A 142,398-nucleotide genomic window follows, 5' to 3' on the forward strand; every position below is an offset into this window, starting at 1 on the left:
CATTTCCTTATGCTTAGTTTCTTAGTCTTGATGTTTCTGATAGATGTCTCCAATTCTTAGTGAAATCCTTCTCTCTGGGTTTATGATCAATTCCACACTAAGGCGCAGGACCTATTTAAATGTTCAGTCATTTTCTGTTGTTTTCCTTTACTGGTTTTATGTTTTTCATGAATAAGCTTTGAGAATCTGGTAGTGATTTAAAGTCTAGTATTCTTAATTAGCTTGAAATACTTAGATATCTGAGTACTGTTGTTTCATTTCTCTATCTATAGTTCCAGTATAATCCACCCCAAATATTTCTAGGGTTCTTAATCTGTGTAACTATATGATGGCTTCTTCTAGTGGGACTAGTTCTGTATCTACCTTGTTACAGAATTCTGGGTCTGAAGAGGATTTGCAACTTGTAATGGATGAAAGAAAGAGGAAGAGAATGTTGTCGAACCGTGAATCAGCTAGGCGGTCGAGGTTGCGTAAGCAGGAACATTTGGATGATCTGATGACCCGAGTGGGTCAGCTCAGAAAGGAAAATGATCAGATCATTGCAAGTTTGAATCTCACTACACAGCATTTCTTGAATGTTGAGGTTGAGAATTCAGTTCTAAGGACTCAAATGATTGAATTGAGTAACAGATTGCAGTCCCTCAATGAGATCCTTGAGTGCATGAATGGAGCCAATGTTTTTGAGACTGAGATTCATCAGAACATTGATATGAATCCATGGAATTTGATCCATTTAAATCAACCCATCATAGCCTCAGCAGAAATATTTCAGTACTGATTTCCATAACTAGGATGGGTTTTAGAAGGGTCTGATTTGATCTGTGTTTTTCTGTTGCTAATGATGTTTATGCAGGTTTTTTCCACCTTGTTGTCCCTTGCTTTTAGTTAATATAAGGCTAAATTATATGTGATAGGGAAAAAAATTAAAAAAAGGAGACGGGGTGCGGTTATGGGGCTCTTGGTGTTGTGTATATGGAGAATATGCATATGCATTCATGGGCTATTGGTGTAATTGGTCTCTCTAATATAATATAATAATTTCAAGTGTTGCAGAACTTTTTCTTTTCTTTCTTTCTTTCTTGATTATTACTTATATGGTGAACTACAAGTCTACAAGATGGATGCTATTGTACTAGTAAATATTTTATTTAATGAATTGAAACAAAATAATAATTAAAAAAATATCCTTCATTGAATCTTGGAGAAATTACAAAACATCTAACTTGTGAATCATTGCTACCAAAAAAATATGAATTATTACTCCTGATAAAACAGAAGTGTCATTATTGCTGATGTATTCCTTTTTCTGTTTCTTGGATTTATATGGTTGTCAGCATGATGAATGCACTTAGTGTGATGAACTTTAAAATGTTTGGGTGGTGGTGATATTTTCCGAATTTCTTACGAGTATTCTCTTGTTTGAGTCCACTGAGGTAAAGCTAAAAGAAAAATACCACCTTCTTTGAAATTCTTTGTTTTTACAAGTGATGAAAGGAAAAAGGAAAAGGCAAAAGGAAAAGCCCACATTTATTGTTCTTGTGCTATGATTATTGTCGCTTCAACTCAATGTTTGAGAAGTACACAACAGCAAAGGAAACCGAAAATGGCAAAAGAAACACCTGAAAACAATTGTTGCATCCAAACACTTAATCTAGTATGCAGAAAATCTGATGATCTTTTATTTCATTAATCTAAGGTGAAGATAAAAATCTGGGAAGCACTTGAAAAGTGAATTGGGATTTTTCTTAGATTTCTTAGGGACGGAAAGAGAGACAATAAGCCAACCAATACTTATGTTACTCTGATTGTGATATCATGTCCTTATGGCTTTTTATGCTGCCAAATGAAAAGTAAGAGAGGCATGTATCCTTTCCAACTATTTATCCAAGTGGTAAAACACCATAGCTCAGTTCCTACATCCAAATCCTTGGAACTGTAATATTTTTCTTATTTAAGTGGAGGCAAGGTGTAGGGAAATCCTTCTTTATGTGAAAAATTTTACCTGCTTTTTAAGCAAACATAGCAAAGATATTTAACTACATTGGATCCTATCATGTCCCAAATGTTGGGGGTTCCACGCCAAAGCAAAGATATTAAGATCCCACATCGGAAAACTGAATGAATGTGGATGGGCTTATAAGGACATGGGCACCCTCCCCTTAACGGCTAGCCTTTAAGGGTGACTTCTACCCGGGTCCCAACACTGCTATGAAATTTAAATGCGACATAGATCTATGAACTTGTTTGGAACGGTGAAATGCTTGAATCCAATCAGTGCACACTAAGATCATACGACCAGAGAGATTTTATTAGGCACCATTTCTTTTGACGTAGGATTAAAAAAAGGAAAAATTGTTAGAAAAATGCAAAGTTTTGGTTAAATTGTCAAGTAAGGGTACGTTCTTTTTATTTCTGAAATATGGGCCGCCAGTGCTTTTAGAAATCCCAAAGGACAAGAATACCCTCCCATCTCTTTTTCCCTTCACCTTTTTAGCTCACTTTCCTATGCATTTTCACCTACCCTATCACATTTTTAGCTCACTTTCCTATGCATTTTCACCTACGCTATCACCTTTTTAGCTCACTTCCCTAATGGTTCCGAGATATAAAATGTGGTTCCCTAGTGGTTTCGTGGTAGAAAATGTGGTTCCCTAGTGGTTCCGGGGTATAAAATGTGGTTCCCTAGTGGTTCCGGGGTATAAAAAGTGGTTCCTAGTGGTTCTGGGGTATAAAATGTGGTTCCCTAGTGGTTCCGGGGTATAAAATGTGATTCCCTAGTGGTTCCGGGGTGTAAAATGTGATTCCCTAGTGGTTCCAGGGTGTAAATGGGGTTCCCTAGTGGTTCTGAGGTGTAAATGGTGGTTCCATAGTGGTTCTAGGGTATAAAATGTGGTTCCCTAGTGGTTCTGAGGTATAAAATGTGGGTTCCCTAGTATAAAATATGGTTCTCAAGTGGTTCCGGGGTAGAAATTGTGGTTCCCTAGTGGTTCCGAGGTATAAAATGTAGTTCCCTGGTGGTTCTGTGGTAGAAAATTGTGGTTCCGTAGTGGTTCCGAGGTATAAAATGTGGTTCCGTGTGGCTCCGGGGTATAAAATGTGGTTCCGTAGTGGTTCCGGGATATAAAATGTGGTTCCCTAGTGGTTCCGGGAAATAAAATGTGGTTTCCTAGTGGTTCCGAGGTATAAAATGTGATTCCCTGGTGGTTCCGGGGTGTAAATGGGGTTCCCTAGTGGTTCCGAGGTATAAATGGTGCTTCCATAGTGGTTCCACGGTATAAAATGTGGTTCCCTAGTGGTTCCGAGGTATAAAATGTGGTTCCCTAGTATAAAATGTGGTTCCCAAGTGGTTTTGGGGTAGAAATTGTGGTTCCCTAGTGGTTTCGAGGTATAAAATGTGGTTCTCTAGTGGTTCTGTGGTAGAAAATGTGGTTCCGTAGTGGTTCCGGGGTATAAAATGTGGTTCTGCAGTGGTTTCAGGATAGAAAATCTTGTTCCCTAGTGGTTTCGAGGTATAAAATGTGGTTCTGTAGTGGTTTCGGGGTAGAAAATCTGGTTCCCTTGTGGTTCTGAGGTATAAAATCTGGTTCTGTTGTGGTTCTGAGGTATAAAATCTGGTTCCGTAGTGGCTCTGGGGTATAAAATGTGGTTCCCTAGTGGTTCCGGGGTATAAAATATGGTTTCCTAATAGTTCCGGGGTATAAAATGTTGTTCCCTAGTGGTTCCCTGTAGTTCCGAGGTATAAAATGTGGTTCCCTAGTGGTTTCGGGGTATAAAATGTGGTTCCCTAGTGGTTCCAAGGTATAAAATGTGGTTCCCTAGTGGTTCCGGGGTATAAAATGTGGTTCCCTAGTGGTTCCAAGGTATAAAATGTGGTTCCGTAGTGGTTTCGGGGTAGAAAATGTGGTTCCCTAGTAGTTCCGGGGTATAAAATGTGGTTACTTAGTGGTTCCGGGGTATAAAATGTGGTTCCCTAGTGGTTCCGGAGTAGAAAATGTGGTTCCCTAGTGGTTTCGGGGTATAAAATGTGGTTTCGAGGTATAAAATATGGTTCCGTAGTGGTTCCGGGTATAAAATGCGGTTCCGTAGTGGTTCCGGGGTAGAAAATGTGATTCCCTAGTGTTTTCGGCGTATAAAATGTGGTTCTGTAATGGTTCCGGAGTATAAAATGTGGTTCCCTAATGGTTCCGGAGTATAAAATGTGGTTCTGTAGTGGTTCCGGAGTATAGAATGTGGTTCCGTAGTGGTTCCGAGGTATAAAATGTGGTTCCTTACTCCTTAGTGGTTCCAAGGTATAAAATGTGGTTCCCTAGTGGTTCCGGGGTAGAAAATGTGGTTCCCTAGTGGTCCTGAAGTAGAAAATGTGGTTCTCTAGTGGTTACAGAGTAGAAAATGTAGTTCCTTAGTGGTTCTGAGGTATAAAATGTGTTTCCCTAGTGGTTCCTAGGTATAAAATGTGGTTCCGTAGTGGTTTCGGGGTATAAAATGTGGTTCCGTAGTGGTTCCGGAGTAGAAAATGTGGTTCCCTAGTAGTTCCGGGGTATAAAATGTGGTTTCCTAGTGGTTCCGGGGTATAAAATGTGGTTCCCTAGTGGTTCCGGAGTAGAAAATGTGGTTCCCTAGTGGTTTCGGGGTATAAAATGTGGTTCCCTAGTGGTTCCGAGGTATAAAATGTGGTTCCGTAGTGGTTCCGGGGTATAAAATGTGGTTCCGTAGTGGTTCCGGGGTAGAAAATGTGATTCCCTAGTGTTTTCGGCGTATAAAATGTGGTTCTGTAATGGTTCCGGGGTATAAAATGTGGTTCCCTAGTGGTTCCGGAGTATAAAATGTGGTTCTGTAGTGGTTCCGGAGTATAGAATGTGGTTCCGTAGTAGTTCCGAGGTATAAAATGTGGTTCCTTAGTGGTTCCAAGGTATAAAATGTGGTTCCCTAGTGGTTCCGGGGTAGAAAATGTGGTTCCCTAATGGTCCTGAAGTAGAAAATGTGGTTCCCTAGTGGTTCCAGAGTAGAAAATGTAGTTCCTTAGTGATTCTGAGGTATAAAATGTGTTTCCCTAGTGGTTCCGAGGTATAAAATGTGGTTCCGTAGTGGTTTCGGGGTATAAAATGTGGTTCCGAGGTAGAAAATGTGATTCCTTAGTGTTTTCGGCGTATAAAATGTAGTTCCGTAATGGTTCCGGGGTATAAAATGTGGTTCCTTAGTGGTTCCGGGGTATAAAATGTGGTTCCGTAGTGGTTCCGGAGTATAGAATGTGGTTCCGTAGTGGTTCTGAGGCATAAAATGTGGTTCCTTAGTGGTTATGAGGTATAAAATGTGGTTCCCTAGTGGTTTCGGGGTAGAAAATGTGGTTCCCTAGTGGTCCTGGAGTAGAAAATGTGGTTCCCTAGTAGTTTCGGAGTAGAAAATGTGGTTCCCTAGTGGTTCTGAGGTATAAAATGTGTTTCCCTAGTGGTTCCGGGGTAGAAAATGTGGTTCCCTAGTGGTTCTGAGGCATAAAATGTGGTTCGATAGTGGTTCGAGGGTATAAAATGTGGTTCCCTAGTGGTTCCGAGGTATAAAATGTGGTTCAATAGTGGTTCTGAGGTATAAAATGTGGTTTTGTAATGGTTCTGAGGTATAAAATGTGGTTCCGTAGTGGTTCCGAGGTATAAAATGTAGTTCCCTAGTGGTTCCGGCGTATAAAATGTGGTTCTCTAGTGGTTCCGAGGTAGAAAATGTGGTTCCCTAGTGGTTCCGGGGTATAAAATGTGGTTCCCTAGTAGTTCCGAGGTATAAAATTTGGTTCCCTAGTAGTTCCAGGGTAGAAAATGTGGTTCCCACGCCGGGCCCGTACGGGCCGAGTCGACCCGCGTGTCACCCAGATTTTTGCCGTATTTTTTAAGATGTTTTTGGGAAATGATATTCGCACTACCGTATTTTGATGAGGACACTCCTCACTTTATTAAAAGTACGGTATGGCCCGCACCATAGGATGGTCCAAACCGTTCATTAGATGGGCCACAACCTAAATAGGTTGTGCCCCAAAAAGCATTTCCGTAGGTTTATCCTAACTCTCTGATCAGAATGTTAGAGGGTTGGTCCTAACCCTCTATAGATCGGAGGGTTAGGATCAACCTATGGAAATTATTTTTGGGACACAACCAATTTAGGCTGTGGCCCATCTAATTGACGCTTTGGATCATCCTATGGGGGGCCATACCATACTTTTAATTAAATGATGAGTGCCCTCATCAAAACACAGTAGTGTGGATAACATTTCCCTTTTTTTTATGGGAATTTGCTAGCCACCTTCGCCGAGGCAACCTCTCGGCTTGTGGCCCATCCTTTGATGCAAAGATTGGCAGAAGTAATATGGGTGCAAAGGTGGCTAGCAAAAGCATAATTGCAAAAAATAGTAATCATTATTTGCAAAAAATAGTAATCATTACGGATTTGTGGCTAAAGTGCTAAGTTTTAAATGATAAATTACGAAAAATGGAAGGAAAGTATTAAAATTACGAAAAAAATACCAAAAGGATGCACTTACATATGACAATTACCGAACTGTAAAGTTTGACTGATTTCCGTCGGAAGTTCGAACAAACTTTCGGACTTCCGAATGTAACCAATATTTTGGTTATGTATACTGGCTTCCATTCGGAAGTCCGAAGTTTTGTTCGGACTTCCGACGGAAGCCAGTAGAATAGGGATAATTCCAAATATTTTTATTTTCAAATTGAGTAAAAATTCGAAGGATAATAGGGATATACATTGTGATCTTAGTGTCATGCAGGCAACTATAAATTGAAGCTTGATTTTGATGTTTTAGAATAAAAAAATGCAAAGAAAATGGATTACCAAACCCTGTTGTAAATGGCAACCTTCATGATTACCAAACCCTGTTCCAAGAGTCCGACTCGGAAGTCCGACTCTCTCTCTCTCTCTATCTCTCTCTCTCTCTCTCTCTCTCTCTCTCTCATGATTACCAAACCCTGTTGTAAATGGCAACCTTCAAAACCCTTCCATGGAGTTTTTTACAAAAGTCTTGAAGAAGAAGAAGGTGGTAGGTGAGAAGGTAATACGTGCATAGAGATAGGGAGGGTATTCTTGTCCTTTGGGATTTCTAAAAGCACTGACAGCCCCTATTTCACAAATAAAAAGAACGTACCACAATTTAACCAAAACTTTGCATTTTTCTAACAATTTTTCCTTAAAAAAAAATTATGCCCGTTTTCAGAATAAATGGGCATAAATTATTTTTTTACTCCCATTTTAAGCCGAAAGAAACAGAGCCTTAGGAACACGAGAAATGCGGAAATTACCCTATAAATATTCCTTTGTATTTTTATAAGATTAGTAGTCAATTGATGTATATTGTGATGCATCGCAACCATGTGACACATAGGTTAACCACAGTGTCTTCGAGAGTTCAGATTTAAAATGGCCAAGATATCCCTGCCTGTAATAGAGAAACACTTTTTTAACACACTTTTAATATAAAAAAAGCTTATGAATAATCAATCTCTCTAAATTTGAGGATTATGTCTGAAAAAATATAAGAATTGCCAATGTTTATTGGTAACTAACCCATCTACATAGAGATATGTGCTGCTAGTTGTTTGAACTTGAGTTTCTTGAGTTCAAACCTCTAGCATAAACATTTCAGTTGACCAAAAAATGAGAAAGTAAAAAATTAAAGAAATAAAATAAAAGGTGACTTGAAAATATTATAAGTAATAAAAAAACACTTAGATGCTTAAAAATAAGGAATTTAGCTACTTTTCATGTAGAGCAAAGGGACATGGCAAATGGGTTCAAGGTGAAATACTGAAATAAAGAGTCTTTTCTTGGAGTCCTAAGCATCTGAACTTCATTTCATTAAACCAAAAAAAAATTAAAATAATTGAAGATTCTTATGAATTTCCAACACGCATTTGTCAATTCATTCCTCATCATTCATTAAATTTAAAGAAAAGAGAGAGAAAACTTTGGCCAGGGACAAATCCTGTCATGTTTAGGTCTCAATCTATTCTCCTTATTTTATGAGGCACTACTAAAATTTATGTTCAAATGATAAGAAAAATTGCAAAAGGTTAAAAAAATAATGTTATAGAAACCTCGTCACCGGGCCACCCCCCTCTAGTGTATTTATGATTACTCTTTTTACACTACAAGGGAGTGGCCCGGGGAAGAAAAGGATAACCACATTGGAATTTTGTGGAAAACTTATTAATAATTGTCGTTTAATTTATTAAGCACGTGTCAACATCATGAACTCTGTTTGAAAATATTATAACTTTGCGATAAAAAATTAACAGAAGCTAGAAATTCTCCTAATAGACATAGCTTAAGAATATCTTATATAAAGATGCAGCTTTGCTTCTCTTCCATTGATTGGTCTTTGGTTGCTTAAATAATAAACAAAAGCTAAAGAGAAGCATAGTAAAGAGTATTTGAGGTGGTTTAATAATTCTCTAATAAACTCACCATCTTAAAAGAGGGAGCAGGGATGATGTAATCAGTTGTCATGCCCCTTACCATGGATTTGATTGCATGTTAGAAAAAGCTGAAGGAAACTAATATAGTACTTAGAAGATGATGGAAGCATGTGGCCAGCTTTTTATCAAATGGGTTTGATTAGCAGAGAAAAAAGAAGGGTCTTTTTCCTTGTGTCATGTTTAGTGGCTAGTTGGTAGTTTTAACTTTTAAAAGGGTTTGTGGTTGTGGTGATCGATGTCAGTGAGAGAATGATGGGGTACTTGCTTTCACTCAGACTTTCACGTATAAAAGGTTTCAAGACAATTTTCCCACTTAAAAATGGGTGTGATTTATTTTATTTTATTTTTAGAATGCAGGGTGTAAATTTTGTTTAATGCCTATTTTACGTCGAAAAAAATAGAACTAGTGTTATTACAACATAAATAAGCTAAGATGGGGTTAGCATTCTTCTTCATGCTCTGTTTCCTTGCAGGTAAAATGGGCTTAAAACAGATTTTACAAAACAAAATTTCCTCTAAATTTGTTTTACGCCCATTTTACGTCGAAAGAAACTGGGGATCATTGGATATTGTTGATGGGTGAGAAGTTCAAAAGACATGAGAATATTTAGCATCATTGTCTAGAGTGAAATGTCTGTAGAAGAGGAGTTAACTGAGTTAGTACCGGTAGGGAGAGGAAGAGATGGAGCTGATGGCTTGCCATACCCCTTATGGGTTGACAGCGTTCTTTAGCTGAAAGCAATGTGCTTTATCCTAGGGGAGCTGCGGACAGAAGAGCAGAAGTCTGTCTAGTGCGACCTTAACTGAAAGACGAAACTAGAAAAGCTATTCCTGCAGGGAAGTACTTACCGGGCTTGACATAACATGAGAGAGAGAGAGAGAGAGAGAGAGAGAGAGAGAGAGAGAGAGGGCATGAAATTGAAAATTTTGCATCTCTAAACATTATTTCATATAATCTTACAAATGGTTTTTTATCTTTTTCTTTTAATGGTGAGCAAATGGTTTTTTTATCTTGCAAATGGTTTTCAAGTTCGAAATCATTATTTGCAAATAATGGTTGTAAAACATTTGGAAATTATGTAGTTAACAGCTTCCAAAGAAGCCTTAATCTCCCATCCGTGGATAAGATTAAACTTGAATAATGCAAATAGGGACAAATGTTGTTGGCATTGTCCAAAGAGGCCCAAAATCTCCCTAACTGTGCGTTAATATGATGTTAAACAGCCATAAGCCAAATCATGACAGAAGCAGACATTGCCAAAGTTGATAGTCTGATGAGGAGGGAAAATGCCGTAAGATGGCGCCGCCCAAAATGTTTTTTCTCTCCCTAACTTTGCATTAATATGATGTTAAACTGCCATAAGCCAAATTATGACAGAAGCAGACATTGCCAAAGTTGATAGTCTGATAAGGTGGAAAAATGTGGTAAGATGGCGCCGCCCAGCCAATTATCTTTATATCTTTAATGGTATTTGGGTCCATCTGCCCATTATTAGGGGTGTCAATGGACTCAAATGAATCCAAGCTCTCCAATTTTATTATAACAATTTTAAGAAAATACTCTCCATTTTTTATATAGTTTTAAGAATTATTTCAAGGGTATTTTAGTAAAATAAGCCATGCATTTTTTTGGAGGGTTCCAACTTTCAGTATTTTCTGACTAATCTCTCTCGAGAAGAGGGAAGGGTCACCCTCTTCTCTTCCTTAACCATGACCCCACATCCTCGTTTTTGAGAATTTTAACTGTGTACAACGTAGGTAAGGACACTCCAATGGATTGTCCAAACTGAAATGTATCTTGACCGAGACAATGGAAGTAGGATCAGAAGAACACTCTGAATCCAATCCGATCGATAAGAGATTTGAATGGATCGTGACTAAGATACAGGTGGATCCGATCTTAAGTGGATCCTATGACACACCTACCTCTTATCGCTAAATTTTAGTGCGATAAGAATATGAGCCAGAGCTTTAAAAAGTAAGGTATTTGATAGATATAACGAAATATATAAGTCATTTGATAGCTAATAAGAAATTTACATGTTCATGATATTTAATCTAGGGAAAGTCATGTTTTGATGTTTTCACTAACTCATCTTGTCTTTTAGTATTTAAAGAGCTGTCAAAAGTTTATTCCAGTTCCCAAAAAGCTTTCACAATACACTAAAAAAGAAAAGACAAAGCTGGGTCGTGCAAATTATTAAAGCACGGTTGTGCCCTTGTGCTGATAACATTTTCTGTACTGTCATATAATGAGAAGCCCATCCTACTGGCAATAAAAAAGTAATAACCTTCAAAACTATGTGTAGTTTAAAAGTTCAGAATTCTTCAAAACTACTTGTGGTTTAATTTTCTTCAACCGATCAATAGTATTGACATCTGCTCGTAGGAGACGGGCAACATTTGTAATATATGAAATGATATTGACACCCCCCTTGTTTCAATACTTGTACTCCTATATTTTTTTTAATGGTAATGGCACTCCTATTTTCATTTTAAGAGTAATGGCGAGGACTCCTGGTTCTCAAAAAGCCATCAACGGCTAAAAAAAGAGTAACTAGGTGAACGGTAACCATCCAGATCAATTTTTTGGTGCAACAATGGGCATGTGCGATCCAGACCGTTTATATAGATCATCTTGAGAGGACCCACATGGTCCCCACCCAATCCCAATTCAAATGGACATTCCACCAAAGGTTTTTAAATTTCGGTTTAGGTTGGCACGGAAATGGAAACATTTCGATTTCGGTGGTAATTTTGTAAAATTACCGAAATGTATGGAAACATATGTAAATGATGAAATTTTAAGATGAAACTTTGGGAAATGCTAGAATAAGCTTAAATACATACTTATAAACCCCCAAGAAGAACGACATAGGAGGCCGGTCACATCTAACACCTAAAATATCTTCTAGCAATATAACCCTCAAATTTGTTAGAAGCCCTCAATGATCCTCAGTTGAAGAAAGCTATGGTAAAATGGAGGCCCTCAAGAAGAACAACATAGGAGGTCACCTCTTGATTTAGAGAAATTGAACTACTAGTAATCAAAGTTCAAGAATATGAAATTTCCAATAACACTGTCTAAAGAAAAAGAAACCTAGAATCACAAAATTACATATAAAGCTTCACAATAAAATTCAACATGAAAAGAAAACACTACAAATATAGTATCCACAACAGACTTTCAATTCTTTACAAGATGGCTAGGGTACAAGTGGCTCAAGTGGAATACTAAAGCCATTTACCACACAAATCTTCTAAAATACAGAGAACTTTTCAACCTATAAAGTTAGTCTAAAATAAACTTTTCAACCACACAAATCTTCTAAAATAAAGTTAGTCCAAATAATCAAACCTATAAAAGTTAGTCTAAAAGAAAATTTTCAACCACACAAATCTTCTAAAATAAAGTTAGTCCAAATAATCAGCGTAGGAACACAGCCGATGCATATGAACGTCCATACTAATTTTATGTTTACATATTCCTAAAGGCGCAAGAATATTTTTAATGTTGATTGTAAAATACTGATTACATACAGTAATAGAAAGGCCCGTCCTTACCAACTAAACAAAAAGAAGACCTAAATATAGAATTGATGAAGATCGGCCCCGCTCAATCATGTTGGGTGAAAAGGAAAAAAAATTAACAAGATATCAAGAAAAAAATATTTTGTTTTGAATGAAACCAAAAAAATAAAATAAAATCACCCTGAAAAACCTACATATGAAATGGAGATCAAGATGCAATGGAGACTTTAGAGTAAATATTTATAAATATTTTGTTTTGAATGAAACCAAAAAAAAAAAAAAAAATCAACCTGAAAAACCTACAAATGAAATGGAGATTTAGATGCGATGGAGATTTTAGAGTAAATATTTATAAGGGATTACTAGGAGGGGTGGGGGTGAAACAACTAATCACTCCAAAAGTTTAAACTGCTAGAGTTGGTATTATTTAATCATTTATACTTCAACACTCGACCTCGCTTGTGGCCCCCCTCTTTTTTGGGTTGGTTGTACACGCGGACCCTCTTTTGGGTTGGCCGCACATGTGGATTTTTTAATATCAAGGAGTTGTTGGGGTTTGAAACCGCGACCTACTAAGGCAATAGCTCTGATACCATGTCAAACGAGCAATTACTCCAAAAGCTTAAGCTGCTAGAGTTGGTGTTATTTATTGCTTTATACTTCAATAGGAAGAATAACAGAGGAGAACTAATCTGATCACTGATCTAACAACAGATCATCGGAGGAGGAAGATTGAAAGGAAGCAAGGGCGGACAGAGGGTTTTGAAATAGAGGGGAGGGGCAGAGCCATGACTTTGGTTGACGTGTCGATGGGGGGGATGCCTCCCACTCCCCTGCCTGTGTCCTTGCACATGCGTATGTGCACACAGCCACACAAACGTACACACCAAAATGTCTACTGACTACTGTCTTCCCTTAACTTCATATATAAAATTTGGGGAATCAAAAGGAATATACGATAGAAAGGCCATACCTATCGAAACATAGCTCAATCATATCTAAACAAAATTTCTGAGAAAATTGTAGAAAAAGTTTTGAATGCCCATTGTGTTCTATGTCTAAGAGCTCTGCAGTGGAATCCCTTGTTGCAGCATCCCCAAGGTAGTTTTTCCTTTTCATTAGAAGTGTTATTTTTTCTTTATTCTCCTTCATCTTCTTCAATGTGGATTCCTGGATGGATTTTTTCTTTATTCTGTATGGATTTCTGGATTCCCAGTGCACAAAATCTCTACAAGAATGGACAAAAGGCTCCATTGAATCACGGATATGTACAACCCTTGGCACAACATCTCTACAAGAATGGACAAAAGGCTCCGTTGAATTACGAATACGTACAACCCTTATGAATTCATCAGTTCTGTACGACTTTGCTTGGATGCTCAGACAGAGGCAAGTTACGACTTTGCTTGGATGCTCAGTGGATTTGTTCCCTCGCAATTGACCTTTGGATAATGCAACTAAAAGCGAATGGAACTCATGGACCCGTAAGGCTTCAAAGATTGAAGGTTTGGTCCCTCCCAAATATCTTGCTACTTGCTGCTCTTGTGTCTCTCTCAAGTTATTCCAAGGAAAGAGTTTGTAAAATTCATCCATGTATTGATACGTGGTTTTGTTTCCTTGGACTAGATTTTGAAGCAGTTGGTTATTATAGGGGAGGAATTAATGCTCCATCTCCCTCTTTAATATGGCCCAAGATTGGAGAGGTGGCTCATCTAGCTCTCGACAATGATGCTTCAACTGGCCGTCCTTCCTTTGAATCAAAGTATTACAAGCTGAACTTGCTCGTTGGTGGGCACATTTTTGAATTTAAACAGTTCTTCCACCGTATTTATCCAGTCAAGGACCTCTCTTCAGTATCCATTCTACAACAGAATTCAGGAATTTCAAGTTTTATTTCGGATTTCCACTGTCGATCATCCTGTGGCTAGACATTGCGTCTTGGAGATGCCCTTCGTGGTACTCTCACCTTAAAATCAACGACCTACCACTCTCGGAGTTCTTCCTCTGTCCTTGGCCTTAGGCTCTTTGGCTGCAAAAGCAAATTATCCACCTTTTGATTCAAACTACAGATCTCGGCAATTAGATCATCCTGTCTCATCTGACTCTATACTAAGAACTCAAGCAACTGAGCACTATCAACAAACCCTGTAGGGATAACAGGAGTAGATATTGATCGTTCTACTTCATTCTCTTTCCTCTCAGCCACTGAAATTTGCATGTAAATGAGCCGTAGATTGTACAAAGAAGCGTAGAGTTGTATGTTATTCTAAAACATTACTTTATGATCCCATAGGATCTTTGGCAATGAAAATCAAAGAAACACAGCAATTTAACGAGACGGTTTACATGTACCTTTTTACCATGGCAGCACCTTTAGAGCTGGTAATCCGACGAAGCGGTTCTTTCCCGAGCACAATAACGACTAGGAAACGCCCCTTGTTCTTCTCTTCCTTATACCCCACCACCACTAGGCTTATGGGAAACCTTTCTTTTGCACATGAGCACTCTCAAGGAGAGTGGAATTGTAGTAAGAGGAAGAGGGACCAAAAGTCTCTATTTATAAGAGGAGAAAGCACGCATAGAACTTTCTAATCTAATCAATTTTCGTTTGGCATCTTTGGGACAAAAATTAGCAAGCCTTTAGTGTTTATTTTGGGCCCAAAAACCTTCCCAAACATGGATGATTAGTTGCCAAAGAGAAGGGTTGCCTTAATGCAAGGCCATGAACAAGGTTAGCTAGTTCCAAAAATAAAAACTTCTAACATTGTAGTCAAGTTCACAAAGACGAGCTCTGGTAAAAATTTACAAACAAAATGGTAGGCAAGCGGGTAGTAGGGACAACAATCTTTTAGGGTGGAGGTTGGTGGAAATTCTACAGATTTTTGAACCATTCCTGATTCCCAATAGAGAACTCTATTGAAAGTCAGATCCCATACAATCAATGAGCAGTACAGACGACATTCAGAATTCAGTCAGAACTCATACAATCAACTAGTATAGACGACATTTAGAGAGTTTTTTAATAAGTCTGTATTCAATGATTGAAGTTTTGGCGATGAGATGCCCAATACAAGATCATTGATGATTCCTTTCTAAAACAAGGGTTGAATTACATATCGTGAATTTACAATAGAAATTCTCTTTCCTCAAATAAGAGAATTCTCGACAATCTTCTCAAACTTCGCTTACCATCCTAATACAAACATTAACTGAATAAACTACCCCAAAGACAATGAAGGCCTTTTACATGAGTCATTTTTTACTTGTGCAGCTTGTGAAGTCTCTCAGACCACTGAATGCTCTTGGGATGCTCAAGCTTCCGGTGCACCTCCTCTCCTAGTTTGCCCACATCATCATCATTGAAGGATGCATCATGTCCTCCAATGCTTGTCCTTTGACGTCCTTTTGCTAGATGTAAATAAAGTCGAACTCTGAGAGAAATAACGCCCACTTAGCTAGACTCCCTGACAGTACCGGCCTTGACATGATGTACTTCAAGGGATTAGCTCTCGAGATTAGGTGGACTGTGTGCGCTAACATATAGTGTCAGAGCTTCTTCGTTGTAAAGATGAGAGAAGGAACATCTTCTCAATCGAAGAGTAATTCAACTCAGCTCCTACCATAGTCCAACTAAGGTAATAGAGGGCATTCTCCTTCCCCTCATCATTAGTTTGGGCAAGAAGGGCCCCATAGGGATTTGTCTTATGCTGCAATGTAGAGGATCGGCGGCTTCCCTGGGATCAATGCAGCTAAGACAAGCAATTTGAGGAGGTATTCCTTAATTCTGCAGAAAGCGTTCTTGTAGGCTTCATCCCACTCGAATGACACGCCCTTCTTCATCAGCCTGGTGAAGGGGTGACATCGTCCTGCCGGGTTATAAATAAATCTCTAGATGTATGCAAGCCAAACTTGGAGGCTCTCCAAGTCATGGAAAGATCGAGGCTCTAGCATTTTTTGAATGGCAACGATCTTCGCTTGATTTATCTCAATGCCCTGATTGCGAACGACGAATCCAAGATTGGTAGAACACTTGTTTTTAATTATAGGGGAGGATTTCATGCTACATCTCCCTCTTTAAGATTGGAAAGGTGGCTCATCTAAGTCTCGTCGATGATGCTTTAAGTCCTGCCACCAACCAACCGGACGCCCTTCCTATGAATCAAAGTGTCCCAAGCTAAAATTGCCCCTTGGAGAGCACATTTTTGAATTCAAAGACTTATTCGATAGTAATGATCTAGTCAAGGACCTTCTCAGCATCCATTCTGCCATAGAATTCTGTATGTTCAAGTTTGATGCCGGATTTCCACCGTTGATCAAGAGCCTTCGATAATACAGCTGACACCGAATAGAACTCATGGACTTGTAAGGCTTCAAATATTTGAAGGTTTGAGCTGTCCCAAATATCTCGCAACTTGTTGTTCTTATGTCTATTCCAAGCAACGAGTTTAACAAACCTCGACGTGTATTGAGACACGTCTTATTTCCTTGTTCTAGCTTCTTAAGCCGGTGGTAGAACACTTGTTTGTCATTATAGGGGAGGAATTCATGCTACATCTCCCTCTTTAAGATTGGACAGGTGGCGCATCTAAGTCTCGTCGATGATGCTTTAACTCCTGCCAGCAACCGGTCGCCCTTCCTTTGAATCAAAGTGTCACAAGCTAAAATTGCTCCTTGGTGAGCACATCTTTGAATTCAAACAGTTATTTCATAGTATTGATCTAGTCAAGGACCTCTTCAGCATCCATTCTGCTATAGAATTCTGTAATTTGAAGTTTGATGTCGTATTTCCACCGTTGATCAACTTGTAGCTGGACACTTTTCAGCCTTCGATAATACAGCTAACACCGAATAGAACTCATGGACTTGTAAGGCGTCAAGTATTGAAGGTTTGAGCCCTCACAAATATCTCGCAACTTCTTGTTCTTATGTCTCCTTCAACCAACGAGTTTGACAAACCCTGTCGGGTATTGAAACACATCTTATTTCCTTGTTCTAACTTCTTAAGCCCGTGGTAGAACAGCTGTTTGTCATTATAGGGGAGGAATTCATGCTACATCTCCCTCTTTAAGATTGGGAAGGTGGCTCAGCTAAGTCTCGTCGATGATGCTTTAAGTCCTGCCAGAAACCGGACGACCTTCCTTTGAATCAAAGTGTCACAAGCTAAAATTGCTCATTGGTGAGCACATCTTTGAATTCAATCAGTTATTCGATAGTATTGATCTAGTCAAGGACCTCTTCAGCATCCATTCTGCCATAGAATTCTGTAATTTCAAGTCTGATGCCAGATTTCCACCGTTGATCAACTTGTGGCTGGACACTTTTGAGCCTTCGATAATACAGCTGACACCGAATAGAACTCATGGACTTGTAAGGCTTCAAATACTGAAGGTTTGAGCTGTCCCACATATCTCGCAATTTGTTATTTTTATGCCTCCTTCAAGCAACAAGTTTGACAAACCCAGCCGTGAATTGAGACACTTATTATTTCCTTGTTCTAGCTTCTTAAGCCCGTGGTAGAACACTTGTTTGTAATTATAGGGGAGGAATTCATGCTACATCTCCCTCTTTAAGATTGGAAAGGTGGCTCTTCTAAGTCTCGTCGATGATGCTTTAAGTCCTGCCAGTAACCGGTTGCCCTTCCTTTGAATCAAAGTGTCCTAAACTGAAATTGATCATTGGTGAGCACATCTTTGAATTCAAAAAGTTATTTGATAGTAATGATCTAGTCAAGGACCTCTTCAGCATCCATTCTACCATAGAAATCTATAATTTCGAGTTCGATGCCGGATTTCCACCGTTGATCAACTTGTGGGTAGACACTATTGAGCCTTCGATAAAACAGCTGACATCGAATAGAACTCGTGGACTTGTAAGGCTTCAAATATTGAAGGTTTGAGCCGTCCCAAATGTCTCGCAACTTGTTGTTCTTATGTCTCCTTCAAGCTATTCCATGCAACGAGTTTGGCAAACCCAGCAGTGTATTGAGACACGTCTTATTTCCTTTTCTAGATTCTTAAGCCGGTGGTAGAACACTTGTTTTTAATTATATGAGAGGAATTCATGCTACATCTCTCCTCTTTAAGATTGGAAAGGTGGCTCATATAAGTCTCGTCGATGATGCTTTAAGTCCTACCAGCAACCGGATGCCCTTCCTATGAATCAAAGTGTCCGAAGCTAAAATTGCCCCTTGGGGAGCACCTCTTTGAATTCAAAGAGTTATTCGATAGTAATGACCTAATCAAGGACCTCTTCAGCAGCCACTCTGCCATAGAATTCTGTATGTTCAAGTTCGACGCCGGATTTCCACCGTTGATCAAGAGCCTTCGATAATACAGCTGACACCGAATTAGAACTCATGGACTTCTAAGGCTTCAAATATTGAAGGTTTGAGCCGTCCCAAATATCTCGCACCTTGTTGTTCTTATATCTATTCCAAGCAACGAGTTTGACAAACCTAGCCGTGTATTGAGACACGTCTTATTTCCTTGTTCTAGCTTCTTAAGCCGGTGGTAGAATACTTGTTTGTAATTATCGGGAAGGAATTCATGCTACATCTCCACTTTAAGATTGGAAAGGTGGCTCATCTAAGTCTCGTCGATGATGCTTTAAGTCCTGCCAGCAACCAGTCGCCCTTCCTTTGAATCAAAGTGTCACAAGCTAAAATTGCACGTTGGTGAGCACATCTTTGAATTCAAACAGTTATTCGATAGTATTGATCTAGTCAAGGACCTCTTCAACATCCATTCTGCTATAGAATTCTGTAATTTGAAGTTCGATGCCGTATTTCCACCGTTGATCAACTTGTAGCTGAGCACTTTTGAGCCTTCGATAATACAGCTGACACAGAATAGAACTCATGGACTTGTAAGGCTTCAAATATTGAAGGTTTGAGCCATCCCAAATATCTCACAACTTCTTGTTCTTATGTCTCCTCCAAGCAACGAGTTCGACAAACCCAGCCGTGTACTGAGACACGTCTTATTTCCTTGTTCTAGCTTCATAAGCCAGTGGTAGAACACTTGTTTGTAATTATAGGGGAGGAATTCATGCTACATCTCCCTCTTTAAGATTGGAAAGGTAGCTCATCTAAATCCAAGTCTCGTCGATGATGCTTTAAGTTCTGCCAGCAACCGATCGCCCTTCCTTTGAATCAAAGTGTCACAAGCTAAAATTGCTCCTTGGTGAGCACATCTTTGAAATTTGAAGTCAAACAGTTATTCGATAGTATTGATCTAGTCAAGGACATCTTCAGCATCCATTCTGCCATAGAATTCTGTAATTTCAAGTTTGATGCCGGATTTTCACTGTTGATCAACTTGTGGCTGGACACTTTTGAGCCTTCGATAATACAGCTGACACCGAATAGAACTCATGGACTTGTAAGGCTTCAAATATTGAAGGTTTGAGCCGTCCCAAATATCTCGCAACTTCTTGTCCTTATGTCTCCTTCAAGCAACGAGTTTGACAAACCCTGTTGGGTATTGAAACACGTCTTATTTCGTTGTTCTAGCTTCTTAAGCCGGTGGTATAACACTTGTATGTCATTATAAGGGAGGAATTCATGCTACATCTCCCCCTCTTTAAGATTGGAAAGGTGGCTCAGCTAAGTCTCATCGATGATGCTTTAAGTCCTGCCAGCAACCGGTCGCCCTTCCTTTGAATCAAAGTGTCACAAGCTAAAATTGCTCATTGGTGAGCACATCTTTGAATTCAATCAATTATTCGATAGTATTGATCTGGTCAAGCACCTCTTCAGCATCCATTCTGCATAGAATTCTATAATTTCAAGTTCGATGCCGGATTTCCACCGTTGATCAACTTATGGCTGGACACTTTTGAGCCTTCGATAATACAGCTGACACCGAATGGAACTCATGGACTTGTAAGGCTTCAAATACTGAAGGTTTGAGCCGTCCCAAATATCTCGCAATTTGTTATTTTTATGCCTCCTTCAAGCAACGAGTTTGACAAACCCAGCCGTGAATTGAGACACGCATTATTTCCTTGTTCTAGCTTCTTAAGCCGGTGATAGAACACTTGTTTGTAATTATAGGAGAGGAATTCATACTACATCTCCCTCTTTAAGATTGGAAAGGTGCCTCATCTAAGTCTCGTCGATGATGCTTTAAGTCCTGGCAGCAACCGGTCGCCCTTCCTTTGAATCAAAGTGTCACAACTTAAAATTGCGCATTGGTGAGCACATCTTTGAATTCAACCAGTTATTCGATAGTATTGATCTAGTCAAGGACCTCTTCAGCATCCATTCTCCCATAGAATTCTGTAATTTCAGTTTGATGCCGGATTTCCACCGTTGATCAACTTGTGGCTGGACACTTTTGAGCCTTCGATCATACAATTGACACCAAATAGAACTCATAGACTTGTAAGACTTCAAATACTGAAGGTTTCAGCCGTCCCAAATATCTCGCAACTTGTTATTTTTATGTCTCCTTAGTGCCGCACCCTCCCACAACCCCAATACCCCATCCCTTACTGTTGCACCCTCCCAAAACCCACTGTTTTGGATTTCTCCTTGGTGCAGCAAACACCTACCACCCCACGTAAACCGAAAACCGATTTTGAGTTTTTCCTTGTTCACCCTACCCCTTCTGATCCCACTATTTGGGCTCTTTTTCGTTTGCCGCCCTAGCCTTTCTTTACCAGGTCACCCCACGCCTCATCTGATGGTACCCACACTCATGCCCTCATCCACCCCACATCTGAAGGTACCCACCCCTCATCTGATGGTTTGAACCATCTCTAACTCCCTCTTTCTTGTTGTTGTGAGACTCCAGAACAATTTTGGCGCTTGTTATTTCATCGTCGTGTGGTTGGTTGGTTTCCTGTGTTCTTGGATCTGTTCCGTTCCAAAGCCTTTTGATATCGTGTTGGGCTGACTGTTTGACGCCCTAGTGATTTTCTTCTTCTACGTTATAAGTTGATATTCCTTCTTCTCTGCAAATTATGTGTTCATGGTCCTCATGGATGCCCCTACTGGCTCCTCTCTTCGATGGAGATCCCTACGGTTCAGATGACGTCCATCAAGTTTGATGGATCTAATCATCCTCTGTGGCGTACGGCAGTTGAAACTTTCCTTCTAGCTTAGGGCAAAGTTGAGTAGATTGAACAGGATGCCCCCTGTTGATGATAAATCATATAGCAAGTGGCACCATGAGGATGCCCTTATCAATACTCTTTTGTGGAATAGCATGGAACCGAAGAGTGACGGCCCCATGATGTATCTTCGCACTTTCAAAGACATTTGGAAACGTGCCGAAACTCTATTCCGGTGTGAACAACTTGACAAGGAACTGTGATGTCTACTTAGAGAAATTAACAAATAATTTGTTAAAATATGTTTAAACTTGAGTCAATTTTTTTGGGTTTAATTTGGAAAAATCATCCCAAATTAAAAAATGTGATAATTTTTATTTTTTTTTATTTTTTTTGACATGCTGTGATAATTGTTAATTATTTATGATCTTTCAAGGTTTAAAATGGGGAATAAAAAATTCAAGATCTTTTCAAGGACTCTTCAATCATTTGGATGATTTTGTAACTACGCAAGGAATCACAAGGTTGCAAAGCAGAAGGGAACCCTAAGTAAACGGTCCATGCAAAGAAAAAGATAATCTCACACAAACAAATAACTTGCTGTTCCTTTCAAACAGAACTGAAAACTTCCCAAAATACTGTTCATCAAAGAAAGAACAAATGGTTGAGAATTATTTTATTTTGGTGCCGCAATTATATAATTCTATAGCGCAAGATAGTTACTCAGATAATTTCAACCAAAATAAAAATACAAAAGGTTTTACCTAAAGCACTAGGTCTAGAGTTCGCTGTAGCTCCCTCACAAACTAAGGACTTTTGCCATGTCAGCATCCGAAAATTCTCCACCGGACTTCCTCCATTTGAAAATCTTTCAGTTTCTGACCCAAGATTCCGGGAGTTGTCAACTGAAAAATGCACATTATTATCCAAGGGCTCCTCTGTCTATGCTCGGCTATCCCATTGAAAGCTCTGTGATGGGGAATAGCTCACACTCCTGTTTGAAGATTGGATTGGAGTTCTGCAGCGCAGAGTTTTATCCCTTGCAGCGACACAACATACAGAACCCATGCTCGCTCTTACATACAAAAATCCTTCCAAATGATAAGAAGCTCATAAATGTTCCAGAAACTTTAGTGTTTATGGTCAAAAGGTTTGGTTTCTTGCAGAATTGTCATGCCCTTGGTCCAAAAAGAAGTTAATTTCAAGTTGTCCTGCAAAGAAAAGTAGGCGCATATATAATCCAAAAGAATAAAAAGTGTATGAATTTTAATTCATTAGACGAAGTTTTAGTTCTTCCATAACATATATATATAATCATACAACAATAATATAAACAATATGGGAAGCCTACCTACCAAGGTACATAAACAGAAATCAAACCAAAGAGTAAATCCTAGAGAGAAGACAAACTACAAGCAGAAACACAAATAAAAAGATAAATACTCTGCCTAACTAGAAAACCTCAAAACAAATCCTTTCGAAAACTGAACTTTCAAACTATAAAGAGAAACCACTAAACCAACAACCCTCAACCTCTAATCAAATTGCAGAAGCCTCTAAACCATTTTGTATTAAAAACCTAAACCTAAATGTTTCAGCATACAAAGCCAATTTTAGGGCTAAATAAAGAAAAGTATCAAATAAGTTGCCAAAATTAGAATGAAAACCAACAAAAAATATCCTCTACCTACAATCCAACTGCATCAGTTTCGTAAAATGCCACCTACCCTCAATAGATCAAAACAAACCGAAATCCATAGCGAAAAACAGTAATTAAAGTCAAACAAAAATTGTTGCTAAAACCCTAACTTTCTTTTAAAAATGATACGGTGCCAAACTAGCGAGAAAAAACAAAAGAAAAACTGTTCATCTGCTCGAAAAATAAGAGGAAAAATACAAAAAAGAATCGGATTCCGTATCGTCTTGGAAGTTACCATCAAAATCCCTAAAATACGAAGAATCGGATGCTACCAGGCAAAAACGAAGCGAAAACAAACCCTAAAAAGCCATTATAGCTAAGACTAGGTTTTGAGATTCAGTTCATAAAGTTGTAATCAGATCCTAAAACTGGCACGAAAATTAAGGCGAAAACACGATTTATTAAGTACTCGGAATCCAAGCGTAGAAAAAAAACGCACCTAAAATCGAATTCCATTGCGTCCCTAAAAATACCAAGGACGATCCCAAATTCTCTCCGAAGAACAATAACGACGGTAAAATCTGCCATTTTTAGGTCTCCAGATTCGATTCACGTATTTCTTAGCTTCGAAAAATCGCTCAAACGGATGAAAAAAATCGCCGTAGAAGCGAAAGAAAATCTCGAGAGGATTACGTGAATGAAACGTATTCTATACCTTCTAATAATAGAGTTTGAGAGAGAGAGAGAGAGAGAGAGTGTTTCAAAACGGTATTTATGATTTAGGGGGTACGCACTAGGCGTAACTTAGAGATGATCTGGTGTCTCGAAAATGTGGAACTTTGATTAGTTGAAAAGTCTAAAATGCGCCCAGTGCGTAACACGCTTTCCTGTTTTTCGACCGACTAAACATGTGGTGCGTACTGCGCAACAGCCATCATGTAACTTTCTTTAATGTCGGAAATGCCCTGGGCGCGGAACAGTACAATACTAGGCATCTCACGACTCTCGCTTTTGCGCTAAATAAACAAAGGGAAGTGATGTATTTGCTCTTTTTTTTTACTTGGGATAGCCCGCTCTAGTGCACTTATGAGTTATGGCCGAGGTTTTAGATTTCGGTTTCCGAATGCGTTTTGGTCCTCACCACCGAAACCGATTTTTTTGCCCAAATTTCTAAATTTCCTTCGAAATCTGACGAAATAAAAAAAAAGCTTGATTTTATCCAGCCAGAGGGAAATATTAAATAATGAATAAAATATAGTTTTTAATATGATCTTCCCTAAAATGTCGGACCTAAAATTTCGGTCCGAAATTTTAGGAAAACGCCAGAAATTTCTAATTTTCGGTCGAAATAAATTAATGTTTGTAGTTAACATAATTTCTTTCAAAATTTAAAACCTTGTTATGACCAAGGTTTTAAATTTCGGTCGAAATTTCAGCCCAAAAAAATGACATTTTGATCACCTTTACCGAATTTCAGCTAAAATTTCGGTTTCGGTGAGGACCGAAATTACCCCCAACCTGAAATTTAAAACCTTTTGGTAGCTTGCTAAACCTTTGACTCTTGGAGATAGACAGAATAAGGGAAAATTTCCAGTTGTGGAATTATTGGGTGGATGGTGGTTGAAGTTTGTGTGCATATAAAGCATAGAAATGCCCTCTTTTCCTTCTTCTCTAATTTTATTTTTTTTTCATCTACAGGACTATCCCTGCAACTCACAAGAGGAACAGAAATAGGGAAAAAAAAAGAACGGGTAAAAAAATAAAAGAGAGAGGCAGAGGAGATAGGAAAAAAAATAGAAAAAAAAAAAGAATCAACACCGGAAAAATGAAAATGAAAAAGAATAAGAATCAGTGCTGGAAAATGAATAAAAAAATAGATGAAAAAGAAGAAGAAAGAAAGAAGAATCGACGTTGAAAATAATAACATATGTTGTATAAATGAAAATTAATATTGACATGACCTGCACTCATCTCGACATGACTCGGACCTTTACTGACAAAACTCCAACTTTTCCTGACACTACCCCAGCTTTTACCAATTTGGCCTTAATTTTTTCAGCTTTTTTCATTTTTTTCAAAGTCTTCCAATTTTTTCGGCATCGATTTTTCTTCTCTACTTCTTCTTCTTATTTTGCATTTTTTTTTATTATTCCTTTTCCTTCTTATTCCTAGGTATTTTTCTTCATCTTACTCTTCTTCTTTTTTCATTTTTTCATCTTTCTCCTTTTCCGAGTTGCAACGACGGTCGGGGGCGGCAGTAGAGATGAAAAAAATGTTTTAAAAAAAAAAAAAAAAAAAACCGAAGAGAATTAGAGGATGTTTCTAAGGTTTTATATGCACTTGAGGACAAAAAAGCATTTTGGACTTTACATTGCCATACGTTGGTGCAACGAACTTCAACTACCACCCACACATAATTTTATAAAGATAACGCAAATTCATCATCAATCAAGAATGATTTGTCTTTTAATTAGTCCTATAAAAGATTCACAAGAAGTAACGAAGAAACCTCGAGTTAATATTTTAATGGTTCAAAATAAGAACTTATTGACAAAAAAAAACACCTTTTCAGAAATGCCGAGAAGAACCCATTTTTCCAACCTGAACCCAACCCGACCCGAGTTTTTTAGCTTAAAAATTTATAAAAAATGTTGGGTTTCACTCGGGTCAGGTTGCCAAACCCTCAACCCGACCCTGACCCGAACCCTACTGGGTTTGGAAAGTCAACCCAAGCCCGAACCCGACCTTTTGTCGGGTTGAACCCGGCCCAAGTTGCACCCTTAGGTTGTTGAAGGTATCCCTTCCATCGCCAATAGCATAACAAATGTACTTGGGGACTTGTTCCCTTGATTGGAGAATGCTACGAAATCCCCAAGATGGGTTGCTGGGCATTTTCATCAACCAAAAGTTTCTCCCTTTCATATATTATTTAAGATGCTCATTATGTCCATGAAGTATTACTACAATCCTACCCGAAATTAAGTGCCAGAATTGTTTCATTTGAGAGGCTAAATTTAAATCTCCGACCTTCCGAATGCCCAGACCTCCTTTAGTTTTCGGTCCTCAAATCACTTCCCAAGATATCGGATGATAGGTTCTTTTCAGTGCAACACACGTGATATTTGATCTAATGATAACGAACCTTTTAAGTGGCTGTGGTTGTATCAAATATCTAAGGTGGCACCTATGTCGTACCCCATTACACACAGCAACATGTGGACACCATTTAATTTCACATATGTAATGTAGATGTATATAAACTAGCCATGTGCATGTCCTACCAAGTTCAGTCATTTTCATATTCAGGAGTCTCGACACTTTATAAACTTTTTTCTGCCGATTGCACCCTTTGCGAGCAAGCATTAGAACATATCATCTCTATGATGGGACTTATCATATGAATAGTTCATAAATATTATCATGTTAGGTTGGTACGACCATTAATAATATCATGTGAGCCCTTGCATAAAGAGCCGCAAAAGGGCTCCTGATTGGATCCACATCATCAAATGTAACTGATTTTTCTTTTTCAACCAATTTTAAAATGTAACTGGAAATGACGTGGATCCAATGAATAGCCCTTTTGCCGCTCTTTATGCAAGGGCTCCATTGTATCTATCATTGCTCAAGTTTTCCTGATTATCTATAGCCCTTCCTTAATTGGATGACTTAATCAAGGTATTGATCAAAAGCCTATAATCATTCAAATATAGTAAATCATATGCAATGAATTGCCAAGTGGTGGCCCACTAGATCGACAAACACAGTAGCATTTAAGACTAAGCATGTTATAAAAAAATTGTGTTACTAGAGGCTTTTTTATTGTTTAATCTGTATTTATTTCTATATTAGGAGCCTTTGTTGTTTCCGGGGAGAAAATAAAATAAAAGTATAAAAAATAGATTTGGAAGCCATTTTAGATAAATATTAGGTATTTTAGGCAATTATCCAAAATATAGGGTTCCTTTGCTGATCGATTCTTTACTTCTGGTCCCATCTTCATCGGATGATCTTATCCCTTAACACGGGTGATGGAAAAGATGTCCTTTTAAAATGTCTCCAAACCATTGATTCTTTGCATGCCGTCATCTTGAGCGTGGGATACTGCATGCCCCAAAAACCTCTAGAGATTGGAGGGTCATGATCATCTGAAGTAGATGATTTTTATTGAAACTTAAATGAGCTAGGCATGATGGATCCAAGGGCCTAGCTCATCCAATCAAAGATGTTAGTTGGGGTTCTTATCAACAAACCTGGTCATGTAAAGAGAAGATGGACCATAATGCAAATAATCATTTAAATATTAACTCGAGGTTTCTTCGTTACTTGTTGTGAATCTTTTATAGGACAAATTAAAAGACAAATTATTCTATGGTTGATTGATAAAGAAATTGTGGTATCTTTATAAAATTATGGGTGGGTGGTCGTTGAATTTCGTTGCACCAATGTATGGCACTGTACAGTCCAAAAGACTTTTTTGCCCTCAAGTGCATATAAAATCTTAGAAATGTCCTCTAATTCTTCTCTATTTTTTTTTTTTACATTTTCTTCTTCTCCACCTCCGATCATCGATGCAACTCGGAAAAGAAGAAAGATGAAGAAAATGAAAAAGAAGAAGATTAAGATGAAGAAAATACCTAAGAATAAGAAGGAAAAGGAATAATCGTTGCCCAAAAAAATGGAAGGTGTCGAAAAAAAATGTAAAATAAGAGGAAAGAGGAAAAAAGAAAAATCAACGCGGGAAAAAAAATGGAAGACTTAAAAAAAAATGAAAAAGGCTGAAAAAGTTAGGGCCAAATCGGTAAAAGCTGGGGTCCAAGTCGTGTTGAGAACAGTGCAGGTCATGTCAATGTTGATTTTCATTTCTACATCATCTTTCATTATATCTAGCGGCGATTCTGCTTTCTTCCTTCTTCATCTATTTTTATTTTTATTTTCAGGCACTGACTTTTGTTTTCTTCCTTCTTCTTTTCCATTTTCCGACGTCGATTCTTCTTTTCGACTTCTTCTTCCTCCTCTATTCTTTCTCTTTCTGTTCCTCTTATGAGTTGCAATGATAGTCATGGAGATGAAGAAAAAAAAAAAATCAGAGAAGAAGAAAAAGAGAGCATTTCTATGCTTTATATGCACACAAACTTCAACCACCATCCAGGCCATAATTTCACAAAACACAATTTTCTAGAAAATTCCCCTTATTCTATCTATCTCCAAGGTTTAGTAGGCTACAAGAAGAGTAAAATTATAATTAAGAAAACAACTCAATTCCGGCAACCATTGCTTTATCTCTAACGTTTAGGCCCTTTTCATTGTGGATTTGAGAATTGATTTTGAGTCCAAGATTGATTATTGGACTCAAAATTGCATTTAATTTTGATTCCAATAATCAGTTTTGGACTCAAAATCGAAAACAGAGAGAAGCCCAAGTGTTTAGATGATATTTTACAAAGGGTTTTGTTTGCATTGAAAATGTAAATCTACAATAAATTTACATAGATTACATGGCTTTTGAGTCTTTTTTTTTTCTCAAACAATGTATAGATTTACATTTTCAATGCACTTAGATTTACACAGGGCACTCGTTAACAAAACCCTTTTACAAATTAGACTTCTTGTCAAAAATCCCTTTCCAAGATGGATTCACTAGCAATTCCCTTCCAAAGGGAGTGATAAATCGACTCCCCAAATTGATGAATCGACTCCCCCATGTGTCTTTCTCTCTCCTCTAGGTTAGAGAGAGAATGAAGAGAGAGATATCCATGAGGGAGTCCATTTACCATTTGCCCAAATTATATTCATCACATTAAATGGAAAACGACAAAAATGAAGAAAAATAAACAAATCAACCTTTATATTATTACGATTTTGCCATTTACAGGTAAAGCATGAATACCTTGCCACCTGCGTACATATTGTTTCTAACTCAAGCAAGATGCGCAATACGCCCCCCCGCATGTCATCCACGCTTCACCTGCCCGACTCCTGGCGGTCATACGTTTTTTTTTGGCAACGATAAATTCGCACCGCCACCATTTGAAACGTTAAAAAACGTTAAAGTATGTCACAGACCCTCCTTTAAAGGGGGTGCGAACTTATCATCACCCTTTTTTTTGGGAAGTGATATATATCAACCCCTTTCTTTTACTTTTACTTTTACTTGGACACCCAGCTGCAGTATATCTAATTATCTACGACTGCAGATGGGCTGACGTATTTCACGTGAGAAAAATTTAACGTGCCTGATTGTCACGTACACTGAAGCTGGTCCCAAAAAGGGGCGCATATATCATTTCCCTTTTACTAGTGACAGCCCCTCTAAGAAAAAACGAGTAGTCACAAGTACACTAGAGAGGGCAGTCCCAAGTAAAAAGCTAGAGATGCCTAGTTTTGTACTGTTCCGCACCCACGGCATTTCCGACATTAAAGAAAGTTAGATGATGTCTGTTGCTCAGTACGCACCACATGTTTCCCCGGCTACGGTGTCGGTAGAAAAGCAGGAACGAGTGTTACGCACTCGGCGCATTTTAGACATTTCAACTAATCAAAGTTCCACATTTTCGAGAGAACAAATCATCTCTCATAAATACCGTTTTGAAACACACACTCTCTCTCTCTCTCAAACTCTATTATAAGAAAGTACAGAGTACGTTTCAGTCACGTAATCCTCTCGAGATTTTCTTTTGCTTCTACGGAGATTTTTCATCCGTTTAAGCGATTTTTCGAAGCTAAAAAACGGCAGATTTCACCGTAGTTATTGTTCTTGGGAGAGAATTTCGGATCGTTTACATCTTTGGTATTTTTAGGGATTTCATTGAGGATTCTCGATTCTATTTTTTAAAACGGAAAACTAGCGATGGAATTCGATTTTAGGTGCGTATTTTTTATTCCGAGTACTTAAAAAATCTCGTGTCTTCCCCTCAATTTTCGTGCCAGTTTTAGCATCTGATTAGAACTTTATGAACTGAATCTCAAAACCTAGTCTTATCCAGCTATAATGGCTTTTTAGGGTTTGTTTTCGCGTCGTTGTGGCCTGATGGCGCACGATTCTTCATATTTTAGGGATTTTGATGGTAACTTGCAATACGATACGGAATCCGATTCTTTTTGTATTTTTCTTCTATTTTTTGAGCAGATGAACAGTTTTTCTTTTGTTTTTCCTCGCTAATTTGGCACCGTATCAACTTTAAAAGAAAGTTAGGATTTTAGCAACACTTTTTTTTTTTTTTTACTTTAATTACTGTTTTTTCGCTATGGATTTCTGTTTGTTTTGATCTATTGAGGGTAGGATTTTCCCTAACTTTGGCATTTTACAGGACTTGTCTCCATCAGTTGATTTTTTCATGTGCTACTTTTAGCATCTGATTTGAATTATTTTATTCGTTTTAGAGAAATATCTTTTCTAATGTTGAAAAATAAAATCCTGCCAGTGACTTTGAAGGCCTCATTTTCTTGACGGGAATTGTGGATTTTGACTGTTGTTACTAGAATAGCATTTGCTACGTTATATTTGAACGAAACTGATGCAGTTGGATTGTAGGTAGAGGAATATCTTTGTTGGTTTTCATTCTAATTTATGCAACTTGTTTGGTACTTTTCTTTATTTAGCCCTAAAATTGGCTTTGTATGCTGAAACAGTTAGGTTCCTTTAGGTTTTTAATACAAAATGGTTTAGAGGCTTCTGCAATTTGATTAGAGGTTGAGGGTTGTTGGTTTAGTGGTTTCTCTTTATAGTTTGAAAGTTCAGTTTTGGAAAGAATTTGTTTTGAGGTTTTTTAGTTAGGCAGAGTATTTATCTATTTATTTGTGTTTCTGCTTGTAGCTTGTCTTCTCTCTAGGATTTACTCTTTGGTTTGATTTCTGTTTCTGTACCTTGGTTGGTAGGCTTCCCATATTGTTTCTTTGCTTGTTGTATGATTATATATGTGTTATGGAAGAACTAAAACTTCGTTTAATGAATTAAAATTCATACACTTTTTATTCTTTTGGATTATATATGCTCCTACTTTTTCTTTGCAGGACAACTTGAAATTAACTTCTTTTTGGACCAATGGCATGACAATTCTGCAAGAAACCAGAACTTTTGACCATAAACACTAAAGTTTTTTGGAACATTTATGAGCTTCTTATCATTTGGAAGGATTTTTGTATGTATGAGCGAGCATGGGTTCTGTATGTTGTGTCGCTGCAAGGGATAAAACTCTGCGCAGCAGAACTCCAATCCAATCTTCAAACAGGAGTGTGAGCTATTCCCCATCACAGAGCTTTCAATGGGATAGCCGAGCACAGACAGAGGAGCCCTTGGATAATAATGTGCATTTTTCAGTTGACAACTCCCGGAATCTTGGGTCAGAAACTGAAAGATTTTCAAATGGAGGAAGTCCGGTGGAGAATTTTCGGATGCTGACATGGCAAAAGTCCTCAGTTTGTGAGGGAGCTACAGCGAACTCTAGACCTAGTGCTTTCGGTAAAACCTTTTGTATTTTTATTTTGATTGAAATTATCTGAGTAACTATCTTGCGCTATAGAATTATATAATTGCGGCACCAAAATAAAATAATTCTCAACCATTTGTTCTTTCTTTGATGAACAGTATTTTGGGAAGTTTTCAGTTCTGTTTGAAAGGAACAGTAAGTTATTTGTTTGTGTGAGATTATCTTTTTCTTTGCATGGGCCGTTTACTTAGGGTTCCCTTCTGCTTTGCAAACTTGTGATTCCTTGCGTAGTTACAAAATCATCCAAATGATTGAAGAGTCCTTGAAAAGATCTTGAATTTTTTATGCCCCATTTTAAACCTTGAAAGATCATAAATAATTAACAATTATCACAGCATGCCAAAAAAAAAAAAAAAATTATCACATTTTTGAATTTAGGATGATTTTTCCAAATTAAACCCAAAAAATTTGACTCTAGTTTAAACATATTTTAACAAATTATTTGTTAATTTCTCCGAGTAGACATCGCAGTTCCTTGTCAGGTTGTTCACACCGGAATAGAGTTTCGGCACGTTTCCAAATGTCTTTGGAAGCGTGACGATACATCATGGGGCCATCAATCTTCGGTTCCACGCTATTCCACAAAAGAGTATTGATAAGGGCATCCTCATGGTGTCACTTGCTATGTGATTTATCATCACCAGGGGGCATCCCGTTCAATGTACTCAACTTTTCCCTAAGCCAGAAGGAAAGTCTCAACTATCGTACGCCACAGAGGATAATTAGAGCCATTAAACTTGATGGACGTCATCTGAACCATAGGGATCTCCACCGAAGAGAGGAGCCAGTAGGGGATGAACACACAATTGGCAGAGAAGAAGGAATATCAACTCATAACCTAGAAGAAGAAAATCATTAGGGTGTCAAATAGTCATCCCAACACGATATCAGAAGGCTTCGGAACGGAAGAGATCCAAGCACACACACAACCAACCACACGACGACGAAATAACAAGCAACTAGTTTGTTCTGGAGTCTCACAACAACAAGAAAGAGGGAGTGAGATGGTTCAAACCATCAAGATGAGGGGTGGGTACCATCAGATGAGGGGTGGATGAGGGCATGAGGCGTGGGTACCATCAGATGAGGGGTGGGGTGATTTGGTAAAGAAAGGCTAGGGTGGCAAACGAAAAAGTGCCCAAATAGTGGGATCAGAAGGGGGGTAGGGTGAACAAGGAAAAACTCAAAATCGGTTTTCGGCTTATGTGGGGTGGTGGGTGTTTGCTGCACCAAGGAGAAGCCCAAAACAGTGGGTTTTGGGAGGGTGCAACAGTAAGGGATGGGGTATTGAGGTTGTGGGAGGGTGCGGCAGTGAGGAGGAAGGTATTGACGTGGGAGGGCGGGTTTTGGGGTATTGGGAAGGGGCAGCAGCAGGGGAGAGCGCAGGTGGTGGTTGGGGAGGGCGGAGCAGTAGCAAGGTCGGGGAGGAGGGGCAGCGGCTAGGTACTGGAAACCCTAGTTTTTTTTTTGAGAGGTTGTTGCTACACTATCCCGAAATCAGAACACACACACACATATTATATATATGATTGTACTCTAGGGTTACATAAAAAGACTAAAATACCCGTGTAACGGGGTGACATAACATGGGAGACCAATCCTTCTGCATCAGGAAGAAGTACGTGATCAATTTTTAGAAAAAATTGCATCAATAACTTTTCAAGATTACATGAAGCTACAAGCTAGACAAATACGTGCGGTGAAGGCCTAGAAGGCAAGTCTTGTTCCATAAGGAAAGCCGTCTGTCTTAAAATTGAAAAGACGTGGGAAATGCACCGAGCAAAAAAATGTATTCATTAAACATGTCACTTCTGCCGTAGCTATTCAACACTGGATTCGTCAGAAATTTGCCTATGAAAAATACTTGAGAATCGAAAGGATCACTAATGCCATACAACGCACCCGGAGAGATCGAATCTCCTGACATAGTTCACGTGAGCATCAAACCCCACCTATGTAAGATCTATGAGTCACCAACACAAGATTGGAACACAAGTGGAGGAATTGACACGACAATTGCATGAGGAAGGGCAACTACGCATTGAAATGACACAATCATTGTGAGAACTGCAATGCCAATTTGAGGCGTTAACTGTACTTTTGAGACACGAGCAAGAATCAGTGAACAACAGAGACATGTGAACCTGCGACTTGAGGGACGAAGAGAATACACGCTTCTTTCGACCTCATTACCATAATTTAATGGTGTATCTTATGATTACATCGTGTCCCACCGTCAACCAAATTATGCCAAGTTACTAGCACAATGGAAGTACTCGGTCCATTGGAAAGGACTCCAGTTTAAGGCCGGTTCGACATTACATTCGTTGTGGCCAACCAAATTCCGACTCCATATTTTAGTGACTATATTCGAACTCGAGGACAAGTTCTTTTCAAGAAGGGGAGTTTAATGCATGGCATAGATTGGTCAGATCGATGGCTGAGAGCTTCATATTCAGGATCATATGACTAAGAATTATCATATCGAAGATATGTGGCTTTTGTTCCGAATCCTGCCACATGGGTGGCATGCGGCTAGTGCAGTGGGCCCATAGTTTCAAAACTGCTCTGTCATCGTGGACTCCTCCGAGTCGACTCCCTTTTACCTTGGCCGCGTTCTTGTCTAAGTCCGCATTTTAAACTCCTGGGCATATGAATCTTCATCAAGTTCATGAATTCTCTGCTCGACCTTCAACCAGTTGTATGTGTCCATGGTACATGTCACAAATATTTCCGACATTTTCAAATTATAGCAATTTTATCGCGATATTTTGATAAAACGACAAAATCCCGAAATAATCCCGAGAATTTTAAAAATATGTATCACGCTAACATTGCTATATTTTTATGTATTTTTTATTTTTCGTTAATTTATATATTTTTAAATAATTTTATTTTATCATTTTCTTCTTGTTATAAACCCAAAAAAAAATAAAAATAAAAAATATATCCTGAGATTTCACCTTGCCAAGAAATTTCCGAGAACGATATTTGCGACATAGGATACAAGTTCGTGGCGTCACTTTTTCCGTGTCGGCGCACTCTAAGACGTCAAAGGCTTTCTCCATCTCATCAAGACACTTCTCTGCCTTTAAAGGATCGGTTGAACTCCTTTATCCCACTACGTTGCCTTGCCTGATTCCAACTGTCCTACCGGTCCTACTGTTGTTGCTGCTCGACTACCCCAACTAGGGTCGGCATCAACTGACACATCCGCCTAACCAAAATCAATACTAGGCCTATGTCCCGCTCTTGACCCCTGAGGGTTTCCATCTATGCTACCAGTGTCCTAATGTGACCAAGTGCCCATAACTTTTTGGCTCACCGCTCTCCGACCATTGGTAGGGTCTCCAAGTCTCCTTGTCTTAGGCGGCATTGCAAAGAATATCTAGCCCACAAAATTGAGGAATTAAGAACTTAAATCTTATTTAAACGAATCAATACAAGTGAAACAATTCCTACGCTTGTTTAAAAACATAGTGTTAAGCAAAAACACTTATTCTAAGCCCAGCCCTAAAGCATAATCATACAGTCAGATCGATTGTAAGATCCTTAAATTCAGCTATGAGTCTATGGCAATGCACCAAGTCATATTTTTATACTCCAACATTCTCCAAAGTCATAGATTGTGTTCTGATAGTCTGGAGGATCATAAACCTAAGCTTTGATACCACTTTTGGTCATGCCCCGACCCAGCAGCACAAGCCATGGATGTGGCAGCGACTGCATGCCCATATGGCTCAGTCACATAAGCATGGGAGGTCTTTAACTATATCTCAAATTTCATAGTAGGACATTTTAATTAGTATCAATGACAATCAAATAAACTTAATTTTTATAATTTGGTCAAAATTCTAAATAAATCCATGAATCTCAAACTACTACTCAACAAAATAAAGTATGGACTTCCAAAATAAGGAAGTTACAGTCCTCAAAATAAGTTCCCAATTAATTAACAAATAAAAAGCAAGAATAAACTAAGTATTTTCATCTTCCAAAATCTCTTGGTATTTTTGCCGGCCTTGGAGTGAACTAAACTAATTGATCTAAAACAAGGTAAATGCAGAGTGAGCTAAATAGCCTAGTAAATAATCACCAGCCTTAACTAGCCGGATCACGCATGCGAGATAAACTATTTCGGAACTTATTTTCAATAAAATCGTATTTCTTTTGTAAAGCAACGAGGGTTCTCACTTAAATCTCACACAGTCTGCAATCTCCATTTGCACGAAATAATTCAATAACAATTTAAAACACTTTAAAAAATTTATAGCCTTTGTAACTACGACTACACTTATTCCGATTACGAGTCCCACTACACTAGCCATGTATCACTCCTGTGCGGGGTTCAGAATAAAAGCCACATATCTCCCCTGTGGTGGGGTTCACAAACATACCCCACGTGGAATAGAAAACATGATCATGGTACCAATCTTTAACCCTCAATTGGCAGGATCCACTTCACTAACCTGTTTGGTTGCTCAAAGCAAGGAGATCTGAATCGCCGATGATCTTCCACTAATCTGCCCAATGCATGTTTGGTTGCCATTTTGCATTGAAACTCCCTTTGACTCCAAGACATCTTCCAGACATCATAATTCCCTTTTTTCCTACGTGGCGCCTACGCGGCAGCAATGTTCCCTAATGTAATCTTCTCCCCATCTTTCACCATTTTGGTGGAATTTGGGTTGAAGAAGAGGAGAAAATTCTCGTCTTATTCTCTTCCCTCTCTCTCTCTCTCTCTCTCTCTCCACCCTTTATTTTGGTAATGACACCCCTACATCTTCGATTAATCTTCTCAAGGATTACTGCACAACCAAACAACAATCAAACTATACTTATCACTCTTCCACTATTCTTCCCCCCATCTTCCATTCTTGTCTACTTCCCTTTGACTTCTTCTTCTTCTACTACTAATCTGCCAGCCACATTTGAGCAACCAAACAGAGCTAAAGCAATTTAAGAGTATAAGGCTGTGTTTGGTACTTTGGTTGCCCTAAATCTCAGCTGCTGTAGGGAATTTAAAGGAATTTCATATGCCATTCCTTGAATCCTTGTTTGCTTGCCATTTATAAAACGAAATTTAAGAAGATTCATTGGCATGTCTCCTAGGTAATTGTGCATGTCTGCTGAGGTGGAATTATTATTATTTTTTTTAATGGTTACTGAGGTGGAATTATTGTCCCCCCTTATAGCTTTCAAACCAAATTCCCCCAAAAAGGTGGAATTTTGCTTGAAAAATCGTAGGAATGATTCTTTTTCTCTCCTCTCTTTCTCTCTCTCTCTCTCTCTCTCTATCTCTCTCTCTCTCTCTATATATATATATATATATATATATATATATATATATATATATTAGTAATGACACCCCTACTTATTCCCATACTCTTCAAGTCTATGCTGTAATTCCAGGCAAATCCAGTGCTTGTTTCCTCCCTGTTGACTTCTTATTTCACTACTCTCCGAGTCTATGCCGGTCATCCAAAAGAGTCACAATGCGTAATGTGTCCATAATATAAAGTCAATACTTGAGTATCAAAATTAAAGTAATTCCCTGTGATTTAAATTAAATAATTTCTTTACATACTTGATCCGAAAGATTTATTCAAAACGATTTTACTTTTCAAATAAGATTCAATAGCAGGTTCTCTTTTCAATGCTAATCGAATATCAAATGAGATTCAATAGCCACATCACTTTTCAAAACAATTTTTTTTTGAATGGTATCACTTTTCAAAACAATAGTTGCATGAAACGATTTAGGAACGATTTTCGTACAAACAATTGTCAAAGTAATTTGATATAAAATGATTTCACTTATCTATAAAAATTCAATAGTAGAATTTCCTTTTATTTACATACTTGCCATGTCCAAGTGACGTGCTCCTGTTGTGTCTACTTCATGTCATGTTTGGTTTTATATTTTGGTAAGGTCTTTTGTATTACACGAACAAACAAATTGTTTCACATGAATGAACAAATTGCATTGATTTTGTTGATGTTTGTGACATTAGCACGTTCAATCGCTGCATGTGATAGCATTCTGTATCTGTATGTCGCTCCAGATCTTGAAACGCTCTTTTCCAATTACCATAGGCTTCTTTGTTTTTGTGCAGTGGAGACAATAGGTTTTCATTTATATGAGCAATGCATCAAGTGATTAAGATCCATTCAACCACAAAATGAGTGTTTTCTTACTCCCCCCAAGCTCGAGTTTATTTGGATTTCTTTAATAATTCCATCTTTTTAAGTTAGGCATGTCAGTCAGTGAAACATTGCCAAGGAATACCTGGCATGTCAACATGTCTTTACTGCTATATGAAAGATATATTGGCATATAAATATATTCTTTCATAGTTTCACATTACTTTACAAATATATGTGAATATTTCTATGTATGAGGGCATGTTCAAGATGAATATTAATAAAGTTAATGTATCTGTTGGAGAAAATCCGTGAAGTGGTTGAGAAGAAGATAAGAAGATAGGAAGATGCTTCAAGGCGCATAAACGCCCTCCTTAAGATGATATTCGCCCCCACCAGTAGTGTGCAAAGGGGACCACGAACTCGCCTCCATGATACAATGAATTATATATATATATATATATATATATATATATATATATATATATATATATATATGGTTTCTACACACATGTGTAGATAAGTTATCTACACACTATATATATATATATATATATATATATATATATATATATATATATATATATATATATATATATGAGAAAACGGTTTCTACACACATGTGTAGAGTTATCTACACACTAGCTTAAAATACAGTGGAGGCCCACATTGTTTGGGTGATCCAAACTATTCATTTGATTGGCCCTCACATAGATAGGGTGTCCACAAAAAATCAGCTCCATAGGATCATCCTAACCCTTCGAACCGTGGAGGCAAAAAATGGACAAATTTGTGAAGGTTTATACACGTCCATTTTACCTCCACAAATCGTAGGGTTGGGATGATCCTATAAAGCTGATTTTTTATGGACACCCTATCTATGTGAGGGCTAATCAAATGAATGGTTTGGATCACCCAAACAATATGCCCTCCACTGTATTTTAAGCTAGTGTGTAGATAACTTATCTACACGTGTGTAGAAACCGTTTTCTCTCTCCCTCCCTCTCTCTCTCTCTCTCTATATATATATATATATATATATATATATATATATATACACACACACACACACACACACACACACACACGTAAAAAAACCCGGCCGACAAAGAACTGTACTGACCACATCATAGGTTAATCCAAACCGTCCATGTGATGGAACACAACATCAAAAGGTTGTGCCCGTAAAACCATTTCCATAGGCTGATCCTAGCCCTCCAATCTATAGAGGTTTCCATAATTAAAAAAGCATAAAGGAAGGGGGTAGGATTGAAATTATGTGGCTTTAATGGGTGCCTTTGTTAAAAAGCATAAAGGAGGGGGTATGATTGAAAATATGTGGGTTGAATGGGTGCCTTTGTTAAAAAAAGTCAAAAAAAGTGATGTGTAATTCTCATAGAATTTTGGGAGAAATTCAAATAATTCTCTCATTTTCTCTTCTGCTATATAGTGTGTGTGTGTGTCTATATATATATATATATATATATATATATATATATATATATATAGAGAGAGAGAGAGAGAGAGAGAGAGAGAGAGAGAGAGAGAGAGAGAGAGAGAGACCGCCCGCACCAAGCTTAGGTGCGGTTGAGGGCCCCAAACTCATGTGGGCCCACTTTGTTAGGATGATCCAAAGCCTTCATTTGAAAGGCCCTTACATAGATGGGGTATGTACAAAAAATCAGCTCGATAGGATCATCCTAACCCATCCATTTGTGGAGGTCAAAATGGACAGACACTGTTTGCCACAAATCTGCCCATTTTTGCCCTCCACTTTTGGAGGGATTAGGATGATCCAATGGACCTGATTTTTTGTACACACCCTATCTATGAAGGGGCCTTGCAAATGAATGGTTTTGATCAGCAGAAAAAATGTGGGACCCATGTGTTTGGGCCCTCGACCGCACCTAAGCTTAGGTGCGGTCGACCCAAGTGTGTTTCATCTGACATTCTTATGCATGTTGAACAGATCTATCTTTGGGAAGCAATTTCTCCGCACAGGTGCGTTGGAATCAGTCGGAGTGCCTTTATTGGAAGAAGCTTTTTAATGTTGATTGCCATGGTAACTCCATCTGATCTTAGCTTGCCACTCCATTTGAATTCTTTACAGGAAAAGGGTTTTGGGAAATCATCAACGGTTATGATCACATCGGATCCAAAGGTTTTGGTTTCTGTACCTTCAACTCCCTCTTCATCAATGTCCAAAGCGGACCCTTCATCCTCCGAGAGTCACATGCTTCCCAGCGATCCAACTCCTTCAAGGCGAGCACGCCAGTCACCAGGCTACCAACTTTCTAGGCAAGTTTCTGAAACCCTGATTCTGGTGTTCAAGTCATAGAAAGTTAAATTGGGAGTTTTTATATGGTGTAAGCCTGGATAGTCTAGCTTACCCCATAGGATGATCCAAACCGTCCATTTGATAGGCCACAACATAAATAGGTTGTATCTATAGACTTTTCCATAATATGCAGTTCCTCTATAGATCAGAGGCCTAGGACTTCTCCATAATATGCAGTTCCTCTATAGATCAGAGGGCTGGGATCATATTATAGTAGTGATTTTTTGGGTATAACCTATTTACGTTGTGGCCCATCAAATGGACGGGTTGGATCATCCTATGGTGTAAGCCGTACTGTACTTTTTTGAAAAATACTGGACTATACAGGCTTTTACACCATATAAAATCTTGTTAAATTGGTATCTGAAGGAAAATAATCTTTTGTGTTGTCTGTGTCTGCAGCAATGACTTGACTATGGGTTCTCATGGCGGGTCTTCAGATGGTTGGTCCATGCGCACTTTCTCTGAGCTTGTTGCCTCTCAAAGAGAGAGATGGTCATTCGACAGTGAGAATATGAGTTCTGGTCATGGTAAGATTACCAGTTCCAACAGCCAGCTATCAATTTCTCCCTCCACGGATTTGCAAACATGTGGAACATGCTCAAAGCTGATAATAGAAAGACCCTCATGGAGTAGCCAGAAAATCCTGGCCAGCAATGAACTCTCAGTAGTTTCTGTTCTGGTTTGTGGGCACGTCTTCCATGCGGAATGTTTAGAACACTCAACAACTGAAATAGATAGGTATGACCCGTCTTGTCCTGTATGTACAGCCAGAGAGATCTTGCCTTCGAAGATGTCCAGAAAAGCATCAAAATCGGAAATTGATCCGAAGGGAAGAAACAAAATATCCCGGATTGGAGTCGTTGATAGCGATCTTGACGGTGAAGCCGCGTCTGACCAACGAAATAGCTCAAGAGGGGAGGGGAAAGGTCCCAAGATGGGGACTAGTTCTAGCATGAAGAGCTCTTTTGCAAAGCCCTTTTTGAGACGACACTTCTCAATCGGATCGAAATCAACTCAGTCTGTGTCGGAAAATGAATCTACAAAAAGGAAAGGCTTCTGGACAAGATACCGGAAGTAATGAGCTTCTCCCAAGCTGGTAAAAAGGTGAGCAGCTCCTCCTTTCCCATTGCTTATATGCTGCTTTAGTCCACGTGTTACTGGAATTTTACTTTGCTTTTTTATGCTGCTAATAAATCCAGTATTTCTCATACCCTGGTGCCATAAGTAGACACTTCGTCCACAAACCGTAGTCTAGTTGTTCCAGACCACTAGGACATTGAGTTCTATGCAACAGAAACCCTCAGCAAACTTGCGCACAAATAGACACAGAAGAATACTGCTACTGTTCTTATTTGAACCGTAGCTTCTTTTTTTTTATATATATTTTTCATTTTCATTTTTTTTTTCTTTCTAGGCTTTAATTTAGTCTGAGTACGCCACTTTTTTTGTCTTTGAATCATGATCCAAAAAGCATTCTTTTTTTTTTCCTAGGTTTTTATTTAGTCTCGATACAACACCTTTCTCATGTTCCATCTCGGATTCATGATCCGCAAAATCAGTTATCTTCTGTTGGAATATTGATCTCATTATCATTTCCATGCATTTCCCGTTCACGTGATGGTGCCATGGATATACTTTGGGCATCCTTGAATGTTGCATGTGGATTGTTGGAACAAATGATCTTATGGGGTCTGTTTCACCAAAAGGATAGCAATCCAGTGATAAAAAGGCCCGTGGATTGTCTAATCTTCCTATTCAAACTTATTCAAAGACTGTCTCTTGTCCATTGTTTTTTGATGTTGTATGTAAATAGGCCTTTCCTGAAGTTATTAATGCGGCGAAATAGAGAAGGCAGGGTGGGGATTCCCATGCAGATGGCTGATATGACAGCCAAGTGAGTGGATGGGTGATGACTTGAAGCCAGGTAAAGCAATGTGGGGATTTTGGCCGGATTTTGAGGTCCTTGAGGAGGAAGAGGGCAAAGGGCATGAGAGGCGATGCTATTTCTTGGCTTTTGGGAGAAGAAGGGGGTAAGGAGAGAGAAGGTGGTCTTGAAATTCGCTCCACACGAACTCAGGATAGCAAGTATATCCATGGATAAAAGAAAAGTCAGCTTGGTATTCTGGTGGTGAACAGACCATTTGTAATTTCTTTCATCTTGAAGTGCAACACTTATCCGATTATCACTTCACCTCCTTCACCAATCAAAGCAAAAGCTTGATTGGAAAATTAAGGCATCTTTATATTTATACGTCTTTATAATGGGAGCACGATGGCTATTGGTGACGAAATGCTTTGGAAAATGATGCTCTACTTGTTAATCTTTTCTCATCTAATGGACAATACAAATTTATCTGAGCAGGTCTTGGGGCATAGATTCTTTCTCACTCAACTCATTGTTCTTGATCCCTTTTCTCTAAAATCCAGTGGAAGAAGACTTAGGACTAATTGTTTCTACCATAGGCTCTAAATTTTACCAAAATTTTGGAGAAGTTCACAATTTCATTCATTCCCCTAGTTCTTCTCATTCTTCATCAGCTATAGATTTTGGATTTTTTTTCCCTTTACAATGTTCAGATTGTTTTCGTTCATCACCATTGATTCATCCTCAACTATAAGAAGGGTGTTTTTTTTTTTTTAAAGATCTGAACTGAGAAGTATTCTTGCATGTTAGCCATCAATGTTAATCCATAGGCAAACAATTGGAATGGAGAAAAGTTAAATGTCTATTTTGTTCACATGTGTGGCCTCTACCACTTACCCAATGTGGAAACACTTGCAACTTCACCAAAATTTATCTTCCATGTCTCCTGTATAATTGCATAACAAAAATGTGCCCGTGATCTGAAATCCAACTATGCGACCTTCAAACAAATCCACCTTTTTTTCAATGGAGAGGGTTAGATTTAGGATTTCGTCCACTGCCCAAATAAAATCTTCTGCCCTTTGGAGGGGTTTCCTCTACAAAAGAAAGATCATTGAGTGAAAGAGTTTCCCAGAATAATCATTGATGATCCCAATTGAAATTACATGTTCATATGCCTCAACTCTAATGCTACAATTTCTGTGTTGATGGTTTCTTCTACAAAAGAAAGAACATGGAGGAAATTAACACCCAAGCTCCCTTTAAACAACAACGGAGATGTATTGTAGAACAGAAAGCACATCGCAACAGAGCCAGATGCTTCCCTTTACTGGCTACATCCCTCTTTATACTCTTTAGCTAGTAGATCGGCCACATAGCTTCTCTACCAAACTTGAGAAAATGTAGTAAATAGGTTCTTTAGATAAGCCATGAGTTTCTCGGAGGGACGCATACTTCATCTTGGGAAGCCCAATCAATCACATTTGTCAAATCTTTTGGAACATCCAACGTCAGTGATCTGGTCCTAAATGGTTTTATTAAGGGACTAGCTTAGCAAGTTACATCAGTCATGGGGCTTTTAGTGTACTAGTTAAGTACCTAACATTTGGCATCAAAGCCAAGTATGGTCGCTGATGGAATGTCACTTGTGAAAAGGGGCTTCCTGGAGGGTGAAAGCAGTCACAGAGTGGGCCGCCAATAGAAGGTCACGCCGCCAATAGAAGGGGTGACCTGTCAGAAGGACTAGCTGAACAACCCTAGTGCAAGCTGTCATGGAGTGGGTAGCTGTAGACATAGGTTGTGCTGTGTGGTGAAATGTTAAAATCCAAAGTGGTGTATGACCCTTGGGCATGGTGGAAAGTTTAATCCTAAGTGGTTTAAGGTCCTAGCCTAACACACTCAATTAGTCTTGGGGCTTTTGGCATATTGGTTAGATACCCAACACCCACCAGGAAAAGAAGTGGTTTCCGCTTCATTTGAGTTTTGAATAGCGGTGAAGTAGTGTCAACGCCCAATCTCCCTACAGTTCATGTTTCAGCCAATTCTAGGCAAAATTGGCTGTTTGGTTCTTAATGTAGAAACAAATTATCTTTTTTGATTCCATGGATTACTCCCCTTATTACTATGCATATGCATAGAAGGGAGGAGCCGTATTAGATGAAAGTCTCACGTACGTTTCTGGAATGGAGATTCTTTGAATAGAATGAACGACTGCAACGGATGTCAGCTCAATCCGAAGGAAATTATGTGGAAGCTTTACAAAATTATTATAAAGCTATGCGACTTGAAATTGATCCCTATGATCGAAGTTATAAACCCTATAACAACTGTGTCGATTTCGGGTACAGGTACTCTTTTGTTGAAGGTCGTTCGAGTTTTTCCTGAGAGTATGGCATGGGTTACTTCAACGCCGTAGCGCGATTTTCGAATCAAAACCATTCTGCATCCCAGAAACTGAACTTTGATTTTACAATTGCAATCAAAATGCCCAATTTCGCCAAGAATCAGTTTTGAACTCAAAATCGAAAACGAACAGGGTCTAGTGATCTGGCCATTGATTTTGTGGGGCACCATGAATCTTAATATTTCCTTGCACGTCCCTCCGTGATCAGATGATCCTAAATCTTGGATCAATCCCAGAAAGGATGAACTTGTTTGGTAAAACCCAAAAATTTGCCTCCTGCTTGATCAAGGTTTTAGGGCAATCAGTTAGGATATCCTTTCAGAATGGGGGGGCAATAACAATGGACCAGTTTTGTGGCGGGCAATTGAATCAATAGCCGAATTACAGCCACGCGTACATGGGCAGTTCTAAAACTGCAGTCCAGATAGCAGGACTCCTAATATAAGGGCCTTTGCAGGTACCTATAATAATTATCTGTATGACATAACACTTGGAAAGCTAGTGTTAATGGCTTCCAAAGAGGCATTAATGTCCCATTTGCAAATAAAATCAAATTAAATAATCTTCCTCAGTATTTTGCCATTTCACTCTCTTCATCTGAGAATCTATTTGAAAGCTGATTGATTAGCTCCAACTGTGGAGAAATGTTTACAGCATTTAACCCACAATAATTGTCTTTTGTAGACAAAATCTCTTATCTTTATCAATTTGCTGGTCTTAATTGAGCAGATTCTAAGATGGTCTAAATTTTATCTGCAACATTCATATGTTGGTCCCTGCCAAAAATGGGGGCCATATAAGATGATCCCAACCCTTTGATTTGTGGATTTAAACCTCAGCAAATTGAAGGGTTAGGATCGTCCAATGGGGTGCATTTTTGGTGTACTCCATTCGTCGTTGGTGGTTTCCTATCATTGGCCCTTGCTTCAGCAGTTCAATACATATCCAACCATTAAAAACTCCATTAAAAGTAGTTGTAGATCCGCGTAAGAAGCATGTTAGGAGAATGGCATGATTGAGAGGATGAAGGAGAAGTTTCTAGCCAAGAGAGCAAGGGTTTGTTGTTCATTTTGAAAATCAAAATGCTACTTTGAGAATCTTCCGAGTCACTTCTAAGAATCTCATTTTTTAGTTGAAGTATAAAGTCAAAATCTAGAACTTTTTATCATTTTCCATTTAAATTTCGAAGTTTTGAGGCATTTCTATTGGGTGGGGTTCTACCTTATTGAACTTGTACATTACTATATGATATGCATAGCATAAATTCAAACTCATCATTCTTTCCCTAGCTCTACGTGGAGAGTTCTCTTTTGATGAGTTTCACGTAAAGTTCACTTTAGAAGCTGGGGGTGGGTTTCGTCAAAGATTGCCCCAACAGGCGGACAGATCCGCTTTGGAGTAGAAAGTGTGGAGTTGGGTACAATGAAGAAACAGAGTGAACCGAAAAGATGGCTTATGGTAGGCTGGAAGATGAACGGTTCTGATAACATCATACAAAAAGGCTACATTTGCCTAAGAGAGGAGCTTCTCGAGTTTCCATATGGTGTAAGCCTGTTTATTAGTTCATTATTGTGTAAGCCCGTATGGTCCCTAGCAAATTTCTTTCAAAAAAATACTGGACTCTACTGGCCTAAACTATAAAAATCTCCTTAAACCAAAATGGGGAGAGTCTATAACTTTATACGGTGTGAGCTTGTATCGTCTAATATTTTTCAAAAAATACTGCACGGCTTGCAACATATGATAATCGAAACCGTCCATTTGATGGGCCTTAACGTAAATAGGTTGTTCCCAAAAAATCAAATCCATAGGATGATCCTATCCATCCGATCTATAGAGAACTTGCTTATTATGGAAACCTCAATAGATAGGAGGGTTAGAATCATCCTATGGAAATGAATTTTGGGCCACAACCTATTTGTCAAATGAATACAGTACTTTTTTGAAAAATAATGGACCATACGGGCTTACACCATATAAAATCTCCCAATATCGTTACATAAAATGCAACCGCAAAACAGTGATTTATTGTAAGCCATTTCCAGTCCCAGCCTATTAAAGCAGTGGGTGGTGCGCACCAGGTCAACCTCCATCATTCCAACGACCTCTCTGCCCTTTTTCCTGCTTATTTGAAACACTCCATTTTCACATTTCTACAATGCTTTCTCCATCTCATGTCCAAACCATACAGCTCAAACCCCTCACTTTCTCTACTGCCTCTTCCCTCTCTTTGATTCGCTCATCTCCGAGCTCTGCTCTATCTATCTTTCGCGACTTTTCGATCTGCTGCTTGAACATATCTACTTGAAGAAGATTGAACTCGATTCCCTCAATCAAATGGAAAGCGTTTTGTTGGCATTCAATGAACAGATTGATCATTTTGTGGAGGTCGGAAATAAGGCCGCGGACGCTGCCGGAGACGTGATCCGGAAGTATTTTCGCAAGCATTTGGAGATTCTAGACAAGGAGGATTTGAGTAAGTTGTTTAATTCAAATGATTAGCTTCTTTTATTTTATTTTCATACTACAAATGGTTAAGACCATTTTTACATTTCATTTCTACCGCAATTCTCCCCACTCTCAAGATTCTTCTATCTTCCCTCTCCTAACCCTAACCGATCCGAAGTTAGGGTTCGACATTTGTTTGTTTAAATATTTAGAAGGAATTACTAATTCCTTCTTCAAAGTACAAGACATGATGTGAGGCAGCATTTAGGTAAATATTAGGAGCCGAATACCTAATCTAATTAAATCTGGGACTTTGAAGTTTGAAAGCATAACCCATTACTATTGCACTTCACAATCCCACCACGTGGCATCCTTTCATTGGTTTTCATCATTCTAAGTGTCATGCCCACATTGTCTTTCTTTTGTTACTCTATTTCAAAAAGTACTAAATTCCTTAGGCCTTTTTCATTTTTTGTATTATTACTTGATAGTGCTTCCTAGCTTACCACTTGCACTTGCTTTTTGTCTTTTAGGTAAGCTAGATTCCTCTCACCCCTTACATGAAACTCCACTACTTTGGTGTAGTTGCTTGATAAGATATAGAAAGTGCCGAGGAGAATAGACATATGAGACTTTATGACGTGAGAGTGTTATATCTTTTCACACTTCCTTTTTATTATCTTAGGCCAGGATTCGCAACCATGGAATATTCATGGCCCCAACTACGTGAGTAGGGCCGAGAAGGAGGGGGAGACTTGAGTTGGACGGAGTAGGGATGCCATAAAAAATTCCTAAATACTAATGAAAAGAAAATACCTATTTAGAATTGGTTTTTTGTTTTCTTGATTTTCAGAAGCCTTTTATTCTCCCTCACTCCCACCCTCTCGTATCTTCCCGTCTCCGACCTATCTGTCACAATTGGCCCGACAAATATTTCATGGAATATTTTTTCATTGTGTCCATACATGTTTTCTTTGTATATATATCTAAATTTTTTTTTACATATAATCTTAGGCCCTATTCCTTTTAGATTGTGACAACCGATTGTGAGCCCCAAACTTATTCTTGGACTCAATGTTTTTAAGGTGGCCATACATGGTTTCTTTGGATACCTCTAAAAATTGTTTACATATATAATCTTAGGCACGGCTGATTCTCGTTTCGGGTGCAAGAGGAAGCGAGTTCGATTCTCACAACACCTAATGTCACCACTTTTATCATTCAAAAAAAGAAGAAAGTCTTAGGCCCTTTCTTTTCTATTGTGACAACTGATTGTGAGCCTCAAACCTATTCTTGGACTCAAAAGCGTTAAAGTTGCCCACTTAAAGTTGCCCACTTTTCACGTTATAAGGGGAGCAGGAGGGTTGAAAATATATCTCCCATGCATTTAACTCAAGCTATTCTTTAACAAGCTTGGAGTTGGATTCTTTTTGTACAACCTATGAAACGAGTTGACTCGTCCGAGATCCTAGTGGAGGGCACCAATGTACAAAAATGCCCTTCATATTTTTTTTCATTCATTTATGTTTTTTCATGAGGGTTTGTTTTGTAAATTAAAAATCATTCTAAAAATGACAAATAACATATTATTTTCCTTCTTTTCTTAGAATCTATGACAATTCTCCTCACTCAGGTTTCTCCTCGCTTTCCTCCCCAAACCCTATGCCTTAACAGACTACAACATGAGTAGGACCTAGGATAATCCAATGTTTTAAATGAACCTTGACCAGATTGTAATATCCAAATATAATCTGAAAAGAATCCGACTATTAAATCCCTGTTCTTTTTAGACTATGACAACCAATTCTGAGCCCTAACCAATTATTTGAGGCAAAATTAAATGTAATTCTGAGTCCAATAATCAGTTTGAGGATTGTAAGCCTCAATCGAACAGGGCTAACCGATTATGGACTGAAAATAACTTTTAAATTTGAGTCCAATAATCGGTTTAGACTCACAATTGATTGTCATAATCTTAAACGAAGAAGGCCTAAACTAACATTACCTCTCCAAATGGATTTATGGCAAAAACATAGTTGAATCCGATCATCCGAAGTGGATCCGTTGACACCCCCAGACGGTCACTGGATCCTCCATTGTGAAAAACCAACAATTATTTGATTAATTGTAGGAATATGAACGGTTCTGATCACATGACTGGATTGGTTAAAATGTAAGGGCATATCAGTCATTTTATGGATGCCAAATAAGTATGATGCCATTTCCATTCGGGAGATGATAAATTCGCAACCCTTGTGTAACAGCGGAGCGAATCATCGTACAGGGGGTGCGAATTTATCATCTCTCTTTTCCATTCCCAGCCTATTAAATCAAGGGATGCACGGGTGCGCCCCACATCAAACTCCCTCCTTCTCACACCTCTCACGCGCTCTCACTCTTTTTCCCCTTTCCCGCCTATTTAAAACCCTTCATTTTTTTCCCCATTTCTACAATGTTTTCTCCGTCTCATCTCCAAACCCTAGAACTCAAATCCCTCCCATTCTCTACCACTCCTTCCCTCTTTTTGATTCGTTCCTCTCCCTGCAACTTTCAATTTTCCGCGGATTCTCAAAACTCTGCTCTATCTTTCTCGATTTTTCAGTCTGGAAATCGCGGCAAAAGTAGATCTGCTTGGAAAAGGCTTAATTCGATTCATTCGAATCAAATGGAAAGTGACTTAGTAGGATTCAATGAACAGATTGATCAGTTTGTCGAGGTCGGAAATAAGGTCGCGGATGCTGCTGGAGAAGTAATCCGCAAGTATTTCCGCAAGCATTTAGAGATTCTCGACAAGGAAGATTTGAGTAAGTATTCAAATTCAAAGGATTCGCTTCTCTTATTTTATTTTTTATGTTTTTGTTTGGTCGTGGTTAACTCAAATTCTTGACGAGATCATGAGAAGTTGCAGGATTAGGGTTTAGGGTTATTTTTACCTTGTCGATTAGTGGTGTAAGTAGTCAATAGAGAGGAGACACACATTGGATTTACTAGGAACTTATCTTGTAGAATAGTGATAAGTAGTTTTTGGCTGGTAGAGTAGTGGTATGTGGTGTCATTACCAATATAGTGAGGCGGAGGCCCGAGCTGCACATCAAGAGATTAAGAGTTTGAACAATGAGTGCATGGATAGAGTGGTGGTGGTGGTGGAGGGAGACTCACTTAATGTTATCCGATGGGTTTGAGGCTCCACTGTGCTTTCTTGGAGATTTTTGCGCAGTTTTTCAATGAAATCGTTAATCGCGTGGCCGGATCTTTGATTATCTTTAATCATGTTAGAAGTTCCGCCAATAGTGCGGCGTACAGCCTTGCAAAGGTGGGGATTGATAAGGAAGGGCTTTAGATGTTTGATTTCCTCCCCCACTAGATTTGTGTCTAGCTTTCTGTTGTCCTTGTTTGCTTTTTCTTTGTTTCCTTTATGTTGCCTTTGTTTTCTTCTTGGGGTTGATCAGCTCGGTCCACAGACTTGCAAAATCCCTTTTATATTGCATGGATTTACATGCATGCTTAGCTAGTTTAGTGCACACCCACCCACACACCAATGACCAATGCAGTCAAGTGTAAATTAGTCCGCCCCCCCCCCCAAGTGTAAATTCCTGGCTCCGGCCCTGTCGGTCCTCCCTTTCATTTGGAACGAAAGATTAGAGATCATCATTCCCAAGAAAACCAAGTAAATTCTGCCTTTTGTGGCTTTTGGCATGAATTTCATAGGGAGGAGACAAGGGTGACACATCATCAGATGTGCAATGATTATCCAGGAGACATCCCTGATAGTCTCCTGGGATGTCAATGCTAAATTGGCAACCGAACAAGGGTTTTGCTGACATGGCTACCCAAATGCCAAGCAAACCCTGTAAGCTATCCAGGCTTTATTGCAACCAATGACATCCCAAAGTGTTGGGTAGTAGAATTTTCATATTTAGGGCTCATGTGGTGCATAATCCTGTTCTGAATCCCATTCTTCTATAATGTCTTTGTGGGAGGTAAATATTTTTATGATTCTTCACTGAAACTCTTTGCAGGCCCTGTAACCATTGCTGATCGAGCTGCAGAAGAATCTATGGTTTCTATCATATTAGAGAATTTCCCCTCTCATGCAATGTAAGAGGTTTTTGGTGTATAAAAAAACTGTTTCAGCACTTTATCATTCGCTGAAGAATCATTAGGTTGATTCTTTTGTGAGTTACGTACCTGATGTAGTTTTACTGGAACTCAAAAAAAAATTCTGTTGCAGTTATGGAGAAGAAAATGGTTGGAGGTGTAGAGAGAAATCTGCTGATTACGTTTGGGTTTTAGATCCGATAGATGGGACAAAGAGCTTCATTACAGGTCTTTCTTTTCTGTTACAGATCACTTTTTCTTTATTGTGGGTGATAAGGAATTCAATATGTAATTCCATAAGTTTTCTTAATTGCAGGGAAGCCTTTGTTTGGCACTCTAATTGCACTTCTATACAAGGGAAAACCGGTACGGTTCTTCATCAGTACTTTGGTTTATTCATGCATGACTGGATCAGTTTTGTGTGCTTGTATATTTAGGAGAAACTGTGAGATGCATTAGAAGCTTGAAAAATGAGAACTGATTATTACCTAGGTCATAGATCTGTATGAAATTAAATTAAACTGAACATGGGAATTTATAGATTATTTACCGTGTTTATGATTTTGGAGATGATAAAAAGTGATAGGTATATTTATTTTAAGTGAGTTTTCATTTTTCGAGTTGCGACCACATCATTATTTGAGAATATGATAAATTAGAAGACACCTTTATTTCCTCTAACTGACAATCTCAGTTAACAACCATACCAAATCACAGCAGTGCGGGTGTGGAGCATCAGTCCATGGAGCTTGCTGGGAGGAATGCCATGTTCTGCATTTTCATCAATATTATGTTATCATGCAGTCTTTAGCTTTTATACACAAAAGCACAATACACAATTTGTTAGTGGTTCCAACTTCAAGTGCCTATTAGTGGAAAAATCCTATTCATCAAAAAATGGTTAGCATTAGAAGTGAACTGTGGTTTTGTGCTTGATCATGGGACTTCCACCCTATTTAGCAGCCACAAAGTTGATGGCTGAAATGGTTGGCTTCAGTTGAGTGCATGTGTGTGCGCCCGCATCCCACTGAATCCATGTCACCTAACCCCATTTATACACAGAAAAGCACAATAAACATTGTGGTAGTGGTTCCAACTTCAGGTTCCTATTAGTGGAAAAATCCTATTCATCAAAAAATTGTTAGCATTAGAAGTGAGCTGTGGTTTTGTGCTTGATGATGTGACTTCCACCATATTTAGCAGCCACAATGTTGATGGCTCGAATTGTTGGCTTCAGTGGAGTGCATGTATGTGTGTGCCTGTGTCCCACTGAATCCACGTCACCCAAGTACCCAACCCCATTTAAAACGGAACTGAAAAATGCAAAATTAAAGGAGTTACAAAGGAACTGAGTGACATGGAACCAATGAGGCACCCTTTAGCTTATTATTTCTCTATGTATATCTGGAAATGATATCCACACACTCCCTTGCTTTTGTTAATGGCACCTCAATTTGTACACACTTTCTGATTACATGTTTATAGTTTTTTGGTAACTATGAGTCTTTAGCAATGAATTTGAAAAGTGGAAACATAAAGATAGGAGCACCATCATTGAAATAAGGAAGCGTGTGTAAGCCACATTTTGATTCCAAAAATACTTCCTCAACTTTATTTTTTGTTAGAGCGGTTGAAAGGGAAGTATGTTGGTAAGCTTCAGAGGGGAGCAGTATTGCTTTTTGAACAAAGGTAGCATCCTCTTAATACTTTCATTTTAGGCCTTAGCCACTGTTTTTTTTCATGGTAACCATCAAGATTGCAACACAAACTTCTTGGAGTATGATTTATTAGTTAATCTATGATGTGCATACAGCCTAAGTTGACATATATTACGGTAACTGTGGAAGAGCATTAGATTTTAACTGTTGCGCCTTCCCCTATTTATGTTATCTACATTTTTCTAGGCTGTCTCTTATCTCTATTTTATCGTTATAAGGTCATGATCACTTCAATTTAGATTATTTGCTGATTGGCTCATTTTATAATGTTGCAATATATTATCATTTATTCATGTGAACAAATAAATCTCCTGAGCCTTCCATCGCCAGTATTTTAGCCATTTGCTTTTTTGTATCTAACTCTATAACTGAACCTATCTGATAGTATCATTATTGTTTTCATAGTTCAAGATTCTTGAAATTGAATTACAGAATTACTGATGCTATATATCCTTTCAAACCAGGTTACCTATTAAATATTTTCTTTATAAAGCTGCTAATTATGCCCTTTTCAGATTGTCGGCATTATTGACCAGCCTGTATTAAGAGAACGATGGATTGGGATGAGTGGGAGAAGAACCACATTAAATGGAGAAGAAGTTTCCTCACGTTCCTGTAGCAAACTCTCCCAAGCCTATTTGTATGCTTTTTTGGTCTTCACATTGATTCTTACAAAGATTTGAAAATCAAGAAATCAAAACACATGATATGTTTTTGCTTTGCTTTTGTTATACCACGTCAAGTTTTCTCATGAACTCTCACATCTGACAAAGCCCAGGATATGAGATATATTATGGGCATTAAAGTTCTTGTGTGTCAGACATGGTCATATACTTTTAAAAGATTTTTTAGTGACATGCCACATCTTTCTATAGGGATCCATTGTTGAATGAAGAAGAAGCATCTACATCTTTTTCAATCTTTAGTATGCATAGGTATTTTACCCTTAACTACATATAAGGCTTTTGATTATTGCTAGTTCTTTAAGGAGGCCTTTGGTTGTCAAATTGTGGAACCTGCGTCCATAAATTTAAACCAATCTGTTTGACCAAATATCACGCTGTTCAGAAAATTCTCCATATCGTAGTAGAGTTTGGCCTTTGGTTTTTTTTTTTTAAAGAATAATGATATGTAACCGAGCAAGGGACTGCCAACTGTGGAACCGAACAAATAGCCTATTCCCAAGTTAGCAATCTTGCTCCTTGTTTTTTTGGCTTTTTAGCCCTTGAAATGACAAAATTACCCCTGCCATGCCATATGGCATGTTGGGATTTGTTTGGTTCCACTCCCGGTACCACTCTCGGTCTCCGTAGCAGCACTCTTTTTTTAATGGTAACAAATTTATTAATAATGTAATAAATAACAGCAGAAAATTATCAGGCAGAGGTTGCACAAAAAAAATTCTTAAAATTGTGCTATTATTTGAGGACAATATTTCTTCCCTTGGATTTCCTTTACTAGCATAAAGGGCATAATTTTAAAATAGATTAATTTTTTAATTGTGAATATGTTTTTAAGCATGCAACTATGCAAGCATTGCCAATTCTTGAGAACAGGCCAATTGGGGACAACATTGGCCTGTTCTCATCACGCAGCCTTGATGTTGTTGAGTTCATCTGATGGTATTTTGTAGTCATTTATTTTCCCTCTCTTTGAAAGTTTTTTGTATGTAAGTATTTGTTACTTTATGTTTTCTCAGGTATACTACAAGCCCACATCTATTCAGTGGAGATGCGGAAGAGGCATTTGCTCGTGTTCGAAACAAGGTTGGTAGAGCATTCTATTTTTGGGAAAATTGCGTATGTAGGACACCCATATGACATGTGTACCTGACAGCCAGACTCAACTAGAGGACATGACATATATATCTATTTATATAGTACTTTATTCTTCTTTATACATTATTTCTATAGTAATGATGCATTTACCTGTATGAATCAATATTACAATAGTCTTTCAATATTGTCAAATAACTTCATGGATGTGTTTGGTGGTGCCTAACTTTGTCTTCATGTGTTCTATCGCAAGGTGAAAGTACCACTGTATGGATGCGATTGTTATGCCTATGCACTGCTGGCTTCTGGGCATGTTGATCTTGTTATTGAATCTGGCCTTAAGGTGAGATTTTATTTTCCTGTCTGCTCAGATTCACCTTTTAAACTTAGTATCTGATAACTCGGAGGAGTAACTTTCAAGTCAACTCAGATTCAAAACCTCGTCATGTAGGACCTGGGTTTCATGTTCTGCCACGTTTCTGTAGAAGTCTATCAACTTAATCTGCTTTTCTTAGTAAATCATGTCCCTATGATCTTATTGGTCCTTTTTTTCTTTTCAGCCGTACGATTTCCTTTCACTGGTACCAGTAATAGAGGGTGCAGGGGGATTGATAACTGATTGGAAAGGGGAAAAACTTTTTTGGGAAGCATCTTCGGATTCGCATGCGCCAAGTAAGGTTACTTCTCTGTTTCTCAAAGGAAGTCTTTCTTTATGGGGACTACTTTCTCCAATTGCTATTAGTTATATTCTACTTTATGTTGAAATAAAAAATAGATGGCGCATGCAATGAAGGTTTTATAAATTTTCACTCATTTTGGTGTTTGCTATAGTACACAAAAGATTTTCTTTCGGAGTTGAAACAATCAAACTACAAGGTCATATTTCCTGCTCACGGGTGTATATTTATAGATCAAATCTATGGGGTCGAGCTGGATGCTCTATTTCACGTGGCTTTGTGCCTAAGCTTGAGGCCACAGAATGTATCGGAGGTTATGATACAGCCCCATCGCCCCAAAAATATTAAAGAGGAGAGAGAGAACTAATGGATCCATATCAGGGATGGGGAGCCCGCTCCTGGCCTCGGGCTTAGGTAGTCCTGCTGCATGTGGTCACTAAGAGAGAGAATAGATAGCTAGCATGTTGGGGAGGAAATAGAAAGAGGTGTGGTAGGAAAGGGGAGAAAGAGATAGAGAGGAAGGGAATGAGAAAAATGGAATAGAAAGGGAGTGAGGAGTGGAAGTGAGATAGGGAAGAGAGGAAGGAAGTCGAGAGTGATAGGGAGAGAAGGGGTGGATTTCAAGAGATAGGAAAGGGGGCCATTGAGCGGATGACTCTCAAATAGATGTGTCTTATGTTTTGACGAGGGTAGAAAGGAGAATTGTAGTCGCTGGAAGGGTACATCTTGTCCCATTCCTTATTGTAACCAGTTCTTATGAATAAAATTTCTTTGCCATTTCTCAAAAACGGAAGGGAGAAGAGGGGGCAGCTTATCTTTGCCATGAGGAGGGAAGTGAGTGGAAGTTGTAGTGGGAGAAAGGGAGGCGTGGATAAGTCAATAGAAAGAGGGGGGGAGGGGAACTCTTTGAAAAATGTTAGGATTTAGGTAAAGGTTTTAGCCAATAGGAAATAAGAATAGGTAGGTCAGAGCTAAAATGCTCTAGTGTCACTTAAGAGCATGCATTTAAATTTCGGCGAATTCGGACTTCGGTCAAGTCTGAAACCGAAATTAGTCAAAATTTTGGAAATTTCGAAAAAAATGCCCTTTTTTCTTTACGGCTCTGTTCACTTCTTTTCCCCGGAAAGGAAAGGAAAGGATTTCGTTTTCCTCCTTTCCAGGTGACATGGCAGAAGGAAAAGGAATCCAGGGAAACTGTCAAGGAAAATGTTTCGTTTTCCTTGGAAAGCCTCTTTCCGATATATTTAATGGGAAACCAAATCTCGAGTAACAGGCAAAAAGTCAATTTCCACGTCATTTTCAGCTTTTAAATAAGAAATTCCACGTCTGATAATATTTTTCCCCTGGAAAAGAAGTGAACACAGAAATTCTGTCTTGTCAGGGGAAAAAAAAAGGCTGTTTTCCACCAGGGAAAAGAAGTGAACAGAGCCTACATAAATTCTGCCGAAATTTCGGCCAAAAAAATCGAAATTTTGTGACTTTCTACCGAATTTCGGTTTCGGCCAGGACCGAATTTGACCGAAATCGAAATTTAAAACCATGCTTAAGAGGACAATAGGTCATGGGAACAAAAAGTCATGGTGGGTGATTAGGGAGATGTGGACATCTTGGCTAAATAAATGTCTCTAAATCAAAGTAAATCGGACAAAAAACTAATAACACCACAAAAAATGGCTAAATCTATGACTAATGTGGCTAGATCACATCAGAAATCCATTTAACTATTATTTACAAATAAGGACCAATATTGTAGTCCAATTTTAAAAAATTAGTGCTTGCTTCCAAATTCAATGCTCAGATTATTTTTATACCGAGATTTGTCCTCCAGTTTTGGGTTTATGAATCCTTCAGTCTCCAACCAAATATTAAGAACCTTTTTAAATAGATACACGGAAATTGAATACGCAAAAGGCTATTGGATGTATGAAGCTGATTTTTGTTTTCCAGGTTTCAATGTGGCAGCAGCAGGAGATGCGGTGCTCCACCAACAGGCATTGGATTTACTACAGTGGCATTAACGTGTCCTTTTCCATTGATTTGTATAATCGAATTTTCCAGGTGTGTTTGCGGAATGCAAGATCTGATAAGGTGGAAATTTATGTAACTCCTGTTTCTCAAGGAACTCGTAATGCATTGAAAACCTTTTGTAATGCAAATAAGAACACTAACCAAGCCCTAAAGTTGATAGAACTCGTTAGACTAAGCCCGGTCTCGTATCAGGTTGAGTCCCACCTAGTCCCATACCTAGGCAGGGCCCCACTTAGGGCTGTAATATCCCTATAAATGATTGAAATTAGTCTCAACGTTTGGTTATAGGAGAATGATTTGGCAGAGTGCGAGTTTGTTGTAATACAATGAGGTGTGCCACGTAAGACTTAGTGGGTGTTACTTTTGAATGATCTGAACCGTTCAATTGATAGGCTTCACTTTGGATTTTCTAGGGCTAAAAAATCATGTATATCGTCCAACCTTGTCATCCAATACTGCATCTTTTCTCGTCAAACTTGGACGGTCAAAAAGTACATTTATAAGAAAATTACTTACAATGAGGTTTTGGACGAAAATTACTTACAATGAGGTTTTGGACGAAAATTATGTTTAATTTTGATCTAGTGATCGGTTTAAGTCCTCACCATGGGTTGTCACAATCTAAAACGAACAGGGCACAAGAATGTTAAAATAAACTAAAAGCACGGGGTGTGGAAATATCAATTACCTAGTTTGATATTTTCACACCCGATGTTCGATATTTCCACACCCCCTGTTTTCTCTTTATTTTTGCGTAGCCATAAAAATATAATGTTAATTTTTCAATAGTAAAAAAATTTAAAATTATAATTTTTTTTTTTTTTTCAATTCCATAGTTTGAGATGGTCCGATTAGGGGGGCCTTGTAGCCGGGTTTTTGCAAGTGTATAAATATTTCATAAGCAATTCCCGGGTCACTTTCGCAAGAGAGAAAAAGTTAATGTTATGAATTAAATGAATAAGACAAAATCTGCTAAAATGTGAGCCTGTGTGGTTGTTCCCTGCAAATTGCCTAGCAAATCCCACAGGGGTGAATCTAATCTTTCCATCATCATTGAGCAATGTACTTTGCAATCAAAGCCACTAGATTTTTCTGACATAAAGTACTTCAGCTCCCTTTTAGCCATTGATACACTGACGTTGGTGTCCTGGTGATCAAAAGGGGCGTAAATATCACTTCCCTTGTTCTAAATGGGCCCAATTTCATCCAACTATCTCTCACAGACTTGAGGTAAGTGGGTCCCACTCTCATAACATCTATGTACTTCTGGTGATGAAATATTATAACTACCTGTCACAAGGTTTAACAGAAAGGGTCAGTTTCTAAGCTTTAAGACGAATGACATGACACTATAAATTGCAGAGGAGTTGGTTGGAATTAAATTCTCAACGCTCCAGTAGGTGCACCTAGACCTGGCAAAAGGGTGGGTCGGGCCGGGGCCGGGTCAATCTGCGGGTGATGCGGGTGCAGGTCCACGGGTCGGGTGAGGAAATGACCCATATATTTTTGCGGGTCAGAATTTAGGTGACCCACGCGGCCCGCAGGTGGGCCGGGTCAACCCCAAATATGGGGATTGTAATAATTATCCTAATTTGACTGTTTTTTCCGGTAATTGTCATAACTTTCTATATTCTATTGGTATCTTTAGTAACTTTACAACTTTATAACCATTTCTAGGTAATTTTTCATTTAAAACTTTATAACTTTAGCTACTTTGTTTGTTTGTGTAATGATTACCTTTTTTTGTTTGCTTGTGGCATCTTTGCACCCTCCATGCCGAGAAGTTGCCAATTGAGAGGTTTGGCAGCAAATTGTTATAAAATAAAAAATAGAAGGAAATGTTTCTTATGAGCGCACTCTCACTTTATTAAAAGTATGGTATGGCCCACACCATAGGATGATCCAAACCGTCCATTAGATGGGCCACAGCCTAAATAAGTTATGCTCCAAAAATCATTTTCATAGGATGATCCTAACCCTCCAATCTGAATGTTAGAGGGTTGATCCTAACCCTCTATAGATCGGAGGGTTAGAATCAACCAATGGAAATAATTTTGGGGCATAACCTATTTAGGCTCTGGCCCATCTAATGGACGATTTGGATAATCCAATGGTGTGGGCCATACCGTACTTTTTATAAAGTGAGGAGTTCCCTCGTAAAAAACAGTAGTGCTGATAACATTCTCAAAATTTTTTTTAAAAATACGGTAAAAATGCGGGTGCCAGCGGGTTGACCCGACCCGACCCGTGTTTTTGCGGGTTGGGTCACCTGCAGGTTAGATTTTGATGGGTCACTAAAACTTAGACCCGTGCGGGCAAATTTGCGGGTGGGTCGGGTCGACCCGCGGGCACGGGTCTCTTTTGCCAGGTCTAGGTGCACCTAGCAGCTGAAGTACTCGTCTTCATCCACCAGATCTCCACCGTCCATAACTTTCATCTAGTGGCCATCATCCATGGCCCTAAAATCTCATCGATGAGAAGATGCTAAGGTTGAGTACTTGAAATCTTTTCCAAACCCTAAACCCTGTGCCCCAATATCTAAACCCTAAATCCTTAACTATGGGAAATGGCGTTCACCAAATCTGACCCGTTCTACCTATTTCTCTAAATCTTTAATTCCATATGGCTAAAACTGCTATTTTATCCGGAAGATTTTATTCCACCGGTTTTTTTTTCCTAGTTATCACAGAAAATGAGAAGAGTTGAAGAACACAATCAGGGTGGAGCTAGGAATTTTCTCCAAGGGGGGCAAAAAACAGTTGTTATAAATAATATAAAAAAATAATATATAGTAAAAAGTTAAATTCACACAAATTTCAATTCAAATTACTTTCAATGTAAAAAAAAAATTATATCTTTTTGCCTATAGAAAATTTGCTCAATTTTATTCGGCCATTTGTCATGTTTTGATGTATTATAGTTATGAAGATCAGATTTGCTAATTATTAGGTCAGACGAATGCTCCTAGCACATATTTATGAGGTTGTTTGAAGGGTATTAAGAAAAGGGCAGTGATAAATTCACCTCCTTCTTGGATGAATTCATCCAGTATTTTTCAAAATGGACTGTACAGCCAACACCAAAGGATGATCCAAACCGTCCATTTGATGGGCCCCAAAAATCATTTCCATAGGATGATTCTAACCCTCTGGTCTAAAGAGGGACTCACATTATGGAAACTTAAATAGATCGGACGGTTGGGATCATCCTATGGAAATGATTTTTGGGGCACAACCTATTTACGCCGTGGCCCGTCAAATGGACGGTTTGGATCATCCTTTGGTGTGGGGTTGTGGGTTGTACAGTCAATTTTGAAAAATATGGGGTGAATTCATCCTGGAATGGGGTGAATTTATCATCGCCCTTAAGAAAATCGCATGTATTTCTCCAATTAACACGTATATCTATTCTAAGTACAATGTACTAATTTTTCTTAATAGATTATAACTAAATAATGGGCCCACTACATACATGGGTTTGGGTGGAGATAGTGGCCACACATGATGAAAACATGGCATGAAATAATGGGGCCCATCCAAACTATGCATAAGGTGGAAAAATATTCCACAATAGGAAAAATTCCAAAACTGAGGCCAATAATCAGTTTTAGACTCGAATCAAATTTCAAAATTTGTTAGGTATCTATTTAGGATGGTACCAAGACCATGTGGCCACGGGATGATGTTTTGACAAGATCAATGGTCATGATTTCATGTACAACTCTATCCCTCTTTAAACCCTTTTTTTTCTACCGTTGATTATAATAAGGGAAATGTTATTAGCACTACTGTATTTTGATGATCGCACTGCTTACTTTATAAACAGTGACTTTAGAGGGCAATTTTGTAGTCACTGTTATAAAATAATGGCAATTTGTAAATTACAAGAAAGTTAAAGGAGATCTGTCTTTATCCTAACTTTGCCGCACACCCTTCTCTTATGCGCCTAACTTTTCGTCCCACAAAACCTCCCTAAAATAGGGAGGCAATCCTATATATGTAGCTGCTCCCTGTCTTTTTTTTTTTTTTTCTTAATTAATTGTCCATTCGCGGCCCACATGGGTTTCCCCACTTAAATTGGGTTTCCCTGTCTTATATTTTTTTAGGGTTTTGCTAACGAGTGGCACTCGTTAAGGAGCATTAAAAGCTCTATTTTTTACTCGTTTTTAGATGGCAGCCCCTCTTATACCACGTTTCATTAAATCCCTGCTACTTTTGTCAACATTAAGAAAAGATTGAAGCTTTAGAGGGGTGTCTATATCAAAAATAGCTTTCTATTATTAGCATAGTTAAATAGTAAGAATAGTTACTTTGATATCGACACTCCTCAAAAGCCTCTCTTTTCTTACCCTACCTATTAAAGAGAGGAGTGCCCATATCAAAACAAAAGTGGGTCTCCCCATTTATATAGCTGGATCATATTCTACGGGAGTTTTCTACCGGAGTCAAAGGTGAGCCCAGGGACGGAGCCAGGGGGCCCCTCTTTTCCCATGTAGAAAAAATATTAAATCTAAATGATTTTATATTTAAATTGGCTAATTTGAATTGAAATTTGTGCAAATTTAATTTTTTTACTATATAATAATTTTTTAATTATTGTATAGCATGTATTTTTTGCCCCCGCTTGGGCAAATTCCTGGCTCCGTGCAGACAGTTTACCCAATTATATTTGGTGATTTTCATGTTTTGATGTATCCTAATTAAGATTAGTTTTGTGAATAATCTGATGAAATCTATGCTTTTGGAACATGTTTTCTAATCGTACCCTCTTTAAGTCTATCCCCACAAACACTCCATGAAATAATTTTTTCTTGGTTGCAAAAAATAGCCTAAATGATTCTTCCACCACCTTTCCCAGCCTTTTACCCATTTTTCTTATGGGTTTTGCTAACAAGTGCCAGGCACTCGTTAAGGTGCATTGGGAAAGGAATTTTACACATGTTTTGATAAAAATGACTCAAAACCTTTGTAAAATTCTCAAATAATGTGATAAATAATTCGAAGGTACACCCCCACACCATAGGATGATCCAAACCATGCATTTGATGGGCCATAATGTAAATAGGTTGTGCCCAAAAAATCATTAGCATAGGATGATTCTAACCCTCCGATCTAAAGGGGGACTGAAAATATGGAAACTTCTATAGATCGAACGGTTGATATCATCCTATGGCAATATCTTTGGGGCACGATCTATTTACGTTGTGGCCCATCAATGGACGGTTTGAATCATCCTATGGTGTAGGCTGTACCGTCCATTTTGAAAATTAGGAGGTGAATTCATACATAAAAGGGGGTGAATTTATCACCGCCCAATAAAAACTTTGTTTTGGCAAAACATGCGGGTAACCCGCGGGTTGACCCGACCCACCCGCATTGGGTATGGGTCACCTGGTTGCTGACCTGTAGGAATGCGGGTCATTTTGACCGGCAACCCGCGTGACCCGCGGGTCGACCCGACCCACCCGTTTGCCAGGTCTATTGGGACCAAAAGCCCTCCCACTAAGCCGCTAACTTTTCATTCAAGAAAAAGGGAACAAAAATTCGGCTTCCTAAATTGGACCTATCCAAACCCTAAATGCAAAAAAAAAATTCGACAAAAAATGAGGGGGGGGAGGGGGGGCAAGTGCCCCCCCTCGACCCTCTTGGCTCCGTCCCTAGGCTCACCTTTGACTCCGGTAGAAAACTCACGTAGAATATGATCCAGCTATATATATGGGAGACCCACTTATGTTTTGATATGGGCACTCCTCTCTTTAATAGGTAGGCCGTAGGGGTAAGAAAAGAGAGGCTTTTGAGGAGTGTCGATATCAAAGCAACTATTCTTACTATTTAACTGTGCTAATAATAGAAAGCTGTTTTTGATATAGACACCCCTCTAAAGCTTCAATATTTTCTTGATGTGGCAAAAGTAGCAGGCATTTAATGAAACGTGGGAAAAGAGGGGCTGCCCTCTAAAAATGAGAAAAGGGTTTTGTTAACGGGCGGGGCACTCGCTCGTTAAGGTGCATTGGGAACATGTTTTTACTCACGGTACGAGAAATTTGCTAGGAGAATGTTTTGAGATTTTCATAACAGTTTTAAGATTTTTTGGATGGAAATAAATGAGAGAGCGATTTGTGTAGGAATTACAATCCTTGATTAGAGTTGTGTAGGAATTACAATGCTGGATTATATATGGGTAAAACCTGGATTTTTTAAGATCAAACCTGGATTAAAAAGTTCAGGCTTTAGCTTATAAAATCCGGGTCGTAAAATAATGGATTATAAGATCCATGTATCCAAACGGTACTCGTTTGAGGAAAAAGCCAATATTTTCTACTCATTTTTTAATCCTCTTGTTGCACAACGATTCATGTTATAGCTAACCGATATGCCATAATGCCCTGGACTAATGGAACATGCTAGGCTAAGCCCTTTAAACCACTCCCACACCAAGTTGTGTTCTACCCCAGTTCAAAACCAAGGCATGCCCCCACATAGGACCGTGGCATTCCCCCATTCTCCTGCATCCGCCCTGCGCACCATCTTGTGGCTCTCACTCTCATTTTTTCTAGGTAGCTCTTTCCACTAGACACCATTGCTACGGTGGCCCACTTTGTGGGAACTTCACTCTTAAGGGCTTTCAATCTAACTGATGGACTGCGTTGGGCTGCCCTTTAAACCTGTCCCACACCAATCTGGGTCCCATACCTAGGCAATCTCCCAATTAGGACGGTAAAGATTTGGTTTCTCCAAATTGAAGATTGGAAGGCCTGCTTGTGATGTGAGATTGAAGTTCACTATTTTTATAGTAACCCTTGTATTCCTCAAATTTTGAGTAAAAACTTGAGAAAGACATTGTATGGAAGATGATTTTTTGGCCTCCTGTAGGATAATACACCCCCCTTAACATGAGTTGACATAAAAAAAGTGTTAAAAGTCTGCCCAAAATTCACGTTGAAAGAGGGGTGTATTATCCTACAGGGAGCGAAAAAATCATCTCCCCATTGTATTACCTATTTTAATTGGTAGAAGTTTATGTCAGATTTGTCCCATGGTTTTTCCCTCTTCATTAGAGGGTTTTCCATGTAAATCTTTGGTGTTCTAATGTGATTGGTTTCTTGTAGTTTAATTAATCGTCTCACTTAGAGAGTTAGACTTGCTTTAATATTACTATTGGGGAATTGCTAGCGTCCATCGCAAAAGGCATTTCGCTGCTTGTCTGTCGCATGTCATACCAGCCACCTCAAAAATGAAGACAACAGCTTTTGTATCGACTCACGGAGGTGGGTGGTCTGACATGCGATAGACTAGCCGCGAAATGCCTTCTGCGATGGACCCTAGCAAATCCCTTGATTCACATGTGTACTTGCTCTGGGAGGTACATTGGTTTTTTCTCGAGAAAAAACAACACATTATATTATATTCAATGGGAAATGATATCAGCGCTGCAATAAAAAAAATGCATAGATTGGAAGGTTAGTATCATCGATCCTATGAACAAAATACACTATCTCATAAAAATGACAAAATACACTATCTCATGAAAATGACAAAAATAAACTTATATGATATAAAATAATAAAATATTTCAATCTCATGGAAAATGGGTTGAGGTACTTTGGGTATTATCTATTGTGACATAGGGGAATTCTTGTTATTTTCTCGTAATAGAAATGAAATTGTAGGAAAAAGTCCTCTAATAATAAATGTGTTTTGAGGATAAGAGTGTGGGTACATGAGAAAAGGTGCTTTAAATGCTCCTTAACGAGTGCCTCGTTAGCAAAACCCTAGTGAGATTTTTGGATTGTGACATGTCACATCACATGCAATAATTTATCTGGGAAAGTGAGTTTTCCAGGTCATGGCTAAGGAAATCGAAAAAATTCCCTGTTTTCTAAGAAAATTGCAACCCTACTAGACCTTGGATTTCTCTATAAAAAAATCCATAATTTTTTTGGTCCATCCAAACGGGTAGGCATACAACTTAGGCTGCAAAGTTAATAAAACAAATGATGTATGCATGCATTCAAAATAGTGAAAGGAGACTCTTTTTTTTGGCTTTACTGTTTAAACTTTTTTTTGTTTTTTTGTTTTTTTGCTGGCTAAACTGTTTAAACTTTAAAGAAAGAGAAACTGAAGAAATTTCAAAATCTCAGAACACCCAGAAGAACCACTCCCCTCTTTATTATTATTTTTATTTTATTTTTGTCCAGGCAAAGAACCGTCTTTAACAAGAAAGGAGTAGGAATATCTGCAAGAAAGATTCCTTTTGACCTAACCCACCTAAATTTAGCACAGACAATTTAATATCAATTAAAGTGATTAAGCTAGAACCTTCAGTTTTGAGAGTACCCATTAGTTATATCCATCAAATTTCAGATTTCTCAACTCAGAAGTTTCTAGAGAAGTTGCTTATTTCCTTTTTATTTCTTGATTTTCAAATTAACTTGAAGCTGAAAGTTTCTAATTTTGAAACTGGGTTTTGTGAAGAAGTCAGTTTCTCTTTTTCTAGATTTTCCTTTGGTTTTGACTGAAAAAGAGAGCATATTTTTATGGGAATACTTTTGAATTATAGATAGATTCAGCTTAAAAAATTTAACCCAAATTCAGTCAAAACAGTTTGAAATTAATCTGTTGTAGCCCATGGAATTCTCAGCGTTCATTCCAAAATCATGACTTAATCTTTTAAGACTTGTATTTTATTGCATAGAATTCCTACTAGAAGAGTTAAAATTTCTAGTATTTTATTAAGTTTAGAGAAGATATTGGGTTAATTAGAGCATAAACTTTATAAGAGGAATATGGAGGATTATATTTTGAAATGGGTTGTTTTTGGAGTTCTTTGCTGGACAACAGTCTTCATGTTAGTTAGGAGCACATTTCCAAAGCGCTCTTTCGATTTCTGCAACCGTATAGTATCAGTAATCCATGCATCATTGGCTGTTTCTTTAGCTACTCTTTCTGTACAAGATTGGAGCTGCCTTGTTTGTCCTTTGGCTTCTAAGTCTTCTCCTTGGCAGGTATTTCACTTACCCATTTCTTGTTATATTTTATTTCTGATAATATGGTTTCTCCTGTTTTATACACTTTAGATTTCCATAGTTTTAGAAGGAGTTGATAAACAAAAGGCAGTAAAAGAGTAGCCCCTGTGTCTGTCAATCTTTTCTGAATACTCACTGGGACAGTATGTCTAGAAATCTACTCTGAATATTGAGAACATGCCTTCAAAAATATAAGGCTGTTAATATTAGGCTACTGATGTCTGTACTTTGCACCACTATGTTTTGATAATTGCACTAAGTCATATCGTCTTTTATTATTTAAACAGCTGTAAAAGGTTATTACAGTTCCCAAAAAGCTCTCAGAAGCCCATTAAAAAGGAAAAGGCAAGCTTAGTTTGTGCAATTATTAAAACATCGGAAGGGGCTGTTCTTATAGAAAAATCTGCCTGTTCATTCGGTTACATCTCTCACCCTGCTACTGTATCAAGATCAGTTTTCTTATTGGAAGAAACCCAATATCTCAGTCCTTTCCTTCATCCTAATCATTAGAATCATTTTATTTCATATATGTAAATCATCAAATACCTCTATACTGTTCAATTTTCACAAATTGTTTAGAAGCCTCTTTTATTTTTCATGATTTTCGACTATATTTTGAAGTTTGCTTTCCATGAATTGCAGATGAAGACATTGGCAGTGAGCATATCCTATCTCATTTACGATTTGATATGTTGCCTCTTTGACAAGCATATCAGTCTTGATAACTCAGTTCATCATATGGTCAGCATCGTTGGTATTGGCGCGGGCCTTGCATATGAACATGTAAGTTCATTTTTACATACAGTAGACCATAGTTGTCTGGACGGAATTTCCGATAAATTCGTTCTTGGAATGAAATTGTAACAGTTTTCTAAGCAAAAATAACCTTGAAAAGGGTGTTCTGGAGATTCTATTCAGAACACCCTATTCCATATAGAGCAGACCGTAAACATAGTGTGTGACTTACAGTCACACCATTTTCTTTCATATTTTGATCAATTTTGTTAGATTTTTCAAGAGAAATGAAAAGCCTTTGAGGCATTTCACCCTCATAAATTGAATGGGAGGGTTAAAATCCACCAAAAACCTCTCTTTTGGTCTCATTTAGGGTTTTATTTTGTTTTTCAGAACCTTAAAACTGAGGTTGAGAACAACCCTTGTTTTTTTGTTTTTTTTATTGCTTTCAAAATTTTCTTCTACCACACTACTCCAAACCTTGGAGCATCCTTCCTGAAACAGAACACTAGAGCATTCCAGTCCAGGAAAAAACAAGGAACGGCCGCCTCTGGAACATAATTCAAAACTAGGCACTAGACCTTAGAAATGACTTACTGGTATTTTATTCTACATTTCTACTTGAATTGCTAATAAAATACTGAAAATACAGTGTTGTGGAGGTACTAAAAATTGGCTGACTCACATTGTAATGTGCCTGACTCACATTGTAATTACTTGTTGGTGTAGTGTGGAACAGAGATGGTTGCATCATTGTGGATAACAGAGATCTCTAGCCCTTTCTTGCACTTGAGAGAGCTTCTCAAAGAACTTGGTTACAGGGACACTGACCTAAATTTGGCAGCTGATGTAAGTTTGGATTAAATGGCATTCTACTACATCATGATTCAATAACAAAGTATAAGCCTTCACTGAATTTCCCCACTTGTGTTGGATCATAATCACTTGACTATACTTATTTTGGGTTTTTACAGATCTCATTTGCAGTCATCTTCACACTGGCAAGGATGGTCGGTGGACCATATCTTGTGTATGTGACTTTGATGGCAGACAACCCTCTACTTATAAAGGTAATAAGTACATAAATAATTGGTTTCTAACAGTTGAAAGATGAAATGGTTGTGGTATTAGCACTTTCCAGGAAAATGTTGAATTGGTTTCTCGACTGAATATGCTTTTTGGTGGTATTTTTCAGGCAATGGCAATGGGATTGCAGTTGGTGAGTGCTTTTTGGTTCTATAAGATTGCTAGGATGGTGAGATACAAACTAGCTAAGAGGAGGACACCCAGCAAAGCAGACTAAGCCTACCACCAGTTTACAGCTGAACTGCTATCAAAACTAGGGCCTTCTGAATGTAGTGAGCCTATTCATTGTAAAGATTGGAAGAAGACTTGAAAGATTGTCAAAAGTTTTTCAGTGGTCAAATATTATTAAATTGAATTGGAATCCATGGAGTTATTCTTAATCATTTAGACTGGTAATTGCAATTAATCTTGATGTGAAAAGTCTCATGAGCACATAGGGTATTTATAAGGCATCATCCTGCACTTAGGGGCTCTCTACTAATGCTGACTCCTAACCTAAATACCAAAAGTTTCTTTGTAAATAGGTAAAAGAGGTACTATAGCTCTGCTAAATTACATCATTCACAAGAGGTGTAGAAACCCTATTAATAGGAATTAAAGGTAAGAAGAGGTTTTTCTCAACGATTTGTTGGAAACTCCAAAAGCTAGCACACCTACACTATTTCCAAGAAGCTCCACCTCCACCTCCACCTCCATTAAAGGTTATTAGTTACTTAGTACTGTTTTCTTCTTCCCACAAGTTAATACTGGATCAATAGTTTACAAAAAAAACATTGAAAATGTGTGTAATTTGTGACAAGTTGATTTGGTGGGCCACCATGGGTAACCCACATGGTCCTATTTACATGTGGAACGGAGATCCCATCCACGAGGTTAAGGCCTATGTAAATCAATGCTTAAGGTTCCTTTGGCAGAACCTTAAAAGGAAAATAACACAGGCAATGTAAAAATCCAACATCTTAGTAATAATCACCTCCGCTTAAGGACACATCCCAAAATAATAACCATCTTTCAGGAGGTTGTTCCACCTCTGTCGTCACCCCAAATCAACCTTTCACTTTTTTGTGAAGAGCTGAGATTAATCTCACTAAAAAAAAAATGTTCCTGAGGCCTTCACACACACACACACACCAGTTAGCCGTGACAGAAATGAAACTATCTCATCTTTATCGGACAATGGAGGCATCTTTCCCCCAATGGTTTCTGATATTCTCACTGTTAGAGAGCTGTGAATTAAGGGGCCCTTAATTCGCAGAGAATAAACAAAATCAACAGGATGATTAAGTAGCCATAAGCTCAAGTTTAAGAATGCTAGTAGAAAGCAAAATATTTTTCCAATAAAAAATACAAAACCCGGATCATTTTATCTGAGAGAAAACAGCAATATGAGGCAAGAGCTGAATAATTATATGATCTTCATGGAGGTAACAGGCGAAAATGTTTCAACTGAGCATACAGCGCTTTTGTGGTGTTCCCCGCTAAATTTTCATGCCAGCAAAAAGGTCCTCCACTGCCAAGCATCCATGGCTCCACAACGGAACAGTGTGTTCTAATCCTTCCCGAAATCAGCATTGTAATGAGCAGTTGACTCCAGTTTTTTAGCTTCGTTCAATTTCCGAACAGCCTGAGACAAATGAGGAAGAAAAAAATTAGAATACTCCAACAGCCAAACTCGTTAACAAAATATCCAAATTGTCTATCCAAGACATCCAAAAACATCCCTCCTAACAATGTAGGAAAAAAAACACCTGCTCTCGAGGATCATGATTTATAATCTAACATGGCAATATTTCCTTCGCCAAAGTCAATCAGTTTAAACTAGTAATGTAGAGTGACTTGAAATTTTAAAATAGTATGAATTGAATTCATGTAGAAGCACCCAACTTATGCTCCATCATACGCATGGAGTTGGATGCCAACTCACAACACCAATAAAGACTCGCATAATATGGTTCAGGTCCTTTGATTATCGAAGGCAACTCTTCTAATGCTCTTGCGTGGGCAGCTTGTAAGGCTCCGGGTCTGTGGAATCTGGCCAGCACTATTACGGAGATTCAAGATCTTTGAAGGACAGTGCGCCCAAAATTTATCATATGAAGCGGACAACAAGCATCATGGCGGACAGATTGGCCAAGGAAGGACGAGAAAAAGAAGTTCTTTGGTTTTTAAGGACGTAGGCATGTATTATGGTACTCTGTGCCAGGTTATTAGCTGAACGTGGCACTCTGTGCTGGGTTATTAGCTGCTGCTTTACATCATGGGGACATCTTGACCTCTTCTTCTCTGTAATCAGTTTTCTGGCTTAATAAAATAGTTACCAGTTACCTTTTTAAAAATAAAATAAACAGAGACTCCAAGAATAGCTTATGGCCATGACCTACATAGCAGAATAGTGTCTCGAGCTCTCAATAAAAATCCTTGCAAGTAAAAATGATAAATAGTCAAGTGGTAGAAATGGTAAACACCAATCCACCTGGATAAAAATAGGAAGACGGAGTAGATTGAGGAAATGGATTATATGCTATATTCAAGACATGAGACCCCTGGAAATTGTGATTTTGAACTGAATGCTACACATAAGATTTACAAAGCTTCATGGAAGAGAACAATAGTCCAGACAGTTTCCTCCAACAGTTCATAACTGGAAACAGCTCAAAGTGGCAATCTATCTTGCAGAATCGCATAAATGTAAAGGCAAAAATAAAATGTTTGGTAAGAAAGGAAGACTCATTTCATTTTGAGGAGCATTGCAGCAACTATCATCCACAGAAGGGATAGTGGTAGAAGCGTGGAACAAATTTGTGAAATCAAGAATCTTTTCCTCCCGAAATGTAACACAAACTTCATCAGAGAAAACAGTAAACAATTAAGAGATAAAAACTACGCCCCTGTTTGTTTTGGATTTTGAGAACCGATTGAGTCCAAATAAGGTTTGGACTCACAATCGGTTCTCAAAAATCAAAATCCAAAACAAGGCCTGCATGACTGGGCACTGATCCAATTGCTATCTCCAATGATCAAGGAAATTCCAGTCACCCATATAGAGAAGTAATTATCTATCTCCATCTATATCATTTTGTTAAATGAAAAATCTTACCTTCATAAAGTCTTCATGGATAACATAATCTCGCTCTGCTCGGATTGCTGACATCCCAGCTTCCGTACAAACATTACGAAGATCAGCTCCATTGAATCCCTACAAATGTTGGGAATAAAGTTTTCATTTTCAGGTGAGGAAATAGCAAAGTACTATGCATAAGCTTCTAAACCAATGACGGGGCGACTGACCTCTGCAAGTTTTACAACTGCTTCATAGTCGATATCACCATGTTTCGCAATTCCAGCGGCATGGATTTTAAGAATTTCCATTCTAGATTGTTCATTTGGTAGTGGGATCTCTATCTTCCTGTCCAATCGCCCTGGACGGAGGAGTGCCGGGTCCAAAACATCAGGTCGGTTTGTTGCCATAATCATTTTAACCTTGCAGCCATATCATAACAGTCAGAAGTGGTATTTAACTATAGAGTAGAATAAAAGATAGGAGACAAGCTAGTTATTGAATGTATGTATTTCTACATGTGGCACCCCCGTGTTTTCATTTATCTCAACTTAGTGTACAAGTTTATTGTTATAGCCAACATTTATACTCAACGAAAACAAAGGCACCTTTTTCTTTTTCTTTTTTGAATGGTACATAGGCACCTTTTTCTACTTTTTAGAACCATCATTTTACCATTGACCACCAGCTTTAGTCTAAATTGATAAAAACGTCATTTTTACATGTAAGAGACAACACCAGACATCCTCACTTTCAAGTTACCACCAAAATTATAACAATCACATGAGGTGGAAAGCTTACTAGAATGCCCTAGTGCATGTAAAAAGTAGCATAACATGTCCCTAGATAAACTTACAATAGAAAGTTTGTGTAAGGAACTAATAATCACAAAAGAGGAAATCTCCACTCAGCACAAGGAAAAAACCCCAATTCTAGAACCCTTATTTTCCTGTCACGCGCCAGTTTTTAGACGGAAGTGATGAAAATGTCAATTGTGTACGTACCATTTAAAAAAAAACCAACACCAGAGAGCCTGACTAAAAACATACAACAATTAAAATAAATAAAAAATAGAAAATTTATGGGAGCAAGGAATTTTTGAAAAAAATAATAATCAGGATTCAGGAACAACATCATAGAAAGTGGAACAAAACTAAAAAGTATTCCAAGAAAAAAAAGGGGGAAAATAAAGTACAAGAAAGAAAACAAGTAGGATTTGGGCTAAAACAAGGAATTCCTATTTCTTAGGAGTAGAGATGCAAACTATTCTTCCAGCAATGTAAAATAACCTAGTCCTCTGATCCCACCACCATGAGTCAAAGTTGTCTTTATTTATGGGTTAAGCAACAAATAAAATTATATATATATACTGCATCGAACCATGGAACACTGGCTTAACTATCATAACACTGATTCTGAAACGAAGGCGTTGACATAACTTCACCTCTCAAAGATGATACTCTACAAATACTTCAGAGATATTACAGTTATTTAAATGTGATTGCAAACTTGAACTTAGCAGAGGCATACCTTTCCAAGCTGATCAAACCCATCCAGCTGATTGAGCAGTTCCATAAGTGTTCTCTGGATCTCGCGATCAGCACTTGTTCCCTCACTAAAACGGCGCCCCCCAATGGCATCTATTTCATCCATGAAAATGATGCAAGGCTTGACAAAAAGAACCAGAAAATTAGGGCAATTGCTGAAAACCAAGAAATGTGAAAATTACTATGTTCACTTGTAAAGAAACATGCTACTTTGCATGCATTGGCATGTCAGGAAAAAGGTGTGATCAAAGAAGTGGAGTACATCTAATTCTTAAACCAGCACCAACATTCAAAACCTTTAAATGGCAATATAAACCACAGTAATTCTAAATACTTCTGACATGAATTAACAAAATTCTGAATGGATGCTAATCTGATCTTGATGAAACTAATCATGTTGGATGGAAACATAGCAGAAATTGAGAAGTAATGTTAGATATTGAGTTCTTACTTGGTGATCACGTGCATATCCAAACATTTCCCGGATCAATCGTGCACTTTCACCTATGTATTTATCAATTATAGCACTGGAGACAACCTACATGGCGAAAATATGTTCACAAAGTTCAAATTTTGACGTAGGTGAAAAAAAATTGACTGATCAATTCTTTTTCCAGAACTTGAAAAAACAAAACAACAACTAACCTTAAGAAAATTCGCATCTATATTGCTGGCAATGGCCCTCGCTAGCAGTGTCTTCCCTGTTCCGGGAGGACCATAGAGAAGAACGCCCTGAAATCATTTATAATAAATAAGAATGAAGTGCAAAATTGCTTTTGGAAGCACGAACAAATATATGGCACATGAACAAATATATTTAATCTGACTTGGTCATGACTCACAAAACAAATTTAGTTGGACAGTGCTTCTGAAGAAACAAACCATAGATAATGAAAATATCAACATTATGTTTCGAGTTACCTTGGGAGGTTTGATCCCTACTCTAAGGAAGAGTTCAGGGTTCATGAGAGGTAGCTCAATAGATTCCCTGAGTTCTCGGATCTGATCAGACAACCCACCCACTGCAGAGTAGCTAACATTACCAGGATCTTCATGAAGCATGTTATAAACAACTGGGTCGACCTGGAAACAAATTTCATGTGAATGGTAGAATTGGACTATATTCGGAGAACGAGCCATCCTGGAATTGGCTTTTCAACTGTTAGTTGTCTGCAAATAAAGAAGCACCATAAATTGTGGGACACCTGTACCTCACGTGGAAGGGCCCGCATGATTGTAAGAGTTGTCATGTCAAGAACAACTCTGGTTCCTGCTGTGAGTTTCTCTTTGTCTACTTTACTGCGGCAGCCAACGACATATCTGGGACCACTACTAGCTTTGACTATCACTGGAATAACACAAAAAAAAATTAAAATTACCCAAACCTCATTAGCAAGAATCTTCCAGTAGAGGAGAACGGAACCGGGGGCAGCGGATGGGGGTTGTGGGGAGCGGGGCTAACAACCCACATTATTTGTGCTTGACAAAATATATCTGAATTCCAAGATAACAAAAGAAAGTGTGCAAACCAAACCAAAATATTTGCAAGACAGGATTAAGCCTCTAGCTCAATGGTCAATGTTTTGTTCTTTGACCAAAAGGTCGGAGGCTCAATCCCATCTTACCAAAAAAAAAAAAAAATATTTGCAAGAATAAACTTTGACAATCAGCTTAAACAATTCAAACTGGCGGTGCACAATTTTAACCATTAAATACTTCATTATGCAATGTAACTGGCTATATACGGCTCCAAAACTTTGTCAATTAGCTTAAAAAAATACAAATTGGCCATGCACAATTTTAACCTTTAAATACTTCATTATGCAATGTAACTGGTTATATATGGCCTTGACAATTGGTCATTGGAAATTTTTTTCCTCGACCACAGAGATATATATGGACTTGAGATTGACTCTTTAATAATATATTAGCACAAGGCCAGGATGACTGCAACAAACTTGGGTGCGACCACAGTTTCTCAACATTCGCTCACCCCTTTTCCGATCTAACACATAATTTAGAGCAAAAAATTGAATAAATAGATCGGATTACACAATTACAAATACATTCTACGTCAGTGGATATGGAAAAAAAATAAAAAAATCTAGTAGTTGTAGGGTACTTACGGCGCTCGTTATCGAGTGGCCGGAGAACTTCTCCTATGATCTGCCCAACACTCTGAAGTGACTTCAAATCATCTTCAGTCTTGGCGAAGTCCTTTTTCGCTGCTCGCAAATTCTCCCTCACTGCATTTCAAGATTTCATGTTAGTTACTGGCACAAGTATAATTAGTAGTCAATCCAATATTAAATAAATATGGATTACTCTTAATATGACAGCTAATCAGGCAATATTAATGAAACATAGTAACATGCAATGTCCATTAAAAATGATTGTCCAATTATGAAAGTGAACATGTGCTGACTTGAAGCACACGAGTTGTCAGGGAATAACTAGCAAATATCTCTACCAATAACAAACTATGATAACTCAACAGCGAAAAAATGACAAAAGGAGGTAAAAGCCAATACCGTAGATGGCAAAATTAATCTTCCAACAAAACTCCATCTCCATAGGTAGAACTAAGGTAACAAGGATCTTCTACCCATGGTTTTAAATTTCCACCGAAATCGACACGAAATGACCGAAATATTTCCGTTTCCATCCCCACTGAAACTGAAACCGAAATGACCAAAATGCATAGACCAAAATCGTAAGTGTAATAGTCGGATAATATATTAGATATTTTATATAATTATATTTATACGAAGTGAGTGCAACATGTGGTGCATGTATCATTTATAAATATTTATATGAATTACATGTGAAATTTGGCAAGTACTAAATTGTTTGACATGCGCAACAGTGCATGTCATTAGGTATTTGATGTCTTAAAACCATAATGGATGGTTGTCTTGCTTATATGATGATTTCTAGGTGTGTATTTGTGCTTATTCTAGCCTTTCCTAAAGTATCATCTTTAAATTCTATCATTTGCATATATTTTTGTACGTTTCCTTGATTTTAAAGGATTTCCACGGAAATCGAAATGTTTCCGTTTCCATGGTGTCCGAAACTGAAACCGAAATTTAAAACCTTGCTTCTACCAAAGTATCTTCCGAGGCATTATTTAAAAACTTTCAGCATCAATCATCAACTCACCAGAGTCTACATCCTTATACTTGGACGAGTTCTGGTTTGAGTCCAAGTTTTGCTCTACCAAGTCAATTAAAAAACTCCTTTAATTCACCCAGCTTAGTGAAAATTTGAATGCGTCAATCATTGACTCCCCCAAGTCGACTAGCATTTTTTTTTATAAAGATACAATTTTATTAAATAAGATTGGATTACAGGAGCATCTCACGGGGTAAGGATTGCCCCATATAAAATGATTAGCTAGAAGCACCTGATCTGGCTCACGGGGTAAGGATTGCCCCATATAAAATGATTAGCTAGAAGCACCTGATCTGGCTATATGCAAGGTGTCAAATTTCAGTTTCGGAATGCATTTCGGTCCCCACCGGCTGAAATTTCAAAATTTCGGTCGAAATCCGACGAAATTTATTCAACGCCTATTTTTTCTCCGTTTTTATTTCGATCGAAATTTCTGAAATTTCGGGATAATATTAAATAATTTCTGTTAAGGTATAAAAGATAATTAACGCCTTTCTCCAAGAGCTTAAGCTTTTGGAGAAGTTGGTAAAGTTAACATGGTATCAGAGCCAAAGGTCTCGAGTTCAAACCTCCCGGATAGCAAAAATCCACATGCGATGGTCGGCCCAAAGTGGGACCACATGTGCCACGTGTTTGCCAAGTGGGCCACACGTGCGGGGGAGTGTTAAGGTATAAAAGATAATTAACTCCTTTCTCCAACAGCTTAAGCCTTTGGAGAAGTTGGCAAGTTAACAATTTCCAAATATCCAGATTTTTTGGCGAAATCCCTTAAATTTCGGACCGAAATTTCAGGAATCTGAAATTTCAATCGAAATAATGTAACGTTTCGATTAATCACGATTTCGATTTCGGTATTGACCGAAATCCGAAATTTCTTGGATTTCGGTCGAAATTTAAAACCTTGGCTAAACGATTCAATCAAATCATTGGAACATCTAGGAATGAGTGAAAAAATAGCAAAAACCAAACAAACACATATATTTTTTTACTTATCAATAAGATTAGCCAGTTTCCATGGACCGTATTTAGCCAATATTGTGTTAGAGCCATCTTCAACTTCCAATCTACTTTCCATTTGTTTGATGAAAATTATCAATCCCTAGTGAAGTGTACGGACCTCGGCTTCGGTGGACTCTGTAGTACCGATAGGGCCCACAAAGGAAAAGATGATATCACCTGAGCAATTCCTAAAAACGCCTCCAATGCCTGCCTTGCCTGGGTTGCCAAGATAGCAATCGTCGGCATTTAGGTTAAAGATGTTTCTAGGAGGCAGTTTCCGTCTCGCTACCCTTTTAATTTTGGGGATGTTACCTCTCAAAATTGTGTCTCAAATTCTAATGATGATATATATGTTGTGTTTCCTTAAAAAGAATGATGTTGAAGAGCCCAAGAGACTACTATTGATCTAATATTCAAAGTCATCCTATCAAGTGTGGATTCTCTACCTTCAAAGATACGCACATTTCTTTCCTTCCAAATGATCCAAAAACAGCAAAATGCATGAGATACCAAAGCTTTAGACCCAAAGAGCTCAAACATGTTATTCTCCAACTCCAAAATATCTCTTTGATTGAATAGTGGAATACCCAACTAACTCCAAACCAAGTAAGAACCCGCACCAATATGTGAAAAGCCAATATGCGATGAATGAAAATATGTGAAGGGGACTCCTCATCCAAATTGAGGAGATAGCACTTGTTCGCCAAATGAAAGTGACGATCTTTAAACTTGTCTTGTTTGTTTATGATATTTATCGCCGTCCATCAAAAAGCCTGAACTCTTGGCAGGATGAGGGGTTTCCAAATATTATGCAAGTAGAGGAAGATGGTGATGGACTACCAAAGAATCTAAATAGCGATTTAACTGAGAATACGCCATTAGATTCAAGGGTCCATAATCTGCTATCAGGCTGGTCCACAAGGATGTAGATCTCCTCCAATCTAGACAAAAGATTAGAATAACAAACAACCTGTAAGGTTCCTAGATAATTCTATCCCCCACACCACCCTTCCCCCACCTTTTGAAAACACTCTAATAACCTTACATTTTTATTCTTTGCAATCCTAAAGAGGTTCGGAAAATCATAGGACAACGAGATAATACCTAACCACCTATGACTCAAAAAACCCACTCTCCCCATCTCCAACCCTAAATCTAATTCCCTGAGAGATAGTGTCAAAAATAGGGACAATGGACCTCCACGCTACAGAGTTGACTACCTCCCCACACCCCCAACCCACCCTTCCCCCACCTTCCCATTACTCAAGCCCTAACCTCAAACCAAGACCCGAAAGTCAAATCATAACCAAAATCGAATTTAATTACTTTTGAAACCCTAATATTAAAAGGAAAAAGAGAAGCTACCATAAATCAACAAATAACCAATTATACATATTAGTTGCCCTAATCACATTTTCCCATCAAGGTAACAATCACAAAAAAAATGCAATATTAACAACAGATTAGTCATTGTAGTCAAACCTAATCTTTATTTTTTTCGAAATAAAATCTATATTAGTCAAATCTAATCTCGAACCAAAACTTTCAACTCAAGTCCTAAACTAAGCTAATTTCATTATTTTTCAAAACCCTAATCCTCGAAACAGCATCAAAACCCTAATCTCTTCCCCTACGATTATAAATTTCCCATCACATTCTCAAAAACCCTAATCTCTTCTTCCCCTACGATTATAAATTTGCCATCACATTCTCAAAAACGCAAACATTCAACATTCAACGAACTAAAAAGATACAAAACAATTATTAAATCACACCGTCGTCTCAAAAGAATAAAAACCCTAACCAAAACCTAAAACCAAAAGAATAAAAACCCTAACCAAAACATAAAGCTCAGTTTCAACCGTTCAAAAACAGCAGAATATAATTACAAACAGTTACATTAGGGAATCAGAACTCTAGATCGGAAAAGACAAAAAAATAGAAATTAAGGTTTTTTTTTTGTACAGACCTGTTCTTACTCTGGAATCGAGCTCCTTGTGCTGGAGGAGCTTTTTCCGGTATTCACTAACAACGTTCCTGCGACGGGTTGCATCATCTCCGTCGCTCATCTTCAGATCAAGGGACGGGAATTTTTTTTTCTTGTTTTTGGGAGGGGCAGAGAGGAGGAGAGAGTTTTTTGCCTTGCAGAGGAGGAAAAGCGAAGTTGATTTTTAAATTTTTTTTATATGTGGGGTCCGCAAGCATTTGGCATACGTTTTTAAAAAGTGAATGGGGCCCACATGATTGGACGATCTAAACCATTCATTTTTTGGGTCGTTAGATCGGTTGTCTTCCATTAATCATCTCCGTAGAATGATCCTCCTAACCATCTCTGTTGAGGTAGATCGGAGCACAACGGGTGATGATAAATTCGCACCCCCTGTAGGATGAATGGCACGTGAATTGACGTCAAGTCACGTGGAAGGGAGTGCCAATTTATCATGTCCCCTTATTTATGGATCCCTAAACAAAAGAGAATAGGGTGGGGAGATTTCTATAAATCTTCAAAGTCTCTGCAAATCCCTTTTTTCTTGGTAATAAAATGTGTGTTTCTTATTATATGATACCCTAATCTTGTTTTATTTCTAGGTTTCCTGTTTTTATTTTATAGGATTTCTTTATATTTTATCAACAATCTGTTCTGTAGATTTCTATAAATCTTCAGAGCCTCTGCAAATCACTGATGTTTTGATTTTCTTCCCTGTCATTCTTTTTGGCTTGTTTCTTGGAATAATATGTGTGTTTCTTATATGATACCCTAAGGGGGACTACTTGTGCTTGAATCTCCTTCAAGGATTTAATATATTTGCATCTTTATTTACTGGAATGTATAGTTTTTCCAATGTATGATAAGAGGAGTAGGAGAGGAAGAAGAAGACAACAGTTCTTCTGGGTTCCAGATAAGGATTTGGAGATTGAAGTGGAGAGACGTCTGAATCAGAGATTACTGTAGGGACACATGTACCAGTTATTTCTCACATACATTCCCCAAACCCACCTCTAGATTTGGCTGAGAGAAGATTTTCTCAAGCTCCAAATCCCGCTAAACCTTTTCTGAACTTGTTACTTCTCTATCTTGACTCATTATTGATGGTTACAATTACACCTATAAAGTATAAACCATGAAGGAGAAGCATTATGTTAGTCACATTCACATTAATGCACTTCAATCCTATTTCTTGAATCCTGTATCTTGTCCATGTTTAATTTATCTCAAAGAGATGTAATATCTGAAGAAAGCTCAAGAGGTTGAACCAAACCCTTTTTTTGCTGGCAATAATAGTGACTTTTCCTTTGCCTGCTTGTTTTGTTACTTTCAGACTCATACAACTTGCAATGAAAGAGATGGATGGAAAGTACCAAAAACAAGCTGTTATTTCTAATTTGGAACATTTGTTTTCTTTTCTCACCGTCATTTTGTACATAGTTGAGATGGAAATATGGGACTGAATCAGTGACCTAGACTTTGCTACTCTTTTTTATTTTTTTCTGAATGATCCTCAACTTTGCTACTTGTGAGTCGTGACCCTCAATGGAGCTAGAAAATAACAACTGACTGTTGTTTTTTTGCCAGATCCCTACAGAGAAAAGAGGAAAAGGAAAATCAAGCAAACTCAATCTTTTCAGTGGAGTCATGTTTGCCACTGCGATTAGGTGTCTTGCTAAGAAACCAAAGCCCAAACTCAAGCCAATTGAGCTCAAAACTCCACCCGAGCAAACCCAAACCATCACTAGAGTCATCTTTGACATTGTCAAGGAGCATGGCCCTCTCACCATAGGAGACACTTGGGAACATGTAAAGGTACTACACTAGCCCCCTTCCCCTTTTCCAGTCATGTATCATGTATCCCTGCATTAAGCCATAAAAATATGACATCAGATTTTCTGTTGGGCACTTCTTGTTTTTGACATTCTGCATGGAAATAACCTGCTTTTATTTCGTACAGTTTTTTTTTTTTGAATGGTTATTTCCAATAGTTTATGAAGTTGGTTTTGACTATGATTGTGTGTATTTTTTCTTCTTTTGTGGAAATCTGTGTTGACTGATGTTTTTAGTTGGTGGAATGATTGTCTAATCTTCTCATTTGACATATCTTCTTATTATCATTTCTAAAAGAAATGATTGTCAAATCTTCTCATTTAAACTTGTAACACAGATGGAAGTGGTTGAGTTACCGACTTCTTTTTTCTGTTGCATTCTTACTGGGAAAATTTAGCACTAATTTGAGTTGTGTGGACATTTAATAAAACCTTCTGGGTGGGGTCTGAACATGGTGATTTGGTTACATTGGTTGCCAAAAGGATGACAGTTTCCGATGAATCCGATGACTTTTCATTTTGTTGGTCTCTAGCTAAGAATTTTTGAATAAAATCCTCAATCACTATGAGTGTCTCAAACTAGCTGCTCAGCATACTTATTTAAATTCTCATGAAACCATTTATCTAATGGCAAACCTGAACATGGAATTCCTTCGTGGGAAAGGTTTAGAAACTCAAATACGATCTCCATGGGGGCTCGAGTTACGACCAAACTCAAGACTATGTGAGATCCCAAGCTTTGATGAAAAGGTTCAAGATTGATGGAATCAGTGTAATGAGGTGGGATGGAAAGGCTTCATCCTATGCAGAAAGCTGAAAAGCCTGAAAAGCAAAATTTAGTAGTAGAAAGATCATTGTCAAAAAAAAAAAGTAGTTGTAAGAATTAGAGAAAGAGAAGAAAGTTAGAAAAGAGGAGATTCTGAAAACAATACAGTTGGTCGATAGAAAAGACGAGGAAGGAAAAGAAGGCGATTTTGGAGCTCCCTCCCTAGGTCGATGGAAACCCTAGGGAGGGAGGTGTTTTCTTCGCTATTTCGTCTCTCTCTCTCTTCTCTCTCTTCTCTCTCTTTCATCTCTCTCTTCCCTATTTCGTCTCTCTCTCTCTCTCTCTCTCTCTCTCTCTCTCTCTCTCTCTCGTCTCTCTCTCTCTCTCTCCCGTCTCTATCCCTCTCCCCTATTTCGTCTCTCTCTTCCCTATTTCGTCTCTCTCATCTCTTCCATCTATCCCTCTCTCTTCTTTTTCTCTCCCTTCTCACACTGATCTTTCTTTCTTTCTTTCTTCTCCCTCTCTCCCTCTCTCCTTTCCTGATATCCCTTTCTCCCCCTATCTTCTTTTCTTTCACTTTTCTGATCTCTTCCTGTTCTCTCTCTTTCTGCTTTTTTACTCCCCCCTCTTTCTTCCTCTCTGGTCTCTCTTTCTCTTAGATCTATCTTTCCTATTTTTTGATCTTTCCCTTTCACTCCCTTGATGGGCAAGGGATGTGTTAGTGGCTGGATGAAGCCCGGAGTATGGCAGACCTCACAGGGGATGTAACAATGGTGGCTAAAGGTGCGAAATGGCCGAATTTGGGTCCGAGTGGGCCGGATTTATTGGGGAAAGGATCCGATCTGGGTTGGGTGGATGGAGAAAGTAGGCTGATGACTTGTCAAAAGTGGTGGACGTGACAGGAGTGTAAAAAAGGGTGGCCGGATTCGGGGAAAAAAGGAAGAGGTTGGATGTGGAGGGTAAAGATGGGGTTTGATCGAGGTGCAAGGTTGGGGCTAGAAGGGTAGGATTAGGGTGAACAATGGTGGGCTCTAGGATTGGGTGAAAATAATGGTAGGATTAGGATTTTAGGTTCTGGTGAAGCTGAAGGGGAAGAAGTTAGGGTAAAAAATGGTGGTCTCTAGGGTTAGATTATGGTTTTTGGCTTGGTGGTTTAACGGGGATCCCCCGGAATGGGCGGTGGCGCAAGGTGAAGGCCGTCGATGATCGGATTCGATGGATTGGCTATTGTGCACGGTTAGAGGCGTACAATAGCTTTAGGCCTTTGAGCGGGATTTTTAAATTTTGAATTAGCCGGCTAGAAAGTGGTAGAGCAGTCTGAGTGTCGTGGCAGGTCACAGCTATGATTTGATGGGGTTCACAAATATGGCACTTTCAAATGAGACCATTGTGCAATATAAAGGAAAGGAAGGGGGAATGGTGAAAAGGCATTTTCAGCTGCGGTAGTAGATGATTTCGAAAGGGAAGTGAAATAGGTATTCTGCAGGGTGGCAACGCATGGAAGTGTAGAACTCGTTGTAGTGGTTGACCCAAAAGATCATTTTTTGGCTTTTTACTAGTCTAGGAGCATGCTCCTAGCCACCCTTAATGATTCTATGTAATGCAAGTAGGGACCCCTGGTCCCCAATGTAATTCTCATAGTATCAATGAAATTGTCAATTTAGAAAAAAAAAAAAACGAGGAAGGTGTTATAGAAGTGGAGGAAAGGAAAGCAAGAATGGCTCTAAAGATGGAACATGAGGAAATATTACGAATGAAGGAAATTAGTTGGCGGTTAAAGTCACAACCTATTTGGATCAAAGGAGACAAGAATTCCAAATTTTTCCATTACATGGCAAATGCATGAAGAAGGATAAATATTATAAAAAAATATCACTGTCTAGTACTTCTCAAAGCTTTAAACAAAGGAGTTTGATTGGATGCCAAATCTTGATGGTCTAGCTTTTAATCAGATCACATCTGAGCAGAAAAATGGTTGGAGTGAGAGTTCTCCAAAGAGGAAGCGAGAGAAGCATTATTTTCACTGAAAAGAGACAAAGCCCCTAGACCAGATGGCTTTCCCATGGCGTTCTTCTATTAGAGATACTGGGAAGTAATTAAGAAGTAGGTTACAACTTTTATTGAAGAAATTCACAAGAGGCTGATTGAACAAGGAGTAAAATACTACGGTTATAACCCTCATACCAAAAAAGGAAGGGGCGACTAGATTAAGGATTTTAGGCCAATCACTCCATTGCATGGAGTATAAAAAATCTTGGCCAAAACTCTAGCTAGAAGATTGAAGAGAGTTATGGAAGATCTTAGTTTCAAGTGGCTTTCGTAAATGGTAGATAAATTCTGGAAGGAATTCTAATATCTAATGAGGTGATTGACACCAGGAGAAGAGATTGTGAGGGGGGGATAATATGTAAGATAGCTTTGGAGAAAGCTTATGACCACATGAATTGGCCAAAACTCTAGCCAGAAGATTGAAGAGAGTTATGGAAGATCTCAGTCTCAGTGGCTTTCGTAAATGGTAGATAAATTCTGATATCTAATGAGGTTATCTTCCTTAAATAGATTCCCTTCTCTAATAGGGCGTGAATCCCTTGCTTGTTTGCTTGTTGCCCTTTATCAATTCATGATTGATTCCGCGCTTATTAGTTTTGTACGCCAGGAAAAGAGATTGTGAGGGAGGAATAATATGTAAGTAGATTTGGAGATAGCTTATGACCACGTGAATTGGTCTTTCCTACTATCCAAGAACGGATGGGATTTGGGCCAAAATGGAGGTACTGGATAAAATCTTGCATCTCCTCTTCATTGTTTTCAATCCTAGTCAATGGGGCTCCCACAGGTTTTTTGGCAGCTCTACAGGGATAAGGCAAGGTGACCTGTTCTTTCTTATTCATCATGGTTACAAAAGTTCTAAGTCGACTTATAGTAACGGCAGAGTAAATGGTATTTATCAAGGGTCTTAAGCCAAGTAGAAACACTCATCCAATCTCCCATTTGTAGTTTGCAAATGACACTCTTTCGTTCATGGAGAATGAAAAGAGCATCGCTAGAAACTTAAAATGGGTGTTCCGATGGTTTGAGGTAATGCCGGGCTTGAAAATCAATTTAAAAGAGCCAGCATGGCATAAAGTCATTCGGGACAAATATGAGAGGGGCTGGGGATTGAGTAGAAACCCCATGTTAGGCGAAGGTTCGAGTACATGGAAGGCAATTTGTGTGTCTAGACCTTCTTACAGATTTAATGTGGGGAAGGGGGAGGGAACTAGATTTTGGGTAGATCTCTGGTTAGTGGAGTCCTCTCTGCTCTATGCATTTTTTTAAATGGTAAATCATTGTATTAATAGAAAATGGGAGAAACCCCGCGATCAAGGTGGTAAATACAAAGGTTAATAGATAAATCAAGAGAAAATAATACAGAAATGACCCTAAACGGGGGAGGAAATCAAAGATCTCCAAGCTTGCCCTTTCCACACCATCTCTGGCGAGCCTGTCGGCATCACTATTGGCCGAGCGCCTAACATGGTGAAAGGAAACTGAAAATCCTGCTATGCAGTCCATAATCTCTGTCCCATGCATTTCCGAACCTATTCTGCCCAGCGACCTGTAGGGAGGCCAAAGTTAGTGACTATCCGGTGACGGGGGTGTTGGGAGTGGGTTTCGTATATTAGGTTTAGACATAACCTGAAGGATGTTGAGTTCTCTAGTCTGTCCTCACTTTTAGTTGTAGGTCTCATGTATTCTTTTAGTTCAAGGTGCATTCTTTTTACTCTTTTAACAAGGAAACCTCTAGTCGCACAAGAATTTGGGAGTTGTCTGCATCTCCAGGGGCAACGACATTTGTTTGGATCTTGGCAAGCAGGAAAATCAACGTGTGGTCGCCTAAAAAACAAGGAAAGATTCATCCTGCAAGCTGGTGTGCTTTTTGTAGGAAGAATGAAGTCATCGGACCACCTAATGGTGCAATGCCCATTCTCTTATCATCTTTGGTAGGTGATCGTCAAGAGCTTCGGTTCTTTTGTGGAGTTTTCTAAGATCTATCAAGAGAGTATTGCGAAGCTGGAGCGGCATTCCGTTACGGAAATTGGGGAGGATCGATGACATTTAATCCTGTATGCAGTAGTACGACACATCTGGAAAGAGATAAATAACCGCATCTTTAAACAAGAAAAAAAGGAAGGGCTGGGGTAAAATATCTCTGACATCAAAATTGATCTAATATTATGGGCCAGAAATGACAAGGTGGGGACCTGCTACAATGTAGGAGATATCCTCGGGCGATGGTCTTGGAAAATAAAATGAAGTGCAAAAGTACTCCAAAATGGACGTCGCGACCTGTAGGCTGGCTGAAATTCAATTTTGACGGAAGTTCTCAACCCCTATTGTGCAGTCCTTGTTCGAGACTCAAACGGTAGATGCTTGATGTTCTTTTTGGGTTCAGCAGGAGAATGTGATGTCAACGAGGCAGAAGCAAAAATCCTCCTGTGGGGTTTAAGATGATATGCCGCTGGTTATAGAAGGAGGCTCTGAAATATGTACTTGCTTGGGCAACCAGCAAGTCAATAAGACCTTGGAAGCTCTCCAACGCCATCACAAAAATAAGGGATCTCGCCCAAGTCATAGAAAATAAAATTAAGCGCAAAAGTACTCCAAAATGGACGTCGCCACCTGTAGGTTGGCTGAAATTCAATTTTGACGGAAGTTCTCAGCCCCCATTGTGCAGTCCTTGTTCGAGACTCAAACGGTAGATGGTTGATGTTCTTTTTGGGTTCAACAGGAGAATGTGATGTAAACGAGGCAGAAGCAAAAATCCTCCTGTGGGGTTTAAGATGATATGCTGCTGGTTATAGAAGGAGGCTCTGAAATATGTACTTGCTTGGGCAACCAGCAAGTCAATAAGACCTTGGAAGCTCTCCAAGGCCATCACAAAAATAAGGGATCTCGCCCAAGTCATAGAAAATAAAATTAAGCGCAAAAGTACTCCAAAATGGACGTCGCCACCTGTAGGTTGGCTGAAATTCAATTTTGACGGAAGTTCTCAACCCCCATTGTGCAGTCCTTGTTCTAGACTCAAACGGTAGATGGATGATGTTCTTTTTGGGTTCAACAGGAGAATGTGATGTAAATGAGGCAGAAGCAAAAATCCTTCTGTGGGGTTTAAGATGATATGCTGCTGGTTATAGAAGGAGGCTCTGAAATATGTACTTGCTTGGGCAACCAGCAAGTCAATAAGACCTTGGAAGCTCTCCAACGCCATCACAAAAATGAGGGATCTCGCCCAAGTCATAGGACCGCAACTCTGACACCAGAGAAGGTCAGCTAACGAGGAAAAGATGGGGCTGAAAAAGAGAAGGTGGAAGTCATTAATTCAATCATTGTTGTAGAAAGAGAGGGGAGGGAGTCGCAGCAAAGCATAGGATGATACTCCTTGCACTGAATTCACTAAGATCAAATGGCATGCAGTTGGGGAATTCCTCAGCTAGAACTGCATGGGATATGGATCTGAAAAGGGGGAGAAATTGGGCAGTAGATGGTATTTGTTACCCTGAAAACGAGTTTACATGGTACTGTGGGTGAAAGTGGGAGTCGTTGGAATGCAGGTTTTAGTAAAGTGTTTAACAGGGTACAATGTATTAATAAACTTTGTAATCTACCTTTTGCTTATTTATTTATTTTGAAAGGGCAAATAGATAATATATTAAGAAACGAGACCGAGAAAGTCCTGAAGAGAGTACACGATAAAAGGAAAAGTAAACATAAACATAAACTCTACAGAGTTCAGACACAAACTTTGTAATCTACCTTTTGCTTATTAATAATCTTTGTTATCATTCAAACAAATTATTGCCCATCTGCTCTATGGGTACAAGCAGCTACCTGCAGAGCACTTGTCTATATTTCACATGCTTTGTGTTAAGTTCTGTTTTAAGCACGATCTCTTCTGTCAATGGACTCTCCAGTCTCCACCATATCAGCCAAACTCGTTTCTTTTCCCCTGTCCCCTTTTCCTTCCATTGGTAAGTATCCTCCCTACTAGTATTCAAAAACTAGTAATGCACAATCAAAAAAGTTTCTGAAACAAGTTAAGTGGATGAAAATTATCTTCCAGTAAAAATGGGTAGCTCTTACCGTAAGAAAACTCTATTAAGTATTAAAAATAAAGATCAAGGACTTGACCAAGTTTCAAGTTGACCATAAATAATATGCACAAATAATATATGCTCATCTTGCCTAAATCTTATATTTAAAGAACATCTGTGTGTTAGTTCTCATAAAATTCTGCATTATATGGAATTATGGAGTGATATGAATATCTGGCCTCATTTTAAACATTCCAGGAAGTTGGGTTAAGAGGATTGAGCAGCAAAAGGCACATGAAAATAATCCTGAGATGGATGAGAGAGCAACAGAAGCTACGTCTAATCTGCAACCATGTGGGTCCCCACAAGCAGTTTCTATACACTACCTGGTTCACCAAGCCCAAAGCAATGCCCCCACCGAGACCAAGAACAGATTCTTCACGGCCATAGCCTATAGGATCTTTGAGTGCAGGTAGTTGATGATCTATAATTGATTATAAGCCCTTGTAACATGTATACATATTGTAATTGTAGTTCCTTTGTGGAAATCATCGCAAACTTCTTACATCAGAATAGGAGCCAACTTGATTGTCAGTCTGTTAAAGTGATTGATTTAGTGGCCGGAGTTGGCTCTCCAGGCTGCCTAATTGTTCAATGTAGAATATGAATAAATAAGTTTGGAGGTGAGAAACTCATGTACATTAAGAACTCTGTTAGGCAAATAGAGAAATTACTTTAGAGAAAATTTGAGACCCTCAAGGGTGTAACAACAAGAAGAGTTCGTTCTTATTTTTTATTTGTTATGAACTGCCTTTGTACCATCCATCTTCCTCCTGAGTTCTGCCTACTAGTTACAGTGCGTCAAAGAATTCAAACCGTTCATCATGCAAGAAAACAAAGAAGATTTCAAACCTTTCATATACAATGGCAGCCCTTACCATGTTGCTTTACTTACTTATTATTAGGGAATGATATTTCCACCCCATTTCCAACAAAAGACAAACAAAAGAGGGTGGAAATGTCGTGTTGTTTTTTCAGAAAAGAACAAAATGGGGGTGAAAATATTATTTCCGTGTAACCTTTTTACCTCTCCTATATCAAACAATACTTCATGGCTTAAAATGCTATTGATTTTTAACCTGTTTAAATGTCAAATGATTCCTAATAAGTTAGGGTTGCTGATGGAGTGGATAGACTTTCGTCAACATTACAAAATGGAGCAACTTTGGGGTGCAACTCGGATCGTTTTTGGGTATTTCGGGATGAGCCTTTACCATAAAATCAGATTGGGTTAGGCCCGTTAGGGTTTATTTCAATTTATTTTGTAGCAAAAGCTCGACACAACCCGACCCAAATTGCACCCTAGTCGCATTATATCATACAGGAAGACCAGGTGCTATGCCCTGTCTTACTTGAAAAAGTCTTAAATATAACCCACAACTGTTGCATGTATTTCTCTATGAAGAAAGAGGTTATGGATGTCTGCACAGAGAATTAAGGACTAGTTCTGAACAAATATCTAGACTAGATTTATGCAATGTTTTGAAACCAAGATCTATAGAAGGCTCTGAAAACATAAATGATCTTCATCAGTTTAAAAATTCTTCCAAAATATGATATTTGCATAGATAGTCACAATAGGTCCACATAATCTATGGGAATTGTTTACTCATTTTGTTAAACAACAATACATAAGGTTTCAGTAAAATTAAGGACTTTCCCCAAACAGAGTATAAAATTGTAAATAGATATCCACAGAACTTCTGATGCCCTCCAAATAATGTAAATAAATTTACATGTATATCTGTTTCAACTGCAACCTATTTGTACTAAAGATTGAATTACGCTTCCAATTGAATTGCATGCATCCAAACGAAACCTTAAAGAATCTGGGATATAGCACGAATTACAGTACAAAAATGTGGTTCTCCACTCTTGTACAAGTGGCACACGCGCCAGTCGTGACTGGTCTGATGGGCAATAGGCTTAAAATCATGGAGATCCAACGGTGGTGATGTTTGCAGAGCCAAGAACGGGGATGAAAGGCAACTCTTGAGTAAAATGTCAGATATGTACAGAAAATGCGGCTACCTTTCAAACTAGGAAGATGCATGGAGCACTCAAGAAAAAGAGAGATGGTACAAAAGAAGATTTGGAGAGTATACGAAACCCAATTACGCAATACTCGCACTTCTGTTGCCAAGAACGCTAACCGTTTCCAAAAACGCACGGACAATTTTCCAGGTCGGGAGCAAAGAAATCTCAAGAAAGAGAGTGGCCTCTCACCTTTTGCTGCTTCAACACTTCCTTTAGAACCCGAGCAATTCTACTTGCCATGTGATGCTCCATAAACCTCTCTTTCACCCTCTGGTAGCCTTTTCTTCCCATTGTCAGCCTTCGCTCGACATGGGTAGCAAGTTTCACAATGTTATTCGCAAGGGGATGGACACCTTCTTTTCCCACAGGATGCAACAGACCTGTAGATCCATTGACAACAATTTCGGTGGTCCCACCAGCCTCCGTTCCCTGATTTTTTTCAGTAAAGATGTTACTAATAAGAAAAGCTCAAGAACCCAAGGCTCAAAGACCCATTGATGCACGTTCAATTTCAATCAAAAGAAAGAAATTATACTTGTTCCAATTCAATCAAAAGCATGTTTATCTGAAGTGGCTTCAAAACCTATTACTAACATGGCAGATCTGTGGACCAGCAGGGAATTTTGGAAGAGTTTCCCTTCGAATATGTTCCTTCCTGAACAAACATGACAAAATGTAACCAACGAACAAGAGTCCCTAATAATCATAAAACTTCCTTGGAAACTATTTAAAAGATTTTTTTTATTTAATGAAACATCTAACCATAAATTGAAACAGTTAAAAAGTAAAGGGATCCAAGATGTGCAACCGAGACCTTTTAGTAGCTAATTGAGATGATTAACAAGCCTGAAATAAAATTCAAATTTGTTTACAATAAGAATTAGAGAAGGAACATGCGAGTTAACATTGACCGTATAGCATAACAAACATAACATTTACCAAAAAGAGCATGTCTTATATACAGTTTGAAATTAATTCAAATTTATGTCCAATAAGAAATAGAGAAGGAATAACAAATGCATGCAAGGAAGGAATGGAATTTTTTTCCACCATTAAAAAAAGAGAGTTAACATTGACCGTAGAGCACAACAAACATAACATTTACCAAAAAAAGCATGTCATATATTTAGTTTAAAATCTCGCATCACTTTGCAAATGTTCAGAAATGCTTACCAAAACAGGCAGCTGAAATGCCATAGCTTCAATGGTTATCCTCCCAAAACATTCTCCTCGGGCCTAAATGGGGAATGAAAGGGGTTAACCTTTGGCAGGGATATTATACTTTTTAAATATCAACATTTAAGATTTCTCTGTCACATCTATGTTGACAAATGCGAATTCATGCTACAATTTTTAGGAAATTTATAATGTTCAGATCCGAGGAAGAAAAGAGAGGTTTTAAGTGCAATAACCATAGAAATTAAATAATTGGAATGCCAAAGTAGGTTCTGATGAATACAGCTCAATATGACAATCATATAACGGTAATAAATGTTGCAAGGAAGCATCAAAAGGCTGTTTATGTGCCATCAACTAAAACAAATGTGTATTTGTGTAAACAAACAACCACTTCAGTCATATGGGAATAATTATCAGCCATTCCAGTGTTCAAAACATTCCTAAATAGTGTATAAAAAGAGCCCAAATGCATAGGGAATACTATGATAATCTCAGAGGGTGTTTCCTATCTCAGCATGAATCTTTAGGTTAGTAGTTTATTGTAGCTCAGAACTGGGATCCGTTTGTTTCTGACAAAAATCCATTGCAGGCTTACATCTTTTAGAATTAATACAGTAAATTGTACTTAGAGTGAATAAATTGTGGTTACAGGCAAAAAACAACTGTATATGGCCAATGAGGTTGGCTAGGAAAAATCAACCTTATGACAGGTCCATGTTCCCAGAACAACCAAACAATATTCAAAAGAATCAAAACGAGAAACAAATTTAATTCCAAGGGCACACACAGAGATGGGGAGAAAGAACCAAACAATATCAACTGGAAAATTAGGTTTTGATCAAAGAACACAGAAGAATAAAATATCATTTCACTTGCAGCTCAAATTACAGAAACACAGAAACTACCTGAGAATTTTGGACGAGTACGTCAATTGCAGCCAAATAGGGAGCAACATTAAGGGATTTATTGACAAAGTGAACATGATCCTGAATTCTATTCTCTGACACAAAGCTGCGAAGTTCTGTTTCAAACTTGGTCTGAGCATTCATGTCACTTCCAACTATCACTGCATGCATTGATGGAACCTTTAGCTTTTTATCTCGGATTAACTGCAGACTTTCGTGAAAGGAACGGAGAAATAAATCCTGTCCTTTCCCACGTGAAACACCTGCAGTTTTATCTAATGCTTAGTGCTCAAACAACACATAAATTGAAGTTTGCAAAGACAAAAATATTGAATAGGACAAAAGGAAAGTACAAAATCCCCATCTCCTATCAACTATAGAAGATGCAAAGAGGGTTTATAAGTCATTTCAGGAAAAAAGTTCGAACCAAAAATAGGGAAAAAGAATATATTGAATCTATTATCTGACATTAATGACCATGGTGAATATTCTCCATAAGCCCATTTAACGTAGATAATCTAATGCCAATGTTAAACGTGTTTCGGCATAGAAACCACCACAATGTAAAAACCTCGAAGGAAATGGCTGTTTTTGTTTGTGCTTCCTCAGAAAACCAACAAGTAGTATTTATCTAGACTTGGAAGTACACATTTGAAAGAGCTTTTTAAATTGACGAATAGAAGAATGATAGAATGAAGGGCGTCCTTGTAAAAACCATATAAAAGGGCCCTCTCATTGGTCCTTTTCAACAAAGGGCATTTATGGTTCATTTAATTTTATATTTCTTAAAGTCATTTCCATGATTTTTTGTTCCATTATTAGTGCACTTTCTTAGAATGGACCAATGGGGACACCCTTGTAGCTGGCTGTTGCAAGGGCGCCCATCAATCTATCATTCCTCTAACAAATGAGGAATACTTCACTACTCATGGCTACAGCATGGTGCCCCAGAACCAACAAAACATCTAATAAGTGGAAAATGCATACTGTTTATGATGGCAAAAACAAGATCTTCATTCCGCACTCCAAAGGACTCCCTCACATGCTCACGAAGAACCCTTCTGGCTACATTATCTTCAGCTACTTCCATTAATTCTTTGCTATTCCCTAAATGCACAACATAGGTCTGAGGCATCCTGATCCTGCAAAGTGCATGCATTGAAGATAAATTACTATAGCAGCAGGGACAAGGAAAAAAAAAAGTGAAAATTAGATACTAAATTACATTAAAATCAAGATAGCATAGAAAGGACAGCCAAATGGAAAACATTTCTCAAAGAAATAAACGGCAAAGTCGATACAATTGAAAGAAATTTATGCATGAGTATCACATGTATGTGTATATATTATATATACCCATGGTGTATTGTGTATATGAACATAGGAAGGTAGGTAACCACGCTAACCATGGATGTAGGTTCATTGTGTCTGGGTGATGTAGGTTCATTTATAATCCTCATTGTCTTGGCACAGCTCCATAGAATAACCTCATCTTTATCATGGATAACTTCAACAAACTCTGGAAATAAAAAAAACTTTGATTTTCATAAAAATAAAAAATGTAACATCAAATGTCCCACTAGTTGGGAAGTTGCATATATTAGATCCTCCTGGTACATGATTATATTCTTAGACAAGCTATCTAATCCAAGAATAATTTTTATTCTAGCATGACAGAAATTTTATTGCAGAAAAATTATAAGTACATTAAACATGAAGGGATGTGACCAAAACAAAATTTTAATAGATCACAAAATCTAATAAAAGGTACCGAAAGAAGCTTAGAAGCTTATACAGAGTCTACAACGGGATTGAGTTACCAATAGTCAGATTATCTCTTTTCACTCCCTCCTGCAAGACCATCCACCATCGTATTCGCTGTCAAGCTATTATCCAAGGGCACCGAGAAATCACCTTAACCCACCAAATGGAGTGTTATACCTTTTCATAGACCAAATTGTGAACGGATATATCCGCAAATGTTTAGATGTTTATTTCCCTATATTCTTCCTCAGGCCATCAAAGGGTATTAATTCTAAATTCATATTAAACTTTAGTGAGGTTTAGTTGGTTCTATCTACTTAGTACAGTTTAGTGGAGTGATGTATAACCACCTCTATTTCTCTTGTCTTATAACAACTATCATGAACTTGATATTTTCAATAGATCATGGCTCTGTGGAAAATAGTTGTCTTCCTATTCCACTGTGAAACCAATAAATGCAAGAATTTTGCATCCAACGAACCTCTAGCTAGTGTAAAACAGGGTGGCAGTTGTTTATAAATTAAGATTTCTAAGATGTGAGGTTATACATTGTGTGGCCTTTCAATCATTTTTTCAAGGATATTCTTTATGCAGATTCATATTTGTGGTTATATTTTGCTTTATCCATGAGTTGTTATCACTCACATTGCATGCTGGTATTGATAAATGTTTTTGAAATAGGACAATTAATCGTGTAATTAATTGATGACAGCTGACAAGTTGGTCTGCTACTTGCAAAACAAGATCTACCTCAAAGAACGGGATCAAGCTAATTTTGTGGAGATGGTAAGCCACCTTGATTCCTTATATGAAATAGATGCCTTGAGTTAATGAGACCTAACCTGCATGCTAGAATTATAAGAGAGTGAGACTCCTAGGTGAACCTTGCCCCTCAACAACCTTTTAATATGTTAGGAAGATAAGATTTAGTGATACCTATGGCCATAATTGATGTGACTGACAGAAGCACTGTTGGGAAAACAGCTAGACTGATGTTTAACATGTGTTTGAGAGAGATACTATTATATTACACTGGACTCTTGGATATGTGATTGTCCATTTGGCTTGACATCATCAAATGCTGTGGTGTGTACTTAGATTGCTTATCAATAGCACCACATTATCAAGTGTTTGAGTTCATAAGGGTCACCTAGGAGTCTCACTCCTCTGTCTGTCTTCTTCTCACGAGAGGGTTTTCGAAGGCTTCTTCTAATGCAGAAGGAAAAGAGGTATTTCGAAAGAAAATCACATTTTATTGTATATAAAACTTAATTAGTATAAATCGCATGATCAAATCATAGGATTCAATTGAAAACCACAAGATTAATACAAATTATGATTCAATCATGGGATTCAAATCGAAATCCATAAGATTTGATTTGAATAGTAAATCATAAGATTTTCAAAACAATGCAGCCAACAACTGTTATGCATTAGGATACACACATTGTGTATCCAATACCTCATTTTAGGTGGTTAACCACATAATTGGTATCTCCTCAAGGGACTGCTACTTATGATAGTTAAAAGATACTAGGACATGTGGAGAGCAGAAAACTTTAAGTTCTACATCAGGTAATATCAAAAGCACACAAACATGGAATTACCATTCAAAAAAAGAAAAAATATCAAAAGCACACAAACATGGACTTACCATGAAAGTGGAAACCTCAAGGACAATATAAAACCATCCAAGTTCATAATTTGTATATGGGGAAACAAGATGCTAGGAAGGGATGACAAAATGCAAACATGGAGCAAGGTTAAGATACTCGAGGCATACCCTAAACGTTCTCGAGTTCTATTCTTCCAGTACTCTGCTGTTGTATGTGAATCAATCATGGCACCTGCAACAAAAGGGAGGTGCTTAACATATTCCACTTTGAAGTAATGCCCTCGCATTTCATGAATCCACCATAAAACCTTTGGAAGAACACGAGGAACATTTTCCTTGAGAACAGCATCCAGCCACTTCCCAGCAACAGCTGTGTTTAAAACAACCAAATCAGCTTTAAGAGCTGTATCCAATGCTTCTTGACCCTTCGCAGAAAAGACCTAAAAAGGTATGAACAGACATTATTAGTAGGTAGATACAATGATGACATTCTAATGACTATTTAAGCCTTAACGAATTGGAAAAAATGATGTTAATGTGATAGTTGGTTTAGCATGGTCAGAAAAGCCACATTGGATAAAATTGAAGTTAGAAAGAGAACCCAGAGTTCCCAATGCACAATTGTCAGTAATCACACATGCTTCAATGACAAATTATACACAATCTTTTGAAAATTGGAATCGAATTGTATCATATATTCAATATCACAATAGGAATTGCTTGCTAGAAAACTTGTCACATACTAATCATATATTTCTCGTCCAAATCTATGCATATTAGATAATAATATTAACAAATAATAAAAGACACAAAATCATATCAATTCTCAAAGTTGCAAACATTAAATGACAAATATCAATTCAATCATTAAAAATGGTAAGCTGTCGATGTTATCCTCATTATAATCATTCTCCTTCCTCGATGTAAGTAATGCCCTCAAGCGCATCGCATGCACTATGCTTGACTGATTCAAAGTTTCAAACCTATGTCACAAAAATCGGCGAGAAATTGAAATTCTCGGGAAAATTTAGCGTGATTTTGATTAAACGATAAAAATACAAATTTATCACAAATTTCTCACGATATTTTCAATTTCTAGCAATATTTTTTATTTTCTCGTGATTTTATTGTGAGTTATCGCAATAAATCCGCGACTTGGATTAAAAAATAATTTCCCCACCTTCTCCTTCACTCTAAAATCGTGATTTTAAGAAATAAATCCCAAAACCTTCGACCTAACCCTAATTTCGGGTTAACAGAGTGTAGGGACCTCGTCCATTGTCTTCCAGCACGTGTGTCGCGCCGCTCCGCTAATGGGGTGGCTGATAGACTTGCTAAAGAAGGAGTTGAAAAGGAAGCTTTGGCCCTTTATGATTTCTATCCTCCTTGAATAGTTAATTTCCTCTTGTTGCATATTTTTTTTGCTTCTATTTATGTATCTGCTTTCTTTTTTAAGGAAAATTAGAAATAAAGTTGCTTTTGACCATCTCGGTCTTTTTAATTAAATTTGCTGCCATTAAAAAAAAAGTGTATATATTTTGTATTTAGTATTTTTAAATAATTTTATTTTACCGTTTTTCCCAATATAAACCTGAAAAAAATAAAATATCCCAAGATTTTCCCTTGCCGAGAAATTACCTAGACATAGGTTCAAACTGATGCGATTCGTTCGAACTCCTCTTCTTCTTTCTCTTCTTCCTTCTCACGAGAGAGTTTTCAAAGGCTTCTTCTAATGCAGATGGAAAATGGAGTCTTTTTTCCTCTAACGACCCCCCCCCCACCCCCCCCCCCCCCCCCCCGCCACACACACACACACGACATCTATCATCGAGGTAGCTGGCATGGTGGACAGGTGTCTACCATTGGCGGGAAATTCCAATTTTGAATCCCTACTGAAACGGTAACGCGCGCCAACAGACTATTATGCGCCCTTTCATTGTCTATTCTGCATACATCTACGCTAGCATGCACTGGAGGAGAGTTTCCACCACCGCCGGAGGAGCTCGAGGCTATTTCGACCGCTGCAAATTGGCTTACGGGAACCCTGGACTGCTGCAAGACTTCCCTCACCTCTGATAAAGGAGGGATCAATTTCAAATTTCTCATGGATATCCAATACACCAACTCCTCTATCATCACTGGAAGCTTCTGATTCTCCGGTATTTCAATGGAAGTTGAAATTAAGATCTTGCATTCTTGGTATCCATTACCTGCTTTGCAGGATCCTTCTGTGTGGCCAAAACCCTCCCAACTTTGCTCCCTGCCAGATGGAAATTTTCCACCATCCAAGCCTGTGGAGGGAGACCATTCACCGACCATGAAGCTGATAGCTCTCCAAGGAATTTCGCACCACAAGGTTTCATTTGAGTTAAAGTTGACCCTCCGCTTCCTGAACATTTGTTCATAAACTCTGCCAGATCCGCCTCCTCTGGTGGGATGATCAGCACCTCCTTTTCTGCTATTCTATGAACTTTCAATTCACTCGTCATACCACTGGTTTGGAGTAGCCATGTCTCCAACTGAAGAATGTCCCCTTCATACCCTTCCGCTAATTTACCCCATCCCCATATCTTCCTTCTGAAATCCGTCAGTCTTCAAGGATATTGGGTCGACCCAATAAACTTTCACTTGTTACAAAAAATAAAAGGAAAAATCACTAAACTCCAGCTCAAATAAAGTTCATTTACAATAACCTCCTATAATTCCAAAGAGTTTATGGCTAATATTGTTCTTCAAAAAAAAAAATTGCTTGAATTTTACTCAGTAGACTTCTATGTCCATATAAATGTCAACTAAAGTGGAGAATTTAATAAACTTCTTCAATCCAAAGAGAATAGCCAGTAGTTGAAAACAAGAGAAGTAAAGCACCTGTACTCCTCGGTCCAACATTCTATGCTCCAAACTGTATATAACTTCATTAGTTTCTATTGGCTTTTGGTTAGTAATCCATACCACGCGGGCACCAACACTTCTCAGTAGAAATGCTAATTCCATCAACAATAGTGGCCCCCCTGCAAAGAGATACCCTACTCATGTATGCTACTGATGTAGAAAATTATTTAGGATTCTAGACATTTAACCAGTCAAGAAAGAAAGGGGTCCATCAATGGATTTAATTTCCTTCAAAATTGCAAGATCAGTCAAGAAAGAAAGGGTTCATCAATGGATTTAATTTCCTTCAAAATTGCTAGAAGAAAATACTCATATGACATACAATTGCTAATACCGAATCACGTCCAGATTTTGATTTTTTTTTCACAAATTCACACAATTATTGTTGTCGGCATGAATAGAAAAATAGATGCGCAAAGCATTAAAAATATCCATGGCATCAGAATATAAGCCAGGGAAAGAGATTTCAAGAAATTAAAGAGACGACAACGAAACCAGTTGTAGATCTTTTAAAGATGGAAAATCCACTGAAATTCTCATTTGGAAAGTCCGTACTTGAAGTAACATTAGAAAATAAACACACTAAGGCCCTGTTTATATTCCAAGATTTTCTGGAAAAGTTTGAAAAGGAAAAAGTATTTCTACAAGTTCCTACTTTTTCTTACACCCTATTCAAATTTTACCTTCAATTTATAATAACATCTCTCTAAGTTAACCACAATTGATACCAATCCACTCTAAATTTTGGAGAGAAAATATTCTTCCAAGAAAATTTTCCATCAGAAATGTTTATTCTTGCAGTCCAAACATAGCTAAAAGTTTGAAAAGAAAAATATTTCTAGAAGTTCCTCCTTCAATTTATGATAATATCTCTCTAAATTAACCACAATTGATACCAATCCACTCTAAATTTTGGGGAGAAAATATTTTTCCTAGAAAAATTTTCCATCAGAAATGGTTTTCTTGCAGTCCAAACATGACCTAAAAGATAACATTGCCTAAATTAAAGAACTCGGAATGCAAAAAAAAATATATGAAAAAATGAAAAAATTATCGAAAATACCTGAAAGAGAAAGCTCATGAGAAACAAGGAGTACGAGCTTCGACCTCATAAAATCGAGAGGATTCTCGAAGCTTCCACCATTCGTTGAGAACGGAATCTGATCGGCCATGGCTTCTGAAAGTGGATGGCAAGAATCGAATGCGTATTTGATAACGAAAGCAATGGCCGTAGAGATTGAAAAGATGACAAGCAGCAAAAAAAGCCATTTTTTCTGTAAAGAGATCAATCCAGTGGTGGTTTTCCCCATTTCTAGGGTATTAAATCCCTGCACTTTGAGACTGATTCCGTGATTCTAAGGTTTAGATCTCTGTTGGAGATTCAGATCTCGTTGCTGAATCCCGCATTTTAGGGTTTATCGATTAGGTTTTCGGATCTGAATGCTGGTTTTTACTGTTTTTCGTTGATAGTTGCAGCAGGTATTTGGAAACCCTAACGAAGCCCTTCAATGGAGAAGAAGCAGAGTGGATTTACCCAAATCCCTCTACTGCGTGCAAAACGAAGCTAAATGATGAAATGACGAAAATGGCCTTCTGTACAAATCATTGGGAATTTACCACGGAGTTGTTGCTTCGTGGCACGTGCACGGAATCAAGAGTGACTGAGTGAGCTTCTATCTGTCATCGGCCTAAGGGCAGTGATAAATTCCCCCAATAGGATGATCCAAACCGTCCATTTGATGGGGCACAACGTAAATAGGTTGTGCCTCGAAAAATCATTTTCATAGGATGATCTAGGCCCTCCGATCAATGGAGAAACTGCATACTATGGAAATCTCTATAGATCGGATGGTGGGGATCATCCTATTTTAATGCCTACGTTTTAGGAAGCTTCAGAGAGGGTAGATAGAGAGAAGAGTGAAAAATGACCTGAAGTGCTCCTTGTTATAGATGCTCAGTGAATCGAAATCCAGTTATTAGGCAGTCGTAACATTTTGATTTGTGGCCATTAAATCTATGGTGAGAAAATAAAGAAACAATGGTTTTATCTATTGAAATCTCAGGGTTTAAACCTTCTAGTGAGATTGAAATTTGATGCATGACCCATCCATAGAAAGGCACATGAAACAAACATTATACGACCAGCCAGCTATGTGGCTATGTGTGGCTACTCTCTCATGCAGGGAAATGCCTTAGCAAATCCATTGTTTTGTAGAAAGAGGATTTATAGAGGGATAATGGGATGGACGAATGATTATAAACAATATCACAGGGAGATTTTCGGAAGCGGTTTGCTCTCTTGAAGGAGTGTCAATCTCAAACACGTGAGGGATTAAAAAGTTAAAACCTTTTTATTATAAAAAGATACTTTTATTGTAAACCTAAACCCAGGACCTCAGACCACGGGCCATGGCCCGGCGATGCGTGCGTGTTTTTTACGCATGGGCGTGTGCTCTTCTAAAAGCCCAGAACCCAACAAATTCTAAAGCCCCTTGAAGGCTCAAGCATTTCTCCAACTCTCCATCTTATATAGATGAGAAGATTTCTCACAAGTTCTTATGTGGGACTATTTATTTTGCCTTGGTTTAGAGAGCACAACAATCACACACACTTCAAGGTCTTGGGTTCAAGTCCTCATTCATGCAATTGATTTTAGGTTTCAAAGAAAGAGGGGGAGAACTTTAATTTGAATCTTCCCTCCAAATTTTAAACACAAAGCAAAAGCATCTTTGACTTTTTGTTTATTCATAGAATATGCAAGCTTCCAGCAAAATTTCTTTTTGAAATGAAAACCACGTCTTCTTTGCCAAATCTCAAAGGCTAAAGGATCTCTTGAAAAATCAGATGTCAATGGAGCTCGATGGAATGAGAAGGAACAATCCAGAAAATTAGGGAATCAGGAATTGCAAACCACGATGTGTTTGAAAGCCAATCAAATATGATTTTTACAAAGAACATCTTAAAACATCTTAAAACAGAATACAACCATCATGAATTAGCCACAAATCTTCTAATCATCTAATTCCAGGGCAAAGAATACAACCTTGAAAACCCATAGCATGTTTGTTGTATCTTCTCGTTTAAAAAAAAGTCCTTCCTTATGTCAATCTCTCAGACGTAAGTAAGAGTGTGCTCTATGAATGTCAAGATTTTGGGAAGCTCTTATCTCCTCATTAAATAGTAAACTCCCATTAAGACTTTCCCATTTATTCACAAGCATGCACACACATTTGAGGGGCCTCACTTGATGATTCCAGCCGGGGCTCACTTAATAGTAAACTAGCATAAAGACTCTTATATTATGAACCCTCGATTCAAAGATTGAATAGGGTCGGGCCCAACTTAATGCCTACGTTGGGCCCGTTTTAGTAAGCTTTAGAGTGCGTAGATAGAGATCGAAGAGTGAAAATTTACTGTGAGTGCTCGGTGTTATAGATGGTCAGTGTATCAAAATCCAGTTATTAGGCAATCATGACCCTTTGATTTGTGGCCATTAAATCTATGGTAAGAAAATAAAGGAACAATGGTTTTATTCAAATCTTAGCGTTTGAACCTTCTAGTGAGATTGAATATTGATGCATGGCTATGTGGCTACTCTATCATGCAGGGGAAATGCCCTAGCAAATCCCTTGTTTTGTAGAAAGAGGCTTTTATGCTGATTTTTTGGCCGATTTAGCTGGGCGTTTGGCCTGATTATTTGCTGTTTTTAGTCGGCCGTTGGGGGGAACGAATCTGATTAGAGAAGGAATTTATGGATGGCACGTAGGATTTAAATGAGATTTTATATGAACATTTTGTTGTAATGCACCTTCTCATCTATCCTTACTGTTTCATTCAATTTTTCTATAACGCATATCGCACGGCACGGGTTTTCTCACTTGTATGATATCGTGTTGATATCTGCACGACTCTTTTTCTATAACAGGACGAATCACCGTATTTTACACGTCTCTGGATTTTTTTTAGGCTACGGCCTAGGGTGTGGTCTAGGAAAGAAAAGGGGATGAATAAATCATTTCTTTTTTTTCCTCTTTATATTCAGGGTTCACTTCGACATCAGGAATCAGGCACACCTGGGAATAGGGACCTGATACCAATTTGTTATGTATATTTTCTTATGATGTATGTGGGGTGGGTTAGAATGTAGTTTCTATTTAGTTATGCATGTAATTTTTATTTAGTTATGGCTTGGGAGAAAATGGGTAGCTCAAGTTTTATCACCTTTGTGTTTGTATTTAATTTCTTTATTTCAATGAAATGGTATAAGAAGAGAAAATTTACAGCAAATGAAACTTTGTTCTAGGAGAGTCATGACTCGTCTCAAATCCAGTGGTTAGGAGGTCCGGTTGTCTCTAATCAACCTCTCTCCCCCTCATTTCTATTTTCTTTTCGTTTATTTGTGTTACAACCAAATTAGGCACGTAACACAATTCTTCCTGATTCTACTGTTTGGGTAAAAAAGAATGGAATTAATGGGGTGGAAGTGACACACCGGCGGAAATGCTAGAATTTGTTTCTCGCCTTCGAGTGGTATTCCAATTCCTCCCCAGACCGGACAGAAGTTTTATTAGACTTTTTTAGAATTAAAATTCTTTTTTTTATTTTTTCATTCCATTTAAGGGAGGATCGGAATAGGAATTAGAATATAATTTAGATTCCGCTTATGGATTCCTGTAATCCAAAGGCAACCCGAGAGTAATTCTCCCATAATGTGAGAACAAATTAGGACAGGTTGTTATTGCACTGCTATCTTTGTATTATCTTTGTTCCTTCAGGACCACCTCGGTTCTGTTTTTACACACACACATATATATATTCTGTTGCCCTTTTCAAAAAAAAATTAGGACAGGTTGAAATTTGCTGAAATACCATCTCTTTTTATTTTCCATTTCTAAAAGCCTAACTCTGTTTTTTTACCCTTGAAATTTGCCTAAATACATCCTTTTTTTTGCTTTAAAACACGAAAAGACAATTTTCCTTTTCCCCTTTCCAAAAATCACTTTTTTCCCCAGTTGTTTTTTTTTTTTTTTTTTGGAACTGGTGGCTTTTTATTACTAAAGAAAAAGACCATGACCAAGGCAGTCATGGGGCCAAGATAACAGACATCACAAACAGAAATAAAGGGCAAGCAGAAATAAGCATACAAGATCACTCGAGCAATATAATCCTCACGGGGAAAGGTAATAAAAAAAATCTAACTTAGCTCTTGCCACCCATAGAAATTATACTATGGGTGGCCCTAGAAACCCGTATTTTTTTTTTTTAAAGTACTGTACAGCCCACTCCTAGGATGATCCAAAACATCCATTTCTCGGGCCACAGCATAATTAGGTTGCGCCCCAAAAAACATTTCCACAGGATGATCCTAATCCTTCGATCTATTTAAGTTTCCAAAATGTGCAGTTCCACTGTAGATCAAAGGGTTAGGAACATTCTATGGAAATAATTTTTGGGGCACAATCTACTTATGTTGTGGCCTAACAATTGGACGGTTTGGATAATCCGATGGAGTGGGCCAGTACCTTACTTTTTAAAAAATACGGGTTTGTATGGCTACCCATCATATAATTTCTTCTTATTTAGTAAAGAATCCTCCCCACTTAATCTCCACTCTCACGAAAATATAGTAGAAATTCCTTTCCAGAAAAAACGTTTTGGTTTCTAAAATCATCTGAACGGAAATGAGCATCCTTGTTTAAATATAGAATTAAAACGTCCCATTTAATTCGGTTTCCCTTTTGATTTTTGTTTCTAAATTTATCCTCGCCTCAACTCCTATAAATACACACACCCACTTCTTTGATTCCTATCATGTTGGTTTGCAAGCTTTTCAACTTTTTCTCATTTCATTGAATTTCAATCAACTTTTTCTCTGATGGCACACGTACATTCAACTTCTTTTCTGAAACGTAATTTTATCCCTATTTTTTAGTACAATAATGGGTATAAAATTTGTTGGCTACTGCACTACCATGTTTTTATAATTGCACAAAATCAGTTTGGCTTTTCCTTTTTAATAAACTTCTGAGTGCTTGTTTGGGAACTCTGATAACCTTTGGCAACTGTTCAAATAATAAAAGACAAGATGCGGTAGTGCAATTATACAAAATGGTAGTGCCAACTATTTCTCACCTTTCCTTTCCACACAATTCATTTCACTCCTTTTCAATGCCAACTATTTCTCTAGCAAAATTATCTCCCTACCTTTCCGGTTAAAGAAAGTCCTTATCTCAATCTCTCCAACGTAACTAAGGGTGTGCTTTATGAATGTCAAAATTTTGGGAATCTCTCAATCTCCTCATTAAATAGTAAACTCCCATTAAGACTTTTCCATTTATTCACATTCCGGCCTCTTACCTCCCCATTTAATAAGAAAAGTAAGAGGAATTTTAGACTGAAGGGAGCCCTTGCAAAAAAGAGGTGAAAGGGTTCCCCATTCACTGCACATCACCATCATGCTTGACTTTTCCGCCGTTAGTAATGCATGATGGTGATGCGTAGCAAATAGGAGAGCCTTTCACCTCTTTTTTGCAAGGGCTCCCTTCAGTTTAGACTTCCTCTAATAGTAAACTTCCATAAAGAGTTTCCCATTTATTATAGATGGCCAGTTAATTAAAATTCACTTATTAGGCAATCATAACCCTTTGATTTGTGGCCATTGAATATATGTTAAGAAAATAAAGAAACAATGGTTTTATTCAAATCTCAGGATTAGAACCTTCTAGTGAGCCCATCCATAGAAAGGCCCATCAGACAAACATTATACGACCAGCCCCGCTAGGTGTTTTGTAAAGAACCGTTTAAACTTAAAAAAGGAGATTTTGGGAAATCTCTTTGATTTTTCGCCTATATAGTGGGACGTTTGGCCTGATTATTTGCTGTTTTTAGACGGGGAAACAAATATGATTAGAGAAGGAATTTATGGATGCGACGTAAGATTTAAATGAGATTTTATATGAATATTTTGTTGTAATGCACCTTCTCATCTATCCTTAATGTTACATTCAATTTTTCTATAACGCTCTGTGCATCCCACGGGTTTTCTCACTTCTTTGATATAGTGCTGATATCTGCACGACTTTTTTTCATAACAGGATGAATCACTGTGTTTTACACGTCTATAGTTGGAAGCTAGGTAGCTTGAAATCGCAACAAGCATTATCAGCTGGTTAAAAAGTGTAAAATAATAATGTGATTCATGCCATTATCAAAATATGATAGTGCGGAAATCAGTCTAATTTGGGTTTGGGATGTGATATATCCACCCATTTTGATTATTTGGGACACCCAACAGCAGTGTATAGACATCGCTACCATAGCATGTATGCCAATCCGGAGTCAGCCTGATCGGAGCCAGGAATTTACACTTGGGGGTGCCGGACTAATTTACACTTAGATGCATTGGTCATTGGGGGACCATGCCACTAAACTAACTAAAGCATGCACGTACATCCATGCAGTATAGAAAGAATTTTGCAAGTCATGGGGCATGGCCCCCTCATGCTATATGTGCCTCCGCCCCCACAATGGCACTCCTTTTAGCGCCAACTATTTCTCTAGCAAAATTATCTCCGTATCTTTCCGATATAACCTGTATCTCAATCTCTCGAACGTTACTTAGGGTGGGCTCTATGAATGTCAAGATTTTGGGAAGCTCTTATCCCCTCATTAAATAGTAAACTCCCATTAAGACTTTCCCATTTATTCACACCGTGCACATTTGAGGGGCCCACTTGACGAACAATTCCCACCACTAAGGGTGGGTCCTATAAATGTCAAGATTTTGGGATGCTCTTATCTCCCTATTTAATAGTAAACTCCCATAAAGACTTTACCATTTATTCTGATTAGGGGTGCAACTTGGGTCGGGCCCAGCCTAAACCTGTAGGGTTCAACCCGATTTTTGCTCAGGTTGAATTAGCATTTCCTCGGGTTGGGTTGGGTTAGGTTGGCATAGGTTGGCAAAAGCCAACCAGATTTAATTTTGGGTTGGCTTAAGATGGCTTAGTTAAGAATGTTTTGCTGTTAACGACTCGTTCAGTAATTTTCTACGAGCGAACTACTCAGGTAATTAGTCAATCCTGATTTAACGTGGTACATGCGTTGACGTAGGCTTTCAACTTCTACACACTTTTCATGCTTTGACTTTAATCGTTTCAACAAATCGAGACCCTCGATTCCATATTAGCGTGGAACCCTTCTTGACCAATGTTTCGTCCTTACGTGATCGGTTTACTTGTTCTCCATGCAAGCTACTAATTTTCTTATGAAAGTCTCTCTCCCTTGAGTTGTTGGTTGGAGTTAGAAAAATGGAACCGATTGGGGGGGATAGCTAGACAGGATCACATGCATGTATTATTGGAGCAGGTGTAACCTAAACACAATCTCCAAAACGAGAATTTTCCCCTTTCTTATTGTTTTCTGCCTCTGACTTTTTTTCTTTCTTTTTTTCATTCTTTAGTAATATTTTTGTTATTTTCAGACTGCATGATAAACTTTTCTTAATTATATTTTATGTATAGGAATGATAGATTGCCTTTTTTTTAAAATGATAAGATTATATTAAAAAAGAGGAGCAAAACCCAAGACTGAAAAGATGTAGGGGAACAAATACAAGCCCAGAAATCTAAAAAAAGAACGAGGCACAACTGAGTTACCATATCAACATGTCCGAGTCAGAAAATGAGGCTCAACCGAGTTAAGCCCGAGTCGCATTTCTTTCATTCAAATTCGTAGAGATGCATTATTCCTTATTACTTATTGCCATGAGGACAATGACATAAGACCCTACACATGTTTGTCAACATAGATAATCTGACTATGTTTTTCTATGAATGCTGGGAATGTGAAAGCGTGAGTAAATGTTGAGTGCAGCTGGACCCACACGCTTACTTAGTCAAAAGAGAACCCAGAAGATTTCTCTTTATTGGAGCAGTTCTCTCAACGCAATCCTTTTTGGTAGCTTTCTACCTAAAAAAAACAATCTATTTCAGTACGTAGTATGGTCATCACCTAATATTCCAAAGCTAATGTGGATAAGAAAGCTCTACGCGCTACACAGCCCAACAATGCTAAAATATATTAGTGGTTTGGCGTAAGTCCCCTAAAATTAGGCAAAACACCCGGGACAGGTACATTGTAAAAGTGATTAAACTCTTGTGTGTTGGAAAAGAGGGTGGAAATATCATTTTCCGTAATAATTATATGAGGAATGCCTCGTCAGGTAATAATATTTAATGTCATTGCCTAGCTTCTAGCGACTCTAGCCACCTTAAATCCATAAATCCATAGTATAGAGGATCGCTTCGCGAGGGAGGAACCAGGATCCTTTCCTTGCAATACAATAAAGAGCCAGCTTCGATTGATCTGAACCGTTCACTTTATGGGCATTCTGTTGATCTTGTATGGCAGGAAAATTGTATACATTAATCAATTCTGATGTCCGCACAATACCAATCTAGCTTTGGATGATTGAACTGTTTTTTTCAGGCCACCAGAGATTCAAAGTATGGTCTATAAAGTGGACGATTCAATCAATCAAAGGTGGGACCCACTATGCCGTCCTTGGAAATAGGAAGACGCACCTCTTTCATTGATGGTCCTGACATCCCACCACATTGAGTTGCATAACAACAGCAGTATCCATATTTTGTTAATAAAACGACAAAAAACTCCAATTTGGTACACATGGCAACGTTAGGGAGAATATTTGGGACAACACTAAAACAAGTGTGTCGTTATTTATTTTCCTGGCTACATATAAAATGACTGATTTGCTCTTGTGAGCGTATCACCATTCGGATGTTAGAATTGCTTTAGCCCGTTTGTTTAAGATTATGGCAAACTATCGGGAGTCCGAAACCAATTATTGGACTGAAAATTATGGCAAACTATCGGGAGTCCGAAACCAATTATTGGACTGAAAATTATGGCAAACTATCGGGAGTCCGAAACCAATTATTAGACTGAAAATTACGTTTAATTTTCAGTCCAATAATTGGTTTTGGACTCACAATCGGTTCGTATAATCTTAAACGAATAGGGCTTTTTATCTGAGAAAAGAAAATATAAGCTGATTAACCAGTCCTCGATCCCCCAGATCTAATATTGTCCAATGATCTGATGGTTGTGATTGTAGTGGCACGCCCATGGTGGGGCCCACTAGAAAGTGACATACCCCCCTCCGCGCCAACACACACCCACGCACGCTCCCACCACACACAAACACTAGAAAGTAACATTACTCGTTTACCCTAGACGGGACTCTCCCAAGTACAAAAAACAAAGGGCGGGGAATATGTCATTAAGCCCTCCGAGAAGGGAAGATTTGGGCCGACAATACATCAGAAATTGGTCCTCAGGCTAGAGTGAGGCCTACATAAAAAGGACAATCTTTGTTAGATTACAAAAAAGGACATCAAATCACTAGCTGTCAAGTATCAACGGGGCCATGTACTCTTACCAAGTTATTTGCGTGAACTGCACTGCACATGGAAAATCACCAAAATGCCCTCCTCCCAATATTTACCACTTGGAAGAAAATTTCCACTTTGTCTTCCTGAACTGCGATAAACCCTAACCCTTCGATTTCATCATATACTTGCTAATCTATCTTTAGCTGCCCAAATTCGTTGTTTTTAGTTTATAAAAGCCCCCAATGTGCATTGAGCAGGTGAAAATTTTTTCTTTGATCAAATGTGGGCCAACTGCACCATACTGGGTAAGCCTCGTCCTATTATGCCCTACTAAATCATCGCTCGAAATCTTGGTGTGTTTGGTTGCACAAAAGTCGGTATGGCTTAGGGGTTTTGATTGGCATTTGGGTGCCACATCATTAAAACCTTTGTTTGGTTGCCAATATAGCATTGAAATCCTAGGAGACATCCTTTGGAGTCTCTTGACTAATAATTGTATGTCCAGCGATATGTCACCCTTGTCCCCTCATGATATCCGAGCCAAAATCTACAAAAAGTGGGATTTTGCTTGGATTTTTTGGGAATGCTGCTTTTTCTCTCTTACCTCTCCCCCCTCTTTCTCTTCTCTGCTTATATTGGTAATGACACCCCCAACTACCACTCTACGAGGTTCACAATCAACTACTTATTACTATTCTTCAAGGTAAATTTCAGGCAAATTCAATGCTTATCTCCTCTCTGTTGACTACTTATTCCCGTCTATTCCGCACAACTGAACAAACCCTTTGTCGGAATCAGGAATCTTACTGAACATCAGATTCCTTTCATATTCTGATTCCCTCTTCAAAGGGAATCTTAATACTAATTCTATCATTTAGTTGAGCAATGGAATTTAGGGATTACAATAATAAAAACAAACATGAAAATAACAAGGAAAAATAGATGCTTTCTCAGATGTTCTTATCTCTCTTGAGAGTTTCGAATCGTCGGAAAAATTTCCAGTCAAGTGGGGAACAAAATTTTCCTAGAAACTCTAATATTTGCCATACCCATGTGCTAGAATCACAATTTCTTCACATGAATCTTGTTTTGAGCTTGCAGATTTTTCTGTATCTTTTAGATCGATTTCGTAAAACAAAAACAAAAAAAAACCCCCGATCCATGATCGATAGTAGATTTAGAAACACCAAGTTCCATCACGTTTCTTGAATAGTAAGACTGGGGAGGAGTAGGAGCTTCGACTTGGTAGAATGATGTCGTCCTCGAACATGGTTCAAACTTTCTTCTCGATCTTATTCTTTTGATATTGTTGGTACAGATAAGGCCGTAGAAACGTTGGCTTGCTGTAATTGTGAAGTGGGACCTTGTGATCTTGTGATTGTACTAACGGTAACCCTTGGGGTTCTGGAAAAGACATATTTGAATCGGTCAAGCAAATTCTTCAACTCCTGGCTCCAATGCAGGTTCTTCATGGGTCGTCTCTAAACCAATTAATTGAATGAGAACTCCTTTCTTGCTTTTTCTCATGTTACGACCTTCCCGCTTTGTATTATGTATTTCTTTCTATTATGAGAAAACTCTCTGGATAGATTGGAGAAGTCCCACATCTTGTTTTGCTGAAAAAATAGGCCTAGGAGAGGATTTAGTGAAGTAAGCTCTCATATTTGGAAACAATGTTCTGAATCATTGTAAAATTTTATGTATCTTGTTTTTGCTGAAAAAACACGATCTTATTTTACATAGAAAGAGTGTGTGTGTGTGTGTGTGTGTGTGTGTTAGGTCCCTTACCTATACGCCAAAAGCCCCAGAGTTGATGAAATGCGTTAGGCAAGGCCATTTAAACCTGTCTCATACCAGGCGGGGTCCCACCCAGTCCCATACCTAGGCAGACCCCCACTAAGGACTGTAACATATCACCACGCTTTTGAATCCGCCGTCCTCGGCGGTCCACTCTGTGACGGCTTTCACTCCAGCCTTTTTCCAAGTAGCCCTTTTCACAGGTCACCCCTTCCATGACTCGAACACGGGACGTGGTGGCTGCTCCGATACCAAAATTAGGTACCATACCGATACGCCAAAAGCTCCATAGCTGATGGAACGTTAACACGCTAGGCAAGGCCCTTTAAACATGTCCCATACCTGGCTGAGTCCCACCCAGTCCCATACCTTGGTAGGCCACCACTCAGGACCATGAGAGAGAGAGAGAGAGAGAGAGAGAGAGAGAGGGATTTTCTTGCATATTTTTCTGTATCTTATTTAGTTATTTTTGAAAAAATTTCGGTATCTTGTATCTTCTCCAATCTTGCAGATTTTGTCATATCTTGTTTTCACCCCAGTTGTAATAAATTCCGTCTAATATTGCGCCTAAAATTCTGGCAGGAGTGCCTCCTTCTGCCCACTTGTTACAACCAAGCGACAGGAAATTGGCGGAAACGGATTCGGATACTGATTCCCTATTCTGGCATAAATGCACCCTAATGGTAATCATGTCCTAGGATTCTTTTTTGTAGTTGGGTCCCATGTTTTAATTCCATATCACAAATGAGGGCAATTTGGTCAAGTTCAGCAATTCATAGTCTTAAATCCTGCTTGGTGGAAAATAGCAAGAAGCAAGCTAGAGAGTACCAACTAAAGAAAGAATGTTTTTTTTTTTTTTGAAATGGCACTAAAGAAAGAATGTTATTCTTAGTAATTTGATAATTGTCCTCGTGACCTTGGAGGAGCAGTTAGAAACCGCACAGCACCAACTACCATTTATTTATCTTCCCTCTCTTCATACACATCTCCACCTCTTTTCTCCTTAGCTTCTTTCCTATAAATACACAACCCAAGCCCATCTTTCATCATAAGAACCTTTAGAAAGAAAGAGAGAGATAGAGAGGAGAGGAGAAAAGCATACGAAGATGGCTTTCTCCATGAGTGTTATTCTGGTTTTTTCAATGCTTTTTTCTGCTCCTCTTTGCTATTCTCACTACCTTTACCCACAATTTTACGACCATTCATGTCCGAAAGCTCAAGAGATTGTTCAGTCAGTAGTTGCGAAAGCTGTGGCCACAGAAGCACGAATGGCTGCTTCTTTGCTTAGGCTCCATTTCCATGACTGTTTTGTCAAGGTCCTCTGCTCTTCATTTTTCAAAAGAGGAAATTGATATTTTCAAGTTTCAATCCCTTGGTTTGATACTTACATCTTTCTTATTTTTGAGGAATGCTAGCTGAAGACTAAAAGTTCCGCATATGCACCTCACAAACGCAAGACTCATAGAAACGGATAACTGTTTTGAACGTCTCCGACCAAATTTGTTTGGGATGCAACTGCACATCTTAGTCTAAAGCTAGTTTTCCTCTTTCTAGGGGCATTTTGGGTATTAGAAAGTTTTTTTTGTCCATGTTACCCATCCTTCTTTCTTGTATATCATTGTTAGAGGCGGTCACGAAAGGGACTAAAGTGTCCCTTTTCGATATTGTCTCTCTTCGAGGAATGGAGCCTTTGAAGTGATATATTCTCCCCCCTTTTCTTCCCTTCGACAGTCCCCTCTGGTGTATTTATGACTACTCATTTACACAATGATGGGCTGCCCCAAGGAAGAAAAAAGGGAGAGTATATCATTTACCTTTTTCAAAAGGGAAATGATATCAGCACTACTATGTTTTAATAATTGCACAGACCCAGCTTGTCTCATCTTTTTAATTGGCTGTGAGAGTTTTTTGGGAACTCTAATAACCTCTTATTGTTCCCAAGATGAGTTAGTGCAAATATTAAAACATGGTTATTATGATATCACGTTCTTATCGAAATACCCTTCTCTTGTTTTGTAGTTTACGAAGTAATTGACATCAGTCAACTGCATTTAGGTTGTTTGACGGCTTCCAGTTCGTTTTACTTCTTCTTTTCGAAATGACCAAAATACCCTCATCAGTTTAATCCCATTTTTTTGAATGACAGAAATACCCTCACCTCGAGGCTGCCTAATAATTGACTAATTCTTACAACCCTATGTTCTAGATTAACCAAAGTGCCCTAATTCCTTTGCTTCTTTCATTCAACAATAGGACAAAATTCTTGGATTTCTCTTTACTGAAATGTAGTTTGATTTGCAGGGTTGTGATGCTTCGTTGCTGCTAGACAGCACCGGAACTATAATCAGCGAGAAACGGTCGAACCCAAACTCGAATTCGGTTCGAGGGTTTGACGTCATCGACGAGATAAAATCAGCAATAGAAAAGGAATGCCCTTACACGGTCTCTTGTGCTGATATTCTCGCCCTCGCTGCAAGAGATTCTACAGTTCTGGTGAGAACCCACAAGCCACAAGCCACAACATTTTCCTAATCACCATTCATAGCTCGTCTTAGAACATGACTAAAATACCCTTACTTAAATAACCATGTTCATAAAGTAGATTTTTAGGTTCCATTTTGTGAAATTATCTATATGCCCCTACTAATGACCAGTTCTTACATCTTGGTGTGTTAATTGTGCCTTTAGGCTGGTGGTCCTAGCTGGGAGGTCCCACTTGGAAGGAGAGACTCGACGGGTGCAAGCTTGAGTGGCTCAAACAACAACATTCCAGCTCCAAACAATACCCTCCAGACAATCATTACTAAATTCAAGCTCCAGGGGCTCGACACCGTCGATCTCGTTGCACTCTCAGGTGAACGCACCAATCTTATCCGTTTATTTTTTTTCATTTTTCTTCCAACGATATCATGCAGAGAGGGAACCGCATTCTCATAATTTCAAGAAAAGATGTTTTCTGGAAAAAAGGACTGCATTTGCACCACTTTTATTTGACTTTTCCTGCACATAAAGTCATTGTCAATTTGTCAGGAGATTGCAAACAATAGGGATTGGAAATGCTGGAATAGGGTGTGGAAGTATCATTTCCCACATGTAAAGCCTTTAATACAGTGAACAATTCTAACGTGCGCATGGGGTGCTAACATTCTTATCCTTGCCATATACAGGAAGCCACACCATAGGGCTTTCGAGATGCACCAGCTTCAGGCAAAGGCTCTACAGCCAGACGGGCAATGGGCAGCCCGACTACACTCTTTACCAATCCTACGCTGCCCAGCTCCGGTCTAGCTGCCCGAGATCCGGTGGGGACAACAATCTCTTCCCCTTGGACTTTGTTACCCCTACAAAATTCGATAATGACTACTTCAAGAACATTATAGAGGCAAAGGGACTTTTAAGTTCTGATCAAATCCTCTTTACAAAAGGCGAAAAGACGATGAAGTTAGTGAAGACATACGCGGAGAACAACGAGCTTTTTGTCAATCAATTTGCCAAATCCATGATTAAGATGGGGAATATCTCTCCATTGACGGGCTCCGGAGGGGAAATTAGGAAGAATTGCAGGAGGATTAACACTTACTAAGTGTTTGATCAATGGAGATTATTGAGAGACGAAATAATACTAAAAATAATAATAATAAGCAATGCATGTAGAGTGTGCTCTTCTTCTTCTTCACCTTTATTTTTCTTGTAGAAGAGAATATCTTGTTTTCTTTGATATTTGGGTTGTTATTATTGTATGCCTTGTTGGGTACTTTTCTTCTAATTTGATTGAGTCTCTTGAAAACGTGGTGTTATATGCATGGTTTCAAATTTCGACCGAAATTTCAGATTTCTGTGGAGACCGAACCGGAATTTACCGAAATTTCCTTTTTCGCCATTTACCGAATTTCGGTAATTTCGGTCCGAAATTTCCATTAAATGCCATTATTTATTAAAAAAAGAAGTGTTACGAAATTTCGGATTTCGCTGAAATTTCGGTTTTCGGTGGGGTCCGAAATGGTTACCGAAACCGAAATTTTAAACCATGGTTATATGTTATTTAGCTCGGTTTGGTTGTACAGGTCAGCCTAATGCTTTGTTTGGATGTCATTTTGGAGTGAAGTGCCCGAATACTCCCTGGTATGTTGGACTGCGGTCAAGTGAGAAGATGCCACATTTTATGCTTTTTCAGCATTCGACATTTACATGTAACCACATGCAACATTTTATACCTTTTCAGCATTCGCCATTTAGAGACAACCAAATAACATTTACCACTACTCTACGAGGCATTTACAAGGACAACAATACTTTGCCAGCATTTTGCTTGTTGACTACTTTCAACACTACTCTATAAAGGCACTACATCCACCCAAACAGAATAAGGGAAAATAGGAAGATAAGCACATATGAGAGCTGTTCGAAACAGCCCTCCCCTAAATTGCCACATGTACTTAAATAGGGCATAATTGTCATTTTATAATGGATGTAGACATGCTTTTGTCCCTTTAAAGGGGCAAATACGTGACAATTAATGAGGGCTGAAACTACTTTTATAGAGAAATTATAAAGTGGAAGGGGGTGCATTAGACCTGGCAAAACCGACCCATGCCCGCGGGTCGACCCGGCCCACCCGCAAATTTGCGGGCACGGGTCTAGGTTTTAGTGACCCGCCAAAATTTGACCCGCGGGCAACCCAACCCGCAAAAACATGGGTTGGGCCGGGTAAACCCGCGGGCACCCGCATTTTTTAAGTAATTTTTAAGAATTTATTGGGGAATGTTATCAGCACTTGAGAAATCATCAGATGGAAATGATTTTTGGAGTATAAACTATTTTTGCTATGGCCCATCTAATGGACGGTTTGGATCATCCGATGGTGTGGGCCATACCATACTTTTAATAAAGTGAGAGTGCCCTCAGTAGTGTTGATAACATTTAGTTTTTTTTGTTTTTTAATAGGTGGTAATACTCTGTGCAAAGATGCGCACAGAGGCGAAGGTTTCTAGCAAAAGTAAAAAGTAAAAAAAACTAATCATTACTAAACGAAAAGTAAAATAACTGAGTTTATAAAGTTTTAAATGAAAAATTACGGATAAATGGTTATAAAGTTTCAAAATTACGAGAAAAATACGAAAAACATGTGTAGAGTTATTACAATTACAGGAAAAACTAGGGTGCGGTCAAATCACGTCAAATTTGGAGAATTACAATCCCATATTATATTTGCGTACGAGAAAAATACGAAAAACATGTGTAGAGTTATTACAATTACAGGAAAAACTAGGGTGCGGTCAAATCACGTCAAATCAGGAGAATTACAATCCCATATTATATTTGCGGGTGACCCGCGGGTTGACCCGGCCCACCCGCGGGCCGCCGGGTCACCAAATTTCTGACCCGCAAAAATGCAGGTCACCAAAATTCTGACCCGTGTGACCCGCACCCGCACCACCCGCGGGTTGACCCGGCCCGACCCATCCGTTTGCCAGGTCTAGGGTGCATGCACCTGCAGCCTCCAAAATACAGTGGGCTCCAAAATACTGTGTGGCCCACATTATTTGGGTGACCCAAAACATTCATTTGATAGGTCGTGACATAGATAGGGTGTGCCAAAAAATCATGTCCATAGGATTATCCTAACCCTCCAATTTGTGGAGGTTTAAAATGGACTGCATAGTATAGAAACTTGGACTGATCAGAGGGTTAGGATGATCCTATGGAGATGACTTTTTCGCGTACAACCTATCTATTTTAGGGCCCATCAAATGAATGGTTTGGGTCACCCAAACAATGTCTGCCCCACCTTATTTTGGGGTTGCAAGTTCCTTCACGGCCTTTCACCATATAAATTCTAAGTTTTATGTATGTGAAATTAGAGTTGTTATATGGTCCCACTCCATTATTTTTCAAAAAATACTTGACGGCCCATACCATAGGATATCCAAACCGTCCATTTGATGGGCCACAATGTATATAGGTTGTGCCCCAAAAATAATTTCTATAGGATGATCCCAACCTTATGATCTATAGTGGTTTCCATAATATGTAGTTCCCCGATGGATCAGAGGGCTAGGATAATCCTGCGGAAAGATTTTTTAGGCACAGCCTATTCACGTCTTGGCCCAACAAATGGACGATTTGGATCATCCTATGGTGTGGATTGTACAGTATTGTTTGAAAATCTTTGGACGTGAAGTACATCAGCCCTCTGCAGTCATTAATACAATAATACACTGCTGTTAGGTGTCCCAAGTAATCAAAAGAGGTGGATATATCAGTTCCCTTATTATTGTTAAGGATTTGGTTATTTGAGATTAATCAAATCTTCAATCTTATCATGTCATCAGAGCATCATGAGCTTACCTTAGCCTACCCGCAACTCGTGTAAATGCAATTATCCGGTGGACGACTGATCTAGCCATCTGCCCGGCTCTTTTCTTCACCTCTTTTAATTCCACAATCCATCTTAAGCCATAGCTCAAGCTTCTTCTATTTCCATCTCCTCTACATCACTATTGCAACCTTAGACCTGGATTCTGTCGCCCCACATAAACCCAAGGCAGAGAGAGATCTCGTCTTCTTCAGTCGTTCTTTTCTGGGGCCTCAAAGCATCCGTACTCAGACCCATCTCTGTCCCTGTCTTCATGTTCTCAAGAAAAACCCACCAAGACGTGCTTGAGTGCACCCTGTGCTTATCCAATTTCAAGGATAGAGGAATGTCCTGTGTCCTTCCCAAATGCAACCACACCGAAAGACTCCCTGACAAGGCACACTCCCACGTTGCGGTCTAGGAATCAGACCATCCCCACCATGGATCTGCCCCGGTACTAAAGACACCAACTCAATTACAGTCCTATCAGTTGGATCTGTGGTCTTCATATCCTTGGTAAGAAGTACATGAACACAGAAAGTTACATTTACCGCTAAGAAGGCCACTTTTTGTCCTATACGATTAACATTAAAAGGCCACTTTTGGTCCCACAACGAATGGCGTATGTCGATGGGATGAGGACCTTTGATCTTATAGGACAGCATGACTGACCCGTATGGTTTTGCTCCCATTTTGAACAGAAATCCTACTACAAAAATCAATGGTTCAGCTTTTTTTGGCAGAACCCTAAACGAGATTTGATCAAGGCTTAATGGATTGAGGACTTAGGATTATCGGATCAATGTTTTCTCAATGGCATTTGATTGGCCTGTCCCGGGGGTTGCTGTTGGGATCAATAGATCTTTTTTGCATGAAAGAGTGGAAGTGTGGCACAATAAGTGTCTTTCAGGAAGAAGCAATTAAATTTCAATGACCAAAAATTCAAGCCATCACAAAGTTTGGATAATCCGATCATAGTAAGGATCACAGGGCGACCCACCTGATCCTATGCCAAACTGACATCTCATCCCTAAGGCATACAAAATCAAACAAAGCCAAATAGATTAAAGGGCTAATATCATCCGATCAAGTTTGGCGTCACCACGATGGACCAGTTTAGCTTTTGACAGCAGATCCACAGGGCTCAACCACACTGGGGCCTAAGAAGTGACAGTTCGAAAAGAACCTAACCATTATTTTATTTTTTTCGAAAAAAGACCCAGAAATTGTGTTTTTTACTAAAATTACAGCCAATTATAGAAACGTAATTGGATTTCACGTCAGACTTGCGCCTTACAAAAAACACAAAAATGCCCTTCGAAACAGTTTTACCAAGAGTTGAAACTTCGGTTGGGTTTTACCCGACCCGAAAACGGCATGGATCGAGTTGCGGGTTTGGGTTGGGTTGGGTTGCGTTTAAGTTTTAAAAACCCAAGTGATTCTCGGGTCAGGTGGGGTTTAAAGGGAATAAACCCCACCAGCATGAATTTTTCTAACATGACCACCCTACCTTTTTCAACACAACCCGACATTTTCCCGACCTGACCCAGATGCCAACTTTTCCTTGTCGACTCCAACTTTTTCTTCCTTCTTCTTCCTCTCAATTTTTCTGCGGTCTTTCATTTTTTTTTTGTCGATTATATTTTTTTCCTTCATTATCTTCCTCTTCTTTTTCATTTTTCCGGTGTCCTCCATTTTTCTTACGTCAATTCTTCTGTTTCCTAACTCTTCCTCTTCCACTTCTTTTCCATTTTTGTCAGATCTGATTCTCCTCCTCTTTCCTCTCCCTCCTCCTCTTCTTCCTCTCCCTCCTCCTCATCTTCTTCCTTTACCTCCGCTACTTCTGAGTTGTAGTGATGATCGTGGTGGAGACAAAAAAAACGAAGAAATAAAGAAGAAGATGAGGGTATCTTGGTCTTTTTATTGTATGGATCCACTCTGCAGTGTAAACAATATACCCCCCCCCCCCTCCAACATTTTCAGAAATATAAAATTTCTAAATTTCCCCTATATTTTAGCATCAATAAAAAATAAAAGGATATGATCGTCATTTCATAATGAAATAATGAAACTCAGAATTAGGGGTGCAAGTTTGGCCCTATCGGCGCTGACCCTCCCTAAGCCCGAAAGGGTTTGGGCTGGATTTTCCAACCTTGAGGGAGGGTCAAGGTTCATATTTTAAGCCCTGACTCAGGGTTGGGTCGGGTTCAGGGTTAATACCTCGGGTCAGCCCAACCCGACCCTAAGTTTTCTACTATAGAATTGAACCATCTGTGTATATTTCTTTTGCTAATGTTTTCTATTATCTTAGGTTGATGTTTCTTTAGATTATTATTATTAACTGTCTCTGTTGCCTGTCATGTTGTTGAATGTTGAATTCATATTGTCTTATTTTGTTCCCTTTCTCTATTTATTGATCATTTTGTTCTATATGATATGTGGTTGTTTTATTTTTGACACTCTTAAGAGGTATTTGCACTAGGGTCCATCAGGGCCAGCCCGGCCCGGCCCAATTAGGGCCAATCAGGGCGGGCCAGGGCCACGCTGAGCCCTATAGGGCGGGCAATGGGTTGAGGTTTTTCGGCCCTGACTCAGGATCAGGACAGGTCACGGCCGAGATAGTGGGATCCAGGATTGGGCTAGGGTTTTGAAAAACTTGACCCAACCCGACCCTGTTGTAGCCCTACTCAAAATCAATGACATCACTGTAGCCGCGCCCGCTTTCCCTGGGTTGTTTTTTTGTCGGGGAGCCCACTAGAAACCAAATCCATTTATCTTCCCGCCAACAGGAGGGACAAAACGAGAGGGATTCGAGGAGAAAAGATCCAGGGGAAAAGGTTAGAATTATTAATAATCCATACAATTCTTTTTCCATAGGATTCTTACCACGGCCGGATGTCTACATTTTCATAGGATTCTTTTGAGAGAGATGTCATTTTACAATGTATTCTCATGAGACATTTCTTCTTTCTATTCCTTTTGCATTGTCTCTTCCGTCTCCTTTTTCTTTCTAGGGTTTGGTATTTGGATAATTAATTGAGTGAAACCCACGTGGGTATTATCCATTTCATTTTTCATGCTTTCTTGTGTTTTACCTTTACTAAAACAACATTAAAAATTCATCATTACTTGTATTCTTCATTCATTAGGATATACTAAACTATTGCCTCTAGGGGTGTCAATGGATCCATTTTGGGTCAGATCCACTTATGTCTTCTTCACAATCCGTTTGGATGCCTTATCAGTCGGATCTTTACCGAGTGCTTTTGGATCTTACTTTTAGAGTCTGGGTCATGATCCATTTCAAATTGAACCATCCATCGGAATGTCCTAGATCCTACTTAAGTTATACACAAGTGGTGCTTAGGGTTAGGGAAGGAAAGATAGAACAAACTCGAGGGGTGTGACTGTGTGAGTCCTTACTGACACAAAGTAGAAAAATAAACCCGTACGGGTGTGGCTCTTTAGCTTAAATTCATGGGTATGCTCCCCATTGACGAGAGTTTGAATCCAACGGGCTTACCCGATGCGGCACGTGATTTACGGGTGATTGTGCGTATCCGTAGGGAATAGTCCTGCCCTAAAAATTGGAGTTGGGGGATACCCTATGTCATAAAAAATGAAAAATAATGTTATTTGTTGTATGAAGTAGGGTTTTTAAATGATAGAAAAAAAACCCTAATAAATAAACATAAAGGAACAAAAATATGAATAGTATTTTCGTACATATATATATATATTGGTTCTTTCCATTCGGATTTAAGATGGCCCATCAGATTTTGTGGCTACGTCTGAGTCACGATCCGAAATAATTTCGAACTTTAGGATATGGATCAAAAGGGCATGGTTGAATCCATCAATTGTGCCTAAATCGTGACCATTAAACTTTCGGATCCTTTTAAAGATCCATCGGACCACCTGAGTCCATTGACACCTCTAATTGTATCTATGAAATTCTAATCCATACATTGTTCACTTTTTAATGAAACCCTAATCCATGTTTACATATTAATTATTAATTATGTTTGCATTTTTTTGAGGATCATTGGAACTTCGAATTCAACATGGTCTTGATTAAAGACTGCGACCTCTACCGCATCTTCACAATCTCGACGGGATACTGACGAAAGCTGATGAATTCAATGACGTTGCTTCTTGCAATAGATTCCTCACGATGACAATGATTTTGGGGCCCTAACTTACTAGGCCTACATAGTGAGCCACGTGGCATCTCTTCATTTCCTTTGGATTCTTATATAGGAATTACATACCCCACTAGATTCTATGATAATTATAAACCGGGATTTGCTGCCATTTAAAAATAAATAAATTGGGATTTGCTAGGGACCTTTCAAGAAAGGCATTTTGCTTCTGGCTGTAGCATGAGAGAGCACTCTTGTGCAACAGCCAGCAATGAAATGCCTTTTTGCGAAAGTCTCTAGCTAGCAAATCCCAAATAAACGACAGGAGAGGGTAATATGAGCTTGCAACAAAATGACCAAAATACCCCTATTTCAAGGGTAAAATTTTACAGGGAAGTGATATATTCTGCCCCTTTTCTTCCCCACTTACCCTTAGCAAATGCTTTTTTATGCTTATAAACTACTGCACTGCATGTCACCCGAGTGGACCCTATTTTACTTTGTTCTCGTTATTGTCCGAGTATGGGTTTTGCCCTACAAAGTCATTCAAAATTCCTTTAAGAATTCCCAACAGTTGCTCATTATATGATAAACAAACCCTAATTTGATCCAAATGGCACAACATTAGACCCGCCAACATCATTTCAAAAGGTGTCCCAAGTCATGAAGTGGTTTCACACATTTAAAAGAAGGCCGTAAATTCTTTTCACACACATAGGATTCTAATCTATACCGACATATATGTTTGTCTTTTATTATCATTCACGATAGGAAGAAGCTTCCCTTTCCATATTCTAATGGGGTGTGTGGGGATGACCAAAGGCAAAGCATAAAAGAGATAACGTGTAAGACCAATGTGGGATATGTTCAATCAGATGAAGCATCCGTGCAGCATCTCAAGCTTTGAACTATATGAAAAGATTTGCTTTTACGTGTAGCAAATTTTGACAAGTATCTTGACTTACATATGAAATCCTACTCATTTGACAGGGAGGGCCGAGACTTTTCTCGATACTCTAAATTATGATAATCTTGATCTGAGAAAGTCTAGTTAGGGATAGAGAAAAAGTGCCACCGATGGAGACGAACTCTAACTCTAAGGCCATGTTTGGCACAAACCATTAAACTATTTTCCATGGAAAGTTAGTTTATCATGTTGGAAATTGTAAATCAAAATCAATGTGAATGGTTTTGTGAAAAAGTCTCAGTAGACTTCTAGACTAGTTATTATGTGTGGAAATGTAAGAGTCTAGGCTTAAAAGAGTCAATGTGGATTTCCTGTGATGTTGCTTAGGATTCCTTAAGGACTCGTGGGGACTACAAGAAGGTGTTTGATGTATTTAGCTATTTTAGGAGTGTCTTGGGTCTATAAGTATAAATTGATTTGTATAGAGCTTCTAAGGTAGTTTGATTTTTTATATTTATAAAAGTTTTTATTTTGGTTTTACTTTTGTGTTTTAGTGGAGCTCTACACGGCCAATATCTCCCGAGCTCGCTAATGTATTTAGCTATTTTAGTAGTGTCTTGGGTCTATAAGTATAAAGTGATTTGTGTAGAGATTCTAAGGTAGTTTGTTTTCTATATGGGATTTGCTAGCATCCATTGTAGAAGGCATTTTGCGGATGGTCTGCTGCATCTCAGAGCAGCCACATAGGGTCACTTTTCAGCAGATTTTGTCTTCATTGACGAGGTGACTGCTCTTACACGCAAAAGGACATCCGCGAAATGCCTTTTGCGACAGACGCTAGCAAATCCTGCCCTTTTTTATATTTATAAAAGTTTTTTATTTTGGTGTTACATTATGATCACAACATTGCATATTCAATCCAGCCAATTGGGCCTAACTTATCAAGCGATTAGAGAGGTAAGGAGGTTGGGAGAAGGATAAGAGGCTTGAAAGGACATGAATGAGGAGAGGGTTAGAAGCCATTTAAAAAACAGGAAAATAATTAATCATATTTTGAATGGAGTTTTTTTCTCCTTATTTTTCTGCTTTTTCTTGCCTCTCCTCACTCAGTCCCCCTTAGGCCTATTCCTCTACCACGCTCCCTCACCATTGGGTAAGCTAATATTTCATGGAAAATAAAATTCATGTTTGCCACACATGGCCTAAAATCTAGTGTCATGATCTTAAGAAACAAAAGCTATAGAGAGAGAGAGAGAGAGAGAGAGAGAGAGAGAGAGAGAGAGAGAGAGAGAGAGAACTCTAAATTCTCGCTATTCATGATCTTAGAGATCGAGATGAATTATAAAATCTAACCATTCATGATCTTGAGAAACTCCAGCTATAAGAAGGGGGGGGGGGGGGGGGGAGAGAGAGAGAGAGAGACGCCGCTAGTCATGATCATAGAGAGATGGACTCTAAATTCTAACCAGTCATGATCATAAGAAACATTAGCTAGAGAGAGAGATGATCTGATTTGAAATTCCCAATTAATCTTGGACCAGAGATACCCAATGATACAATTAGAAATCATGAAGTCATCTAGGCTACAAAACCATTTCATATATTAGTAAATAAACCATCCTCCAATACAAAGAGCTAAACCCCATGAGAGAGAGAGAGAGAGAGAGAGAGAGAGAGAGAGAGAGAGAGTACTCAACTTGAACGATCATTTAATTAGCTGTCTCAACACGGGGTATGAAAACCAAATCCAAGTCAGGGGGAATGAAGAACTCTCTAACCCCATTAAAATGGCACCTAGAAGAAGGCCTTGGCTTCCTTGGAGCAAGTGGACACCCCACTGACTCCTCTATCTTTGCTTCTTTGGCCTTTGGTGTCATCAAACACTCTTCTTTATTTTCATTGCCTTTCTCCAACGTCTTAGTATTTATGGGTCTCAAAGGAACTACTAATGAAATTCCACTGATAACCCATTTGTTTCCTTCTGATTCTACTCCTCCTTCCACGTGAATCTTCTCTGAGATCCCCATTTCTAATCACAAAACTGAAAATCTTTGAACAGAAAACTCTAAAGCTGATGATGCCGAGAAGAACCCATGAAGAAAATACTCTTCTCTTACATGAAGGAATGAGAAATAGAGAAATAGAGGGAGAGAATGAGGTTTGAACGGAGGTTACATGAGGGTAGAAATAAAGGGGGAAAAGTGAGAACGGGAGAATTGGATGAGGGGAGAGGAAACCCGTGACCTAAGCAAGACCCCCGTAACCTATAAAAACAACACGGAGGGTGCTGCCCGTGAAAAATGCTGACCGTGGTCAGCCTAGCAAGTGACCTAGGGTTTGCTGCCAAAATAGGGTGTACGGCTTACACACACACACCCCCTCTCTCTCTCTCTCTATAGATCCAAAGGTTAAGACCTTCATATAGAACGTGCTTTATTTATTTCCCAACGAACGATTTGGATCATTTTTCAGAGTTAGCCCCTACTTGCGGCTTACATCATAGGATGATTCAAACCGACCATTTGATGGGCCACAATGTAAATAATTTGTGTCCCAAGTCATTCCCAATCCCAGCACTCCTATGAAAATGATTTTTTTTTGGTACAATCTATTTACATGGTGACCCATCAAATGGTCGGTTTGAATCTATCATGCCCTGAGTAATATTTTGTAGGACGTACAGCAGGGCTATTTTTTGGCCCCAACACGCAATAATATTCGTGTGCGCGTGGCATAGAGCATATCTTAATAAATACATGAAAAGGGACTGATCTCATTTATCTTCGTTGTGAAGCGGCTCATAAATGAGAGGGATTTTAGCATTTATGTTCAATGTGCCATCACATCTTACGTGAGAGAGAGAGAGAGAAAGATGCCATATAACATTCACGAATCACGTAGTATAATATCAAATACCTACTTTGAGAGAGAGAGAGAGAGAAAGAGATTATATGGTGTGAGGCCGCATTGTCCAGTATTTTTCAAAAGGTACTATATGGCCCACTCCATAGGATGATCCAAACCGTCCATTTGTTGCGCCGCAACATAAATAGGCTGTCCCCTGAGAATCACTTCCATAGGATGATCCTAACCCTCCAATCTTTACGTTTGGATCATCCGATAGAGTGGACCGTAAAGTTCTTTTTGAAAAATAATGGACCATACAGCCACACAACATATAAAATCTCCAAGAAATAATCATAAAGCATAATAGAGACTAACAGGAAGTAAATAAAAATAGTTAGGTTGCATTCGGGTTTTGAGGATTTTTGCTGCCTAGAACGAGAAAATGTAGAAGATGCCGTTGGGCAAGTTGACACCATCAGTCCCATTTCTGCTTCGAGCATGGCTGTAAAATGCAGAAAATGAGATTTTCCTTTGCTTACAAATATTCTCATCACTTGGGTTTTAATATAAATTTCTTTAATATTTAAGATATTTTTTTCCCTCTGCATCTAAACAACTCTCAAATAGATAAATAGGAAGCGTAGTCTTAATTAAAAGAAAGTAAAGAAGAGAGGAGGGAAGAGTAGTAGAGGAGGTAGGGTTGATTTTGTTGATAGTAGTTACTCAACATGGGTCCACCACACCCTTCTTTCTCTTTCGTCTTTCCTTCTCACTGTCTTCTAAACTCTCACTCCACAATTGACAACTCATAGAAGCAACCTCTTATTCACCCCCAACCACATGCCCCTCTCCATCTCTTTGCCATTTTCTTTCCTTCCCTCCCTCATGCTTATGAAGAATGTGGGCCCTATATTACAACTACGAGTACACTAGCACGGTTTTCTTAAAAGAACTTCCTTCTCAAAATTTTCCAAAAGGCTATGTAGCGTAAAACAAAATTTATTCCCATTTTAAGTAGAAAAATTAGCACAGATTTTGTTTTATGTCTATTTTTTTTAAATGATAAAACATTTTTACGTCAGAGCCACATAGAAAAATACTAGAATTCTTGGATCATGGCATGGGTGTAAAAAGTAAAATAATGGCCCAACCCCCATCAAAATATGAGGTAAAATGGTGGGTCCCACTCACCATAGGATGATCCAAACTGATCAACCCTCTAACATTCAGATCGGAGGGTTAGGATCAACCTATGGAAATGATTTTGGGGCACAACCTATTTAGGCTGTGGTCCGTCTAATGGACGGTTTGGATCATCCTACGGTGCAGGTCATACCGTATTTTTAATAAATTGAGCAGTGCCCTCATTAAAATACAGTAGTGCTGATAACCAAGAGCCTGCTAAAATGGTTAGATAATTGGATTTAGAGAATTTTAAGTCCAAAAGGATTATTGGAATGAAAATTGAGTTTAATTTTGAGTTAGATAATCGGTTTTCTACACAATCAGTTCTCAGAATCCAAAGGGAACAGGGCCATTATATCCAAGACTGATTATTATTGGGTTTTTATTTTTGTGTTTTCATCTTGAATTCCCTTCAGCATTCACTTGTCTGCTTTGAATTGTTTGTTTGAGATGAGTAAAGAGATGATACTTGACGAAGCAATCAATTACATTGAGGAGTTGCAGAGCCAAGTGGAAAAACTAAAAGAGCTTTTGGAAATTTCAGATGAAGATGGAGACAACCAAGAGACTGCTAAAAGTACAATTAAGCAAGAGACAACTAAAATTACAATCAGTCAGGGAACTGGGATGGAAGAGTCCAATGTCCATGTGTTTTTCTTTTCTTAATCCAGTTTGTTAGCTTCAGATTAAGGAATAATCCTGTCATAAAATTAATTTACACCCAAATTAGGTGCATAAACCATCATCCACGTCCAATTAATCGGCCAGGTCCTCGTTGGCCAAAACGCGATAATGGAGCGCCAAATCCATGTTTTGGGTGAATTTCATAAACCCTAATTAGGTCCAACAAGTTGTTACTGGCAGTCACAGTAATTAGATTATGAAACGACTGTAAAAGCCTACACCAAACATGTTTAGAATAAACAAGCTGTAAATTATGCCTCATAATTCCCCCACAAACTGAGGGCGATTTTTGGGAATTTGGGTTGAGCTTTTATTATAAAATCAGGTCGGGTTCGGGTTGATTCCAATTCATTTTTAGCAAAAGCTCAACTGGGCCCATCCCAAATCGCACCCTTAATTTTGTGTGTGCATGAAAAACAGGATTAATGCCCTGCTTATTGTAATTAAAATGCTTGGTCAAATGGATCTTTGAGATCTTTAGAGCACATCTAATCCCAATGGTTTAGCCCGTTACTTATATCAATGCTTTGTGCTTGGAGTTTCAGTGCATAATCAGTCTAATTCCTTGAGATATAAAGTGATTTGCTCTTCATTTATACAGGTTGAGGTCGTGGTGAGTCCTATAAATGCTAGCAAGTTGGTCATAAAGGTTCTCTGTGAGAATAAGGGAGGGGTGTTTGTAAAACTGATGGATGGCATGAGAGATCTTGGCTTGGAAGTGACTAACATCGATGCCACAACGTTCGAAGGTTTCCTTCTGAGCATGATTTGGGCAGAGGTAAATTAGAACACACACACACACACAAAATAAAATCATGTACTAAACCAATTACTAAGTTCTAATTTTGTTTCCTTGTCTGATTTCAGGGGAAGGATGCTAAAATGGTTCAAACAGAGCATGTGAAGGAATGGTTGCTGTCAATTGTTTAATGTTTATTGATGATAATTACTAGGGAAGTGATATTTACGCCCCTTTTCATCACCAGGGACACCCAGCGTCAGTGTATCAATGGCAAAAGGGGGTCATGTACTTTATGTCAGAAAAATCCAGAGGCTTTGATTGCAAAGTACACTGGCAAATGGGTGTCCCTAGTGATAAAAGGGGCGTAAATATCATTTCCCCAATTACTATTGTGAAAATGAAAAAGGCCAATTTATATTGAAATATCAGAAATATTTACTTTTCCCCGATACACGTACATGGATTTTAAAAATGTGTGGGGAGTGATTTTCCAGTTTTTTATATTATTCCTTTTTTAACTCCTTTGAATTGGATTCTCTTTCTTTGATAATGGTATTTGCACTTCCTTATTTTGATAATAGCATTCCCCACTTTATTTGTGGATCTTATCTTCAAGTTTTAGAAGGTTTTCGAGACCATTTCTACTTGATTTCCTTATGATTTTTTAGGTTTCTACTAGGATTTTCAGGGATTTTACCTGTATTCCTAGCATTTCTAGGGGTTTCACAATTTTGGGTAACTTGATGCATGTATTAATTTTCGAAACACTCATCATTGGCCTCTGTTCCAGGTTGACATGTATCAGGTTAGTAATGAATTGAAGTTTTTGAAGCGAACTTTTTTTTATCAGAAAAATTCTCAGTTTTTTTTTGTTATTGTCGAAGGTGTGAGCAGATTTCAATACAATTGAATTGTGTGTGTAGGACAACACATTGATGAGAAAGCTTTACAATATGTTGCTAGAAGAGTTAAGCCAAAAAGGGAAATGTTATCAGCACTACAGTATTTTGATGAGGGCAGGGCACTCCTCACTTTATGAAAAGTACGGTATGGTCCACACCATAGGATGATCCAAACCGTCCATTAGATGGGCCACAGCCTAAATAGGTTGTGTCCCAAAAATCATTTCCATAAGTTGATCTTAACCCTCCAATCTAAATAGGTTGTGCCTCAAAAATCTTTCATCTGAAATTCAAAATGATTGGAAATGAAATTCTTGTGAGAATTGAAGTCACAGTCACATCCTAATCAGGCAATCCATGCACTTCCCCATCATTCCATGGACATTGTTTTTTTTAATGGCATCATTCCATGGACATTTGCCAAATTAATCCCGAATCAGGACTTTGTAACTATGCTAACCACTATATCGGTTGGGGTTTATTAGACAGACGTATTCCACATATTCATGGACAAGAAGGGGAAATTCAAGGAATCCTTGAAAAAAGAGACGCATGGGGGATGCTAAGTTTATATGAAGCTTCTTAATTGGGGGCAACAGGAGAAGATATACTATCACACGCCATGGAATTCTCCACAAATCACCTTAAAAATTACTACTAGGTTATGTTGTTCTTTTTTTCTTTTTCTTTTTTTCTTTTTTTGTTGTCCTAGGAGCCCAGCTCGACCCAAGGCTTGAGTGGGTGGGTTTAGGGCTTAGGGAATGCTATCTTGGGCTGGGCTAGGGTTGGTTTCAAACCGACCAAACCAGGCCCAAGTTGCATCCCCAGAATTTATCCTATAATCACAAGGTCTAATTCTTAGCTATGATAGTTCAAATGAAGAGAAATTATATGGTGCCTGATCGGGCACTTACAAGGGCAGGGCATCTGCTCTTGGCACCGTATAAAATCTCTCAAATGAATGTCTTTAGTGTCTTTTGCTTGAAAAACTGCATTTGATTTTATGACTTGGGCTACTGTATTTGACAATTTAGGTGGTGGAATGAAATGGGTCTGGCTGAGAAGCTTAGCTTTGCTCGAGATGAGCTATTAGATTGCTCTTTTAACTGTCGTTGATGATTTCTTCAAAAATTTATGAATGGTTGGATGAACTTGTCCTCCTTTTTACCAAAGGATGGACACTTTTATTCCGCGAAATAGGGAAATGATATCTGCGCCAAGGTGTTTCGATAAACAAGCGCTCCACTTGTTTGTCGTGTATTATTTAAAGGTTTCAAAGAGCTTTTTGAGAACTGTAATATCCTCTGAAATCCCTTTAAATACTACACGACAAACAAGTGGAGCCTCGTTCATCGAAACACCTTGGCGTAGATATCTTTTCCAAATAATAGAATGATTTGCTTGACCTATTTGAACAGAACAAATGGGTTTTCACCACATCACAAGTGACGAAAGCAAGCCTTGGGTTTTGGAAAATCAACAACAAACAAAGTGGGCAATGATAAATTCAGTCCCCTGTAGGATAATTTGCACCCCTTTAAAGGACGGTATGTGACGGACTATAACGCTTCTTAACGTCAATTCATGTTAAAGGGGGTGCAGATTATCCTACAGGGGGTGCGAATTCATCATGGCCCAAAAAGTAGATCTGCTTGCACGTGTGGCACATTCTCATCTGAGGTGGCTGTTCTATCCTGCAAAAGTGAGCCGTGAAATGGCTTTTCACAAAATTGCCTAGCAAATCCCATAATATAGATATATTATCCTACAAATCAACATGATATCTTTGGATTAAGCTATTGCACGAAATTGAGAAAATTCTCCATTGAAGAAAGACACCAAAACAAAAACACTAGTTGAAGGTGAAGCATCGAGGTCTCTTGAAGTTATAGCTTTTTGTTTGATTGTTTGATTTAGGGTTTGATTGGGTTTATATGGGTCATGTCTTTGTTTTATGGGGTTAAAAGGGATTATATTATAGCTCTTGATATCAGGGTTAGTTTATTGGAAAATGTTTACAAGACGGTCACCTTTTCTTCTTCTTTTTGTAGGGTTCAATCCCAGCTTACTTACAAAGAAGTCACTCTTATGTTCCGGACTGACACTCATCTATTCATGCAAAATTTAACTATAAAAATTCATGAGATAGAGAGAGAGATATTACATCACATTGTGGCTGACCTTAATGTAATTCATGAGTCTGGCCAGAGCTTTACCACTGTCAATGGCTTCTCTTGCTCTGTCCAGAGCTGAGAGTACGTCTTCTGCACCACTACACCCCAATAAATGATCCACCATTCCCGCATTCAAAACAATCCTATCATAAGCAGCTCCTTTCTCTCCATTCAGTGCTGCTAAGCCCAGCTCAATATTCCTCAAAACCTGATTTTAGAGAATATGAGATTGCCACCAAGAAATAAAATACCCAAAAAAGAAGAAAGAAAAAGGAAGCAAAGAAGGTAATCCAGTAGGAGAACTTCAAACTATCACTCTTCCTCATAACTTCATTATCAGTTTTGGCTAGATAGAGTACCTGGAAAGCAATAAAGACTGCCAATGCCCCGTTTTTTCTTATTCTTTCTAAAGCTGAAAAAAAACTAGATCGAATAGGCCATTATCAACTATAAACCTTTAGCCTTTTTCCTTTTTTCTGGTTTCCAGTGTCGGTTTTAGTATGGAGTATGGATTTTGATCTACACGGAAGTAAACGTACTTTGTGGTATCTATGGAAGTCTGTGGAGATCACAAAAGTTTACGGAAGTCTATAAAAATGATGAAATTTTAAGATGAAAATTCAGGAAATACTATAATAAGCATAAATATATACTCAGAAACAAGCACATAAGCAACAACACAACAATAACAAATTGTTTAACAAGATAAACACCTAGTGGCATGCATTGTAGTGCACATCTAGAACGCTAAGATTAATTTCAAATATAGATATTTCACATATTTGTTAGCTGATGATCATGCCATTTATTTTACTTTTAAAGTTATTCACCTTTTTAATAAAATATCATTAATACTCTCTGGGTATAGAAATTCAAAAAAAATCCTGAATATATTGGTTTTTTTTATGTGAGTGCCCTGCGAGGAATCAAGCTTTTAAACTTTGATCCATATGAAGGTCAACCGACACACAGCCAAAACCGACACATCAGTGGAACTTTAAAACCATGGTGGCAACCCTGTTTTCCTTTTCATTTTAAGGTGGAAAAAACTATATCGACTACTTCAGAAAATGAAGAATTAGATAGTATCAAACTCGAGAAACTCAACTGTGTACTTGATCAAGTTGTGAATAGACTGAAAAGTCAAACAGGTCATGATCAACTAGAGTTTTTAAACCATTGGTCATGGCAATCGTTTTTATATTTGTAGTTTGTTTGGAGGATAATTTCCGAGGAACATCGGCTAACAGTTCTCTGGCCATTACCAAAGTTGGATTTTTATTTTCATTTTTTAAATTAGACATGTTCGGAGATTTAGACATGAAAAGTGAAACTGAGTACTCAGAAGTTGTAGGGAAGTAGGGAACAAAAGAACAAAAATAGATGAAACATAGAATCTTACTGATCTATCAGTTCTTGGAGTATCTGTGGGTTCAAAACCATAATCCTTGGCATTAACCTCTATACTGAAACTCTCCCGCGAGACCCCTGAAAAAAAAAACAATGGTTTCCAATCTTTAATACCAAGAACCTTCCAAGCTGAGAAGTCAAACATCCATGCAATTGGTTTAAAACACATGCTGGCTATATATGGTATTTAAACGTTTATTAGTAATCAGGAGCACATAAGCTACATGTAATGTTTTCACATTCCTGCATTTAAGAAATATACTTAGGAGGCAACGGTTAAACCACCAAATAATTAAAAAAAGTGAGACAATTATAACAGTGACAATCTGTTCCCAAAAAAAAAGTTAAAGCAGTGACAATGTTTTGAACACAGTGACTGATTCAGAACTAGGACGACTCAACTTCGCTTGCAGGGTTGAGTGAAGAATATAGTGTTGCCTCAAAGAGAAAACAGAAGAGAAATAGCAGAACTCCTAGCGTAAACTTCAATTATTCTCTTTTTCTTTTTTCTTTTTTCTTTTTTCAATGGTAACTTCAATTTTCAAAATTAATCAAAAGCTGTCCAAAACAGGGTGTTACCTTGATTGACAAAACCCTTTCCTTTCCTAAGCATTTTCTAACTTTGAAAGACTTCAAAAATCAGTCCTAAACAAAATAGAAATTTTCCACATAAAACAAACCCAAACCTTCTATTCTAAATTATCTTTAATTATAAATCAGTCCTAATTGAACCTCCCTATTCCAACTTAAACATCCCCAAGTCAAATGGAAACTCTAGAAGCTTCTAAGAACCAAATCTTACAAAATATGGACTTCCTAAAACCCATAAAAATATTCCAAAAAATCAAATAAAAAATACAAAATCAATAAAAAAAATTCTTTCTTCCCTTCTCTGATTTTTGGTAAAAGGACGTATGAATTTGTGATGCATCAGTTAGACTAGTTTCTATGATTAAATTCATGAATATGTGATGATACTGTGACTATTTCCATAGTGGATGATACTGTGACCAACTGGCATGGCATGAGAAAAGCACGCAAAACATGTGTGTGATATAACACAGTGTTGATAAGAAACAGCAAATAACATTACATGAGAATGGATATAGTGCCCCAAAAGCAAATCAGCAGAATATGTTGAGAGTGGGCGTATTTCATATCCATTTGTGTGTGTGTGTGTGTGCGCGCGGGCGTGTGTGGGGTGGGGGTAATTCTGTCATTTCAATGTAACCCTATTCACACTAATATATAATATAACTTTCGTGTGGGGGAGAGTAACACAACTCTCTCATATCTTCTTCATCTTTTCTTCTCTTCTCTTCCTCTCATCTCTCTCAAGGAAGATAGTATACCTCTAACAGAATATAGATTTTATTTAACTTTTTGAAGTCATTAAAACACTAACACAGGAAAGGGATTCATTTTTCAAGTTTCTATAACCCATCAAAAGATGAAATAGAGAAAAATAGAAGCCTGTCATGTCACGATAAATCACAGAAATGAAATACCCACTAATAAAGTCATACCATCAACTTCTGAAACACATGCAGCATCAAGTGAACGAAATCCCGAACAGTAGTTCACTGGAAGGCCTTTCGTATTCATTGATCGCATTCTGGTTGTCATTGAGAGTGCGCCTTCTTCGCCCTACATCGGGAGGATGGTTAAATAGCCTAAATACTAAGGTAGAAACAGGAAAATACAAATAGCCTTAAAATTGCACAAAAAAACCATTAAAAATGGCCAGATGCTATTCTCCAGAACAAATTAACCTTGTAATAGTGGTCAGGATGCACGAGTTGCAAGACAGGAAGTTACAACTTACAAGTATGACCCCATGTTTACCAACCAGAAAAGAAAAACTCACGACTCAAAGACTTTACATTCTCAGAATTACATCAAATTCACTTTTATGGATAAAAAAGTTTCAGATTTTAAAAAGAAAGAAGAGTTGTTGATGTTGAAGTTTGAACTCTCTGGGATTTTCCTAAAAGCCAATCATTAAGACATTTTGTACGTACATTCTATCTAGCCTAAACAGATGAGGAAAATAAAATGCCAGTTCATTTTGACATCAATAATAAGAAGTCACTTTGGAACCCATACCAATGTCGGCCTTAAATCGCAAACGAAAATTTAGAACTAAAAATGGGAATGGTTCATATATTCAATGGGTAGAATGCAGTAATCAGAAAGTTCGTATCAGGGGCAATTTTTGCTATGTCCAACCCATGGTGGGTCCAACAACTTGGATGGTAATCAGTCATCTTGCCAATGTGCCATGTGTACGGTAGGCTGCTTGAGAGCATTTCTAAGCTACTATTTGAGCTAGTGCTTTTACACATTTCATAGCTATACAGACTAGACTTTAAATGAGTAACAAGGGAGCAGTAGGGATCTATAACAATAACGGCCATGTCTAACAATAGAAAACCTACTGACCTTCACCACCAAACCAGAATGAACACCTCTTCTTCTCATAAGCATCAACAGTGGATTTTCATAACCCTCGTGATAAAATCCAGCAATGATAGCTTCCCTCCCGCGAGACTATTATCAAAAAGACATCATATCAGTCATGAGATCAATGTTGGATTCTATCTGTATTATTTTGGACATAGCATTAGAAAGCATAAAAGTGTCTAATCCCAACTGATATAGAAGATGAATGCTCCATATGCATGCATCTTTTTCACTGATACAGAATATGAATGCATGTATAACACCGGCGTGTTACCCAAATACGGATGTGGGTATCTGATACCATATACAGAATTGGAAAATTGCCAGAAAGAATTGCGAATTATTCATAGTTCTTTGGGGGAAAAACATTCTAGAAAATATTACTTTTCCAAAAAAACAGAAATTATCCTCAACTTTCCTTGATTGAAACCACCTAGACCCATCCCAAAATCCATTTATCTGAGGTGGCCTGAAAACACTTTGTGCATCTCACCAAAAAAAGGAAAAACACTCGTGCAGTGGCTAACAAAAAACAGTTGCGAGCCTGACACTAGTATTGTGATTGAGCATCAGTGGCAGGACGCAGTCGGGTGGAGAAGAAGAAAACATGTAGAAAAGGAGAAAAAATTTGGATACAAAAAATGCATATTATTGTTAGTTTTTGTTTTTTTTTCAAAATAAAAGTATAAGTGTACAAGACTACAAGTATAAGTGTACAAGACTACAAGTATTTTAGTCTTAATTTTTTTTGGCAAAAGTAACAATTTGATTCCTTATGTGAAACTAAAAGCATTCCTATGCCAATACTTCCTGAAGTCCTATTTCATTTAAGGGCTGATATTTCCAATCCCCTTTCTTTTAGTTGCTTCTACCATCTGAACTTCTTCTATCTTTGTAACAGGAATACTATCTCTATTTAGAATTTTTTCTTGGCTCCTACAACACATAAGAATTGTAAAAGTCAATGTAAGTACTGGGGTGGAAATATCACGCACGCACGCACGCACACGTACACATGTTTTTTTCTTTTTAACCCATGGTCTTAAATTTTCAGAATATTTCCAAAATTTGAAATATTTGCCTTGCAGAATAACATAGAAACACAAGTCATTTTTCTTTCTTAAATTTTTAGAATATTTATAAATTTTGAAATAATTGCCTTGAAGAGTTTTTCCCAAATCCAGCTTTATAAGTATGCCTAATACAACTAGCATCAAGTGTGGGACGTTCTAATTATAATTGTCCCCGCATTGTCTTGACTCTTGAACAATCAGATAAGTATTAGTGTCAGACACTCCAGTATTTGAGAGATCTGAGAATCATGGAAAACACAAGGTGTTACCAGAAAAGTGACCTACAAATGGGGCTCCAGAGAACTGATTACGGTGTCACTGTGATTTTTACAGCTTTTGAAAAAACAGGAACAAATATCAAGTTTGGATCCTCAAAAGTCATTTTTCCATTGACAAAAGATCCTCAAAAACCTTTGAATGCAAAATTCTTGGTAGAGTTGCCATCCAATTCTCAAAACATTAAGCAACAGTAGCAACCTCATAGAAAATAATGCACATGTACATACCTACACATCAGTAGAAAAAGTCGATAACTCACTCTCAAAAACTGTTGAACTTTTTCAGATGTTGCAATTGGAGGACGCTTTTTAATGTGCTCTCTCAACCCTATGAGTGAATATCTGCAAAACCAACAAGGGGGCATTATCAGGCCATTTGCATAGACAAAGAACACAGCTACTGTAGGTTCAAAAATCAAGCAGTGCAACATGTTAAGCAAACAAGTAATATGTTTCGGCAGTCGCAATCTACATTTATACATGTTATCACTATGTGACACATTTTTATTTTTATAATTACTATTATAATCACCATCATCATGATGAACTTTATTAAAAATGATCCATATAACATTAATCCGAAATTAAACTGGATAGAACAAATATTTTAGTCCTCGCTCTTGTGAAAAATAGGTAAGGTTTGAACGTGATGAATCTTGAAGAATGATCAACATTGTAGTATACAGTTTTTTTTCTTATTCTCTCATTTTTTTGAGAAAGGCAACCAAATTCATTGAAAAGGAGAAAAAATATACAAAAGGCTGAGCCAGCCAGAAAGAGAATATAAACTACAGTTGGGCCAGAAAATGCCCCTCGAACAGAAAGCACGCCTTAAAAAAATCATCTTTGGTCAAAGTATCTGCTATATCATTGGCCTCCCATTACGTGTGACTCAAGGTGATGTTGCCTTCCCTCACAGTATTAATAATCTCATTGCTTATGAGCCCCAAACTTCATGGCCCTTTGATTTTTCCATCTCCGCACCAAACTGCATTTTGGGAATCTCCTTCCACCACGAGTGGGCCTTCAAACCTATTTCTGATATCTTCAGCCCCGTCAACAAGGCTTTGGCCTCCGCCATGTCACAATCAACAATACCAATAGGACTGAAAAATTCCCACATTTTAGAGCCTTTTTCCTTATCCTCAAGAAAGGTTTTAGCAGAAGAAATAGAAAAGAGAAAGAGATAAGGAGAAGTCTGTGAATACAAAGGACAGAAATTAGTATCACTATTGTGCCAATGCTAACATTCATTTGTCATAGTACGTAAAAGATATGGATTTGTATTCACTTCAGCCACTCACTTATTAAGAGAATGACAGATGGATCCCAAAGATGAGATAATAAATGAAGAAAGACTGACATGAATAGGCTTAATACACAGCTCAGAGGAAGATTAAATAGCATGCCATTTCAAAAAAGAAGATTAAATAGCATGGAATGGAAAGCTGTTCGTACAAAGATGGGCAAGCTTCACGTTGACTTATGTAAGCAAAACCAACGCCTTCATCCTGAAGTGAGAGGTAGGTACACCATCAAACAAAACAAACAATATACTTAACAAATATGCAAAATGTGCGTGCAGAACAATAAAGTGCACCTCAAGGAGTTTTTTTGCTTGAAATGGGGACATGCTGGTATTTGCACCCATGAACTTCAGCATTTGTTCTTCAGTTATGCCCCCCTGAAAATCTTAACAAGCAAAGATTTCAGAATAAATTCGTCCACAGACCCACACACAATGACAAATGTAAACAACTGTTCCCAATGGGACCATTGAAGTTAAAATCAACATCAATAACCTTCATATTTCAGAGTAAAGAGGAAAAAAATTTACAAATAACTAAAATAATATGTTCAATAAATTGCTTGCAGACCTTAGGTGGCATCCAGTCCACACCATGGAGCAGGCAGGACTCCCCATAACAAGCTCTCACTGCAGCAACGAACAATGTGCTCCTGAAGAAACGTGTATTTCCATCATAGGGTTCACCATAGTGAGTCAAAGATCTAACATCAGCCACTGGCGTTGGACCTGCAAAGAGTAGATAAATTAATTAAAGCCAATTCTGGAGATTATTTCTTATACTCACAACATCAACATTTAATTTATTGTGTAAAAAGTCAACTCCAATATCAATGGATTGGCTACAGTAAACAAGTAGCAAAATAATGAAAATAGATCACAGAAAGAAGAGTCTTAATCAAACAGCTGTCGATGAATAAACTCTACACTGCGATACACAAATCCACAAGTATGCTCCAAGTAATCCAGCCATAGTTTATAGGGTTTTTTACGGTAAGTGATCCAGCCATAGTCAATCAGTTAAAAATTATCAAATGCTTACTATTCATTTTTTCTTTCCAAACACATAATTAGTTTCTGCAATCATTTGCCTTCGATTTCAGCAGAAATTTCCAGATCTTTAAGTGGTATCAAAGCAGTTGTGCAAAACTTCTCAGTTTTAGCAGTTCTAAGATTTACAGCATGTTTCAGATCTGAAGACAGGATGTTGGAGAACAGATTGCACGGCTCAAACAACTAGAACTGGAATAAGTTTCAGAAATTCAAAAAAATCTTGAAAGAGGATGATCTCACAGGGTGCTTCGCGCTAGCAATCCTCATAGTTCGGATTAGTTTCTTAACTGCTTATCTTTCAAAAAAAAAAACATTCTATTTATTTTATGTACACACAAAATTTTCCATATTTTCTTTCTAAATACATAAAGAATTATGATTAGATTGAGATCAATTGATCACATATGGATTAAATAGGACCATCATGACCATTTATTAAAGAAATCTGTATAACTTGGAACTGAATGAACTACAGAACTTCCCAACTCATCTCACAACATACGGAGTCCACCAGCTGTAAGGTTCGAAAAGCCCATTTTCTAAAAACATATATACACATGACACACACAAAAATATTTAATATTATATGTTCCATTACTAAGATATAATTTGTAACTAGGCCCGAATGCAAACATCCACGGAAGGATATGTCAAGAGTTAAAAGTACTTATTGAAGAAATAGACCATAAACAATAGGCGGGCCTAATATATCAATTTTACAGTTTAGCACCATCTATCAATTTTACAGTTTAGTGCCATTTTTATGTACCTAAAAAAACTAACTGATAGACTCATAGACATCCACATAAATCAGCCACAATCACCAGTTAGAATCAATGAATTAAATAAAAAAAGGGAGACATTACCAAGCTCGCCATCAAAGGCAAGGCAATACGCTTTTAGCTCACGGTCTGTTTCCCCATTCATACGCTGCCCTATCAGAAATGCAGAAAGCAATGATTCCCTCACTTTTTCCAACTTCCTACCATCCAAATTTAATGGAAGAACATCTGTCAGAACACCATGAACCTCCTCGTAACCAAGATGGCCGCCTGCCAAAACTTCCCTCAGAGCACCCACCAATCTCATCTCAGTGGTACTATCACCAACAAATTGTGGGCCAATTGAATTGCCTGCTCCCATTATTGTGCCTTCGGGATCTGCTATAAAAATTATATCTGGTGGAAGAATATGAACAAGAAGTGGCCAGAATGTTTTCATTGCACGTGTTTCCCCTTCACTCCATTGGGTAGCTACCGGAAAAGCATTTGCACGTATTGTCATTGCAGCAAAAAATGCCCCAAGCTGAGCTTTAGAAACTTCCTCATCATCTTTGAGTTCTCCCCTAGCTTAGAGAGTACAAAAAGCTATCAGAAACAATAAAAAATAAATTACTGATAAACAAAGTAACACTCTCTCTACTCATATTGGCACCAAGAAAGCTACATGGTTACCCATAAAAAAATGAAAGCTACATGGAAGTTGAAAATGTTTATCAAAGTCACAAGGTTGTCTTAAAATCATGTTAGGAGGTTTGTCAGCTGCTATTGAAGAGTGGATTCATACCCAATAAGACAGCAACTATATGTGAAATTCCACAAATTCTTTTTTACATTTTGCATGATCTAAAGGATCCATGCACTTGTGTTGGTTGGACTATGTACAGCAAATGTCGTCACAGGCTAAAGGAGTTGAAGCAAATGGCTAAGTTTATTGAATATGGTTTCGCGAGCAACATATCATAATAACACTAAATTTTACTAGAATTATCACCCTAGACATATCAGTTCCCCATCGACATAGCTATAAGGAGAAAACCATTTCTGCTTTCTTTTATTTTTCTCATATTAACTTCTTTTTTTTAAATGATGAAAAAAACACTTTTTTATCATATTAACTATATAATGCTTTAATACATTGTCATTTATCAAGATGTGTCTTTTACAGCTTATATTGACCAAAACAAGTTTAATATGATCATGTCACATTCAAAACTAACATGTAACCGTATGTATGTGTGGTCATGATGACTTTTGATGGGTCTCCAAATCGGATACATGATGTCTTCAATCTCTAGGAAAAATGTAACCGGATTCATGTATCCAAATCGGATACATGAATCCGGTTAAAAATTTATAGAGAACTTTCGAGCGAAAATCTATAAAGAACTTTTAGTTCACAAAAAATAACTTTAACAAGTACAGTACGATAACATCATTCAACGAAACATCTCCAAAACTGATGTGAGCCTAGCGTTTGTAGGTTAATTTCTGGGAATTTAGGAGCAAATAAAAGGTTCTAATTATAACAGCAACATGCATTCCCTAAAACAAGTTAAATAAAGCATAATAATCAAATCCAGCTAAGGTATTCATAAATATTCTAAACTTAGAGTTCAGTCATCAAATAAAAATTAATTTAGCTCAATAGAAGTTTCATACATCAAGTCCATAAACAAAACAACCAGCTAATGGAAACAAAATAAACAAGTCTCAAATAAGGTATCAAAAAATCACATCTATGATATAAATCTAACAATAGCCCAATCAACATCTAAGGAGGTAAGAGACTGATGGTGGATGATGTGGTCAAGGTAGAGTGATAAGGGTAGGGCTGATCAGGAAAAATAAAGGTTTAAATATGCCAGAAAAGGTTTGGAGGGTAGGAAATATGGGTTTAATTTGCTAAAATGAATAGAAACGATCCATACCTAGGAGTGGCATGCCGGGCTTTGTGCCTTGATCGTCCGCTGCAAGTAACAGTAGAGAGGAGAAAGAGAGAACGCTAGGGTGAGAGAAAGAAGAACGGTTTCGAAACCCAGCTGAGGAGGTGAAAAGAAAGAGGATGAAAGGAGTGAACAAAGACAAATAAGAATGCAAAGAAAGAGAGGAAAGCAGAAAGAGGAGAAAGATAGAGAAAAAAAGGGGGAGAAAGCATTGTGGCTGAGAGCTCTTTGAGCTTTCATCAAAACATGTAAATTTTGTTCTAGAGCTTCCTCTATGTCTATCATATAGGGACTGAGAGGTATTCTTTGCCAAGATTCGTACTTACTAAAAATAGTAACTATGTGCTTATTATAAATAGTAAGTCTACGCTTGCTATAAATAGTAACTTTGTGCTTACTAAAAAAGTAAATTTGTACTTTGCATTAATGATGTGTGGGCTTGGCTTAAGTATTGATAGGAAAAAAAGGTGAGAAACGTCGTCAAATGTTGATGTTGACACCCCCCACATTTTGGATAAAAATTATAACTAAAGATAAAAATAAATCCCAAATAAAAGATATAAACAAGTCTCTATGGAAAAAAATAACTAAAATCAAGTCTACGACTAATGGATCACATAAAAAACACTCACGACCTTAAATTAGTAGCAAACATATTATCCAATGTCATCAGTTTTGAAGAACTAACCAATTCACAGTTGCTTTTCAAAAGTATGGCAAGAAATAAATTGAAACGTGTATCAAAACGATGTAATAATCTTAGGCCATGCTTTGTGTGTGTGTGTGTGTGTGTGTGTGTGTGTGTGTGTGTGTGTGTGTGTGTGAAAGAGGAGAACCAAGGTTTTAAGTTTCGGTTTCGGGTATAATTTCGGTCCTCACCGAAACCGAAATTTCAGCCACAATCCCGAAATTTGGTAGAAGCGCTCGAAATGTCAGTTTTTTGGGCCAAAATTATTTCGGCCGAAATTCTGTAAGAAATAAAAAAATTATATTTTATCAAAAAATTCACAGAAATTTCCGAAATTTTCGGTAGGGAAACAAACTACCATCTATAGTTAAAATAAATAAATGATTAAAAGGGACCATGAATCGCAATATATATGATTTAATCCTAAGAAAAATAAAAGGATTGTGAAATGTAGAAGTACTGTAACTGATCAAGCTGTTTGATGTCTGATGTCTAAGAATCCTGTTAACTTACCAACTTCTCGAAAAACTTAAGCTGTTGGAGAAAGGCAATATTTATCTTTTATACTTTAACAAATCCCAATAGATAAAAATTACGAAATGTAAACAGAAATTAAGAAAATAAACGAATCCACTAGTCAGGAACTCATCAAGATGCTCCAATTCTCATTACTGTCTTAAGAGCGAACAAAAAAGTATGATGCAATCAAAGGACTATCTTTAATTAAACATCCGAAATTCAGGAAAAACAAAAAAAAAACATAAAAGATAAATATAATGAATTGAAAAGAGAAAATGAATTCACCAGATCTGAGAATCGTATCCAAAACCTTGTATGCCTGCTCTTCTCCGAGCGGCCTAGTCTGTGTTGGACCCGTACAAACCCTAGCTTGAGCTTCCAAAACAGTCTGATTCGGTTTCGGGATCTTTGAACACCGGTACGAAGAGGATATAGCGGGATTTCGGATATCGGCTTCTATAAACCCTAATTTATCGATTGTTCCCGAATCCAAAGCAGATCTCACCGTCGGATACGTCTTCTGTCTAATCCGACGGTTGTTATCGGTTGCCGCAAAGATAAAAGAGATTTGATGCTGTGAATTCGATAGATTTCGGCTCGTTTCGCCATGAAAGGAGGCGTAAGAGGTGAAATTAGGGTTTGGATGGATGAGAGATTTCATTGTGGAGAATTCAAAGAGCTCTCTGTGGGCATAGACAGGTGAAGAGATGGTATACTGTTTGAGTTTATTTATAGTCTACTGATATCCGCACGACCATGTTTTAATAATAGAATGAACTCACCTTGTTTTACATCTTCGAAACAATGGTTTTCAAATATGGTCGCGCGGATATCAGTGCAATAGTTTTGTAGTTAGCTGTTAGAGAGGGGAAATGTGATTGCGTTTGACAGCTGGTTAAATAAAGGGAAATGCTATCAGCACTACTGTATTTTGATGAGGGCACTCTCACTTTTTTAAAAGTACGGTATGGCCCGCACCATAAGATGATCCAAACTGTCCATTAGATGGGCCACAGCCTAAATAGGTTGTGCCCCAAAAATTATTTCTTGATTCTAACCCTCCCATCTATAGAGGGTTATGATCAACCCTCTAACATTCAGATTGGAGGGTTAGGATCAACATATGGAAATGATTTTTGAGGCACAACCTATTGGCTGTGGCCCATCTAATGAACGGTCGTCTAGGTGAGGTGCAGGTCATACCGTACTTTTAATAAAGTGAGGAGTGCCCTCATCAAAATACAGTAATGTTGATAACATTTCCCTAAATAAAACATATAAAACTAAGTGATGTTCGCATGATGATCAAGAGGT

The 142,398-nt window shown here is 38.2% G+C and overlaps 10 protein-coding genes and 1 long non-coding RNA gene across 22 annotated transcripts; 7 read left to right on the forward strand and 4 right to left on the reverse strand.

Moving 5' to 3' along the window:
* Window positions 1–328: 328 nt before the first annotated feature.
* On the forward strand, window positions 329–778 carry LOC143892105 (bZIP transcription factor 44-like). The gene has a single exon (XM_077396571.1). It carries the CDS (start codon window positions 329–331, stop codon window positions 776–778), a length of 450 nt encoding a protein of 149 aa, XP_077252686.1.
* Window positions 779–11,527: 10,749 nt separating this feature from the next.
* Window positions 11,528–23,517, reverse strand: LOC143892653 (uncharacterized). Its single transcript, XR_013255564.1, has 3 exons — window positions 23,198–23,517; window positions 14,358–22,270; window positions 11,528–14,210 (listed from the first exon to the last, which is right to left on the reverse strand). It is a non-coding gene; the product is annotated as an uncharacterized LOC143892653 (long non-coding RNA).
* A 5,702-nt stretch (window positions 23,518–29,219) lies between these two features.
* Window positions 29,220–42,030, forward strand: LOC143892654 (uncharacterized). Of its 3 annotated transcripts, none has more exons than XM_077397423.1 (6): window positions 29,220–29,338; window positions 30,712–31,159; window positions 39,301–39,332; window positions 39,442–39,629; window positions 40,072–40,776; window positions 41,486–42,030. In XM_077397423.1, the coding sequence occupies exons 2-5, from the start codon at window positions 30,856–30,858 to the stop codon at window positions 40,748–40,750; spliced, it is 1,203 nt and encodes a 400-aa protein (XP_077253538.1). In that variant the 5' UTR covers window positions 29,220–29,338; window positions 30,712–30,855; the 3' UTR covers window positions 40,751–40,776; window positions 41,486–42,030. The 3 variants fall into 3 exon arrangements, with proteins under 3 accessions (XP_077253538.1, XP_077253537.1, XP_077253539.1); XM_077397422.1 differs by having other exon boundaries at window positions 29,283–29,565; XM_077397424.1 differs by lacking the exon at window positions 29,220–29,338 and adding an exon at window positions 30,142–30,232.
* A 3,932-nt stretch (window positions 42,031–45,962) lies between these two features.
* On the forward strand, window positions 45,963–57,052 carry IMPL2 (inositol monophosphatase family protein). 4 transcript variants are annotated; one of them, XM_077397427.1, is made up of 10 exons: window positions 45,963–46,416; window positions 50,408–50,486; window positions 50,620–50,714; window positions 50,803–50,852; window positions 52,720–52,844; window positions 53,080–53,139; window positions 53,904–53,970; window positions 54,233–54,322; window positions 54,540–54,651; window positions 56,604–57,052. In XM_077397427.1, the coding sequence occupies exons 1-10, from the start codon at window positions 46,278–46,280 to the stop codon at window positions 56,672–56,674; spliced, it is 888 nt and encodes a 295-aa protein (XP_077253542.1). In that variant the 5' UTR covers window positions 45,963–46,277; the 3' UTR covers window positions 56,675–57,052. The 4 variants fall into 4 exon arrangements, with proteins under 4 accessions (XP_077253542.1, XP_077253543.1, XP_077253540.1 ...); XM_077397425.1 differs by lacking the exon at window positions 45,963–46,416 and adding an exon at window positions 48,679–49,192; XM_077397428.1 differs by lacking the exon at window positions 53,080–53,139 and having other exon boundaries at window positions 45,969–46,416.
* Window positions 57,053–65,005: 7,953 nt separating this feature from the next.
* On the forward strand, window positions 65,006–67,913 carry LOC143846237 (uncharacterized). Of its 2 annotated transcripts, none has more exons than XM_077354664.1 (5): window positions 65,006–65,688; window positions 66,352–66,492; window positions 67,174–67,293; window positions 67,419–67,514; window positions 67,640–67,913. In XM_077354664.1, the coding sequence occupies exons 1-5, from the start codon at window positions 65,470–65,472 to the stop codon at window positions 67,745–67,747; spliced, it is 684 nt and encodes a 227-aa protein (XP_077210779.1). In that variant the 5' UTR covers window positions 65,006–65,469; the 3' UTR covers window positions 67,748–67,913. The 2 variants fall into 2 exon arrangements, with proteins under 2 accessions (XP_077210779.1, XP_077210780.1); XM_077354665.1 differs by lacking the exon at window positions 65,006–65,688 and adding an exon at window positions 65,735–66,239.
* A 763-nt stretch (window positions 67,914–68,676) lies between these two features.
* LOC143892656 (26S proteasome regulatory subunit S10B homolog B) lies at window positions 68,677–78,555 on the reverse strand. Its single transcript, XM_077397429.1, has 10 exons — window positions 78,278–78,555; window positions 74,262–74,381; window positions 73,347–73,483; window positions 73,057–73,218; window positions 72,781–72,867; window positions 72,587–72,673; window positions 72,119–72,256; window positions 70,819–71,010; window positions 70,628–70,726; window positions 68,677–69,154 (listed from the first exon to the last, which is right to left on the reverse strand). Exons 1-10 carry the CDS (start codon window positions 78,375–78,377, stop codon window positions 69,080–69,082), a joined length of 1,197 nt encoding a protein of 398 aa, XP_077253544.1. The 5' UTR covers window positions 78,378–78,555; the 3' UTR covers window positions 68,677–69,079.
* A 68-nt stretch (window positions 78,556–78,623) lies between these two features.
* On the forward strand, window positions 78,624–87,675 carry LOC143892657 (thiamine-phosphate synthase). Its single transcript, XM_077397430.1, has 3 exons — window positions 78,624–78,842; window positions 79,883–80,110; window positions 87,226–87,675. Exons 1-3 carry the CDS (start codon window positions 78,750–78,752, stop codon window positions 87,415–87,417), a joined length of 513 nt encoding a protein of 170 aa, XP_077253545.1. The 5' UTR covers window positions 78,624–78,749; the 3' UTR covers window positions 87,418–87,675.
* Window positions 87,676–88,609: 934 nt separating this feature from the next.
* LOC143892659 (uncharacterized) lies at window positions 88,610–99,009 on the reverse strand. 6 transcript variants are annotated; one of them, XM_077397433.1, is made up of 8 exons: window positions 98,483–99,008; window positions 97,396–97,538; window positions 94,696–94,967; window positions 92,136–92,290; window positions 91,149–91,411; window positions 90,238–90,300; window positions 89,659–89,719; window positions 89,263–89,493 (listed from the first exon to the last, which is right to left on the reverse strand). In XM_077397433.1, exons 1-8 carry the CDS (start codon window positions 98,727–98,729, stop codon window positions 89,396–89,398), a joined length of 1,302 nt encoding a protein of 433 aa, XP_077253548.1. In that variant the 5' UTR covers window positions 98,730–99,008; the 3' UTR covers window positions 89,263–89,395. The 6 variants fall into 6 exon arrangements, 4 of the variants coding, with proteins under 4 accessions (XP_077253546.1, XP_077253547.1, XP_077253548.1 ...); XR_013255566.1 differs by having other exon boundaries at window positions 89,354–89,493; window positions 89,600–89,719; XM_077397431.1 differs by lacking the exon at window positions 89,659–89,719 and having other exon boundaries at window positions 88,610–89,493; window positions 98,483–99,005.
* An 11,658-nt stretch (window positions 99,010–110,667) lies between these two features.
* LOC143846238 (peroxidase 72-like) lies at window positions 110,668–113,418 on the forward strand. The gene is made up of 4 exons (XM_077354666.1): window positions 110,668–110,947; window positions 111,933–112,124; window positions 112,320–112,485; window positions 112,799–113,418. The coding sequence occupies exons 1-4, from the start codon at window positions 110,738–110,740 to the stop codon at window positions 113,212–113,214; spliced, it is 984 nt and encodes a 327-aa protein (XP_077210781.1). The 5' UTR covers window positions 110,668–110,737; the 3' UTR covers window positions 113,215–113,418.
* Window positions 113,419–125,517: 12,099 nt separating this feature from the next.
* Window positions 125,518–126,681, forward strand: LOC143892106 (transcription factor ABORTED MICROSPORES-like). Its single transcript, XM_077396572.1, has 3 exons — window positions 125,518–125,715; window positions 126,353–126,529; window positions 126,619–126,681. The coding sequence occupies exons 1-3, from the start codon at window positions 125,518–125,520 to the stop codon at window positions 126,679–126,681; spliced, it is 438 nt and encodes a 145-aa protein (XP_077252687.1).
* Window positions 126,682–129,365: 2,684 nt separating this feature from the next.
* Window positions 129,366–141,796, reverse strand: LOC143892661 (anthranilate phosphoribosyltransferase). The gene is made up of 10 exons (XM_077397436.1): window positions 141,370–141,796; window positions 138,019–138,501; window positions 136,671–136,828; window positions 136,394–136,477; window positions 136,252–136,304; window positions 135,054–135,135; window positions 133,422–133,529; window positions 132,506–132,626; window positions 130,972–131,057; window positions 129,366–129,777 (listed from the first exon to the last, which is right to left on the reverse strand). Exons 1-10 carry the CDS (start codon window positions 141,743–141,745, stop codon window positions 129,556–129,558), a joined length of 1,773 nt encoding a protein of 590 aa, XP_077253551.1. The 5' UTR covers window positions 141,746–141,796; the 3' UTR covers window positions 129,366–129,555.
* Window positions 141,797–142,398: the final 602 nt, after the last annotated feature.

This window comes from Tasmannia lanceolata, unplaced genomic scaffold (genome assembly GCF_043159265.1).
Source record: "Tasmannia lanceolata isolate RefF3 unplaced genomic scaffold, GAP_Taslan_0.1 ptg000015l, whole genome shotgun sequence".
NCBI classification, from domain to species: Eukaryota; Viridiplantae; Streptophyta; class Magnoliopsida; order Canellales; family Winteraceae; genus Tasmannia; species Tasmannia lanceolata.

Excerpts from the sequence above, each read along its gene's own strand:
- LOC143892105 (XM_077396571.1), top strand. The coding sequence starts at position 329 with ATGGCTTCTTCTAGTGGGACTAGTTCTGTATCTACCTTGTTACAGAAT.
- LOC143892654 (XM_077397423.1), top strand. The coding sequence starts at position 30,856 with ATGGGTTCTGTATGTTGTGTCGCTGCAAGGGATAAAACTCTGCGCAGC. Across the intron at positions 39,333-39,441 it reads GAAGCAATTTCTCCGCACAG|GAAAAGGGTTTTGGGAAATC; the intron begins GTGCGTTGGAAT and ends AATTCTTTACAG. Across the intron at positions 39,630-40,071 it reads CCAGGCTACCAACTTTCTAG|CAATGACTTGACTATGGGTT; the intron begins GCAAGTTTCTGA and ends CTGTGTCTGCAG.
- IMPL2 (XM_077397425.1), top strand. The coding sequence starts at position 48,841 with ATGTTTTCTCCGTCTCATCTCCAAACCCTAGAACTCAAATCCCTCCCA. Across the intron at positions 50,853-52,719 it reads TTCTATACAAGGGAAAACCG|ATTGTCGGCATTATTGACCA; the intron begins GTACGGTTCTTC and ends TGCCCTTTTCAG. Across the intron at positions 53,971-54,232 it reads TTGCTCGTGTTCGAAACAAG|GTGAAAGTACCACTGTATGG; the intron begins GTTGGTAGAGCA and ends TTCTATCGCAAG.
- LOC143846237 (XM_077354664.1), top strand. The coding sequence starts at position 65,470 with ATGGAGGATTATATTTTGAAATGGGTTGTTTTTGGAGTTCTTTGCTGG. Across the intron at positions 67,294-67,418 it reads ACCTAAATTTGGCAGCTGAT|ATCTCATTTGCAGTCATCTT; the intron begins GTAAGTTTGGAT and ends GGGTTTTTACAG. Across the intron at positions 67,515-67,639 it reads ACAACCCTCTACTTATAAAG|GCAATGGCAATGGGATTGCA; the intron begins GTAATAAGTACA and ends GGTATTTTTCAG.
- LOC143892656 (XM_077397429.1), bottom strand. The coding sequence starts at position 78,377 with ATGAGCGACGGAGATGATGCAACCCGTCGCAGGAACGTTGTTAGTGAA. Across the intron at positions 72,868-73,056 it reads TAGGGATCAAACCTCCCAAG|GGCGTTCTTCTCTATGGTCC; the intron begins GTAACTCGAAAC and ends AAATGATTTCAG. Across the intron at positions 72,674-72,780 it reads TAGATGCGAATTTTCTTAAG|GTTGTCTCCAGTGCTATAAT; the intron begins GTTAGTTGTTGT and ends TTCGCCATGTAG.
- LOC143892657 (XM_077397430.1), top strand. The coding sequence starts at position 78,750 with ATGTCCCCTTATTTATGGATCCCTAAACAAAAGAGAATAGGGTGGGGA. Across the intron at positions 78,843-79,882 it reads TGCAAATCCCTTTTTTCTTG|ATCCCTACAGAGAAAAGAGG; the intron begins GTAATAAAATGT and ends TTTTTTTGCCAG. Across the intron at positions 80,111-87,225 it reads ACACTTGGGAACATGTAAAG|GAAGTTGGGTTAAGAGGATT; the intron begins GTACTACACTAG and ends TAAACATTCCAG.
- LOC143892659 (XM_077397431.1), bottom strand. The coding sequence starts at position 98,729 with ATGGGGAAAACCACCACTGGATTGATCTCTTTACAGAAAAAATGGCTT. Across the intron at positions 97,539-98,482 it reads TCATGAGCTTTCTCTTTCAG|GGGGGCCACTATTGTTGATG; the intron begins GTATTTTCGATA and ends ATCTCTTTGCAG. Across the intron at positions 94,968-97,395 it reads TGTTGGACCGAGGAGTACAG|GTCTTTTCTGCGAAGGGTCA; the intron begins GTGCTTTACTTC and ends ATACCTTTTTAG.
- LOC143846238 (XM_077354666.1), top strand. The coding sequence starts at position 110,738 with ATGGCTTTCTCCATGAGTGTTATTCTGGTTTTTTCAATGCTTTTTTCT. Across the intron at positions 110,948-111,932 it reads TCCATGACTGTTTTGTCAAG|GGTTGTGATGCTTCGTTGCT; the intron begins GTCCTCTGCTCT and ends TTTGATTTGCAG. Across the intron at positions 112,486-112,798 it reads CGATCTCGTTGCACTCTCAG|GAAGCCACACCATAGGGCTT; the intron begins GTGAACGCACCA and ends TGCCATATACAG.
- LOC143892106 (XM_077396572.1), top strand. The coding sequence starts at position 125,518 with ATGAGTAAAGAGATGATACTTGACGAAGCAATCAATTACATTGAGGAG. Across the intron at positions 125,716-126,352 it reads TGGAAGAGTCCAATGTCCAT|GTTGAGGTCGTGGTGAGTCC; the intron begins GTGTTTTTCTTT and ends TCATTTATACAG. Across the intron at positions 126,530-126,618 it reads TGAGCATGATTTGGGCAGAG|GGGAAGGATGCTAAAATGGT; the intron begins GTAAATTAGAAC and ends GTCTGATTTCAG.
- LOC143892661 (XM_077397436.1), bottom strand. The coding sequence starts at position 141,745 with ATGAAATCTCTCATCCATCCAAACCCTAATTTCACCTCTTACGCCTCC. Across the intron at positions 138,502-141,369 it reads GGATACGATTCTCAGATCTG|CTAGGGGAGAACTCAAAGAT; the intron begins GTGAATTCATTT and ends GTACTCTCTAAG. Across the intron at positions 136,305-136,393 it reads AAGCAAAAAAACTCCTTGAG|GATGAAGGCGTTGGTTTTGC; the intron begins GTGCACTTTATT and ends CTCTCACTTCAG.